The sequence below is a fragment of the Aspergillus bombycis genome (genome assembly GCF_001792695.1).
Source record: "Aspergillus bombycis strain NRRL26010 chromosome Unknown contig00043, whole genome shotgun sequence".
NCBI lineage: Eukaryota > Fungi > Ascomycota > Eurotiomycetes > Eurotiales > Aspergillaceae > Aspergillus > Aspergillus bombycis.
In genome coordinates, this window is record NW_019170045.1 from 1 (window position 1) to 135,152 (window position 135,152).

A 135,152-nucleotide genomic window follows, 5' to 3' on the forward strand; every position below is an offset into this window, starting at 1 on the left:
TTGCATAAAAGTCGGGAACTTCCGCTCGGAAATAATAATCCTTTGGGTTCGAGGATAAGGCTGCGCAGTAGACGTCCGACGTTGCTGTGCAACACCCGTTGACTGAGTTGGCGCCTCCAGCCCAAAGATGTTATCTCTTTCCTTTTGGTTAGATAGTGTCATGAGCATAGTCATACCCGGTGCTTCAGGTTATCGGGCGTATTGCGGGAAATGTCATCATTTGCTCTTGCAGGAGGCTACCATCCTATCGAATAGGGTTATTGCTGAATCTATTCCAGATAAACGTAAACTTGACCCACCTTTTTTGCACATCCTCCTCGGGGCTGTCTCTTCCGATGGGTGACTCATGTGGCCTGCGTGCGCGTAGTTAAGTCCAGACATGCCCAAAAGGGCTATGTCGAAATCGTCAAAGAGTTACTTCCAGCTCGTCTCCGTTCCTTTTCTTTTCTCTCGCCTCGGTCTTTTCTTACCAGGGCTTAGTCCCAACTAGGTGGCGTTTTGCGACTACAGAAAAGACTCTTCATTTAAAACACGCAAATCATTAAGTGTAACAAGCCTCGGTCTTCCTTGGAGGTCGAAATCTCACGGAGAAAGGCGGCATTTCCATAGATGACTTAGGGAATGATTCAGGTCACACATAACGGGTTGCCGAGCATTCCCAAAGGGGAACTCGGTTCATGAGTGTCAGTAGACAGAATACTTAACGGGTGATGGCTTGACCTCAACAGGCACCCCGTGAGGAGCCCTTGTTACTATTCGTTAGCATGGTGTCATCTGTTTCTCTTTCGGGCGATGTGAGTGACCTTCGACCAACACGCTCCACTACTGCACGTATGCTATGGTCCGTTGAATCAAAAGAAACAAAGACCCAGAGGTACGGATGAGCAGGGTCCAGTATGGAATTACTTTGATTGACACCCCACAGCTGGGGTCTGGGAAGATCCCGCGGAATGGTCTCCCGGGTGATGAGTCGTGCTCCACATTGTTAAGTACGCGATCCCCCATGGTGTTAAGAGGGGTCATCTGGTACAGACGACGAGACCGTTGTTTCAGACCGAGGTCCAAGCATCAGAACGCAATGTTGCCTTACGCTAAGCAGGCATTCGCGCCCGCGGGAAAGGATTAAACAGATTCACTGCCATGGGGACATCTCGCATGCGAAGGAAAGCTACTCCTTGTCATGTCCCCGAGCCTATCAGCCCCTTTCTTTTCTTGTCTTCTCTTTTTTTGCAGGGCGCAACTGCACTTTCTAGACCCCTGTGCTGATGTCGACCCAAAAACCCCTTTTGTTATCTCCACGCCCAACAATAATTGACGGTTGAAACAGTTATTTTCTGGTTAGTGTCCTTGCACCAATGCAGGGGTCTTACCAGGGGCTTAACCTATGGTGCGGTGAGAAAGATCGAGTCGAACGATGGAGGCCAACATATCGAACCCAGACATACAAGTACTATTTCAGGACCAGAAAAAAAGGTATAGGCATTTGCAAGATGGGGCTGCCACCCGGCCGACGAGTTAAGGGCTTTGGTTATTTGCTCGAATTACCTGTCTGCATTAGCGCCGCACTGTGTAGGTGAGCCAAAGATATAGTTAACTATATAACAATCATTATTAATAAAAAATACGGCGCCACTGCAGCATTTTTGCTGCATATACTGCTTCCAGCGGTTAGCAACAATTATATAAGACTACTCGGTGCATTATAATATTTATAAAATAGTAGAACCTTCGTAGGCGTCAATTCCATATTGCGATCGTATCTTGATGAGCGCCCTAACAGAAATAAAACTATCCGTTTCGGTCAAAATAACCCCATCAATTAACTAGCGTATTAACGGCACCCCATGGTACTCCACGATCTCGTCACAATCTAGATGAGAGAACTGCTGGGGGAGGAAAGCACGGGATGTATCTGATCAAGTTGTCATTTCCCGGATCCGCAGTGGCGTTCCGGGCCAATTTACGTCGGCGCACGAGTATATTTTCCTCCGTTAGGATAGTTCATACCCCATTTTAGTTTAAATTATTCAAGATGTGGACATATATATTGGTTGAAGTATCTGGTCACTGAAGATCCTTGGATGAGAGACATACTTTGTGAGACATTGCTAGATTGCTAAAGGTTAGACCGCTATTAAAGCCATGCTAACCCTGCTGGTATAGGATCATTAGTCACTTCTGTACAAGTAACTAAATTGGATAAGAGACTGAACGATATAGCTACGAATAACACTGAAGAATGGCGATATTTCCTTTGAAGGGATACATCAAGTGCGAAAACTATTGTAGCAAATGGCATGATGGTCCTTGCTACCATGTTGCACGATCTGCTCTCAATTGTTGGGCTAGGTTAAATCACGAGGGGGAATATTGAAGTTGTGCTTCAAATTGAACTCCACTAAACTACACTCTAGCGATCTGGTCTCGATGTCAAGTAGATGGCAGAGTGGGAAAGAAGAAGGATATGTGTATGATTTGTACACCTGAGCGCACGCTCAGATGCGTCAGCCCATTTTTTAGTTAGTTAACCAGTTAGGGCAAGGTTAGTTAGCTTTATCAGCAGTCTTAATAATTAATGCTATTTTACAGTGTTTGTTAAGTGATTTAGTCTTTGACAATGGCATCAAAGGCCATCAAGTGAAATATTACCGTATCTTACATTTTATAATCCATCGCTTTGCGAATTACATATTTGGCGAGACATTTCGGCACCTCGCGAATGCCGAGGGCTCCTTGGAAAGCTCGCTACATAATAGTCGGCCCGGCCTTGATATACATTGCAACGTACTAGCCCAACGCTTCTCAGATGTACAGCGGCCGGTTGGATACTCATGTCTGTTGGACATACTGTACGTTCCTCCCAGGCGGTGTACTACCAACTACTATGAGGCTAATAATTCGTAACGCACGGTGTAGCTCGCTGGCCGGGCTTTTCCGACGAGATCCTAAATTCCGAGCCCTTCCTAACGTCCCCTTCATGTGCAGCAGCGCGGGATGGTACCAAGGAAGCGCACTTCTCGTCTTAATAGGCGTGTATTGAATTATAGCTCTCAATGAAAGGTCTGAACTGACTCATATCTGTCATTGCCACTCTAGCTCTCTTCAACTTTCACTGGGTAGAAAACGCAGCGGCTTTAAAGTTTCCCCTCAACCGTGCAATTACTGCGCTCATGACTGGTATTGTCTGGGTTAGTTCAGGTTGGTTTTTCAAGAGAGCGGTTCATGTTAATGGGATTGCTACTGCTGCGGTAGGGGCGCTGCAGACGTGGGTTGTGTTTGGGGAGAAGGCGGCGTAGATCAGGGTGAGCAACTGCACTGCTTGATAGTCTCGGGCCGCGAGTTCACGGGGACTCGGAGATGGGGATGCTGTGCTTATAAAAGATGTGATGTACTTCACTATCATTGGCAACTGTGGCTGTTTTAGTGTATAAGGATTCATCGCTTGGCGCAACTATCGGGCTGACCTTTCTCACCAGATTGTGGGGAGAGGTTCTACCAACAGTCCTCGGTGGAGAGGGGTCCTGGGTACTCAAGAGGGCCCCAAACTCTCCTGTGATGGTATATCTTAACATGTGTAAGATCGGAGAGCCTCCAGTGGGGAGTCATGACGTTAATAGGTAAATGGTACTAGATACATTCGGGGCTGAACGGGGGGTGACAATTGAAGAACGATGTTCCTTGATTATATTTGAAATCATCGGCGTTCTGTTTTGTGACCGAGTTCACTTCAGTATGTATCAACGGCTCTGATGAGTTTATTAATCCCATAGCTGGTGTGGATGGCCCACCATTTTATGCAGTCTCTGTGTTGAGAAATGGTAGAAACTTGAATCATAAGAAAACATACATCCAGGCTGCCAAGGAGCTTCAACTTGATACCGGGTAATCACGCAGGGTACTATCAAGCCAAAGCGTTCCTTCAAGTACGAGCACTACTATGGTCTCCTCGATTACGAGCCGAGATCCTATACAAGGAAATGCTGTCAGTGCTTTCTCCGCCAAGTGCCTGTTGGTTCCTCAGATGAGACGGCTCATGGATGAGTTTCTGCCCTAGGCTCTGCGGGGAACTGGTCTTGATTCCAAGCCTTGTTCGAGCGACCATGGGCCGGAGAAGGGGAAGACAGAAATTGACGATCCCAAGATTAATCTCGAGGAGCCGGTATAAACCGTCGTCCAGGACTGTGAATGTAAAATCATTCATATCCAGTTGGACAAGTGCTTCGACTCGAAGTGCCGACATCACACACACACACACACACACACACACCCACACCCAAAGAGATGGTACTACACTTCGGATGGGTGGCCCAGATTTCTTAAATTTCTGTATTTCCGTATTTCTGTGTCTTTGCTGTCTCGCTAGACGCGGTTGCCGCAGCCACCATCCGCCTATAAAGGCCGCGGTGGCAGCCCGCTTGGTCAGAGAGCATCCACACTTCCTGCTGAGACAAAAGCTCGAACGCAAATATTCTTTTTTTTCCGTGACACCGTCCCTTTCACCACCTCAGAAAGAATGGCATCTCAGCTGGACATGCCTTCCGAGGCAGACTATGTGATTGTCGGAGGGGGGGGGCATCCGGGCTAGTGCTCGCCGCTCGATTGTCCGAGGGAAATGCCACCCACTCTGTTATCGTTCTGGAGGCTGGCAAGAACCTCGTCCAGGATCCTCGTGTTCAGACCCCTGCCCTCTGGACCACTCTAATGGGGTCTGAAGCGGATTGGCAGTTTGAATCCACGCCGCAGGTATGTCTGCCTAAGCCTCCCGCATCAGAGCGGACGACAAGACAGAGAGATGCTAATCTTCTGCTATCAGGCTGGCCTAGGCGACCGAGTCATCAAGGAACCTCAGGGCAAGCTGCTCGGTGGCTCATCTGGCATCAATGGCCAGGCCTTTGTAGCACCCACGAAGGCGGGAATTGATGGCTGGGCCAAGCTCGGCGCCACCAGTTGGACCTGGGAAACTCTCTCCCCGTACGATAAAAAGGCCTACATGCTACAGCTTCCAGATGAAGCCACTCGTGACCATATCGGGATAAGCTGGGTTGACCCGAAGGTGAATGGAGACTCGGGTCCGATCAAGGTCTCTTTCCCCGCTGTGCGACAAGATCCGCTCTCTAAGGCCTGGGTTGACACCTTTCACGAGATGGGATATGGAGTCACAGCTGATCCTTTCTCGGGTGTGTCTATTGGCGGTTACTCCAACCTGGCGGCCGTCGATGCAGAGACAAAGACACGGAGTTATGCAGCTACCGGGTATGGTCTCCCAGCTATGCAGCGACCAAGCGTTCGTATTATCACAAATGCAGTCGCTCGTCGAATCATTCTTTCCCAGGAAGATTCGAGAGCAACGGCTACCGGGGTGGAAGCGAATGTCGAAGGGCAAACGATCGTCATTAAAGCCAAGAAGGAGGTCATTCTTACTGCCGGCGCTCTCAACACTCCGAAACTGCTTGAACTGTCTGGAATCGGAAACAGAGCTATTCTCGGCCAATTCAGTATCCCTGTAGTGATCGAAAACCCCAATGTCGGTGAGAATCTCCAGGACCATCTCATGAGTGGCATCAGTTTCGAGGTGAAGCCGGGGGTTATGACCGGTGATCCACTGCTGCGACAGGAACCAGGCGCGATTCAGACTGCGATGCAACTCTATGCAGAGCACAAAGAAGGACCCATGACCGTAGGAGGCGTGCAGTCCTGTGGCTATATGCCTATCATTGACTATCACGGGCAACAGGAAGCTAAGCGGGCCCATCTCGATAGTTTCCTCGGCCACCCAGATGATCGGGATCGGGTGATCCGAGACATTTACGCGGAGAGGGATGCACCAATCTGCTCGATGTTTATGTTCCTTGCTCAGGCGAACCTTCATCAAACCGGCAAGAGCTTCGTTGGCCAGGAGCTCATGCCTGGAAACTTTCTAAGCTTGGGCCTCTCCCAAAGTCTTCCCTTCTCTCGCGGAACAGTGCACATTGCCTCTTCGGACCCTGACGGGCCCCCGATAATCGATCCTCACTACTTCTCAAACCCATTAGACTTGGATCTCATGGCCCGTAATCTATTGGACATGGAACGACTCCACGTTCTAAAGCCTATTTCCGAATATCTGGTGGTCGACGGGCAACGGAATCACCCCGACGCTTTCCTCACAGATCTTGAATCCGCAAAGAAGTATCTCCGCCATACAGCCACTACTACCTACCATTCCAGTGGTACAGCGGCTATGCTTCCTCGGGAGAAAGGAGGGGTGGTAGATGAGAATTTGCGTGTCTATGGAACCACGAACCTGCGTGTCTGTGATGCCAGTATCTTTCCTCTGATTCCCGCAGCAAATATCATGTCTACGGTGTATGCGGTGGCAGAGAGAGCAGCGGATATTATCAGAACTGGTGCATGATTCATATCAATCTTCTCCTATCCTCTCAGAATGCTGCTTATTTTTCTGATTTGTTTGTGACATGCGATGACTTTTTGCATGTCTTTCTGTGGAACGTTAGATGGCAGTTAGAACCCCTAGAAAAAAACATACCGGTTGCCAAATACAGTTTCAATTAATATAATCCGCAAGATACCCGTCTTTGAGGCGTGTCCTGAATCTGCTGTAGCAGGAGAGCAATGGGGAGCGAAGAAAGTCTAAACAATACTGAACCATCTCAAGTGACGAGTCAAAACATCTTGGCATCTTACAGATTTGCGGTGTCAAGAGCATAAATCCTGGCTACTGGACACGTCGAGCATGCTCTTGCATGAAGCCTGTATGATGAGGCATTGAGAAAACCGCCGACACGAGATCAAGCGCCTTGCCAGCTTCGCTATGGGCCTGTATTTTATGCGTCTGTTAACTTGCCATACGTCCGGTAATTGAATTTCCCATGTGCGTCTTATATGGCTTTTTATAAGTTGCGTTTTCTTCATCTTGCTTATACAGCCTCCCATAGAGGTGTAGTTCAACTAGCTGGCTCAAGGCAGAGGCTGGATGAACGTGAGAGTATAAACTTCTAAAGACCACCGGCTTCAAGACCAAAGGAGTATTGCGGTATCTTCAATAGACAACGAGGTGATGCAAGTCCAAAATATGCTGTAGACGTACTAGAAATAGAATGCTAATCTTCTACTGGGTAAGGCAAGTCCGATACTCCCCAGCTACGGTTACAAGGGGTAGATGTTAGTACTGCTACGGTGCTGCACTATGCAGAGACCGGTCGTCATGCCCTCATCTCCTCCACATTATTGCATAAGACTGATGATATCTTCGCGAGAGTAGAGGGACTCTGAGGGTCATGCAGATTTTGGATGAGATACGGGTGCAGGGTGGCGCGAGATTTCCACAGGACGATTAGGAGGGTATTTTGTGTCTACTCCATGGGCCATCCCAAACCAATATATGGACGTGCAATAAATATGTAATGTATTCCATGGAGCGGTAAATAACCTCTATATTTTGTGCTATCTAGCAGTTATAGATGCTATGTTTTCCTCGCAGTGATATACTTTTTAAACGAATTAATGGGAATAATAGTAGGCTATATATTTTATGAACGGAAAGGTATTACATGATTTAACGGCAACGGTGATATCCTCGTGGTTACTAGCTTACGCGATGCTATTGCGGTGTTCTACTTGTGATCGATGGCATTCCCTATGTCTCGCCTAGGGCAGCAGACTGACACAACTTTGAAATTTCAATATCAATATGAGTACATGTATTGATCTAAGTGCCTCACGAGCCAGCTATTCACGCGCCCAGAACTTCGAAGTCTGCACTGCTGGGCTCACCCCCGTTACAAGCACTTAAATCCATCGGACAAGCACTCATAATCACCATACATTCTTGCTCCGCTTTTAATATAACATAATCCCCCGCCTTGCTATCCGGGTCCAAGCATTGCAACTTGGTGCCATCGATACCGACCTTCATGAATAGATTCAGGGGATCGGGCATCCAGCCACTCTCGAGAAACCCGGCGACGTGACTGAATGATGGCTCTGTGCATTGCCGTACAGCGTTGCGAAGATTGTTGGCGCAGTTATCGTGGTCTTTGTCGCCACCAAGTTGGAGGTAGCGTTCCGGAGAGCAAGCCGCATAGAGAACGTCGTGTGCGCCGGGAGAGGTGTCCTCAACCAGCGTCAGAATAGGATCCCGTTTGTTGTCGAGGAATGATTCGTTCACGGATGGAAGAAGCTTCTGCAGGGTGGACCGAGTATGGGTCATTGACATGTATCGTGGAAAGGTCGGCGTTGAGGGAATGGCAAAGGCCCAAGTGTCGATAACCTGACCTCCAGAGGAGTCAATGACCTTGATCGACTGGCCGACGCGCAGTCGCTGCATCGCAAACCGACGGGCAGGAATCGTGGGCATTTTGTATCTTGCTTCTCAAAGTCTTGTCAGGGGAAAGTAACCTGGGAAACTCTGGAGCATTCTCAGCACAGATTTGACTCATGGGAGATAACTTTATACGATATCATTACCCCAACTGTCTGATGTCTCCAAAATGCAAACCCCAACATTAGCCCCACAATGCCTTGATGGTTTGTGCTCGTCTCCAAAAGTCGGGGTGCTATCAATTTCTCCGGGAACTCTCCGGGAACTCCACGAAGTAATATGGGGCTGCTGGGCAGTCATCAGAGGACACTGAAGGCAGTTTCTCCCGGGAAACCAGGTTCATATCTCTGCCCTGTGCGAGGCTTTTCTAATTTTCTTTCCGATGCAGTCCGACCTGGGTTGACCGTGTGATATGGGTAGATTAGAGGAAGTGGTTGATATTTCTCTTGCAGTGCTGTTTGGAGTACTACTCCGGAGCAGACCAAACCTAGAAACATACCCCGCAGGCACTAGAATCTTAGAAAAAGTAACTAAGCCAATAGTGTGATACGATAAAGGTACACCAACAACTAGCCCCATAGCCTCCAAAATGCTGAATATATTGTTATGCGTAAAAGGTAATATCTTCTATGCTACCGGATTTACTATAGCTCACACTTCGGGCTACCCATCTGGGTATCCGCGAAGCCGGAGCTATAAGATAATCCCCAACTGCGGTAGAGTACACTCGCCCGCTGCCTGGATATCATAGATCCAAATTCCCCAGTTCACAAAACATAGCGAAAGGAAGGAATCTCCCAGTCCGTCTTATCCTCGTGGTCGGACACGATGCTCTCTGCGCCGCTCGGCTGCCAGCCACGTCGTGCGTTCGCCCACATCAGGTACACCCGCAGCACTGCGATGAAAAACGCCCCCAGACAGAACCCAGCCAGACTGGCCCGGATGCCTTTGGGGTAGTTCGGTGCATCCCGGACGTTGAAGAACTGTGGGCCGACGATGTTCCCTGCACAATACATGACCAGCACACATGCATTGACGGTGGCCTTCTTGGTCATTCCGCCCACGTTGCTCGTGACCAGCGACAAGGAGATGGGCATGCTCGCCGAAAAGGCGAGACTGAGACAGAAACCGGCCAAGCGGCCGGATTGGTTCTTCTCATCCAGCACATACATCAGCACCATGCCCATCATGCTGATGACGGCGAAACTGAAGATGACGATAGTCCGAACGTCTCGGAAGTAGGAGCATATGACGGCACCGACAATAATAAAGCCCAACTGAGCTGCGCCGGTCGGCATTTGGATGAGTAGGGCTTGGATCCCCTCGTAGCCGAATCCCTGGATCACAAGAGAGCCGAACGAGGTCAAACCACCGTTTGCGATATTGACGCTGAATGAGTAGAGCGATAGGCACCAAGTAACGGGGTCCTTGAAAGCCTCCACTACCTGGTAGGGTTTGTAGGTGCCACCCTGCGCTTCCGGCGAGGGTTCCCGCACACGATGTGCTGCAACTTGTCGCTGGGTCTTTCGCAACCACAGGGCATTGTTGGTGCTGTCGGGAAGAAGGACAAGCATCACCATGCCCCAGAAGGCAGTCGTCCCACCAAATATAAGGAACAGGTATTGCCATGGGGCAAGAGGACCGTTGAGGTGCCCAATCCCATATGCGGCTAGGCCGCCGAAGAGACTCGCCACGGCAGATCCCGCGAACCAGAGCCCGTAGCGGAGAGGCTGCTCTTTGCGCGTATACCATTTTCCTGTGATCAGCGAGAACCCGGGAGCGATGGACGCTTCGAACGCTCCGAGAAAGAAACGAGTGACCATGAGGCTAGAGAAGCTGCGGCATGCCGCATGACACATGAGGACAGCCGCCCATAGGATTCTAAAAGCACAACCGGGGGAATTAGCATGCATTCTCCGAGCTGAGATAGGTCGAGGGCCACTTACACGGTACAGCTAAGGTACTTCCCAATCGGCAATCGGACCGAAAGATACACCGTCGGATAGGACCAGAAGATGAAGCCAAAGTAGAAGATCGACGCGGTCCACGAAAACTGGCGGTTGACCAGCTGGACATCTTCCAGGATCCCCAGTAGGGATGCGTAGCTTAGGCTCTGCTTGTCCAGGAACTGGAGCATGTAGCAAACGCCTAGCAACGGAAGCAGCACACAGTCAATCTTCCAGCGGATGTTATCTGCTTCGGGGCTCGCGAGATCCGCTACGTTTCCCATCTGCACCACTGATAGCTGATCACCCCGGCCTTGGCCTTTCTCAACCTTGCCATCATCAGGAAAGTCTGCAGCGGAAGACATCGCGGGGAGCAAATGTATAGATGCGTACGAGGTCGGGATGCACGAAAGCGTGCAAAGAGGACAAAGACCAATCGGTCTATCCACAGCGCTAGCGAGCTTCGGCCACATTTATAGATAGTAGTCGGTCCTGACACAAAGATAATCCCCCATGGGAGTGTGCGGGGGATACGGCTTCAAGGGCGCTCTCTAATGCCGGGGGTGCGCAGCCCGGGAGACAGTCCGGGGAAGTAAGCACTGACCTCCACCGCGCTAAACGATATGACAGGCTGCACTCTGCTGGCCGGCTCCACTGGGCCGGCCCGGAAGTAGACCTGGAATCTGTGGGGTGGGATCACTTGTCTCCCCGCCGAGGACCTTGGCCGCATGTGCTCTCTTGGTTCGGTAGGTGCTACGGAGTATATTGATCTTGGGTGGGTCGAACTAGCAAAAGTGAAAGCGAGCGTCTGGTTTTCATTGGTCTCCGGCAGTAATGTGGAATCTATACGCTTGCTCTCCTATCTAATTGACAGCCTGCTCGTGCGCCTCCTTAACTCTCACAAAGAACGAATCGTCCGTCAGGAAAGCCCAACCGGTCATGGCCATCGCTGCTGCAGCTTTCAGAATGATTTGGTAGGCAGCGACCTCGCCCGAGGCTACGCAGAACTCGTGCGTATGATTTTGGGCGCCGTTGGGAACCGGGATGCCAATGATCGCATGCAGTGCTGGGAGGGCATAGCTGACATTCCCTTGATCGGTCGACCCGGTCATCACCTCCTCCGCCTCGAACAACAGCCTCTCTCCTTGCTCTTCCATAGACCGGCAGTATTCCGCACACAGAGGGGGGTTAACACGCAGGTCGGCGTATGCAGGGGTGTCCTCGAAGACCGCATGGCACCCGGTTGCGAGCGCTCCAGCCTGCAAGCAGTGACGTACACGGTCACTCAGGGCCGCCAGACTACTCAGTGTGGGGCTTCGAACAGAGAATTTTGCCACTGTCTTCTCCGGTATCGCATTGGTGATTTTTGGAGCCTCCAGAATCGTCCCATGGATTCGTTCCTGTGGCTGTATCTGCTGGCGCAGAGTGGAGACGTTCATGTACGCTGTCACAAAGGCATCCAGGGCATTCACTCCCTCCCAAGGATTCGCGCCTGCATGGGCACTCACGCCGGTATATGTGCACACCAGATCGGCGCAAGCGATAGACTTTTGGCCAGCAGCGCCAATGACACCGCGGTCCCGAAAGCTGGATTCGGCCATGGGATGCCTGAATAGTTCTTCGATCAGAACACGATACCTGGTAGGCCAGGGAGGCCAGGGAGGCCAGTCACTTACACCATCAATGAGAGGTCGGACTTCTCGTACGCACCGCGCTTCAACAGATCGATCTTGCCGCCGCCATCCTCCTCGGCCGGGGTCCCCAGCAGTTGAACTCGACCCGGCACGGCAAATTCGGCCATGGCATGTCTCAGGGCGAGGAAGGCTGCCACACTCGCAGTAGCTATGAGGTTATGCCCGCACGCGTGCCCGATCCCAGGCAAGGCATCGAGCTCGGCGTTGAAGTTGACGCAGCGTCCCCCCGAGCCACCCGTCGCCTCAAAGCAGGTCGCCAACCCGAACGCACTGCGAGTCACCGACACGCCCAAGTTTTCCAGGAATGTACTGATAGTGTCATGCGCGTACTTTTCCTCGTAGGCAAGCTCGGGGTTGTTGTGTATCTAGCCAAGAAGGTTGGATGTCAGGTTTGGGGGACCGCAAGGGTGGGAATTGGGCCGTCAAGGGAGAATGCGCTTACAGTGAGATTGACTCGTCGTAATGAGTCGTCTATGCCAGCGAGATACTCACTGATCACTCGCTTGACTTGATCACGGTGGTGTTCCATAATGCGAGCAATCTGCCGACGATGCAAGTCAGATGTAGGTTCGGAGGGCAAACCAGCTGAGCCCGTTTGAAAATGGCTGTTATATATATCTCCTCAACGAGGCACTGTCAGAGACGTGGTGGACCCCCACAAGACCGGTGAATCGCGTGTGTGCGGCGAGATGGATACACTGAATGCGGATATCCATCCTACAGTCTACAGACGACGGGGGTCCTGTCCATCCCGACACACCTCGTGTACTGGGAGTAATCCGTAGTGGAAGGCTAATTCATACCAGTCACAGTGGGACGGCGCAAAACGATCTGATTGGTCGATTGGCCGAGCCGGTCATACAACTCGGTTGACCTGGGTAGGACCTCGGTCATGATCTGCCTCCCAGTTCTGGCACTATAAAATCCCTGGACGCAATGGCCCGACATGCTTGATATGCGAGTCAACAAAGGCCCGTGCTGCCACTCGTTCCAAAGTCCGTTTCTAAAGTTCAAACCCCCAAGTCCAAGGCTCCAACCTGAACCGGCACCCTGTTCAAATATGACGATCACAACGTGGGAGCAAAAGGAAGCCAGCTCAGACTGCAGCAGCGATTCCACCAGAGTGGACTTGACCAGCCAATATTCTTCTCAACTCGTCGGTCAACTTCTTCGACGTGCCCAGGACTCCTAACCGAGAAAGAAGTCCACATTACCGAGGACTACGATGCCACAGGGCTACTGGAAAAGTTGGCTAGCGGAGGCTTCCGCTCCGTCGAGGTCACGATAGCATTCTGCAAGCGGGCTGCAATTGCGCAGCAGATCACCTGCTGCTTGGCGGAGATGTTCTTCGACAAAGCCCCAGCCAGAGCAAAGCAGCTCAAGGAAACTTTTGCTCGAACCAGGGCAGGGCCACTGTATGGACTGCCCATTCGCATCAAGGAGTCGTTCAATGTCCCCGGTGCTCCAACTACGCTTGGGTTCGTCGGATTCCTCGACCGGGCCCCCGCGTCCACGAGTTCTGCCTGGGTCGAAATCCTGAACAACTCCGGGGCTGTGCTCTATGTCAAGACAAATGTTCCCCAGGTGCTAATGACTCCCGACCCCCATAACAATGTCTTCGGTCGTGTTCTCAGCCCGCACGGGCGGAGCCTAACCGCTGGGGGGAGCAGCGGCGGAGAGGAAGCGTTGGTGGCGATGAGAGGCTCCACCCTCGGCGTTGGGACAGATATCGCCGGCTCCATTCGCATGCCCGCCCTCTGCTGTGGCGCATTCGGTTTCAAACCCACGGCTTGCCATATTTCATAGGTAGACGAAAGGCTGGTCCAGGATACAGCGACTGTAAGCACCGCGATCAAAGTAACGATTAATCTGTGAGTGGTACCTCCTAAGGCGTCTCTTTCCATGAGTTAAGCCTTGGACTGGTGTCCCATAGTTAGATGAATAGGATTTTGCTTGTGAAGCTTGACAAGTTGTAATGTCCACATACAAACAAGCCAGTTATCTCGGAGTAGAATCCTGGAGCTATCAGTCTCCCATTAGCAAGGTCCGCAGTTGCCTTGCCATAAGTTGTCCATGATCAGAGTCATTATTCCGAGCACCTGATCTCCAGACTTTCTGCAAGCGGTACTGTGCCAGCGAAATAGGCCCGCCCTGCCGTGTGTCTGATACCTGGGAAAGCTTGGCTCGGACGATCTGCTTCGCTTCCGGTAGAACGGCCACTGAGCCCACCACTAATAGCGGCCACAAATAGTAGAAGGAAAACCACTCGTCAACAACTAATGCTGTAATGATCTCGAGGCCTCGTAAAAGATACGATTCCATCAACTGGATCCAGTCGACCATGGAGCGCCTGGGATCTGCGTGTACAAGTAGAATTCGGATCGCCACAGTATAGAGTCTTCCGACGTGGTTCTCTGCGTTGGACGTTTGTTGGTTGTCGATCGACTTCTCCCAATGCACCACCATCTCTTGCGATCGAGACCACGTCTCAACCTCGGCAGTAGTGGTCAGGGGGAACGATTGAGCCAGCTTTGTAATATCAAGCACCAGGAGAAAAAACTTATAGGACGCATCCAGAACGGGCTGGGTGGACGTCAGGGCCCCTGGTGGGACATCGTCCGGATGATCCGGGTCGCAAAAATAGCCCTCCAGATTTAAATCGCCCTTGATCAGAGGCAGGCAGTTGACGGAAGGATCAAACAGGGTCAGGAGAGCGGCGTGGTACAGAAATGATTCTACGCAAATGCGCTCGAAGACAATGGCCTCTTGCGAGGCGTTTCGGGGTTTGGGCCTGCGCAGGGACAACATCTGGCCCGAGGCCAACACATGAGACCTGGCATTCGGCATCGCATCGCAGCGAGAGTTCTTTGATGCAGTGTTTAGCCGGGGCACTCAGAGCAGCAAGGGTTTCAAAGGCCGGGGGGCGCCTACTTCAAAAAGACACAACAAGGTGGTGGTGGCCAGAAGCCAATCCTCAGTACCGGTATGTCGGCCTTCCATTAGACCCGTCTTCAGGCTTGTGATGGCAAACAGGTAACTTTGTAGAGCCAGCGACTGGAGATTGGATGACTGCGATGACATCTTCATTCCAGCAAGGGCAATTAGGGCTCCCATGAGAGGTGGGTGAACCAGTGCCAGGCGGACGATGTGGAAGTCTTGGGAATACCTGGACAAGGAAGTCTGCCGGACAAGTTTGGGGGACATGGAGTGCACGAAGTACCGGTAGATGCGCAGATGCTCGCTCTTGTGAAATGGCACAGGCATGCTGACCGGCGGCGGGAGAGACCGTCCCGGACGCCCCGTAAGGGCTTCGTCGCCTGCACTGCTGGTGGTGGTGGTGGTTCCTGAAGCCAAGGAATACCTTCGTCGGTCAACAGTCTGGGTCTCGGGGGGCCATCGACATTCAAAATCATTTCGAGTACAGCCTCCGCATCGGGGACGTTTCTCATCACACTTCTTTCGGCGCCGCCGACCTACCTGTAGTTAACACGGGCTGCCACTATAAGTTTGGGTGCTTGGCCTTACATTCGCCACATCCACTTTTCGTTCTCAACCGTGCACCCGATCTCAGGAGACAGCCCTGGACAAGTTGCCGGTCCAAATGCAGCATCGTAATACACAAGACCGTCTGGGTAATCCGTCCAATTGGTCGGCAGCAATCAACCAGGAAGGGAGCCAGAACAAGGCCGGCCACAAACTCCAGTGAGAGCAAAGGAGAACCAACTGATCTCGATCCGATAGCGCAACCGCCAAGCCACGAAGGACTTTTCGAGCTCTCACTCACTTGCCTGCCCGTGCGGCGTCAGCGCGCCAGTCCAGCAATCAACACAACTCGTTTTCTCATGCAAGGAAGCTTGAACAGTGACTTGTGTTTAACTCGTATTGTGCCCAATGACCCGCATTTCCGATCGTGTGTTCTGTGGTGACTGTCCTTGTTCGATGAGGGCACAATATTGGAGGGATTGGCTTCGATCGCAGTTGAATGAGCAGTCCGAAAGCGCCCAGGAGCGAAGTCACATGTGCGGCGATGTGCCGCCCTTGAATTGCCAAGTTGGCTCCTGTGCCTCAGGCAACAACAGAACATCGCATCTTCGAAAGGGATGAGCATTCTTCATATAATCATTCGACGACCTACGTTGCAAAGCCAACACCCACACAACTCACGTTCAACCCTCGTCGTCCGCGGTTTACTTGCGAACCCCACATAGCCCTTATGTCTAATGAGATTGAAGTGAACGTATCTGAGATTGACTTCCTCGAAAAGCTGAAGGAGAGTAAATACTCCGTGGTTTTCAAAGTCAGTTTCCAGGAGAGATTATGTGTCTTGAAAGTGGTAAGTATAGATGTTCGTATTTATCTGCTGGCTTCGTATTTATAATGAAAGTATCATGACAGAGGCCCGTCTGAGCTCGATCCCCCTGACCGCGAGGTCAATCTCTTTCGTTCTGAGTCTACTGCATACTCTCGATTGAAATTGAAGGGCTTGTGCAAGAGGGGTATTATCCCAGATTTTTACGGGATAATCAGAAATATTCCACCGGCTATTGATCCAAACCTTGATATGTTTCTTGACGACACACTGCCCCCCAATGCTATTCTTATTGAGTATATTCCAAATCTGCAGTCAATAGATCTATCCAACTTTTCAGTAGAACGGCTGGCTAAACTCCGCGAGATTCTTGATGATATTCACAGGGCACAAGTTCTTCACGGTGATCCAAAGCCCCGCAATATGATGGTATCTTTGGGGGAGTACGAGAGGATACTCTGGATAGACTTTGATTCTGCCCAAACATTGGCAGAGGGTGATCTTTCACCAAGACAACAAAAATGGATCGCAGAAGAGGTTGAGTTGGTGGACTATTTTGTTGATGCCTTAGTAAGTTCTAGCGTTCTAGCTACGGCTTTTGCTGACTGTCAAATAGGCTGAGGATTTCAAAGAAGGGAGGCTGAACCGTACAGTTTCGTACTATTATGACTGGTACATATAGGCGAAGAAGCCTAGCTGGATCACAGTACTTTGTTTGTACACAATATTAAAACTCGGTGCTCTAGATATCTTCAATTCGTACTCAAAGGAGTAACACTGAGTCGTTGGTTCTTATGCTATATTAGTATTCTTCTGGCGAAATCCAGCGTACCGACTACCATGCCTAGTCACAACGGGCCTAACTTACTGTGTCACCTCATCGAAAGAGTATTGCCTGTCATCCTAGTGCAGGAAAATAAATGCTCCTCTTCGTTCCGTCTTTGGTCCACTTGGTTTCACATCCAGTTTTGCTGAAACAATGAGAGAGTAGTATCCGGATTGTAACATTACCCTGGGTTGGGAAGATTATTGTTTCCTTCCGACCTGATTTCGGCTGAGCGTCGTCTCATCTCCGGGTTGCTGAAGCAATCGATGAGGGTCAGCGATGACTCCGGTTTCCGAAGACCCTATATATAGCACAAAGGACCTGAGGTCAGCCAGCCAAAGTGGTGTCGTCCAAATGGAGAATGTGAGAACAGTCCCTACTATCTCACCCGCACTGAGAACCCGAGGCTAGGGAGCCGAAGTGATGTCGTTGTCGCTGAGAGCCGGGGATGCATGCTTGAGGAGCAAACGTGGACTCAACCAGGGTGAAAGATTTTCAGCGGGGGCTCAGTATTTGGACGTCACTCATCGAAAGTTGAGCGACTGAAAACCAGGGTAGTGGCCTGAGCAAGCGGGCCTGTCGAAGCTGCCGTACGACTCCACGGTCCGAAGCCTATATCCGAAGCTCTAGTGGTCGCGGGTGGGGGGGGCGGCTTTTGTCCTATCCATAGTTACGGCAGTTAATGGTAGGCACGCAGCATAGCCAAGGAATTGAGGAGTAGCTTCTAAAGAGTGGTCTTTTCAGGGTTGACCGAGTTGTAAGGGGGTATGCGTGATCGGCTTTGCGCCACAAAGAAGGAACGAAATGATACTGCCGCCACTAGGAATACTCCCTCCTCGGCGCTGAGGAACTGCCAGTATGTTTCCCAAATGGTATCCACTATATCACGGGAGGCAAGTCCAGAGACCCGGACAATCGACAAGACGATCATGATGACTGTTAGGCATAGCGACGCCGTCAGGATGATTCTTTGAGACCGTGGGACCCGGATTTTCCAAATAATGTGGATGGGAATTGCGAGAACTGACATGCGTTATCTATGAAATGCGCGCCCGCATTCTGTCAGACTCACTCAAAAAGTCTCCAACGGTATCGAACATCATAAGGACGATAGATTCTGTCACGACCACTCCCTTCTTAGACCCAACCGAACATGTGTCTGTCTCGCATTAGCGTCAAACTAATCTTATGTCGACGGCTTTCTTACATTGCCTCGAGTCGTAGTAATAAGGGCAGCTGAGAAAAAAAGATCAAAGAGCCGTAAAGAAGAACGGCGGCTATATAAATAGTAATTACCCACCAGTAAATTTGCCAGGGCTTGATCCGATCGATGAGTGGCTTGAAGAAAAAGAGGAAGCTGAACTTGACGGCGCCGAATGTGCACCAGGAGATGGTCAGGCAAATCGCACTCCACTCGTGGTACATATAGCCCACGTCGACGATATCAGCCGGGATAGCCACGCCTTTGACCTCAAGCTGCATTGCCACGAGAAGATACATCGGGTCGATCACCTGGCGGTACATGATGACGATACTGGCAAGTAGGAAACCAGAGCCACCACAAGCAACCAATCATCCACAAAGAGTCGTTGTCTCTGCACCCGGAAACGGATAAACAGTCGCATAACTACGCCCAGGACTGCCGGGGCGAGGAGAACTGAGATGGAGAATCTGGACCGGGGGTTAGACGGAGATAGAAGCACCGGAGTCAAAAATACTCACGATGATAGAATCGTGAGGGATTCGTCCTGCATTGTTTTGGGGCTGCATTGTGACGCTTTGATTGTTCAGAGGTGAGAGCCACAACTATGTCAAAGGAGATGTCTGGCATGCGCTTTAAAGAGCAGCACACCAAGGCAGCTCCAAGACCAGTTTCGGAGGGGGGGGAATCCCCGACATGGATAAATGGTTGGGGAACCCTGGCAGTATTTCGTCCCTGAATCAATCGCCTCATTTTCGCGTAGATCATTTGGTGTTGACGAGATCCCTGTAGCCGCGGGTGCAATCGGAGGTGTTGGGCACAACGCTGATACCGATATCTTACCATACGACCATCCCCTGTACCTGCTTCGACATAAGCCCTAAGAACAGCCACTAAACGGCCTATATTAGTCTACCCCCTGGCGGGCCCCAGACGCCGGTGCTTAGTGCCTTTGTTCCCTTCCGAGCTACTAGACAAGCCTTGGTTTTCTCCATTCAGCCGGCTTTGTCTAATTCCCCTCCCCTAGTCTGCTCCTTCCTTCTTCATCTTCTTCTTCTTCTTCTCTTTCCTCCTCTTCTTCTCTTCCCTCCTTGCCTCCGTCGTCTTCTTCTCATCTTCTGTCTTTCTTTCTGACTCCTAATGCAAGGTCCCAAGTTTCGACAAGACGGCCTCGGCGGCCGCATCACCATCGCATTGGTGGCGGTCTGCCTCACCTCGTTCTTCTACAAGATGGTCAAGGTGCGACTGCGCTTTTATCGCCTCAAGCGACAAGGGATGGTACGTGAAGACCGCTACTATCCATGGATTTCGAATAACCATTGATAGCCAATGCCTCCCTGGGATCCTATCTTGGGAAATCTGCGACTCATGCCGGGTCTCGCCAGAGAGTGTCCCAGCGATGCCTTACAATCCCAGTCATTTGCCCTCCTCTCGATGGAGCACCCAGGTCTGCAAAACGGATTCTATATCGATCTCTGGCCATTTATGTGCCCAATGTTCGTCACAACCACCCCCCCTCTCGCCGTGCAGGCCTGCCAGACCTATAATTTGCCCAAGCCGACCGACCTCCTGGCCCCATTTATCAACCCCATGACGGGCGGGGATAATTTCTTCACGACCAATGGGGCAGAGTGGAAGCATGATCGTGATCTGTTCAACCACGCTTTTAGCATGACGGCGACGTTGGGCCACGTGGACTATATCCTGGAAGAAGCAGAGATCTATGTTGGGATGCTCCGCGACCTCGCCAAGAGTGGCGACACCTTCTCGATGGACCAGCTTGCTTGTAATTATATGATGGATGTCATTGGTAACATCACATTGTAATACGCTCTTTTCTGGCGTGATGCTTGAACACAGTCACTGACAGACCCGACAGGAACACGCGCTTCAACTACCAGACTGGACACAACCCCATCGCCGCTGCAATGCGCGATACCATTAATTTGGAATGCGGCCGAGAAGGGGAGAACAACCCCTTTCGACGCTGGAACGTCTACCGGTTGTATCGTCAATGGCGTAACAGCCGTACCATGGACCACTACATCGGCCTGGAGCTGGAAAAGCGCTACCAGGAATGGTTGCAGCAAGACCAAGCCACAGCCCGGGGTAAGTCTATCATGGACATCGTAATTGCTGAGTATATGAAGACCCGACCCAAGAGCCAAACCTACAACTCGACCCTGGACCCGGAATTTAAGTCCTGGGCCACTATCCAAATTCGCCTTTTTCTTTTCGTCGGCCACGACTCAACGGCTGTAACTATTATCTACTGCCTCTACCTTCTCTCAAAACATCCCGATACTCTGGCCAAGATCCGTCTGGAACATGAGCAGATCTTCGGTTCCAAAACTAGCGTTGCCACGCAGATTAAACAGCATCCCGAGATGATTAACCAAATACCTTATACCCACGCCGTCATAAAGGAGACGCTGCGTCTCTTTCCCCCAGCCAACGGCCTCCGATTCGCGACCGGGTGTTTCTCTCACAGACACCCACAGTCCTGATGGAAGGACTTTCCCGGTGGATGGCTGCGCGGTCTGGATTGTACATACCGCTATCCAACGGAACACAGGTTACTGGCCCTATCCGCACAAATTTATTCCCAATCGCTGGCTTGTCGAGCCCGGGCATGAGCTCTATCCACCAACGGGCGGGTGGCGGCCCTTTGAGCGCGGGGCGCGAGACTGCGTAGGGCAGAACATGGCATTCCTGGGTATCAAGATCACGCTGGCCATGGTGGTCCGGGCGTTCGACTTTGAAAGTCAGTATGAGGCGTGGGATCGCGAGAATCCAGGGTCTGGGGCAGTGCGGACCATGTTCGGAGAGAGGGCTTATCTGGTGGCCAAAGGAGCGGCGCATCCCGCCCAAGGCTACCCATGTAAGGTTCGACTGGCGGTATGATCATTTTGTTTAACGCTGCGTGTAAAGTATATATACTTAGGAAATGTGTCTGTAACAACCTCTTACACTGCTCAGATCTAGCACCCTTCCCAGGACAAGAACAAGAAGAGAATCCCTTACTACCAGCCTTAGAAACGGTAAGCCAGAGCCTCAGAACAGGTGCTAGGTAACCTTTACTAGACATCTTGGAGATATCAGCCACGACTTACGTTCTGCACATCATTTTGTTGCCATTATAAAGGCATCTACATTGCAAGTCAGAGGTGAGTGTACAAGATACATTGACACTATAGGAATTGACATCTGAAGGCGTGTCTATAGCCCAATTCTTCATAATTCTTCGTCTCCATAGCCACACCTGCACGCCCCAGCCCCAACACCATTGGACCAACCGTATGTTATGGACGAGTCACTCCGCGCTCGACGGTAGCTGTGCCTCAGATTGAATCCTCGAGAGACTGGTGAAGATTGTATCATCATCATAATCATGACAGATAGAAGTTCGATGAATGGCACACCATGGGCCTATGATAGAAATAAGTGGTCAAGACCCCTCTACATACGGTGTTCACAGGACAGTCAGTGGAAACTCTATACCAGTGAGTCGGTGACGTTAAATATGAAAGCATATGTAACTCCCTTGGTCCAACAGCGGGATCGTATGAGGGCTTTAAGTGATTATTAGTTAATCCCGATATAAGCTTTATCTAATCCTTATGTGAGCTTCAACAAACTAGTCAAACTTAAACTCGAGGCTAAAGCAGTATCAGGTGCCGCTAATTTTTGAAACGTATAAGAGCTAGGATAAGGGGCCTTCAGACTAATTTACAATACAAATCGTGCTCTCTCCAGCTTTTAGGAGATTGAGCTCTGAGAGATAGGAACACTCGTGGTTCTTTGTGAAGGTCGAGGCGGTGAATGAGCGGCACCGATAGTGGTGAGGTCATTCAAGATTTAGGGCCCGAGAGTCGCTGACCACAGCCACGCGGAGAAGCTAAATCTATCTATAATCACATCGTGCTGTGTTGGCTTATATTCGGAGGTCAGGAATATAATAGGAGTATTTGACCCTTCCAACAAGACGTGTATCCTGCCATCATGGATACCACTACCTTCCCACACAGTGGCAACATGCCTCGTCCTAGGCCCGTTATACAGCCCTTCGCCGGAAGAATCGGTGGTAACCAAGGGCTTGTAGTCGACCGCACCGATCCTGGCAATGCGGACCTTTTGAAGAAGGTGCCCGATGCGGCGCCGCTGATGACGTTTCATGAAGGATTCGACCTGCGTGGATTCTGGGACATTGACCTCTGGAAGTTTGGCTTCATCGAATGCATGGGTGAGCGCTGTCAAGACGGGCATTAAACCTCCAATTACAGGAAAACTTACTTAACCGACCAGGAACTATGATGATGGTATTTGTGACCGCTTGGATGGCCGTACGACCAGCTTCCGCGTCGACGAATGTCAGTACAACTTCACCATCCGGCGTATATTCCACCTCGACATTCCTGGGTCCACTATTCGGCGGTATTGGCAATTGGCTGTTCCTGACTCTGTTCATCTTCTCTTTTTCAAACGTCAGTGGCAGTCATCTCAACCCGACCATTACGCTGGCTACCTTCTTTGCCCGGTTAATATCACTTCCTCGAATGGTTATTTACCTTCTCGGCCAGACTCTTGGCGGTGCTTTGGCCGGGTTTATGTTTCGAAGCGCGTATGGGTCCAGGGACTTCACCGTAGGAGGTTGTACAGTGGACACGAGTCTGGTACCTGTAGACGAGGCATTCTTGCTCGAATTTATCTTTTGCTTAGTGCTGGTTTTCCTCTCTTTTGGCGTTGGTCTGGACCCAAGACAGGGTTCTATCTATGGCGCTGCGCTGTCCCCCTTCCTAGTAGGGATGGCTCTGGGTGTTGTGAGTTGGGGCTCCTCCTACACCCGGAATGGCTTTGGTGGGGCTTGTGAGTATACCATAGGCACATCAACTATTGGTCAACTTGAAAAGAACGGATATGCTGACGCATTGCCTGGATGGCAGCGCTAAATCCAGCCCGGTGCTTTGGTGTGTATGTAGCCACCAGCTTTCCGGGATATCATTGGATTCACTGGGTATGTACGGGAGATGAACATATACGTGCATGTCTAACCTGTTTGTCTTCACAAGGTCGGGCCTCTCGCCGCTTCCATAGGGCACGGTATTGTCTACTTCGTCGCGCCTCCTTGGGGGCACTAAAGGTCGCTTACGACGCAGCCGTGGTGGAAGGTTGAGATATCTATCGATATAATATAAGAGGACGCGTGTATATGTACACCCTGCGATTATGCTTGATTCAACTCAGTAAATTGTATGTACAATAAGCAACTTCAATAATCGCCTCGGCTATCAACAGCCAGCATCCTCTTCGTTTAACAATTCTATTAAAACCTCTGATACGTATGCCTCTATCAGAGGAGCTCCAGCGCAGCCGGAATCACCGATACCCTTCAGCACTATCATGCAAACCTCCCGCTATCTGGGATGGGGAGATATGAGCAGCCTTTCCAGTCACATGTGTCCTATTTTCTTGTCAACTCTCCTAGTCCACCAAAATCCAATATCAGAGTTAAAGTACACTCACCTTATAAACCTGGGTTCCCCACCAACTGAAATGCGACGAAGCCCCAGAGAAAAAGATAGCAAAGAAGATAACAACCCCAGCGACGGAAACAGAGGAATCCAGGGCAGCACTCAGGACGAAATTATACTTATACCACCAGGCATACAGACGCTTTCTCAAAATCCACCCAAAGGCCAGTCCCACAAGAGCCCAACTGCCGTATGTCGTTCCCGTGGCAGGCGGAAGATAGTTCAGTCCGCCAAGGAATAGGGGAACGTGGATTTTCTGTAAGATGAGGTTCTTCGGGTACCGCCGTCTAGCGACGAACACCACCACGGGAAGCACGGCACCGATGATAAAGAAGTACAGCAGTGAGTGATATCCGATCTTGTTGTTGAAGAAGCGACGCGGTCCGATCGCACCCCAGATCAGACTCGTGTTGAAATGGGTTCGGGAGAATGGACAGCTGAATCCATTCACTGCGTCGGTTGTGCAGACGCCTTCGATGTTGCCCAGGCCCCAGTTGAGGACGCATACACTGCTTAACGTGCCGGCTATAATGCCTCCGCATTGTGCGATGAAGAGTTTTCGTGGCGGGATCTAGTGAAAAGGTTAGTTTGGGGTGGCTGGTTTTCACACGGGGCACGAACGTTGAAGTAGATTCCTAATTTCATATCCTGGCAGAAGTAAAGACCCTTGATGGTTGTCACGTATCCGAGATTGAAGAACCAGATGTTAGCTAGCACACGGCCCTCGAAGACAAATCCGGCTACAATTCGGCAGAAGATGTCGATATTGATTTTCTGGTTCGCTGTTGCATAGACCAAAGCGAGCTATTTTGGAGAGCAATGTTAGTGATTCATCTGGTCCAGTTCTAGCCCATAGGTGGTGGTCACCTACCGGAGAAAAGAAAAACAGAGCAACAGCACACGCCAACAATGCACCGTACCAACGCAGCTCCACATCCCAGTATTCTACAGAAAAGATCGCGAGAAACAACGCCAAGACTGTGGTGCAAAGATACCACCACATTGGCACTTCCGCGTTCGGCGAATGGTCCGAGGCAAAAAGCTCTTTTATGTTGCCCTTGGAGAATTTGTGCCGTACCCGGCGCACGGCATCCCCGATCTCCTGTCGCTTTTCAAGGAACATCCAGACCACAAGGGAGGTTAGGGTTGCAAATGATAAACCGAACATATTTAACGCATAGGTCACGGGCATAAAGACCTATGGTAGTTAGCGAGACCGTTCGATGGTGCAAGATCCTGTTCTACATAGACCATACCGGTGAGTATGCTTCATATTTAGCCACGTCTAACTGATAACTTGAGGCCTTGTTCACGATCTTGGAAGCCTGGTATGTACTCCCTGTGTTGTCAAACACTGTTATTGTGACCGTTAGTGCCATACTTTGAGGTAACTATTGTACGCTTTATTGGGTGGTTCATACCAGAAGAACTCTGGAAGGGAAGATATGCGGAGTACCATGTATTAGTATAGTAGCAAGCAACGGCGACGATCCAGATCCAGAACACTAGTGCTCCGAAGACATTGATAATAGCCCAGGATGGGACGAGTAGTGGAGATCCCACATAGGATATTTGACTCCCTATACCATTATCAGCGCTATGTCACGAAAGCTGAATTGGTGCACGCACAATCGAACGTGAGTGGCAAGAGACCCATGCCGCTCTTCATCCCAAAAAGCTGGTTGACAACTGTGTTCTTTGGTGCGATCCAGCATGGGAAAGCGAAGTAGCTCAGCGCGGGAAAGATGAAATCTGGAAACCAGTACCAGCAGAACGAGATGCAAAATACCAAGCTGAAAAAGGCATAACGGGATATCTTCCAAGTCGTGTAGCCGAAGCTTTCACTGCATTCGGTTAGATGCTTCACAGGTAGCATAAGACGCACTCACATTGCCTGAGCATCCTTCTCTTTCGATCCATGGAGCGTAGATGTGAGGGCTGAAGTACCCAGGAGTCCTGGCCACACAAGTTCATGGGGTAAAACGACGAGCGACCGAAATATCCCCGCCAGCGACAATCCGACGAAGAAGCCTGCCATTGTCATGAGGATCTGGAATCCCCACCCAGCCTTATAGCCGAAGAACATTTGTTGTTCAGTCAAGACATCTGCGCCGAGACGAACGTAGATGCTTAAATTCGACATGACGTACACCAGGATGTGTTCCTATTCGTATAGCCCGGGTCAATACCAACACCTTCTCCGTATGATTCGTAAGTGTTTACCTTCTTATTAAACGGGCCCGGGTTCAGGTTGAACGACCACGCACCAAGCGGAACGTTCCAACTTGGAACCACTTTCTCCCAAAGCTTACCAAGCGGATAAGCCAGCAAAAGCACGACTGCCGATGAGATGGTGATGGATGGGTTTCTCAAAGTATACAATGTGTTCAAACCGCTGACAACAATGCAAAATCCAATTCCCAGCACCCACATTCGCATCGTCAGGACAGGCTCTGTTGGATCGTCGTCGTCCGGGTCAATGCCCGCTGCGCGTAAAATCTCGCCAACGGAAGAGTCTGCGATGTTTGTCATTAGCAAAAGCGAACGGATGTGGATGAGCCGTAACGCCTTACTGTCATCTTTCTCCGTAGCGTTTGACTTATCCCCCAGCTCCTCTGGCTGTGCGTTGGCAATCGCTTCCTTGCATTCGACAGCCATGGCTTAAGTTTGGATTTGAACCAGAAAAGGGGACATCGGTCGGGTCAGATATGATTGATATATTTATCAGATAAGATCTAATCTTAACATGTGGCAGAGCTGGTGAGGGGATGAAAAAACCAACGATCGGAACTTCTCGGTGGAAAGGATCTGTCCATTGCACAATCTGTCGGTCAAATTCCGGTGGCTCCAGCCTTGTGGGACAACAGGCAGCTCTGGCCTCTGTCCCCCGAAATTAGATAGGTCGGGTGGGGGCATCATATCATCGCATGTCTTGCCTGCCACAGGGAATCAGATAAGGGCGAGATCCCTGCCAGATTATACCTCTCCTACACCTGCATCAAGTATACGGCTCAGCTGCTTACACAACGTTCACCCCTTCCAGTATCTCCCACCTTTTACGCTCTTCTCTACAGATATTATCATTTGAGTCTGTGAGAAGCTGTTTCCATGACCGGGTCAGCCCTATGCCGAACAAGACTCGGCTAAGCTTTGTAGGGCTGAGGGTTGGTCCACGGGTTACCGCATTGGGATGGTTCCGTGGAGAACCGGCAATCAGAGCCATGCCGGTGGGCCCAAGGAAATTCTTCTGCCTAGGATGGAGGCATTTATTCCCTCACGCACGGATATTAACTCGAATCTCGGGCCGTGCAAGGTGGGAGATATCCTAATGTTGCAATCAAAGGCCATCTCATGACGTTCAGTATGGGGAAATAGTTTCGAAACGTTAGTCCTAGATAGGTGTTGAACAGCGAGAAGCTCAGATGAGAAGCAAGATAAATTGGTACAGAAGAGGGGGGCCATGAGTTGGAGGAACGGGACAAGACCAGGGATTCGTTTTCGAACGGTGGCGACCAATGATTATCCTTGTTAGGGTCATTGATACGACCTTCGTTAACACTACTGCTGCCCTACCCCAGAACTGGAAATAGACCCCGCTTCGGTTGATTGATTAATACGGTTTATCAGATTGTTAGCCCGTTCCCTATAGGGCTACCAAGGCCTTCCAAGTGTAGCTCTGGGTAAAATCCATACACTACGGCTTCTTCGCCTTTATTCCTATCTGCAGCGTAAGACTGCACACAGACTTGGTAAATGGCTATCGGCTCAAGAATTACATAATGAAGCTCGTCAGGTTGCATTGATTTTCTACGCCAGCTAAGGAGGGAGGGTTATCATGCTGGCATATCCAACTCTGCTCGGGGTTTATCCCAACCACATCTAATATCCATCCATCGACAGGGGTATTTTCATATCCAACTTCGGATGAGCGGAATATTGGCGAAGTCACATAATTCTTACGATAGCACCTCATGTAAGACATCTATCCCGCTAGACTCTGACGCTAACAACCATCTGCATCCAGTTTTCATGTACCGAGTCTGCCGAGTTAAATTCACGTCCAGGTTACATAACTAAAATGATACGTTTTTGTTCATACTAGCCCTACCGGAGTGATTACAATCGACACACAGCAGCATGTACCTCGGAAACACTTAACGTAAGCCAGGCAATCGAGACCAACTATCTAGATGGAAATTTAAAGAGCACGGAGAGTAGCTGGATCCTAAATTAAATAAGACAAGTCAAGAAATATAATCGCACTCTAATTGCGACTATCGGCACCAGATCAAAGAAATGCCCAAGTAACTCCTTAGAAAGCCCGAGGATTAAGCGCGCCGTATTACGGTGGTACATTTCCCATTCTTCGACAAAGACTTTCCGGATGAGGGTGTCGTTTCTCCGCGGATAGAAGACCAATAACTTGGATTTGAAGGATGCCACATTACTGTAAATAAGCCCATGCAATAACAGGTTCCAGGGAAGATATCTCATCCAGCAGGCTTCAACGCTGTCTGCTCTATAAATCAGCTTCCCACAGTATATATACATGATCAGAAGGTGACCTGTATACGATGGGTGTAGTAGATAAACATACAGATCGGGTTGAACCAGTCGCGACGGGCGAACCAGCTGAAAGTTTGAAGTCTTTCTGCAAATGTCGGTAAGCCAGAAAACGGATGTTCACCGGTTAGGCAGCCACATAGGGCTATAGGTGAACCAGGAAACCCGATCTAGATCCTAGGCAGTATTCAGAACGCAAATAGTGTTCCGCGCGTTGGGGGTGAAGGGTGTATATGCCATGAATAACCCCGGTGAAACATACAGAAACGCGGTACTACGACTTAGCCCAGTAGCCAACGATATACAATCAGGTAATTGTTCAAAAATGCGGTTGTGTTCATTAGCGAGGCGATATTATGCTAACCTTGGGCTGTATGAATGTCTCAAGTCCCATTGTATGGATTAGGGGTCAGGTCTATGTTTGGATGTGGATTTGGATTCTTGACTGCGCAACAGACTATTGAAGCCAGGTGGAACACAACACTGGGTTACAATCTAGAGCAGATGTATCTGGGCGATATCACTGTAGGTCAATTCGACGTGTCGATATAGGAATGATAATAATTCTGTTGAAAGCTCTGCTTGCCTTCAACCTGGATATGTAGGAATCGTGGTTAGAATTCCATAAGGGTAGCTATTAGGGAATAGAAGGCCCTTTACCACTGCTATATGTGTCCAAACAAGCCTATTCTCGGATTGAACTTCTGTCTTTGATAGCTAATGGTGCATGTAGTATTTAGTTAATACTGTTTAAAGTCAGGCATCGTCCACATAGTCTGTTAGTCATTCACGAAAGCCCAGAGGCCAGTGATATAGTGGTATATATACCGCTGAAAGCCGATGACTATTATCTGGAGTAACGGCATGCCTTGTATCATCGTGCAAATAGGCAATTGGAGTACTTGTGCCCCTGGCGTCATGAATGGTGAGCCAGCTTTTGACATTGAAAATCTTTTAGGGTTGTCTCCGATTGCCACCATCATTCATGGTTTTCTTTGATCCTGCAGGTGCTTTATCCTGATCTGCCACCGGCAAAGCAGAAACGTGATCGCATATCATCCGTCATCTTTACACTACTTGGAAGTAGCAGCGCGGTGCTCGGGATAGAGGTTGCATTTCCATTCGGAGATTACGGTGCAGAGTCTGTCAATCAATACCAGCTCAAGGAATCTGGTATGTCGGCGATATAACCTCTACTGTGCGATACCAATTGCCCTCGTGAGCAACGTAGTTTTGTCATGGCACGGTTGCCCTTTGACGAGTCCACTGGCTAGCAAAGTTTACCGTTCAGAACTTATGATGGGTCAACTTGGCAATCGATCTGTAGTTCCAAGCCATGCAGCCATGTCATCAGCCAGAAGAGCCAAGCTTTCCTTCTTTTCTGCAGGTTGCGCCTGCCGAGATGGTTTCAAACCTAAAGCGCTCGTTTGCGGCGATACTCTCCAACACGACCGGGTGCGGTATTGATTCTAAGTTTGTGCTTCAACTTGTTTTCTCAATCACCGCAACCATCCTCTTAACCCACTCGGTGGAGATTTTTCAGACGATGCTGAGTAGGTCTACCGTTGTCACAGGTTTCCCATAACCGACAAGTCAAGATTTATGGTCGTTTAGCGACTGCATTGCTTAGTCACTCTCTTTATGCATCAACCATGCAGTTTACATACAACTTCTGAACTCGACAATGGTATATATACACAGACAACTTTAAATTCAAACGCTCAAAAAGGACCCAAAACAAACCGAAAACATATAGTAAAGTACTAGAATTAACAAGGAACCGGAGATGACTGATCACCGTGGATGTCATGCATCCGTCGCAAGGGTTGTAAGATGCTGCACCAGGTACTCATTCCCTCCCAAAAAAACCACCCATGTAGGCACATAGGCCGAGCTCGTGTATATACTCATTAGGACAGCATTGTGTGCCAGTCACAGTAAGACAGTTGGATGACGTGTCAGCCATTTCCCGCGGATGACAGGCGATTATCGGTATCACTCGTAGCAACGCGCTTGCATATTCAATCCGATCTATGAACTCTTCATCACCTCTGCGGTGCTCAGCAACGCTTGGTGGATTCCCTTGACGGAGTAGCTCTCATTTGCCGAACGGAAACGAAGTGTTTTGGTCGAAACAGGGGTATTAGGAAGTAAGGTTGGATTATTCGGAGATTTATCGGGGTAAGCTGGTGGACAACGGCAGTCTACAGGTCGCCATCATTCCACTTTTGAGCTGCTTTTGCTTCTATGGCGTCTCTCTTCTTATTGCGATAAAGGAAATAACAGCAGACTCCGACCGCGATCAGGAATAAACTAGGGGAGCGATTAGTCTCTCCCCCTGGGAGCATAACAATTGGGAATACCACTGCACTTACACCCCAACGATGATGCCAGGGACACCGCTCTTAATGAAGTTACTCACAGGCTTCTCGCAGGCTGCGGAGTCGTCGCCCTCACAGTCGCGAATCCACAGGGATGATGCCATTGGAGGCATCTTGAGGGCGGATGCAGGGTGGATGGGATTGACGATCGGTTCGAGAACATGGGAAGAAGGAAGATTAAAAGGAAAGATCAGGGGCTGATCCGAGAAAGAAAGTAGGCAGGACAATTCGAGAATTAATTAGCGCCAAACACGGTGGGAGTCTAATCTTAGTAGCGTCTGAGCCATGGTCCAATAACTACGGACTGTTTAAGGGGCTCTCCCACACTAGACGGAATGCGGATAAGAAAATGTATCTAAAATTGACATTCTGAAACAAGGGCTGCTCAACTGAAAACGGCTTTCGATCAATCCAATTCCCGAATCAACTGGCGCTGCCACTTGGGCAAGGTCTCTGAGTTTTGTTTCTGGAGGACCCCGTACTGCGTGCGATTCTGTCTTTTTTCTTCCATTATTTTTTTTAGAAGTTCTTATCCATATCATTGCCCCTAATTAGGTATTCAGAAGTACCTAGGTTACAAGGTAGAAAGGTAGAAATCCTTCTGTGCAAGCTCCGAGAATACACACAATTTCCTATAAGCCCCTCGTTTCACATCCCCTTCGTAAGTAAATTCTCCCCGGGCCTTATCGGTTGTCAAAAGCCCAAGGAATTGCTTGTTGGTGAGCAGAATCTGGGGAAATTTTCTGCGACATGCCAAGACCCCTGGAAAAATGCAACATTTTCCGTCTGATGCTTCTCCGATTGTTTAGATAATCAAAGAAAGGGGGTGGGGTGAGAAATAAACATAGCAATACCTCAATGAAACCAAATCAATGGATCTACGCCTCTTCACCATAGCTCATATAAGTGTGGTGGACAGGGTCACTTGTAGATGATGCGATGTGCACAAAGTATGTCCTACAGACATCGGACCAGTTAACCCACCTATTTATGAGCAGAATTACATCCGTCAACACAGAGTTGAACTCACCTGTAACATTTCCTGGCTTCTACCCACACAAGGCTGACTCAGGGCTTCTATCGCACCTGACAGGGTCTGCGAGGATTGATTGGTGGGGACGTAACCGTCCAGTATCGATCTCTTCCATCCCACCAAGCAAGGGCGTTAATTGTAGGATCAAGGGGAGCGATGGCTCGATAGCGTTATTTCATATCGATGAAAAAAATTCTTCGGGCAATAGGCCAGTCAGTGTCTTCCCGTCCTACGCGATCGGCCAACTATACTATGCTCTATCGCAGAGTTCCAGTATACACTCATGCTAGCAGCGAAAGCTACTACCGGAGGGAGGCAGCGCTTGTAATTAATGCTACTCAGACTGGACAAAGGTCCATAAACTCTCGAGTCGGAATGTACAGAGTATGGTCTCCTGGAAGCCCCTTTCATAGCCAGTGCGGGGGGGCAGGATGATCTTGACTTGTTTGGGATCTCCTGAAGATCCCGTTAAGAAAAGAGTAAATAACTGGTCGTGGGGTGGTAGGCATACAGATCGCACCTGATTTGAATGGATCTGCAAATGCCATGGCTGCAATGATTATTGGATACCCAACATTGCTATAATGCATCGAGGAGCTGGAAACTTCCAATTTTCCTCCAGTATGTATAGAAGGGTAGCGATTTTGCACCATCTTTAGCCATGAGCTATTCCGTCAAAATGTTAGTCCACGCATAACTTTGGAGCTGCATACGAGTAATTCCAGGTGAGCCTATGAATAACGATCGCTAGTTGTGCTCTTACTTTCTTGTATAAGATCCCCATGGCATTGTTGCGACTCCTACCTTGCGAGGCATGTTGCATCCTACTTTAATCGCGGCTCATTATGCTTACTTTATGCACCCGAAACCATTGCGATCGCCCTTTTTGATCGGTTGCTCTCATGTGTCGTTAATGACTGCTCGCAAGCCGAATGGGCTAAATACAGTACTTCCATCTTCTTCAGTTGGATCTCTTAGAAGGACCGACCAATAACCACATTACCATTTGATTATATCTTCAAAGATTCCAAGACAAATTTTTCCTAGGCTGTGTTCCTAGCCCTTGGGAGAATACAAACAAAACAATAACCTAACTTCCTGCGCAATCCAAGCAACCGCTTCTGGTAGAAGAATGGCTGTATGATCGGTACCCTCACTTAGATAGAAGAAACATGTACCCTTGGTCATAAATAATCCCTGATGTGCGTTCCAAACAAGAGGGACCTGTCTATTTTTCGATACAGACCACCACACCGCGGTGTACATCCACCCAGGCACCGCGGTCCAGGAACGACCAAGTATTTTTGTCGTCCAATGTGACGTCGACCCGAGGGTCACTCTGAAGTACGCGACAGACGGTATTATGGTGGAACTTGGTGAGCTGGGCGCTTGTTGCAAAGATCTTGCCGTCTTTTTCAATATCTGAGCCGTCAAAGAGCTCTTGGATTGGATGCGGCCTGCCATCGGTTGCAACGTGGGCTTTGGCGTTTGCACCAGACCAGTCGTTGGAAAGTTGGACGGTCACACTTTCCGACCAACCATAATAGAAAGGAGTAGCGGAGGCAGAGGTGGCGAGAACCGTGAAGAGGAGGCAAAGTGTGTTTGTGATCTTCATCTTGAAATATTGTTCGTAACACTGCTTGATTTTGCTGTTTGAACTTGAGAGATAATTGGTTTGATATCTGTACTCAACCCGTCATGTCTTCATGCGAGATGATGAACGTTGCCGTATATATAACTTAGTTGTATCCTAGCCTACATATCAGAGTCATTATATCATAAAGGCGATATTACACTCATAGTTCCATGGATGGAAAAAGGAATAACGTATAGTGGCAGTATATTTGACTGCATGCGGCAGAGCTTCACAAGAAACGTGCTGAACCGTTTGTTGGAATTCAAACCAGAGTGGACTTTAAGTCTGAAGTCCAATCGCCACACGAGTCATTTTTTACTAGCATGCAGTACTATTAGGGTCACGATGTCTACATCTGTATTGTACCCTGTCTTAATTAACAGAAATGCCTCTCCGGCACTTTTCTGGCGCCTGAAATAGAAGAATTCCGTAGGCTGCGTGGCCTGGTGCTCTGGCAACGTAAGAGCATCGCATCTTTGGCAGCGTCACCGAGTGTTATTAACTTTATATTAAGCTTTCGGGGTGTCACAGTCCCAGTAATAGAATTAACACCCTTGACTTTGGATGTTGGAGGTTTTGTAATATAAATGACGTTGCTATCGAATTCCCCTGTAACGTCCCCTGGTATATGGCAGAGAACAGTGGTTTGAAATGAAAGTTATAAACTCTTATTCAGGGAGCAGGGTCACATGAATTTCAACGAGCTCGAGCCCAAGAGGTGTGTTCTTCAGTTGAGATCATCGTGCGGCTACATGAAAGAGATATGTATGCGCATAAGCCTCGTTACGTATCACGTATACATTCTAGATGTCAATTAAAGTTATCTAACGATTTATCCGCCCGGTCCCGCGACCGCAACCGTCAACGACTGAACCCTAAATCCACCCACGCGGAAGCTAGAATTGGTCTTGACTCTTGACGTAATGATAACGGAGTTGGTCCACTTATTTGTGTTAGAAGACAGTTGTGTTCTAGGTCTCAATTATACAATCTGGTGCAGATCTGCGGATGCAACATCAAGTGTGGCAGATCCACAAACCCGCTACCAGGGAAAACTAAAGAACCATCATCTGCTTGTATATGTAATAAATACCAAGCTCTGGCTCTGAGTCCATCTAGCATCAGCTCATCTAGGTCATCATTTGAGGAGACTATAAGCGTTCAGCCATGAACCCCTTCGAGCCGAAAACCGTGACCTATCACGTAGTGGTCGTCTACAAGAAATGAGACCATAAAGAAACTAGTTACGCTTGATAGACCGGAATCATTTTTCCGTGTAAGGAAGGTTTATAGATTAAATAAGTGTTTTCACAGAAGTATCCACAATCCGCTCAAGAAAAAGATGCGCAAGGAGAAATCAATCCTTTATACAAGTCCTCGCGCCAAAGAACGAAACGCTAAAGCACAAATTTAGTTGGCCCAGCAGGGCTTGGGGGTCTTAGTCTCCATAATGCGAGCAGCAATGCCAACGCAATCCTTGTTGCCAGCGGGGTTGGCGACACCAGCGTTGGCCCAGATGCTGTAGCCGTCGGTAGCGGGGCAGGCAATGAGGCTGGATCCACCGAACTGGAGGTGGCCATCCTTGACGGCCCAGCCCTTGCGCTCGGCGTTCCTGGGAGCAGGCTCGACACCAACGGTGTAGCCAATCTTGCCCTGGCCTATGGTATGGTTAGATTCTAGTGTACATCGTTGGGGGACGGGTAGAAGGCATCACGTACCCATGCCGGAGCGGTCAACGTAGACCTCCTGGGGACGAGCGGTGTCGTCGTAGATGTTGAGAACACCGTCGTTGATGTAGAAGCTGGTCTCCTGGCAGCTGGATCCCTTGTTCTGGAGGCCAGCGATGAGGCTACCCTGGGCGGCGCTGAAGCCAGCGTTCTGGACACCGCTGCCGGAATGAATGGCGATGACGCCGAAGTATTGAGGGGCACCAGCGGCAGGGGTAGAAGACGGGGTCGAAGCCGGGGCAGAGCAGCTGTCAGCAGCCGGGGCAGCGGCGGCGGTAGCAACGACGGAGGCGGCGAGAGCAAGGTTCTTGAACTGCATTTTGAAAGGTTGGTAGTAAACGAATGGTTTTGTAGAAAACGAAAGTGTTTTGAACGACTGGATAGATTGATTGATTAACTTATTGCTTGACTGATGAGTGGAATGGTAGCAGGGAGAAGGGGAATGAGAAAGGCTTTTATATGTTGAGACTGATAACCTGATCGAGGCGATGAAGTCTCTTCCAAGACATTGATGTCAACTATTACCCGCTAACTGTCCGCTCTGGAGATTGAAATCTTAGGAACAACGGGAGAATGCCGCGGTTCGACTGGTGCCATGTTGTCATCCTGCAGAATAGTTGACCCTAGAGCTATAATTAGCCGGTCCACTCCGCAGTCCCTTGGATTTAGTTTCATTTCGGCCCAAAGGTCAGCGATGCAATTGGGGTCTTGTCCATCACGTGGGGCGCTGTGCCCTCAGTTGCCACGCTCAGAAGCCTCGGAGTCGAGGGAACAGCCAATCGGGGAATAGGAATCATTAATTTTAGGAGAGACAATTGTTTCGCAGAAATGGGATTCCGAACGGGTACAATAACAGCCGCTGCTCCACATTACAGACATTGTCTCATTCTAGTGTCCGTTATTGGCTCCATATATTGAACTTGATCCGGAGCAATGCCCTAAACATAGTAGATGGGGCGGCAATCTTCGATCAATATCCTTGTTGTCTCCTCACGCCACTGAAAATCCCCCGCCAGCGAGATGTAAGGACGGGACACCGCACCTGTTGTCATGATGATGAGGTGTTCTCCACTACATCTTCTTGAACAGCGAAAAGGCTATGGAGCTCTGGTCATAACAACGACACAGAGCGGGCTTTCTACAGCCTAAGACAGGGGGGCAATGATTCGGAACCAAAATCATTAGCGGGTGCAGATCCAACCCCATTTTCAGAAACCGTTAATTTGGATACGGAGCAAGACCCGGTAGTGGCGATGCAGCAATAACCACATTTTCCAGAAGAATTGAACCCTCGACATCTCAACCGACTATACATGATAGTAGGATCAATAGACTGCAGAGCTATTGCCCAGAACTGCATGTCTCAAAATTTGCGAGGCACTGGAAAATGTCTCGATGCACGTCGGTTAACTCCGGTCCACACTGCGTGGCATTCTTCTGCACATCGCCAGCCTGTTCGGGCGTACTCCGTAGATTATCCGGGAATCGGTCACACCAGCTCATTAGCTTTGCTACGCAGTATTCAAGCACCAGGTCCAGCGATCGAGTTGAGATGGATGCAGCAACCATTTGCTCTATGATTTGTATATACCTTACCAAAACGGGAGCAACTGGCCGGCATATCTGAGGATATTCTCCTAAGGGTTGGACATCGGGGCCTGCTAGGTGAATCGAATTTTGCACAAGGTCTAGCCATGAGAACGCTATTCAATGGACATCTCCTATCAAATACTACATTTAGAAATATAAGACATCAACCAAGTTTAGCTAAACCATTCCCTCGCCAGATCCGGGACGAGGTTGCGAAGGGATTATGAGAAACCTGAAATATTTCTCTCTCCTAGATCAAGTTTATTCTTGGGCTACTAGGTAGCTGCACACGCGACGTGGGTAAGATATGCCTCTTGGCTGAGACTTAGATAGGGTGGTCGGTTTCTGCCTAATTACATATTATTTGTCTTAAGCCACTCTCCTTTATGTAGGAGGAAAGGCACGATTCTTGGAGTCGAGAGACTGTCTAGAGTCTATTATGACTTGTATAAACTATGGCAAGGATGATACGTCCACCCCCGTGTTCTACGTAGGACATAGACCGTAGATTCAGTTGCAAACCTATGTAATATGTGGAGCTCAAGAGTAAACCAAAGATATCATAGGATTCCTTTTGAATAACTGTTAGGCTGGCCAGGCTCGGCGAGCATCTCTGATATATGCGAATAGGCGGGCATCCCTTGTGCAGTAGATAGACACCGATCTATACTTCTGAACCCCTTATCGTAGCACAAATATTAAGACAGAGCTGACTCTCATGTTTTTGCCTAGTTCAACCTCCTGGTGACTCTTCTTTCCATCTTGCTGCTTTTTGGAGGGGTGGGGGGTTACATTGCGTAGTGGAATGACTGGTTCAACTCGGATCATGTACATGAGCTTCATGAACTGAAGCATAGTCTCCCATAGCTATATATAGACTATCTCTCATGCAGTGACTACTGTTTGAGTTTGCTCTGGTAAATGTGAGCTATCCTCATGCACATTCTCGAAATATATCTCAACACCAAGATAAGTAGTAAAATATTCGGAGAATTTCGAAGTATACTTAAGCATTGAGTTTACGATGGGTAGGTACAACTCTAACGTCGCGATAACTTCCAAAGCAGGATTCCGAACGAGGAACAATATCAAATTGCTACCATTCGAGGATCAGTTTCTAGAAAGAAAATATTTTTGTATGTTTATTGTAAAATTGATGAGGTTGTTTCTCTAAGTCGAGGCAAACTTCACCTGTTTGGGGTTCTTGTTCTGTCATTATATATATCCGCTCCCATAGTATTGTAGCCACAGATTGGCGTATTTCAGTTCACCTCAGAAGTTCAATATAAAACCTTGGATCGCGGTTTATTGATTACTATTTTCTACAAGTATTACTCCCCTTTTCCATATATGAAGGTTTAGTATCGCTGATATAGTGAAACCACGGAACTATGAGGCACTCTTCATGGGGCAACTGCGATTGTCACGACCCGGAAGAGTGAATAATCAGAGATGAGAGGAAATATGATAAGCTAATATGGAAAAACAATATAAAAGTAGAATAGAAGGAACTCTGGAGGTCTTGTCATAGAAAAAAGGAACCAATAGATAGTCGAAAGTAAAGCCAAGAAAAAAGGGGAAAAAAGAAATGGACTTGAGGGGAATTGAACCCCTGACTTCTCGCATGCGAAGCGAGCACTCTACCCCTGAGTTACAAGCCCGAGCAACCGCAAATTTAGTATGGTTTACATTATGAGTATAAAGAATGCTGAGTATGTCTTCAAAAGATAAACCTGCATGCGGCCTCGACTTTCCATATGTAACCTCAGACCCTAAGACCTGTTCGCGGGCATACATATGCCCTTGTGGACGACCCAACGCGTCAGTATCGATTACATATCCCTTGCATCTTGTAGGACAACGCTCCTCGCCAACCCATACGTCACAATTCATGACGGCGCTGGACCGAAGAGAAAAGCTTGATTGGCTATTTGGTGTGAAGATAACGTTGGAACTACACGCGCCAAATCGTCCCTCAGGACTGGCCAGTAATTAGCTTTCTATGTGATTGCGATTGATTCCTATTTCAGCAACTTGCAGACACTATACGCGTCGTACCTGGGCTCCCTCGACGTGTATGTTTACACTGGGTAAGGGCGCCACAAGGCAAATAAATTATCATCAACAGGTCGCAAACTCTGTCGACGATCGTGCCGGACTTCCGGGTGGCGTTGATAAGCAACTTTTACCAGGAACCAGAATTGTGTACAAAAGTACCGGCGCCATATCCGGGGAGTCAATGCTAAATGGAGGTGGTGAAAAAGTTTCCGCTCCGCTAGACGGAGGAAGGACGCATTCGTTGCCGCGGCACAACTCCGCCCAGCCCCGACCGTGGGACAGATGCATACGGTCAGAGTGGCTGTTGGTCGATTTCGAGTTTTTAACTGGATTATCTGGGTTTGGCCGATCAATGCTGCCACGTTAGGCCGGCACCCAGCTACACAGTATAATTTGCTTCGCAGCCGCGATTTGCCACCTAAAAACTAAAAAAAATTAACAGAAATCGACCGGCGCAGTATCAGCTCAGCTCATCCTTCGAGGTCATGAGTGTCTTCCAGAAGCTGCAACCAACAACTAGTGGCGCATCGCCGTCGCGCTAAGATTGTTAGTGGGATGTATGGCGTGCGCCCCCCAAGGATATGGATTTCTCAACACGGGAGGTCTGGAACCCGCATTGGGTCAGATGACCCTCGAAGGTTGTTGGCAACAAAGGAATTGCTGACACTTGTTCCACCCTGGGCCGCGACGCAGTGAGAGAGATGGTCGGTAGCTCTCGAGTGGTGTGGTTTGGAGGACATCACCCAATCTTTTGCTTGGAAGTGTAGACGTGTCAATTGTCCGAGGCGGTCACGGTACTGGTAACCCTATACTGGAGAACCCCGGATTTTAGTTATGTTGCATTGAACTGGAGATCCCGAGTCATTGACTGGGAAAACCTTAATAATGGATCTAAAGATTTGGTAGAAAAGATCTCAGAAAGGAAAAGAAAGCTACCCCTGGAGCATTAAATTATTAATAAGCCCCCTTATGAGCATCGTGGGTTGGGTGAGTCGGGGAGCCATGGGACGCGATCTCCGGGCGGTGAGGGAGGGTTTTTAGAGCTGCAGTACAAATCAGGATTGTGAAATGTAAAAGAATTAGCTACATTCAACCAGGACAATCGCCCAGACCCGCTTGCAACGCTATTTTGCATTGAAGAGGGGGATGACCTGGCAACTTTCGAGGACATGGCGGTCAGGATGATCATCGCTAAGAGTTTTCTGGCATTCTCCTATCATGGTTGTCTATTTATTGCCCCATCCTCTTCTCCACTGTGGACCCCCTGAACCATTTATTCTGGAATCCAGGCACAGAATCTTTCCCTTCTTTCTCTTTTATCTATTCAAACGCCCCTCCGTGTAACGGCCAATTCCCCGAAGCCAGATTCAACCCTCCCTTCACCATGGCGTACGATTGTTACTGCGCGATCTGCGGTGTCAGCTTCACCGGCATGCACATTGAGTCCCCGTCGGAGACCGCGATCGAACGACGAAGACGGTGGATTGAAAAGAGATGCCGGGCGCTCGAGGCAGGCCAGGACATCAGCCAGATTCCCACCGAAGAAAACGATGCCCCCGTGCGCAGTTACGATCCTCGTTTAGTCGACACCGGTAACGTCTCCTGGCTCTACAAGGCATACTGTCTGGGATCGAATCCTGCTTCCGGTACTTCAAAGACGAACAAGTACGTGCTTATAGATGCTACCGGCGAGTCAACTTGCGTCTAACACGGTTGCAGAGCGTTTATTTCTGGACCGGGATATTATGCGGATGTTGTATGTGATACCTGAATATACTTTGAGGCAAGCCACCGTTCGAGAAGCTTACACGCCACGGTTACAGGGAGAGCTAGTGGTGAAACCCGGCAATGGTATGTGTTACACGAGGCTGACGAACTGCATGAGCGTGGCTAACCCTAACCCAAGATCAATATCAGCCCTCGGCCCGGAAAACCTTCATGTGGTCGGTTTTGACCTCTCCATCCGATCCCTCGAAGGGAGAAAAATAAACACCCCATCGCTAACGTTCTTACAGTTACGACGAGGGAACCGAAGACGCGGCCGGCCCAGTCCTACCATTCCATTGGAGCTGTTTCGAAATTTTGACCCGAGTACTCACGGGTTCCACCGAGATCAATAATGTCAACCTCAACGCTCTTTACAGTGTCATGTCTGCTTTAACCAACCATTCCTCCTTGCATTTGAGCTATGGAGACGACATTTTACGGTCGCAGGGCCGTTACTGGGAATGCATTCCTGGTGCAGAGGTAAGCGTGGCCACCACAGAGGTTAGACTGCCGTGTCCCTAACGTATTGCTATTTCTGCCCTCAACAGTACTGTGCCAAGAACCCAACAGATGCTCCCATGGTTGATGAGCTTTTCCAAAACCTGAGCACGGATAGTAAATTCAAGCGCCCTTCGCTGGAGATTGAGCTTCAGGAACGACGCCCCACCGATCCATTCGGCCAACTACCCCTGGAGATCGCACAGCAGATTTGCATGTTTTTGCCCGGGGATTCGCTGAAAGCTCTTGCTCAAGCTTCTCTCAGTGTCCAAATTATCACTCACGATAACTCGTTCTGGAAACGTTTTATGCAGTGGGACATGCCGTGGCTCTGGGAATTCCAGACGCTCCAGAACCAGAAGGACGTGAACTATAAATCGCTTTACTTGTGGCTGAACAAAATGACTACTCCGCGGTACGGCATGGACAATTTGAACCTGATGGGCGTTGCCAACCGCAGACGCGTCTGGGGCGTTTGCGAACAGCTCGCAAGCCGCTACAACAAGAGCACTGGCCAAATGCCAGTCGAGGCGATAAAATGGGGTCGTGATTAAGCATCTGCGGAGATCTACAGGGATGTTATTTCTATGTTTTGACTGCCGAGGTGAGTGTGGACCCCCAGAGTATCTTGAGTCGCCGTATATTGAAGAGTGTGCTAATGTGGTAAATATCCAGGAATTTTTGCGGGAAATGAATTCAACCATATGATACCACCACATCTTCACTACCTGGTTTCGACTTTGCATTGCTTCTTTGTCCAGTATTTGGAGTTTATCCGGCGTTAGGACTGGGTCCATTGCTGATTCTCAACTTCGTGCCTTTATTAGCGTCAAGCACTATAGATATATAGACCATCTTCCTTTTTATTGTGACGAATCTATGAAACCTAGCGACTGTTCTGATACTACACCATTGCATTGCACTTTGATCTAGACGGATCTATGCCTTTTTCTGCTTTTGGAGAGGACCAGTCCAGTATTGGTCGAACGCCTGGTGGTGAGACTTCGTACCTAATTTCAGAATGATGCAACAATTTGGTCAAGAGCTTTACTTGCGATATCGCTGCGTTTATTCTTTCAAACCAATCGATCGGTGGCGAATGTGGCAATGTTTGGTGAGTCGGAGAACGTTCGGAGCATTGTCGGGGCTACTGTCTATAATCGTATCCCATTCCAGCGCTATCATCGTCGCGAGCGCCCGTTAAATTCAAGGTCATATTTGGTAAAATCACTGTTTTCGTTAAGCTTCAAGTCGCGCTGCCTTATCTCTCAGTAGAAGCCCTAGTTGTCTTCCTGTGGCTGGGGACTGAGCTTGGTGTTCTTCGCAGTCGCAACCATCAAGCTAAAGATTTTGACGGAAAGATCATTTAGAACCTGAAGGTTGGACTGTGCTTACAAACGGGTGATAACCCACTAACTAACTATATATCTGCTTCTAGAGTGTGGTTTACTCTAAAGCCTGTAGGGGCCAAGGGCGATTTTGTTAGCATTGAGGCCCGTGTTAAAGCCAACCCTAACTGTGCTCAACGCCCTACACCATCAGCGTAGAGTTTTTAGTTTAACAGATGTCTCTTTGTTTAAGCCGCCTATCCCTTTGTGAGACGAAATTATACTTCCAGGTTGACTCTAGGACGAAAGCCATTTTTTAGTTTGGCCGAGTTCGTGGAATATCCCTCAGCACCCCCGAAAGCTTGAGGCTGCTCTGGAACAAGATATGACCACAACTCATGGCACGACGTAAACCTATCGTTTAGTTTTAGCCGCTGGAAATTATAGTATTTGGGATCTTTACACGATGGCCCTTAGATCAGTAATGTCGAAGTGTGTGCCAACTTGTTTCGTGTGCAATCCCTGATTGCCCACTAGACCGTTACGCCTGGAAGTCTTCCTGCTCAATAGCCCTGGGAAATGGTGCTGCTTTCATGGTCTCCACACAAGGCAGGATGGTGCCATTACGCTCTACTTCTGTGAAAGGTCCATCTCTGTCGGCCGTGATGCCCTTGAATTCGAATCTTTTAAAGTAATCCATGGTCGCATCCTTCGTGGCGGCGGGGCTCAATGCGTAGCCATCCATGGCAGACGTGCCGAGCCTTGGTGTCGAGATTAGACTGTAAAGCGTGTGTCGGATGATGCGATCTCTTGAAGCAAATGTCGAGCAGGTTTCTGATATTCATAAGCATGCATATGAAGCAGTGGCAAAAATGGTATCAAACATGGCCCAAGCATGAACTTTGAACCACAGTAACGACCGAGGAAGAAATAAAGACAAACTTGTCCTTCCTGTACCTCGTTTTGAAACACCGACCATCTCATCATGGGTAATTAGCCAAGTGGTGGACTCCAATCCAGACGTTGACTCAGATGATATATCATTTTATACTCCTGTTGAAGACGGCCCTTCTAAATTTTATTCTGTCGGAAGCGCGTGAGGTCACGCGCCAGACCTAACCATGCAAGCGAGCTCTTAGGCGGCGTGCAGTATCAAGATTGGATCCCTCAGATGTGCAGGGATGTTTTATATGTGTTTGAGTGGGAACTAGTCATATTACTAGCATACCGGGGAGCTCATTAGTGTTGCATATGATACGTTCCTGCGCGTGATATGCAGCCATAAAATACGTATCTCAACACCCGACGTATCAGAAAAGGGGAATAAGAAAGAAGAAAACAACATGAATGAGAAGAGAAAAGTAAATGCAAGTAATATCGAGTCAGAAGATTATATAGAGACAAGCCATGGATCATAATGCAAGGGTATCCGTGACTGAAAATCGCAAATTCCTCAGTATCATGTTGCAGCGCCCACATAGTTTTAGTGCAATGATTAAACAGTCGTCCCTGATCCGCTATCTGAATCAGTTGTTTCATCCTCCTTTACCACGTACTGTCCACCTCGTCGGAGCATTAGTAGGGATAATGGAATTTGCACAGCTGCAAAGGCAATCATCGCCTGATATTGATGAGTATAGCTCTTCGCAAATACAGTCCCAATTGCAGTCTGGAGCTGCGCAGGCAAGGTCTCTACCATACCGCTGTTCTCCAACAGTTGCTGCAATTGCTCAGATGACAATGTATCTGCTAGTTCGCTCTTCAAGTTTCCATACTGGATGTTAGCCGCGATGGCGAGGCCGATTGCGCCTCCGAGAAAACGACACTGGTTAATTGCCCCCGTTGCTGTTGCTGTTTGACTGTAAGTATGTTGTAAAACGAGTGAAACCAGTAGATTCGGTGCCATACCTAGGTCCTGCGTCTCGACAATGTAAGGTACTGCTAGAACACACACCCCGATAGTGATTCCAATGCCGATACCTGCGATAACTTCATAGCCATACCCAGCAGCAGGAAATAGGTCTGACTGAGGCAGAATGGAGAAGAGAGCCATCCCCACAGTCTGTAGCACGGAGCCCAAGAGCATGAGATATACAAAGGGGATACGGCCTCGAAGACATGCAAGATTAGCGGCGGCGGCGCTCACAGTTGCAAGAGCCGCGTACGGGATTAGCCGGATCCCAGCATCTACAGGCGACAACCTTTCTAAGGCTTGAAAGCGCTGTGCCAGGTAGACAATTACCACGTTCCAAGGACAGCCACTGGCGAAAGTAATTCTGTGGTGGCAAAATAAGCACGGTTAGCTTCGACATCAAAGGGAGGCCTCACAGTCTCAGCGACTCACATAAGGATCGCCATCCAAGCTCGATTAAATAGCAATCTTTTTGGGAGTATCGGATGATAGCCAGGACGTCCATCGATCACCCATTCCCAACCAAAGAAGGCCATCCATGATACACCCCCCGCAACGAGTAGCCCAATTGCGGTCCCGGAAGCCCACTCAAAGGACACATTGGTTTCATTCAACACAGTGATGGGCAGTAAAGAGGCACTGAGCAGTAGAACAACACCCACGAGATCCAGATCTCGGAAGAGTGTGATGCTCGGTTTCAAATGGGCGATAGATTTCGATGAGACCGAGCCAAAGTTCGCGGGCATGGCGATAAGTAGCATCACTATGGCTACTGCTCCCGGTGGGAGGCTATTGCTCGATGCATTTATTAGTCACAATACCCTAAAGCCTGAGGAAAATATAGAACGAACGCACTTCACGTAAAAAGCCCATCTCCACTCCGAATTCTGCGCCAGTACGCCGCCAATGAGAGGCCCTGTTACAGCTGCGCATGCAATGGCTATTGCCAATATGCCGCCTAAAAGGGGCACCTTCGACTTAGGAACAATCTCATAGGCGCACAAGATGGTGAGCGGGTAAACCCCAGCACCGCCAATGCCTTGAAAGGATCGACATATAATGCTGATATGTGTTTAGCATAGGGCGGTCCAGTATTGACATAAATTCAGATACACCTACAGCGTGTTGACCGACGGGGATAGCCCGCATCCAAGTGAAAATGCCAAGAAGGTCACGTCGGCCGCAAGCAAGGTTTTCTTTCTACCAATGATGTCGCTGACCCTGGTCCAGATGGACATGAAACCTGCGCCAAGGTTAGCAGAACCGGACAGAGACAGTAGCATGGACTTCCGACCAGTGAATGTAATAAGAAACCCGGTAACGATCCAGCTTGTTTTGTTAAAACCATTCAGGTCACTCGTGATAGCGAGGAGGGAAGTGCTGACGACAGTCACTTCCAGGTTGACCAAATAAAGGCTGACCACGAGCCTAGGACCAATATTTATGTTTAGTCAAACACGTGTTAGATGGTCCGGGAATCGCGAGTATGGCATACCCGAGTATAATCAAGCACAGTCTCCATCCGTGTGGAAACACAATCTGATACCCGGTAGGCTTGTCAGCCACCACGGTGATCTCGTCTTGGCTCTCCAACTCTGCAAGCTCTTGTTTAGACATTGTGGGGATTCTACTTGACCTGTCTCACGAAGATAATCTCTAATACTCAGCTTTTATATGTGAGCTGGGGAGATTGTAATACTATCTAAACCCTACTGTCGTCCTAAAGAGGAAATAGCCCTAGCTAGTATCGTACCCACAAGAACCCTTCTAGAAGTAGGATGACTATATGGTCAATGACGTATCTTGGCTACTGTGCAAGGAGCAACGTGCCGGCAGCGTGGCACGCTCTTATTATCAAGTCTTGCCTTGTATTGTTCTTGCTCGGTGGGTCTTTTCCCCATATTCCGGGCTCATAACTTCTATCCTCTTTCTCCTTTCGACACATAATGATGGGGCTGTATAGATACCAACCTATAGGGGTTCTCTTCGTAGGTGGGTAGTCTGGCCATGGATTAAGGAGCCTGTGGTTGGATGTGAAACGATGCGTGCATGGCACCATGAGTGGCATATAGCATGAGCTGGCACTGGCAATGTATTTCATTTCCTAAGCTGAAACGTGAAGGTTTAGCTCTTATGTGGCAAGTGACTGTAGTATAGACCTTCACATTGCATTGCTTATGATACGCGGTATTAGCTGCGGCCCATTTTTACTGCAATTTGCGTCAAAGTGAGGCCCTTCGAGTAGGAAGTGAGTATTATATGCTTTGCGTATGTCGAATAAGCTGATCCGAGTTCGTTACGCCGCTCTATCGGCGTAATTTATGATGTGGCCAGAGTTTAGGGTACTACGTCAGATACCTTTCTCCTCGTGTCACATGACTGGGCCAGACCAGGATGTTTTCCCAGGTGGTTTCTCTCCCTGCTTGTGCGGATTATGCCAAAGGCTTGAATGTGAAACCGGAGGGCATAGCCGGTTATACCAAGCTTCGACTTATCTTCTCTGCAAGTTATGGGTGTGGGCCAGGATATTGCCTCATTGGACCCAGAATCTTTCATGATCCGACTTGACTAATTCATTGCCCAACCACCTTAGGTTATCCTGGATTGGTAGTCTATATATCTTGCCCTGGCATATTTTATACCCGATCAGGAAATAGACCTGTTCACCTGAGATTCTCGGGGGCGATATGTAGATCAAGTAAACCAACAAGGTGTATATATATGATGGCTTACGTATCTCGAGGCAAATACGAGCCCCCTGATAGGACACAGGAAACTGAAGACCCTCCATGATGTCGGATGGTTTGCTGAATAGGGATGCAAAATAATGCCTCTGCATAATTGATCGATAATCAAGTTTAGATGGAGGAAGTCAGTGTGCTTTGGTTCGCCATTCGGTCTGAGCGCCGAGGCTTGGCTTGAGTCATCGCTCGACGATTGAGAGCTTATGAGAGACAGCTCTGGAGCTCTCCTCCGAGATACCACGGCTTCTTCATGAATCTGGCTCTTAAGCTGACGAATAGGAGTAACCCGGGGGAGGTAATAAACGTGGACTGTGCTCATCGGGCACCCGATGAGGGTTTGGGTGTCGGAGTCCGCGGACCGCGTGCACTCTATTCACGAGCATTCTTCGTGTTGAATGACCATAGATTGCAGTGAAGAAATTTCTGCCTAGACACTAGCCTGCCTCTTCTGGCCGTACACAATGTATTTTGCATGAGCAGCTTATTCGACACTAGAAGCAGGTGGAAAGTGAAAAAAACCCTATCAGTTACACACCTGGGTATTTGCAACTCTCTGTTAATTAACATCTACCAGTTCGTATCAAACCCCGATACCTAGGACTCGTCCTGATAAACGCGGTAGTCTACCGTGCAACCACCGAAGAATTCAATTCCAAAACGATATCTATCTATTAGGCCAGCCATAGTAATTACCAGAGATCTACTCAGTATAGAGTAGTCGTGCGAGGTTCCTTGCATGTCTTCTTTGAAATAGTAACCCATTTCCATTTACAGAAGGCGGTGGGGTATTCGACCAACCAGAGTATTCTGCTGTTAAGTACAATACTCTATGAGTTCAAAAAATACTACCAGGCTATTGAAGTTTTAGCCGTAATCAATAACTGCAAAAGCGGAGTGTCCTGGCCGATCACGCCCCTATATGAACTTATATCCCCGTCTCCAGAAGTTATAGATCTAACATTTCGTGGAAATGTTCACGAGCACACTAAACCCAGTATTATGATGACAGCTCATGCGGATTCTCCAGCGCCAACAAGGGATGGGACATCACTTTCATCCGTGGAGGAACAGCCTCCAAAGGCAGACACCAACAAGGTCACCAGTGCACCAGAACAGGCGGGTGGACTGAGAAGTTATATCAGGATCTTTTCATATACCGATACTGTGGGCTGGGTCCTCAATGTTCTCGCCTTGATCGGAGCCATCGGCGCAGGCAGCGCTCTGCCCTTGATGGATGTACTGTTTGGGAAGATGATCACGAACTTCAATAACGTCGCCACCGGTTCAGATTCCCCAGATGAGTTTCGGTCGACAATGAATAAGTTCACGTAAGTGCTGTACAGTTGAGTGGCACATTCTTAAGCTAGTTATTAATATCGATAACCTTCCATAGACTTTACTTTGTCTATCTCTTTGTCGGCAAATTTGTGCTAGTCTATACCTGGACAGTATGTCTCCTACCTTCCTCTACGCTTGATCCATATTAATAGAGGTACTTCACTTCCCACCCGTAGTTATCGTTATCTGTCTCCGCGGTGCGAACTACCAAAACCCTACGAGTTTCCTTCTTGACACACCTACTGCGACAAGACATTGGCTTCTTCGATTGCAACAAGAGTGGCTCTTCCGTTGTGCAACTGACGACTAATGCCAACCTAGTCAACCAAGGGATCTCAGAGAAGCTGGGCTTCGCGGTGCAGGGCACAGCCACCTTCGTGGCGGCCTTCATTGTAGCCTTCGTCGTGCAGTGGAAACTAACTCTAATTACAATCTGTATCGCCCCTGCAATCCTTATTGTGACGTCCATCTGTGCCGCTATCCTCGTCAAGCAGGAGAACCGAATCCTCCATGTAAACTCCATCGCTGGGTCTCTGGCTGAGGAAGTCCTTGCCAGCATGAAGACCGTGCATGCCTTTTCCGCCTTTTCCAAGTTGATGACCAAATATGATGACCACGCCAAGGAAGCTAAGCGCCTGGGCCTCACACAGTCTCTGAACATGGCGATATTATACTCAGCGGAGTTTTTCTGTGTCTATGCCGGATATGGCCTGGCCTTCTGGCAGGGAGTTCGCATGTATGCGAGGGGTGAGATTGATGAGCCGGGAAAAATCGTCACGTAGGTGTTGGGAGTTTCGTTAGCATCTCTGGTACCATTTTCTGACTACTGTCCTCTCGGGATGTTTCGATAGTGTGATCTTTGCTGTCATCGTAGCGGCGACGGCAATGACACAGATCGCACCGCAGATTATGCAAGTCACCAAGGCAGCGTCAGCCGCACAAAGTCTGTGGGAAGTGATTGATCGTGAGTCTCCAATTGACGGACTGTCTCTGGACGGTGAACGACCGGACAAGTGTGAGGGGAATGTCGAATTCTCAAATGTCACTTTTTCGTATCCGACCCGGTCCCAGGTCACAGTTCTTCATGACTTCACATTGTCAATCCCCGCCAATAAGACAACGGCTTTGGTTGGGCCCAGCGGATCGGGTAAAAGCACAGTGACTGGGTTGCTCGAGAGATGGTATAATACACAGGACGGCATCATCACACTGGACGGGGTAGACATCAGGCAACTCAACATCCAATGGCTGAGGACTAACATTCGCATTGTTCAACAGGTTCGAAGCAGCATTCTGCACTCCTATCTCTCTGTCGTCTATCTTGTTATCTGACTCTCACTTAGGAACCCACACTGTTCAATGCCACGATATTTGAAAACGTGGCATACGGCCTGGCAGGGACGGATTATGCCAACGCCCCAAAGGAGGACCAGTTTGAGCGGGTCATTACAGCCTGCAAGGCTGCCTACGCTCATGATTTCATAGAGACCTTGCCCGAAGTATGTTCTTAAGCAAACAGAGGTTACGGGTTGACCACACAACTACTAACGTCCTCTGCAGAAGTACGACACGCAGGTCGGAGAGCGCGCAACAATGTTGTCCGGAGGCCAGAAGCAGCGTATCGCGATTGCCCGGAGTATCGTTTCAAATCCAAAGGTGTTGATCCTCGACGAAGCTACAAGTGCGTTGGATCCACAGGCTGAAAAGATTGTGCAAGAGGCCTTGGACAACGTTTCTGCATCCCGAACGACCATCACGATCGCGCACAAGCTGTCTACGATTAGAAAGGCAGACCAAATAGTGGTTCTGTCGCAAGGGCAGGTCATTGAGAAGGGAACTCATGATGAACTCAAGGCCGCAGGTGGAACTTACCATCGGCTCATCAAAACCCAGGATCTTGGTACGGTAAAAAAAGATGGAACTCAGACAGAGAAGGAAGAGAGCGAAGTACGCACTGGTATCGCCCCGGTGATTTCCGGGCAACATGACCATAACAAAGAAGCAAAGCTTGTGGAAAGACTGCAGGCTCCTTCTGGGCGTGGCAGTAGTCTGATTCGGTGTCTGGCTGTTCTGCTCCTGGAGCGCCGCGAGCTATGGCCTGAATTCATTATCACATTGATTACCTGCATTGTAGGAGGTACGCGTCCCCCTGTCCTACGGCGTGCTTGCCGCTCTAATGCAGAATCTAGGAGCCACATACCCGATACTCGCGTTTTTATTCGCGAAGGTGTTGGATGTCTTCCAAATAGAATCCACGGGCAAGATGGTGGAAAAGGGGGATTTCTATGCCCTTATGTTTTTCGTGGTTGCTCTTGCCATCCTGCTTGTCTATGGGATTCTGGGCTGGGTTACAAATGTCATTGCCCATGTAAGTGTCGCCCAGCTACCACGGTTAGTAACTCTGCTCACCACCACGCAGTGTGTTGTGTATACATACCGTCTCGAAATGTTCCGCAGTTATATCCGGCAAGATATGACCTTTTATGACCAACCACAACATACGACTGGCTCCCTGGTCTCCGACCTCGCGGCGAAGCCTACTAGCTTGCAAGAGCTGCTAGGCTTCAATGTTGGAATTGTCATCATTGCCCTGGTGAATATCATCGCCAGCTCTATTCTCTCTATATCGGTTGGGTGGAAACTGGGGTTGGCTGTACTCGCAGGGGCTATGGTTCCAATGGTATTCTGTGGTTACCTTAGGATTCGCCTGGAGTTCCGACTGGATGACGCCACCTCGCAGCGATTCTCTGAAAGTGCAGCATTAGCTGGTGAGGCGGTGTCTGCGATTCGCACTGTTGCATCGTTGGCAATTGAACGAGTGATCCTAAAGAAGTACACTGACAAGTTGGCGGGCATTGAGCGAAAGTCCATTAAGACGTTAACCTGGACGATGTTCTGGCTAGCTCTCACACAGTCCCTCTCATTACTCTCTATGGCATTAAGCTTTTGGTATGTATCTACGTTGCTGTCATACTCTGTTTCCTATGTCTAAACTGTGTATAGGTATGGAGGTCGCCTGTTATCAACAGGAGAGTACTCCAGTACACGGTTATACATCGTTGTCATCGGAGCTATACTGTCTGGTGAAGGGGCGGCGTCATTCTTCATGTTCAGCACCAGTAGGCCTCCTAAGGGTAATCTTCGTTGCTTCCACTGACAGTGAGCAGGCTTTACCAAGTCGCAGGCAGCATGCAACTATATTTTCTGGCTCCGTTCCCTGCAACCTGATGTTCAAGACGGCTCGTCTGACAACGCGTCCGGAGGAGCAAAGGATACAGCTGCCCATGTGGCGCTGCAGGACGTAGCATTCAGGTACCCTACTCGGCCCACTCGGCCCGTGTTAAATGATATCAACATTCAGGTAAGGCCCAGGTTTGACGTGAAGGTCTGGATCATAATATGCTGATGGGATTTATTAGATTAACCCTGGGCAATTCGTGGCTTTTGTGGGACCCTCAGGCCATGGAAAGTCCAGCCTCATCTCGCTCCTAGAGCGGTATTACAATCCAACGTCTGGAAGCATCCAACTAGACGGTTCAGATATCCGCGACATGTCGCTCGCTTCGTACCGCAGCCATTTATCCCTTGTCCAACAAGAACCAGTCCTCTACCAAGGAACCATCCGTGAAAATATCGCATTAGGCCTTGAAGAAGAGGCGACCGAGGAACGGATCTACGAGGCCTGCCGCCAGGCGAATATTTTTGACTTCATTTCCTCCCTGCCAGATGGATTGGCGACGTCATGTGGTTCACGAGGGAGTCTTTTCTCTGGTGGTCAACGGCAGCGTATTGCAATCGCAAGAGCGCTAATCCGCCGACCCCGTTTGCTGTTGTTGGATGAGGCTACGTCTGCGTTGGATACCGAGAGTGAGAGGATTGTGCAGGAGGCCTTGGACCAGGCCAAAAATGGTCGGACAACGATTGCGATCGCACACCGCTTGTCAACTATCAAACACTCAGACCGGATCTTCGTGCTGGTTGGAGGCAACATTCGGGAGCAAGGGACTCATGAGGAGCTGCTCCAGCGGCAGGGAATTTACTATGAGATGTGTCTGGGGCAGGCCCTGGACAAAGCGACCTAACCTTGTCCTCCTATATATGATCGGTGCGAAAGACACTAGAAGCTGGAGTGCTGAACTGGTGATGTAATGGTAATATAAAATACTCTCCTATCTCGAACGTTTCATTTGGAAGCAGCGAACATTAAACCTTTATGATATCGACGGGGACCTTCGCTCCAAGAGTGAATTCCCAGTATACATTCATGTTCATGGCTTGCGCGACCTGTAAGGAATCTAAGGATAGATATGTTGTAAACGTTAAGTATTTTGCAAGCCATTCGATCTCGAAACCGTTCTTTATCACTTTATTTCAAGATGCTCTGTCTGTTGAAGAGCGTTGTGAAGCCTGGAGAACCTTTGTACGAGCCTGTCTTTACCAAGGCTTTCAACCTTTTACCGTAGATTCTGGATAGTCGATTCAATCGGTGACAATGTTCATTTTTCTGGCCCGCGCAGGTCTGTACACATGTGTTATATGTTGAAATAACAGCCCTCACATTCAATCAATTCTCCTTGATCTTCACGACATACTTGAGCGCACTGGCCTTTCCCTTTTTGAGGTTGGTCAACGCTGTCTGGACACCCTGCAGACCACCACGGACGAGCTCATGCGGATGAGGTGCGAGCCAGCCTTCCCGAAGCCCAAGAGTGAAGAACCTCGACCAGACGTAAGCAAATTCCTTCTCGTCCCTGTGAGCTCTTCCAACATCAGTGAATTCCACCCGAATCTTGCCAGGACACTCCTCCGGCCCCACGGGGCTGACAACAGACATAGCACCGTAGTCAGGATCCAGCACCTGACTGACAACACTGAAACTGGCCGTCTCACTGACAGCGTCCAGAGCATAACGCAACTGCTGTGTGGCTTTCCGAATAGCAGCGACGACGGCCGACTCCCCTTCGCGATAGTCGATGACCACATCACCCTTGCTCTCGTCCAGGTGACTGCGAACGAAATCTTTTCCCCGTCCAGCGACACAGATAATCGGATGAATATCGGCTTTCTGTAGCAGCTTGATAGCGAATGTTCCCACGGCACTCGCAGCGCCGTAGACTAGTACTCCACCCTCTGGCTTCTGGGACCATGTCTTTTCTTTGAACCACGGTTCGGGCAACCCCAGGCGAGAGAAGAGTGCTAGTGACGCGGTCATAGCGGCGAGGGGGACGGTCGCCGCTTGCTCAAAGGAAATATTCCCAGGGATGTGGAATGTGGCGTAGTCTTCGCCGATGGCATATTCAGCGTAGCTGCCATGTGGAGCTGTATAGTCGTGATACGCGGCGACCCGATCCCCGACTTGAAATCCCGAGACACCATCGCCGATCTCATGGACGTATCCAGTGATATCATCTCCCGTATTGGCGCCATTGAACTTTTCCATCCATGCCGGGAATTTCCAGTCTTTGGGGTTGGTACCAGTCGCGACAACTTTGATAAGTATCTGACCGGCTCCGGGTTTGGGGATGGGCACCTGGTGAACACGGACATCCACCGAGTCATTTCGGACAAACACTTGTGCTTCCTGCATTGCGGCAATCGAATGATATCACCACGCTGTAGACTAGCTGAGGAGGACGTACAGATAAATGTGTCCTGTGATTGTCTTCTCTTATGTGGTGGACGTGCCAGAATACTCTGATTATGAATGATTGTTAAGCCAGGCAGCTAGAGTTTGTCAGCGACAAGACCCAGCGTTATTGTGCTCTGGGAAGATGCCTCGATGTTTCGACATCCCGCCACCTCGTTTAGGCGCTGCAGAAGAGGAATTATGATTTGCCAAGGGCGGATGTCCCGTTCGATCTCGACCGGCATTACCTAACTTTTTGACAATCTCCACACCATCCAAGGATGATAATTGGAGCAAGAGGTCGCCGACTCGGAGAACCAGAATGTTTTCTGGCGGGGGAACATCCACCATCAAATCACCTCGGCTATTGGCACAAAGGTGAGGTTGGAGTGTCAAAGTCAGTGTAGATTCTATATAGTATACTGTTAACATCTGGTTATAGAGGGAGTTGCATCATGCGTATCTCTGGGGACGGCGGGCTTGGCGGGTAAGGGTGAGATAGGAATCATAGGATCTGAAGGCAAGTATTGTTTCTGATGTCGATATATCAAATGTGATAATTCTAAGAGAGTATTGTTGTGCAAGGCACGTACCTATGTCAAGGACGTTCTGGCGCATCTATACTTGATCTCGGCTGTGGCCATAGTAATACTACCTGCAGTGGCATTTCAACACCAATAAAGCCAGGCTTGCTGGACGTAGGAGTTAATTGAAAGCACGACGCATGTTCACTTTTGGGTCATATGCAATATACTATGAGCACCAAGGGAAAAAAAAAATCATCGTTGCGTTATCCCGAGTTGTGAAGAAGTTGTCTAGCACTCAGTAATTCTATCGAAAAACTCGACAATATCACCATTCGAAAAGGAATACAAAGTACAGGCAGGTACCCTTAGATTACTAGAGTACTACCTACGCAAACCAAACCCGTTAGTTAAAGACCAGGACCTGACATTGCTTTTCGTTTTTAGTTAATGATCCGCGACCATCTAGATAGATTGTGCACATAGAGGCTTGAGCTATCTAGTACTTTTATATCCTCAACGAGCTCATGCAGGGCCATTACACCATATCCCTGCCGTACCGCGTGGCATCCCTGACGATATAAGAGCTCAATCCACCCGCCGGATAAGCTGCTGTGGCGTCGCAACACTTGCTTCTGATTTTCCTGTAATTCGGCCATGATTTGCGTATTGACACTAGCAGAAGTGTAGCATATATTAACCGCGCACCTTTGAAGCGCTAGAAATCATCATTGCCTGGAAAATGTGGAGAAAGAAATCCTTCACGCCGACGTCGTTGTGACAGGTGATCGTGCAGCCATCATCTCTCGCTTGATGAAATACATCTTCGAACAGGAGAGGTGGGCAATCTGTTTCCAGATAACCCAGGCTAATTCCCACCATCACGGCACGATAGGGAAGCGCATCCATGTAGTGAGACATCGCGGATTCCGGGTACATGTCTCGTAGAAAAAAGATGATCCACTGAGGTTGAACCTGTTCCTATACATTAGCCTGTCTAAAGTTTTCAAGGATGTTGGTCTCCATACATATCTTCGGGGTTTGCGCTACCTCCAGCTAGCACGCCCAAAGCCTTTCACTACATCCAAAGAAATGGTCATAATACCGGATGTTCATCTCAGCTGTGCGTTGGAAATGGTTCAACCTAAGGCGATAAAGTCACCCTCGTCGCAAAGAATGTCGAAGACACCATACTAGAGCTCCATAAATTTGAGCATTCTGCCCTCAATAACCTCCCCTCTCCTTAATCATGAAGGAGGATAAGTCACTTCAAGGCTTTCTGTTCTGGGATTTGGTATGGGCGCTCCATGTTGTCGGGCGAGCGACCGTCGAACTTTTGGTGTTTTGGTCCCTTCGATGTGGACGTGCTTTTCAGCTTTGGGCATCTTTGGGCATCGTTTGCTGGGCTCCCACCCATGGTTTTGGAACAAGATTCGATATGCGCGGATGGTCGTGTTTGGCAGGCCTGGGTTTCATGAGCTCATATTGGCACCTTCGCATCCAGGACTTCCTTCACCCCTGCAGCCTTTAGACCATGGTGGCGGGTTGTTTTCATATCAAAATAGGGATCTGCAAGTAAGCTTCAACAGTTACGGGGTATATGAGACCAGCAAAAGAACATCGTATAACTTTGGCCACTGCTTCCCGCTGACGTATCGAGGCGTATTGAATGATGTTGGAGTGTTGAGATTCAACTCAGGATGTGTACATGTTTCATACGGCTGTGGAGTATCAAAGTACAGATGCTCTTGATTCAGGTTTCCAGTTTCATTATGAATGAACTTAGAATATGGTTCTAGATGACAGTTTGTGACGTGATATAATTACTCTTTCTCCTCATGAACCCATCCCAGGATTCTCTTCGCCTTCTCTGTTGTGAAGAACGACTGATTACTCGACAGGTCGCCGCGAATCTCTGCATGCGGATAATACTTCTTCGCAAGGTCCTTGGAGGGCGTGTCCTGAGTCGTCGTCGGTGCCACAATATTGAAGACCTCGCATCCATTCAACTTCTCGCTCTTTCCTACCGCTAACAAACATGCTCTCGCTGTCGCCTGAGCACTAACCCATCCCCACAAACTCTTCACTGCGGAGCTATCCCAGTTCTCTATATGTCCTTTCTGCGCCTCTGAGCGCGATGCGACCGCGTGGATACGCATACATGCGATGTTCATTCCGGGGTACCACTGCGCGAAGGCCTTCCCCTGCATTTCTGCCTCGTCTTTTGCGAGGGCATACGAATCAGTCGGTCGCTCCGGCGCTTCTTCATCGATGGGGAAGTAGTCGAACTTCAGCGGTCGGGTGGCATATTCGAGGCCGATAGCATTCACCGACGAAGCATAGCAGAACTTCCTAATGCCGAGCTCGGCAGCAGCTCGGAACCCATTGAATGCCGAATTCACATTATTGTTGTGTACCAGATCATCGCTTTTGTCTAGGGGGTTCGGAATAGCAGCCAGATGGATAACGGCATCGCAGCCCTTGAAGGCCTCGAGCGTGGCCTTGTAGTCATTCGCAGTGTCCGCGGTTTTCATCTCTGAATTCGGTGTCCCATCGTATTCGGTGTCGGTACGGTCGACCTGTACCGTTGCATGACCAGCTTCCGATGCGGCCTTCACCACGGCCCGTCCGACAGTGCCGCGAGCACCGGTGATTGCGATCTTCATAGCAAGGGATGTTCGTGTGGATAGGTTTCTGTAGCGCGGACAGGGGGCTTGACGTGAAATTATGTTAGCAATGGAATGGAGTGACATGCTAGTATATATCCATGAGGTGTATGATGTTGACCTTGCATTCGCTCAGTGGCTTCGCCTGGTCGTTATCCTGTTCCATGACGTTCATATGATGATGCCCAGCGCCGTCGATATGCCATGACGCTAGCATGACGATCTGCACATTGTCTCAGTTGGATTCACAGTTGGTCATGTTCCTATAAATCTGCTATACACAACAAAATGGACAGAGGAACGAAAATCCGAATAATTGGTTGAAAATTGAGCTGTAGACTTGTCTTTCGGAGAGGCTGGATAGATGACATCAGGGCTTGATGGGTGATAAGGGTTGCAGCCCTTATCTCAGCAGTTCTCGGATCAATACTTGCTCCGCCATTACCCCATCAAGAAAATGCTGTCTGTATCCATTCCTCAACTATCCAAATTACGTCTTAGACGACGAGGTATAATAAGAAACATCCAGAGATAATAGTAGAATCTTTGCAGCCCAGTTGCTAACCAGGTCGCTCCCTTCGGGGCCAGCTCACACCAAGCCAATGAATGGCGGCCACGCCGGACATCTATCTCAGCCGTCAAACGACGCAGTACTACTCAGTGGGCTGAAGAGTCAATATAAGCACGGACACTGATAACAGCCGAGTTCCAGGAAGGAGCAGGGTCGCATAGGAAGGGAAAGTTGGCGCCAGGAGGGGAATACGAAGTGGTCGTTGATTGAGGCTTACTCTTCCAACACACCATAGGCACTGATCATGGCATCAACTTATCCGCGAGACCTGGTTGGCTGGAATGTCCCAAAAATACCCGGCAGTCCTGCTCGTACCTTATCGCGAGAGCACTCAGCATTCGGGAAGAATCCAGTGGCCAGTTTACCAATGAGGCAGCCTCGTGATGCCTCTATCGACTCCGGGCCCTGCCAAGACAGCACTAGTGGCGCTCTCTACAGCAAAAGAGCCCTAAACAACGACACTCGTCTGCTGGAAGACTCTGCGCTCTATCGGGTTCTGTCTCTGAAACTAGTCCAATCCCACTTCTGAGACCATGGTTGTTATGCCCAAGGGATGCTGTCATCAGAAACCTCGCCATCCCAGACACGCCTTTGTTTCTCTCCAGTCCATTCTATATTTAGTCGATTTCCTATGTAGAACCTCAGCCAGTGTATTAATCGTATGGCCATGTACAATTATAGTAACGTTGTCGGTGGATCTTTCGAAGCTTTTCCCTTTTTCCTGGCAGGCCGATCGCCCCGTCAATATACCGTTATATAGATTTTCCAAGGGTTTGAGACAAAGTGATTCACTCATCCCGCTATTTAAATATACCCTCTTCCTGTCTGCCCTCCTTTCTCCTTCTCTTCTTCCTTACTACACTCGTTCAACTCTTAGATTCCCTCGTTCTTAAGCATATTTAATACTTTTATCCTTTCGGATCTATAATCAGTCAACATGCGTCTCTCCTACGCCGTCTCTCTCTTGCCTCTGGCTGCTTCCGTTGGAGGTTTGTCTTTCTGAAACTAAGGTGATATCGGGACGCTTGAACTGACTCCAGCTAGCTCTTCAGGTCACTTCCCCCAAGAAGGGTGAGGAGGTTGACCTCTCCAAATCTTTCACCGTGAAGTGGGATTCCGTCGAGTATGTCCATGTTTCGTTTCTCTATCCACCACCGTAGCTACCACCACGCATACTAACAGACGCACCAGTACCGACCCCTCTTCTTTCGATCTCTACATTGTCAACAACGCCGTCTACCCCAGCGTTGAGCAGAAGATCGCCTCCGACGTTGAAGCCTCCAAGGGCTCCTACGATGTCTCTGGCCTGTCTGACCTGACCAACGGGTACAGTTCCTTTCCCGACCGAGATGACGGACCAGAATTCACTAACAATTGGGTACAGCAAGGGCTACCAGATCAACTTCCTCTCCAACTCTGCCCAGAACAGCGGTATCCTCGCTCAGTCCCAGCAGTTCAACGTTGAGGGCTCTTCTGAGTCCACCTCGACCACCACCGCCAGCGAGTCCAAGGCCACCACCTCCGCTACTGGCACTTCCACCGCTACTACTGGTACTGCCTCCTCCACTAAGACCTCTTCCACTGAGACCACTGAGACTGCCTCCTCCACTGGCCTCACTACCATTACCTCCACCGGCACCCAGACTTCGACCGGTGTGAGCACTAACACTCTGTCGACGGCAGTTTCCTCCTCCGCCCGTGCCTCTGCTTCGGCCAGCGGTTCCACCAACAGCACCTCCTCCGGCAGCACCCCCGTTGCCACCGGTGCCGGTGTCTCTATCGCCGCGCCCGTTTCCGCCGCCGCCGGCCTCCTGATGGGTGTCTTGGCCCTCAACCTGTAAATTCGGTGAACCAGCCGACGACAAGATCCAGCGGGATCACAACGATGTGCAGGAACGCGAATGTGGGAGATACGGTACATGCGAATCAGGGTTACTTCGATACATGATGTAATGGCCGTTAAGGGCGGTTGATGGGTGAACGGAAACATAGAATGTATATTTTATTCAATTCGTCTAATAGCATCTTGTCTATAGAATGCTGCCTACTTTGTCAATCCTTTAACCAATAGTGAAATGCAAGGGTACATAATACATCATTTTAGGCAAGAATGGCACTCTACAGCCACGCCTTTCCCAAGCTTCGCTGATCGTCTTCTCGGCGAACTGCCGGATTGACTGCTGATCTACCGTCCTCTGTGGGTCGGTAACTGCATGGTTGTCATCCTATCGCCACTGGGCTATTTGGAGTCTACATACAAATGTCCACGATGAATATGTAGCTATGGGTTTTGTTCGTTGGGCATGATGACGAGCAGGGATGTATCACCGCGCAAACAATACCCTGGTGCATAAGTGCCGCCACAACGGCGCTGGCAGATGGGATGGGTAGCAACTTGAACCCTAAGTCCCCACTACAACGACCCCAGTCCGAGGACCCTTGCCTGACCTTGACATTTCCAGTAGTCGACCGAGAAAGTGGGTGATCCGTCAAGATTACTGGGTTAGTCAATGACGTAGGGGATCCAGATTATTCAATAAAAACCCGATATAGCCGACGGCAGGTCAGATCCGAGACAATTGACTCGTCTTAAAGAATGGGCAAAGAGGGTTTTTGTTACCCAAAAGGAAAGCCGAGCAGGTAAGACCAATGTCTCAATAGTGGTTTCCATACCCCATATTGGAGGAGTCTGATCGCAAAGAAACGAGAGAGAGGAAGGGAAAAAAAAAAAAAAAAAAAAGAAAAAAAAAAAAAAAAAAAGAAACGACGACCCACATCGGGTACAGAACTTGATCTCCGTCCGTATGGTAAATACGGGTTATACAACTTTTCTTTTATTTTTCTTAAAAATGAAACAAAATAAAATAAAATCTCTCTGGTTTGGAACACTAGTGAGTCTTAGTCCTGAACAGTGGACAACTATCGAATTTTGGTCGGTTTCACCGAACCACTGCCGTCACTGGACGTGAAAAGCCCTTAAATGACCGCTTTGGGATGCGATCCTTCTCCCGGTTCCACCGAGACTCGATAGATTAATACGAGCCATTCTAGCGTGGTCATGACTTAGTTGGATTGATTAATCTGATAACTGATTGGATATGTATCTGGTTTGTTGGACGAGGTGTCTTATAGTAATTTAGATTTAATTGACGTGAGCTTGCGCGCTGCATTGGCCTGCGGAGTCCTAACTACCATTACCTAAATTAGAGAGTTTCTTTCTAAGTATTATACAATCAAAAGATTGTTAGCTGGGTGGATTATTATTCATAGATTTTGTCATCACTGAATCAGTTGCTGTTAGTCACTGGAAGAGGAGAGAGAGAGAGAGAGAAGAAAAAAAATGGAAAAAATGGGTCTGTGACTTACAACGCTTGTTGGAGACTGTCTCGGTCAGGTGCCGTTGAGTTGACCCAGACACTAACACTCATGCCATTGACGGGGAATACCCCATACCCCGACGCATCGATGGTGACAGCGCCCTCGTGGCCCAGCATGATATCTGTCCACTGCTCGTTGGCGTGCTTCGGTCCGACGTACATGCGCTTTTCTGCTGCCGCGCCGTTGCTCATAATGCAGGCCATCCCGGAAGGATGGCGCGCATTTCCGTAACGGACAAATCCTGGTTTCTTGGTTAGATGCAGAATATGAATGATACGTGTAGCATATTTATGGCCAAAGTTTCAAAGATAATCAAAATTGAAAGAAGAAAAATAAAAGGAGTAAAAGGAAAACGCAAGTACTCACCTATACAGTTGGCTTGGTCAAAATAATCCTGCTGTTCTCCATAAGCGTACAGCTTTCGAGCCTGCGTGAGAATCGGAAGTTTGCCCTTGCAGGCTCGCTTCAATGGCTTTTCTCCCAGAGTACCATAGAGGTCTCCGTAGAACACACATGGATGTCCATCTTTACGGAGAAGCACCAAGCATATGCCAGCGGCTTGAAGTATTGTGCAACTGGGTTCTTCGATTTATTAGTGGATTGGTAGGGTTCAGGCGGAATGTAGGATACTCACTTCAAGCATTTGCCCGGGTACCTTGATGTTGTCAGTACAATCTATTATAGAGGGGGGTAAAAGTCCACTTACGGTGTCATGATTCGAAACAAATGTCTATGGGGAAGTATTGTCAGTAGAGCAGTTCTTTGTCGCATGTTCTACAGCTACTCACCAGAGCGTTCTCCGGCTTGCTTTGCACCAAAGTACCCTTGAATATCTTGCGAAGATCGCCCCCCTTCGTGTACGATGTCCTGCACAGGTTCACAACGAGAGGCACATCAACCGCCGTCACTGAGTGATCCATCTGCTGAAGATATCCCAGAAGATCCTTTAATTCTCCAGACCAGTATTCGCCGATGACAAACAGATCCTTGTTAGCCGTCTTGCGAACATGCTCAATGAACTCCTTCTGGAAGCCAGCAGAGAAATGCTTCGCGGCGTCCAGTCGCATGCCACTCAGAGATAGCTCATTCGTTATCCAACTTCCCCAATGTAAGACGTCTTCCCGTACTTCTGGGTTGGAATAGTCCAGATTGGCGAACATCAAATAATCGTAGTTGCCATTGTCCCTGCCAACGTCTTGGGCCCAATCCTTGCCTGGTGCATGGATCTTGAAGATGGCATTTTCTCTGCGCGATTCGTCCCAGTCCACACCATTGAAATGCTGCCAAGTATATTTCATCGAGCTGTACTGGTCGCCGCGGCCAGCGAAGTCGAAACCGACCCAACCCTCAATTTCAGTGGGCTTGGAGATCTCGACATTTCGTCCTGCACGAGCAAGAAACTTGAATCAACCACTGATCCGAGACTAGAGAGAAGATGAAGAGAAGAAAGAAAGAAGAAAGGTCATACGATTAGGATCTACTTTAACAGCCTGGAACCGTTCGGGATAATCCGCCCCGGCTTTATGATTGAGCACCGCATCCCAGTACACACCAACGCCCAGCGACTTTGCTTCTTCCACGAGGTCTTCGAGCTCCCTCCGAGAGCCCCATTTGGTGGTTCGTGATCCTTTCTGATCGAACTCGCCTAGATCATACAGGTCATATATATCGTAACCATTACCCGAGGCGTCCATAGCTTTGCAGCCCGGCGGAATCCAGATATTATCGATCCCGATCTCTTTCAACCCCGGTAGAGCATGTTGCAGACGTCGCCAGTGACAAGTATCGTCTGGTACGTGCCATTCAAATGCTTCTAGAAGCAAAGTGTTGTCGGGGGCATTCCATGATGGGCGCGACTCCAGATCCCTAGCTGCTTCTGTGTGTATCCAAGACGCATTAGAGTATGTAAACAATCATACGATGATTCCATGAAGTATATGGTGGGGGGAGCTAACCCTCAATCTCCTTCCATTGCTGTTGCTGCTGCTGTCCTTTTCTCCTCTTCGGAAAACAGCGGGAGAAAAAGGACACCATGGTGAAATCCGACAATGAAGCGTATCCAGATCACAACCAGGTGCTAAATTCGGGAAACAATGCTGTGATAAAGCGCCGAGTCGTATAGATTAGTATGAGATCGTCGACCATGTCATATGTAAGGACCGTCGGGCAGAGATTAGTGTAGTGGAGTCGAGGCCAATCATCAAGTGGGTCTTTTCTCTATTTTTACCCGCGCCACCGGGTTTCAATTCTTGTTGTTTGTCTCACTGCTGTCTTGCTTTTTTCTTTTTTCTTTTTCCTCCGTTTTTTTTTTTTCGTCCTTTTTTTTGGCTTTTCCTCTTCGCCCATTCTTTTTCTTTCCCCTAACCCTAAGTCAGATGTTCTGCCGACACAACCCCGAGAAAGTTTCTACTGTGGTAGCAAGTTGACCTGGTCGACCTTGCGTCATACCCATATTTTGTGTATTGCTTAATCAAGTTTTTAGTTAACTAACTATAGGTAAAATATGAAGCCAGAGATAGCGTAGAAATTTCTTAACAGGTACAGTAACATGTAAAAATTGACGCGCGTTTCCCAAATCACTGGATACCTCACGTGAGTACTAGTAAGTGAATATAGCCTGCACTACCAAATATATATAAACATATATAACTGTCAAAAAAAAAAAAAAAAAAAGAAAAAGCAAGACTAGATAATAGAGTCATATATATTCTGCATACACATACACTTCAACAGTAAAACATTAGAGAATAAGCATAACAACAACATGAAGTCACCCATGAGAAGATAAATGTGGTATCTGGGTATCGTACGGTCGGAAGCGTGTAATAAGAAAAGAATATATACAGCAGAACGAGAGTAACACCATCAATACACCTCAACAGGCCCAGATATATTATTGTCCCAAGCAGACTACAACAATACCGCAACAAGACTAGACAGGAGAACAGAAAGCAAGACGCCTTGAGCGGCACTGCCGGTGGCCTTGGCACCGAGAGACATCGCAGCCGCCGCGCCCTTGGTCTTCAGCTCAACGAACGAAACGTTCTCGGACGTGTAACCGCAAAGACCACTGCCCGGCATGAGAGAGGTGGGGAAGAAGACTCTGGGTTCGCCTTTGTCCATGGGAACCACCAGTTCACTTTGCGGGTTGACCGTATAGTTCACGCAGTTGAGCACATCCACAACCTCCACGCCTCCGTTGAAGCTCACCGGCATAGTGAGGTTGTATGCGCTGCTATTGGTGCCCTGGGTGGACAAGAGCATCACCACCTGTCGGCCCTCGACACCTTTGCGGAAGCCCAATTCACTACCACCCCGGAAGATAGGGTATGTTTGGAGACTGACGTAGTTCGGATCAAGCTTGTAGGCGTGCTTACGGATGGCGTTCAGTTTCGCGATCAACTTATACAGCTCGGCGTCGGTGTTATATTTGCTGAGCCAGATGGCTTCACGGTTGTCAGGTGTGCCCGGTCCGTCCAAATGCTGCTCTTGGCCTTGATAGATCATGGGAACGCCGTCGTAGAGGATGGTGAAGGTTAAAACATTCTTAGCAAGCTGTGTTCATCACGGTCAGCTATGAAGACTTTCGCTTGATTGTGCTGGTGTGATTGCATACCGCGATATCATCCGTCATACTAGCAAATCGCGCAAGATCGTGGTTTTCCGAGAACGAGGCGAGGGCAGTCACGTCGTCGCAGGAATTCTTCATGACTTCCACCTGGTTGGCCAGGTCGCTAGTATTACCCAAGGTGAAAGCATTGATGACAGAATAGTAGATGGGGTAATTAGGGACACTGCCGATGTAGTTGTTCTGGTATTCGCAGATGGTGTCGACTTCCCGCTGCAGAACTTCTCCGGTCATGAACGAGCCAATAGCGTCGCCAAAGTTCTTGAGAAAACCAGGGTCCACATGCTTTGCTGCGTCGATACGCAGGCCGTCGATCGAGTAAGTGGAGATGATTTCTTTGGCCCATTTTTCCAGTGTCTGTTGTACGACCTCATGTTCTGTAAACAGATCGGGCAATGCCACTTTGTTGTCTCCGGTTTGACACAGCTGGGCGTTGGTGTAATTGTTCCAGTCAGTAATCTTACAGTACGGGTGAAAGTAACTGGAGTCGTTGAAAGGAGTGAAGACAGAATAATCAATATTCTTGGCGGGGTCCTTGCCGTTGGTCATATAGGCCATGTTGTTGATGACCGTATCCATCATCAGATACATCCCACGAGAGTGGAGGGCCTCACTCAGGTCGAGCAGATCCTGGTGGGTACCGAAATGCGAGTTGAGGGAGTACAGATCCAGGGGCCAATAGCCATGGTAAGCTTCTCCATAGGACACGCGGCCCTCGATGTTTTCTACGACGGGGGAGATCATGATAGCATCGAATCCCATGCCCTGGATGTAGTCGAGCTTGTCAATGGTACCTCGCCAGGTACCGCCACAGTACAGGCCCTGAGTGGTGTTGCACGGGGCGGTTGTTGAGCCGTCAGTGCGCGCGAATCGGTCTGTCATGGTTTGATAGACGGATCTCGACTTCCATTCTGCTGTGGTCGCAGCCAGGGCTGATCCTACAAGGCTGGTAGCCAGGACGGCACCTGCCCATTGCCCCAGGGATGACGACGAAACCATAGTCGCGGGAGTAATTTCCGGTGGATCCTTAACTTGTGTAACCCCAGTTCATGGAGTGACAAAGCTGATGGTCGATCTTTGTGGAGATCGTCTGTATGCTCTGCCGTTTAAGCTCGAATGGCGCACCTGAAACAGTTCGCATACGCGTTTTGTGGGGATGTAAACGGGAGAAGTGGCTGATACTGACAATGGAACACCACAAACGGAAGGAAGGAATGACGCGTCCAAGCAATCAATTAAACAAAAAATCAAGGAGTGACGAGTTAAACGATATACAAATGTAAAGAACGACAGTGGTCAGGTCTCAATGATCGACAGAACGAGGGGATGAATAAGGAACGACAAGAACGACTGTTAGAAAGGAACGAACCATCCCAGGAGAGAGAGAAGGACGGGAAAAGAAGGGGGAAAAGGGAAGAATAGAACCACAAATAAAGTTCCTGGGGAACGTTGCACTCGAGAAATGGATTGAAGAAAGGTGGATCTAGAGCGCAGCTGCAAAAGAGCGCCGGCGTGCCCTAAGTCTGCTCGGTGTATATACTTGCAACACGTCCATACCCGCAATAGATGGATATCATGGACAATAGTTCCTCTAGCTACTCCATCGGTCCTGTATATATCTAACCTTGATGCCTCTTCTGCTTAGTGGATTGGAATTGGGAAGGAATTGATCATTTCCCACAATTTTAGGGTCACTGTGATGGTCTGCCGATGCCCCCTGGAAATCCCCTCTTTTCCCCCCCAAGACCTTCGGCTATGAAGAGCCAAGCGAACTTCCGTTTAGATCCGGTCACATGCCTCGTCTGGTTTTTTTTTCGTTCATATTATGGACTAGCAATGCTAGGACGGGGGAAAATGCATAGAAGAAGACATGATTCCTCTGCTCCGTGCCTGAATCATGCCCTGGTAGTTGAGTGATGCACGCCTCCTTACATGGAAGCTGACCTCGACCCCTCCAGTGCAACCGTCCCATCAGGTTTGCCGGATTGGAACAGGACGCTAGTTACCCCTGGGATTTATTGTGGCCACCTCGGCATTGTCTGTGGTCTTAAAATGCCTGATAAGCCCCTCTCGCCCTGCCCTAAGAGCTGGAAAATAAGGCTACTGCCAGGTACAAAGGGGACAAGAAGCTGGGAATACTCGGGAAGGGCCGATGACCCGAGACAATGTTTGTGGAACAAGGTGTTTGAGACATCCCTCCTGAGTAATTGATCGTCTGAATTGCCAATAGAATGACAATAGTGCCTGGTGTTTCCCATGGACATACATGGGGGATCTGTTAAGCAAGTGAGACAGTCAGACCACGACCTACGCCTGCCCAGGAAAGTATCCCCGAGTGGGTGGCCAGTTCACGCACTGCTAGCATTTCACATATAACTTGAGATAATTATGGGTACCGATGGCACGTTGCATGCCGGGGAAGCTAATGGGACCACGATCAGGGCAGCTGTTTTCTTCGTTGGTCACCGACTAAAAAAAGAAACAAAGAGGTCCAGTGCCCGGTCCAGCGGCCAGGGCAGCGTTGGGCTTTTAGATTAGCAAAAAACTCGTCCACTGACGGTGGTGAGCTCAGTAATACCGGCTTGTACTACCAAAACCAGTTCTGGACGGAGTCGTGGTAGCGTTCTCGTTAGTCCATCCTCTTCCTGCCAATTGACTTGACTGAGTGGCGTTCACGGCGGATGGGAATTACTTGACCCATGCACCAATTAGGAGGGAACGAACCGAGTGGAGCCGATGGGTCTTAGAAAATCGAGTAAAATCACCTAATGGAGGCTAGACAATCAATTCAAGCCTGCCATGAACAGGGCTTATGCTGAAAAAGCTAGCTTGGTTTTTTTCTTTTTCTTTTTTGACTTTATCCTGGCCTCTTTATCTAATCCTGGGATCGACGGTCCGTGTTGGGATTGGACATCCAATCTAAACTTGTCTGATAAGGAACTCAATAATACGAACAATTCGATACGAGATGGAGTACGGAGTACCAGGAAAGCCATCGAGGATCATAGTATTGTCCAGTGTGGACTAATTCCAAAAAGAATAGGTCAGCTTCGGCTATTAGGGAATGGGGGTATATATGCCCTATGAAATCCGTATGATCATGGTCATTGGACAATAAGTAAGACATCATTTTAATAATTTATGCACTTTCCGTTTCTCTCTCTTCCATTTCCCACCTTTTCTTTCTTTTTCCTTTTTTACTAACTCGGTGGCTCGATCAGACCCTTCCCAGTTGTTTCCTCGGTCAGACACCGGAGGTCGAACCAAGGACCCACGGGAACCCGAAAAATACGGGCTAAGAACTCTTGGACCTGGTCTATAATTGGCCGAGGCCCACCGAGAGTCTGAGATATTGATATCGGATTGGCGATTTCCCGATACTCTAGCCGTGGATCTGAAGCAAGTTAGTGACTGAAGACCGAAAAGTCAACAACCCTAATACCCAAAAAGGGTTAACTGTAGCCAAGAATAAAAATGGGCCAAAATGGCGAGGACCCGCCGTGACAGTATTCTGGAATTTCCAATGTCTCGACGTTCGCCCTTTCTTGCCCCGATTTTTCCTCTTCAGGATTATTAATTACAAAAAAAATATTATCCAAGAATCAAAATTTTCTTCCGGGAGTCCACGTCGCCATTTACTCGTCGGGTTTCACCCGATGGATGAAAATAGGGCAGGCTCTATGGATCCAGGTATCAACCGAGAGCCACCACCGTCTGCATGGCACAGAATTTAGATCCCACGCCCTCCCCGACCAATCGGGGTGCCCCGTTCTTATCTAAATCGGTCCTACGGTGCTGTCCGGAAGGGACGGTACATATGTGTAGACGACGGAACTGTAACGAGAAGAGAAAGAGAGGATTATTACAGTAAGACATATCATGCAGTCTTGGTCTTAGTAAAGCCAATTAAGTCTCACCATCCCAGATGTCATGCAAGCCACTGTATCGTATTCTATTCAACTGGTTCGGTTAATTACATTGAGGCGTCAATACGAGATCTGACCTCTTGAGGTTCGGATATGGCGCGAGATAAAGAACCTCCCACCATGGGCCACGACAGTTCGTCGGGGAGCACACAGCGATCTGGATGTGCAAAGGCTCCATCATGAGGGACCAGCGAGACTGACGGCGGCCAGAGAGGTGTGATTTACTGGATCGAAGTGGGCATGGCCGAATAGGTGTCTCAATTGGCTAAAAGTAATCTATATTTCAAGAAATATGACTGCCCCGTTGGGCTCCACTCATGTCCCGGACCGGGAGTAAACCTAACGGTTTCCAGTCTATACGAGAAAGTATCAATCAATTCGTGAGTTTTCACTGGGGCGTCCACAAAGTTTTTCGCCTTCGGACCAGCGAGACGTCACTCAAACCGCGGGTCGAGAGGGAGCTCGACTCTTATAGCCCGCGGCAAAAAAAAAAGAAAAAAGAGAAAAGAAAAGTAAAACCCATAGTAGTAAAAAAAGGACGGAGGGGAATGAGATCCGGAGAAGCTAGAGTAAAACAGTGTGGTCACTAAGGCTCACCAACTCGTCGCTTTAGCTGATAGGGGACAATAGTCTCAAGTGAGCTGGCACTTTTGAGCAATAGACGGTGACCCTCACATCTGAGCCCTGTTTATTATTAGCAGACACGAGACGTCTTTGTTACATTTGATCCACTATCGCTAATGTTCACGAATCCTGGCCGCCTTTTATGCTGAGCCTCAAAGACAACCTGCTAGTCACTAGGTTGTTCTCTTCTTTTCCCTTTCTCCCTCGTTTTGGACCTTCTCTCTCTCCTCAAGCTTTGTACCATTTTTGCCCGACTGTATTTTGTTTGTTTTCTTGTTTCTCCCCTCCTACACAATAGATTCCATTCGTTGAAAGCCGATCTGCTCGTTATCTGATGTCTATCGCTCGTTATCAGTACTCCCGACATCATTGACCGAGCAGTAATCCACAGTGTTTGTGAGCGGTACCTATCTGCGGGACATAAGATTGCGCATATATGATTGCATCATAGCGGATTACCGATTCTTGCCTGCATATTTTGGTTTCTCGCCAACTTGACCACCGGGCGTGCCCGACCTGCCACCCATTATGAAGTGGGCTTTCTCCAGTACGGTGCTGGCGCTTTTCGCAACCACAGCCACGGCCTGGCCTTACGACGAATCTCTATCCTCATATAACCTTAACGAAAACAAGTCCGCGACCAACCCGGCCCAATATTGGGGAGAATGGCCGGACCACAAGGGGAAATACTTCCCTTCTCCCGACAATTGGCGGTTTCCCATGTATACACTGTTCATGGATCGCTTTGTCAACGGAGATCCTACGAATGACAACATTAATGGCACCCTCTTCGAGCATGACATCTCCTCGACACAAATGCGTCATGGTGGAGATGTAGCTGGTCTAGTCGATACTTTGGATTATCTTCAGGGAATGGGTATCAAGGTTCGTTGTTCGTTGACTTCTATTGCGGGGGGTGGCATACTGAGAACTCTTAGGGGCTGTATCTTGCAGGAACTATCTTGATGAACCAGCCCTGGGGCTCCGATGGTTATTCCGCACTCGATACGACACTACTAGATCAACACTTTGGTGACATTGCAACATGGCGTAACGCTATTGACGAAATTCATAAGCGCGGCATGTATGTCATCTTCGATAACACGATTGCTACGTAAGTATTTCCGCATTAACGACAGTTCTTTAGAGGGAATTTCTAACATTCACTCTCAGGATGGGTGATCTCATCGGCTTTGAGGGCCATCTGAATGATACAACCCCGTTTTCGACCAAGGAGCATAAAGCGCTTTGGAAGACCAATCGTCACTATGTGGATTTCGATCTCGGAAACGACTATAATCAGACCTGCGACTATCCCCGTTTCTGGTACGAGGACGGTTATCCAGTTCAACAGTCCATGACGGCGGGCCTAGTTGGTTGTTATGACAGTGACTTTGATCAGTATGGCGATATTGAGGCTTTCGGCGTGTTCCCCGATTGGCAACGTCAGCTAGCAAAATTCGCATCCGTCCAGGATCGTCTGCGAGAATGGCACCCCTCGGTCCGGGAGCGGTTGATTCGTCACTCCTGTATGATCATCTACCAGTTGGATATCGACGGTTTCCGTTACGATAAGGCTACCCAGTCCACCGTGGATGCGCTGGGAGATATGTCGATGGCTTATCGCGAATGCGCCCGGGCTGTTGGCAAGGAGAATTTCTTCATCTCCGGTGAAATCACTGGTGGTAACACTTTCGGTTCTATCTATTTGGGTCGAGGCAGACAGCCTAACCAGTATCCGGAGACGGCGGAGAAGGCCATGAAGATGACAAACGAGTCCGAGTCGCAATACTTTTTGCGTGAGGCTGGACATGAGGCGATCGACGCCGCAGCCTTCCACTATTCGACCTACCGTGCTCTGACTCGTTTCTTGGGCATGGACGGTAATTTGGCCGCCGGTTACGATGTTCCTGTTGATTGGGTCGATGCGTGGAATTTGATGCTGCAGTCAAACGACTTCATTAACCCTAACACAGGCAAATTTGACCCCCGCCATATGTTTGGCGCCACCAACCAGGATGTTTTCCGCTGGCCAACAGTCGAAAAGGGTGTGGAGCGGCAGTTGCTTGGGCTGTATATCACAACGTTGCTTCTTCCGGGCATTCCCCTCCTTCTCTGGGGCGAGGAACAGGCATTCTACATCCTGGATGCGACGGCATCTAATTATATCTACGGCCGCCAAGCAATGTCCCCTGCAACTGCGTGGAGAGACCATGGCTGCTTTTCTTTGGATTCGTCCCAGTACTATGAGTGGCCTATCAAGGCTGGTCGTGAAGGTTGCCATGATCCAACCGCCGCGTACGATCATCGTGACCCATCCCACCCGGTGCGCAACGTCATTAAGCATATGTACCAGATGCGCGAAGACTTCCCGGTGTTGAATGATGGCTACTCCATCCAGAAACTCTCCAACATGACCGAGGAGGTCTTCTACACAGGTTCCAACGGTACCGCTACAGAGACGGGTTTGTGGTCTATCCTACGTGATGTCAATGCGGATGTGCAGGATCTAGGCTCCAACGCGAAAAACCAGCCGGTTTGGCTCGTCTACCACAACACCAACCGTACAATTGACTATAAGTTCGATTGCAAGGACAACGAGACCGCTCTGATCTCGCCTTTCGCCACTGGCACCAAAGTTAAAAATCTGTTCTATCCCTATGACGAGCACACCTTGATTGATGGCCCCGTCAAGCTTGGGCTGAATGGATCTAGCGAGCTCAACGGCTGCCTGGCCAACATGACCTTGGACGCCTATGCGTTCCGCGCCTACGTCCCCAGTACGCGTTTCGGCAAACCCCGGCCCATGATCACCCAGTTTACTCCCGGTCACGACGTCCCTGTTCGTTCCACCGTGGCTCCCAACCTGGATGAAAGCGTGAAGATTGAGCTCTATTTCTCCGAAGAGATGGACTGCGATTCCGTGACCAAATCAATCTCCATCAGCTCTTCTACGGAATCCCAAAAGGTCCCCACCCTTGATGAGAAGACTGTTGATTGCAAGGGAATTCCAGCAAGCAACACCTCGTGGACCGGGCAGCTCCCGAGCGTCTTCATGTGGGCTGCCAATCTGACGGGAGTGTACAATGGCATTCACCGAGTCACGGTTAAGAATGCTAGCAGTACTCATGGAAACGCGACAACAAACGCGGTCGACCACTTCCTCTTCCGTATCGGACAAATTGACAATCCCATGGTCTTCACTTCCGCCAACTATTCCAGTAGTTTGCTCCATGAGGAATCGAATGGCACCCTGTTCATTCAGCATCACGCCGCAGGCGCTGATAAGTGGCGTTATTCCACCAATTGGGGAACCACGTTCTCCGATTGGCAGACTTACACAGGAGGTAATGACACCATCACGGAGTTAGAATGGTCTGGAACCAAGAAACAGAAATGGAAGGGACACCATGTGCGGGTCGAGTATTGGAGCAAATGGACCGGTAGCAGCGATTACGTTCAGGAGGGTGATGCTGGACTGGATTCAAATGTGCCACGTCGCCTCCCTCACATCTTCTTCAACGGCCCTTACAATCAGTACGGATATGATGGTGGTCTGGATAACGTGGTAAGGCAGGACTCCAAGGACGGAATCTGGAAGTACCACTTTACAGCGGAATGGCCTGCTCAAGCTCAGCTGAACATCTGGGGCATGAACCCGGATGGACAGCCCGATCAAAGCTGGGTACTGGGTGATGCCGATAACGATTCTGTTCTCGATCGAATGCCACCCTCCTCTCTGTCTGCAACCCTGATCAACATCACTGAGCACCCGCCTAAGCCTTATCTGGCCTGGAATGTCTATATCAACGATGCCACCATGAAGTTCCAGCTTTTCCCTGTTGGGCACCAGAACACCCAGATCGCCATGTTTGTTCTCTTCTGGATTATCCCTGTCATCACTGGTGCGGCATGTGTATACATCTTCATGAAGTCTTTCTACAAGGTCAAGTTCAACCAGATCGGTGTCAGTGAAAAGGCCACTATAATCCCCTTGGCTTTGCGAAGGAAGTTCAAAAGGAACCGTGGCGGCGATGAGGAAAAGATGAACCCCTTGATGCGCCTGGCCAACAAGTCCGGTTTCCTGCAGACCAACACCGCTATTGGCGGCGCCGCTTCTGGCAAGAGACGTATGGTTCTCATTGCGACAATGGAGTATGATATCGAGGATTGGCAGATTAAGATCAAGATTGGTGGTCTCGGTGTCATGGCCCAGCTTATGGGTAAAACTCTGGGACATCAAGACCTAATCTGGGTTGTTCCCTGTGTCGGCGGAGTCGATTACCCAGTGGATACACCGGCAGAGCCCATGAATGTCACGATTCTCGGTAACTCCTATGAAGTTCAGGTCCAGTACCATGTCTTGAACAACATTACCTACGTTCTGCTAGACGCCCCTGTGTTCCGCCAGCAATCGAAGTCCGAACCCTACCCAGCCCGTATGGATGACCTCAACAGTGCCATTTACTACTCCGCCTGGAATCAGTGTATTGCGGAGGCATGCAAGCGATTCCCGATCGACCTGTACCATATCAACGATTACCACGGTTCTCTGGCTCCACTCTATCTTCTTCCCGACACTGTACCGGCCTGTCTCTCCCTTCACAACGCGGAATTCCAGGGTCTCTGGCCAATGCGTACGCAGAAAGAAAAGGAGGAGGTGTGCTCCGTCTTCAACCTGGATATTGATACCGTCAGACGCTATGTGCAGTTCGGTGAGGTTTTCAACTTGCTCCACTCAGGTGCTAGTTATCTTCGTGTTCACCAGCAGGGTTTCGGTGCCGTCGGTGTGTCCAAGAAGTACGGAAAGCGGTCCTACGCCCGTTATCCCATTTTCTGGGGTCTGAGAAAGGTTGGCAACCTGCCTAACCCCGATCCTTCGGATGTGGGAGAATGGAGCAGGGAAAAGGCTATTGGTAACGCCGACGAGGTTCATGTGGATCCTGACTATGAAGGTGGCAGAGGAGATCTCAAACGCCAGGCTCAGGAATGGGCTGGCCTTGAAGTCAACCCTGATGCTGATCTAATGGTCTTCGTTGGTCGTTGGTCCATGCAGAAAGGTGTTGATCTAATCGCCGATGTGATGCCAGCTGTTCTTGAGGCTCGGCCTAACGTGCAGGTGATTTGTGTTGGACCTGTTATCGACCTTTACGGTAAATTCGCCGCCCTGAAGTTAGACCATATGATGAAGGTTTACCCTGGACGTGTGTTCTCGAGACCTGAATTCACCGCTCTTCCGCCGTATATCTTCTCTGGTGCTGAATTTGCGCTTATTCCTTCTCGTGACGAGCCCTTTGGTCTGGTCGCCGTCGAGTTCGGCCGTAAGGGAGCCCTGGGTATTGGTGCCCGTGTCGGTGGTCTTGGTCAGATGCCTGGTTGGTGGTATAACGTTGAATCTACTGCGACATCTCATCTTCTGTACCAGTTCAAGCTTGCCATTGACGCAGCACTCAACTCCAAACAGGAGACCAGAGCCATGATGCGTGCCCGTTCTGCTAAACAGCGATTCCCCGTCGCCCAATGGGTCGAGGATTTGGAGATCCTGCAAACCACTGCAATCCAAGTGCACAACAAGGAACTGGTTAAGCATAACGGCCGTCCGTTCACTCCTACTGGAACAACTACTCCTAGTGGCCTCATGACTCAACCAGCGAGCCCTCTCATGACTCCGGGAACGCAGACTCCTCTTGCTCATTCTAGGGAAAGCAGCTACTCGAACCTCAACCGTTTAAGTGAATATGTTACCCAGCCGAAGACTAGCTACAGCAGAGATCCCAGTCCGAGTGGCACGGAGAAGCCGAAGTCAGGGCTTCAGCGACAACTTTCACTTGGTGTTCGGTCCGGTCCCGGTCATCAGAGCCGTCGTGGTCGCGCTCGCCAGCGTGACAGTATCCCAGAACACGAGGACACCCAGGAAGCCCACGGTGGCGCCATTACTGATGTTGAGGAAGAAAGCAGTGATGACGACATTGTCAATCATTATGCGGACGACGAGTATACTCTTACGCCTGCGCAAGTCGAAGAAGGCCGCAGGCTACAGGCTGCCCAGCAACAGAGTGGTGTGCGCATGCCATTGAGTCCAGGTGGTAGACGTTACAGCCAGGACTCCTTGCACCCCAGAAATGTTCAGCCTCCTTCAAGTCCCGGAACACCCCCAGCCGCTTCCCAGAGTCTCCTTCCTCCTCCTCGGCTCCTCGACCCCGGCAGCCGTCTCAGTAGCGCATCCGTTCTTTCCCTCGACTCCGTCGTCGGTGGCAAGAAGGACTTCAAGCTGCAGAAGGTTGATCCGTTCTTCACCGATAGCACCGGCGAGTATTACAAGGCCTTCGATAAGAGACTTGATGACCTCAATGGAACAAACTCGGAGTCGCAACTGTGTATTGAAGAATACTTGATCAAGAGTGAAAAGGAATGGTTCGATAAATTCCGTGATGCCAGGCTTGGTCGCACCAAATCACCGACTCCCTCAGTCTACCGTGATAAGCACGGCGCGTCACCTATCGGCTCGTTCTACGATGACAACGGCTCCCGCATGAGTGGTAGCGACGGCCAGCACTCCCAGGACAGTGAAGACGACGAGTTCCTCCTCGGAAAGGACTATGTCCCTCCCACTGGTCTCAAGAAGTGGATGCAGATTCGCATCGGCGACTGGCCTATCTACTCCTTGTTCCTCGCTTTAGGACAGATTATTGCTGCCAACTCGTACCAGATCACATTGCTCACGGGTGAGGTCGGTCAAACTGCCGAGAAACTGTATGGAATTGCAACCACGTATCTAATCACGTCGATTCTCTGGTGGCTTGTGTTCCGCTATTTCAAATCTGTTGTCTGTCTGTCTGCGCCATGGTTCTTGTACGCCATTGCCTTCATTTTCATTGGATCCGCCCATTTTGAGAGCCACTCTTTCAGTCGGGGATGGATTCAGAATGTCGGTAGCGGGTTTTACGCCGCGGCCTCGTCTAGTGGTTCTTTCTTCTTCGCGCTGAACTTCGGTGATGAAGGTGGTGCACCTGTGGAAACATGGATCTTCCGTGCATGCCTGATCCAGGGTATCCAGTCTGCCTATGTTATTGCTCTCTGGTATTGGGGTTCGACCCTGTCACAGACACAAAGCGAAGGCCTCTTGACTCCGGCGAACAATATCGCCAACTCCTGGAAGATGAGGTATGTTCCACTGATTTTATCTGATAAATCCGACTAGCTAACCGAGCCTTTCACAGTGCTATCTGCTACCCCATTGCCGTCGCCCTTTTCGGAATTGGCTTGCTTTTGACATTCGGTCTGCCCAACTATTATCGTCAAACGCCTGGAAAGGTCGCTTCCTTCTACAAGTCTGTGTTCCGTCGTAAGATCGTCCTCTGGAACTTCGTCGCGGTCATCCTCCAGAACTTCTTCCTCAGCGCCCCCTACGGCCGCAACTGGCAGTGTAAGTCCACCTCTGTACAGTAGTTACCCTCTCATCAGGCCAAACTAACCCTGTCTCTTTGCAGTCCTCTGGACATCTCACCACGCACATCACTGGCAAATCGTTATCCTTTGTGTTGTTTTCTACGGCTTCGTCTGGGCAGGTTTCCTATTCGTCGTCAGTCGCTACTTCAAATCACACAGTTGGTTCCTCCCCGTGTTCGCCTGCGGCCTTGGAGCACCCCGCTGGGCACAAATCTGGTGGGGTGTGTCTGGAATTGGCTACTACCTTCCTTGGGTGGCAGGAGGATATAATGGCGGTGCGCTCGTCTCCCGGAGTGTCTGGCTCTGGCTCGGCGTGCTGGACTCGATCCAGGGTCTCGGCTTCGGTATCATCCTCTTGCAAACCTTGACTCGCATGCACATGCTTTTCACGCTTGTTTGTTCCCAAGTCCTTGGTTCTATCGCTACTATTTGCGCGAGAGCCTTCGCCCCTAATAATTTGGGCCCCGGGCCGGTTTCGCCTGATCCTACCTTCGGTGGTAGCGCGGTTGCGAATGCCTGGTTCTGGGTTGCTCTGTTTTGTCAGTTGTTGGTCTGGTAAGTTCTTTATATCCCTTGGGCTTGCTTCTATCCTCTACGATGATGGCTAACGCGTCATGATTCTAGTGCCGGTTACATCCTCTTCTTCCGGAAAGAACAGCTGTCAAAGCCTTAAGGGCCATGCTTAATGGTGTCGTGTTTTGTTATGATTACTATCGGCAATGTATACATAGTCCAGCTCTCTGGACCTTACCGTCTATCTTAATATAATCCTTTGTATATAGATGACCATAATCTGAATATCTTCAGATCAACGAGATTTTTACGTCAATACTTTGCGGTGCAGAGCATCGGCACAGCCGGTGAGAAGCTAGATAGTGTAGAAAGTGATCCTATCTTCCCTTTAGTATCAAATTTATTCATTAGTCCTTTAGCCTTGCCCCAAAGTCACAGTCTCTCAAGCAGCCTACTTCGTTGTAATTCATCCTGAAAAGAATCGAATTCATGGCATGTAGGGGCTTACTAAGCACGTGGCTTTTGTTTACAACGCGTGACGCGTTGATCTGATAAACAATATTTACTGGAAAACCACTGCAGGGAGAATCTGGGAGGGGAATTGACTCAGGTAGCATTCCAATTCAAATAAATATCGCGTCTCGTCGTCCCATTGATAACCAGCACAGCTCTGCTCGACAAGTGGTCTACCCGATAGCCATCGTGGAGGTCAAGATCCGATGCCGGAAGGACATGCTCCATCACGATTCATAGCATAGACGGTAAAGACGGCCACCACGCGAGAATTCTGGGGAGTTTTACTGAGAATTGATCTTGTGCTTGCTATATGTACATGATTCCAATATGACATGCCTATCTGCGTTAATATGTTCCCTCCCTTCCCCCCCCCCCACCCCGCGCGTCTGGTGCAGCAACTGAAAATTCCGAGGTCCCTCGGCTGGCCTAAAACAGGGTTAGCCTCTCGGATCCCCGAGATGTCAGATGAATTTCTCTTCAATTATGTCCCCAGCAATAGTCATAAGTGCCTTTGTATTTTCAGTCTATTTCGTCGCATTCGAATAAATATCCTAGATGCCATATCTGGGAACAATCAAATAAAACACGACTTACTTGTGTAGCTTGGGCCCCTAGGGCGGCTCTACCTGTATACAAGCCGAGATATAAAAAGGCTTCACTCTCGGCCCGCGGCACAACACCACACCCATGGCGAGGGTACATAGTAGTACGACAAGGATTATAATGGCGCAGATCTTTCCACCAATGTGTAGCCATGCTAGCTAGATAAGCTCATCCCAACGTTCGGCGATGCATCCGTCTACGAAGGTTTATGTCAATCTGACGATCGTGGCTCTATTATGTGGGTATGCTGATCGAACCTAAGTTTATCTTGATGTCGAACAATCCCTCGCTCTTAGTGGAGGACATGGTATAATGAATTGCGGGCAAGTATGAAAGGTATTGTGGAAGGGTGCAAACTCCATGGTGTCGAGGAACTGCAAGGCATAACAACCAAGCACAATGGCCGAGATGTTACTAAAAGGAAAAGAAAAGAGAAAGAGAAAAAGAAAGAAGAAGGCAAAAGCATTAGTGATACATCCAAGGGGGTCATGAAAGAAAAAGTCAAAGCAGGACACTGTAAGGGGAATCCAAAAAAAAAAAAAAAAAAAAAATCACAACATCCCGCAAAGCCCTATATCCTTCATTAAATCACCAGCGACAATATCAATCCCAGCCGTATCCTCATCCTCCCGGCCAAAGGCGAGGAACATCACATCGTCTAAGTACCCATGGTACTTGTTGCCCGGCGCTTTCCAGCTGATGGAAGTCACGTACAACATCTCCGTGTGGTCCCATACCTGTGACTCTCCCGTAGTCAGCGCCTTCGGTTTCTTGCCATGACCAGGAGTGCCACGACCTGAGATCCAGAGGGGCTTGGTTGATATGCCATGGACATCGAACGGAGCCGACCGGCGGAAGAGCATGACATATGGCTCGTACACGCTATGGAATGCATAGAAACTCTTGTGCTGGAAGATGGTGAGGATGAACGTATTGAGGTCGGTGGCCTGGCACAGCGGATCCGATCGCTGACAGAGTGTGATGGTCAAAGAGTTGGTCGCCTGGTGAATCGACTCCAACTCGGCGTCCTTCAATGCCGGGAGGTGTCGTCGTAAACACTGCAGGTCGGTCGCGGCCGCAAGAGGTGCTAAGTCTGGACCGACCGAGCCGTCAAGCTCCAGCCGAGCGAAGACCCGGTTGGGAGCCACATCGTAATGCACATACGCTTGTCCGGTAGCGTCCCAGAAGAGGAACCAGTTCTTCTCGACGGCCCCGTAGGGAAGGGGACGTTGCAACTCGGTGGCCTGGCGGAACCCATGATCGGACAAGAAATCCACGTCCCCCTTCCAGTCGACCAGGGGTCGGAAGTCATGGATCCATTGTCCAAAGCAGGTGAATTGGGAGTTCGACCCATAGACGGCGTACGGTGCTTCGGGCCCATAGAAGACACGCGCATCATGTGGCCCGATGTTGAGCGTGAAGTACGACAGGTCGCCCAAGCAGTTGTTACTATCGCCGACCGTCGCAGCGATCGGAAGGATCAAGGGAGGCTCAACACAGCCGAGGGTTCGTCCGCCATCCCGAAAGACAGCGTCACAGACCAGTTCGGCGAACCAGACCGAGCTCTTGTGCTTGTCGGCAGGCTTGTGCAGTTGCGCGGTGATGATCCATGTATTCGGCTGCTCGGGATGGGGGATGATACTGGGATTAATGGCCTGTCGGCCGGCAAAGTCGATCTTGAACAACTTCTTGTCTGGGGTCGATACGGAGTACAGTTCCGTATGGGTGGTGGACATGTCTATCTTGGGGTCCGACGATGCATCGAGACCCGTGTGTTGGTCCTCATATTGTGGTTGTTCATATTGCTGACCCCAGCGATTTCCGCTAGGATCCGGACTGGGGCTTTCATCAGGCCTGGGAAAGGAATGGCCGAAAGGAGCACTACTACTGCGATGGAGATAGTTGCGATGGTATAATTGAAGCCCTAGTACGGCGAGCACCAGCACCACGCCGACAACGGGGACGATGCGCTTCAACCCTTTCGCCAGCATGACTAACGAAAGAGGGGTAGCAGGGAAATCGACTCCGATAGTCGAGCAGACATCAGCCTATTGTACGGGGGTTCCTTTGGAGCTAACAGGAGAAATCAACCGCGTTGGGAGGCAGATTAGGGCACGGTGCAAGTTTGGGATACTTTTGACCCGCGTGCGCCATCCTTTTTTTTTTTATTTTCTCAAGCTCAGCCGTGTTTCCCCCTCTCGTGCTTCATGTCGCCAGGGTCCGGTCGGAATTCGTCACGTAACCCTGGTTGTTAGCTCGACTTAGTGGCGTCTTTTAAGATTTGGTCGAGCTTCTTTTCTCCGGGGTTGCAACCACTGAACATCCCGTCTGGGGTATGGAGGCTCCACTGCTCCTGGAGGAGAAATACATGTGATAGCTGTGGGTATACGCAAGTCTTTTTTTTCTTTTTCTTTTTTGAAATTAATCTATCTGCTGCTGGCGTCGTCATTTGATTTTTATTTTATTTTATTTTTCTTTTTCTTTCTGCCACTTATATCGGAAGTGGAAATTAGTCCGTGGTGGATCCTTTGCTTCTCCCCTTACGAGCCAAAAGATAACCAAATGGTCACAAGGAAGGCCAGGTGAAAAAAAAAAAAAAGATACCGAACGCTGGAACGACGAAGAAACCTTATCAATTCACCAAGAATAATAGTAAAGTTTGTACCTTTCTCTATATAAAATATACTATGATTGGTTTGCGGGAGGCAGGGTCTTGCGATACAACCACTGCGCAAACCGGACGCTGGGTTCGTCGACGAATTTAGTCACAATCTCGGCGAGCCAAAGCGTCACCGGCAGCAAAATGAGGTGGGGAGCAAAGAAGTTCAACTCCAGGCCAAGTGGGCCGACTTTGGGCAGAGGGAAGCGATTAATCCACCCGGGACAGGTCATCGCATGCGAGTCCCGAACCCAACCCACCGCGGCATAAAGGCGATCCCCCAGTACCCAGAGGACGGTCCGTGAACCAAATAGAACGCAAAAGAGATGCGGCCAAGATATTGGTTGAAGGAAGTTTCAAAGAAGCTTTTCAGCCAGTGGATCCGCGAAATAGAGGCCACCAGGAAGGTCGCCGCCCAGAACAGATAAAACCATTTGAAATCAAAGACCGCCTGTGGCTTCAGGTAGGACAGGTAGTGCCACCCGGGAGACTCTCGCAGGAACTGTTCCTCCCAAGTCCGCGAGGGAACGCCGCCCAAGTACAGGCTGATACCTAACATGGCATAAAAGATGCCCTCCTTGAACGGCTCGAGCATCATGAACACGTCGGGGAGCTCATCCCGGGCCGCACGGAGATCCAGGTCACAGAGCAGCATTCCGGCCATGAAGAGCGCGCAGAACCAGCCGTCGGCGATGTACATGAAGTAGAAGATCAATCCGAGTTCACACAGCAGTCGCGCGTTGGGTCGGCATTTCGAGAGGGCCTGGAGGGCTGTGTAGATGACAATGGACCCGCGGAACTCGACAGGGATCGACCACGAGTGGAAATTGTAGGTGAACCAGGGCTCACCACCGGTGCGGAAGACGAAACTGAAGTTTTTCAGCTCGACATACCAATTCCAGAGCTCCTCCCCGTAGCTGGATTTGATCTCGGGAGTTGCGTGGATGCGAAACAAGTGTAGATAGGTCATGTACACAAAGGTGGTGCAGATGACGGGGATGTGCAGTCGTAGCCAGCGGCGGAATAAGGCAGAGGCCAGGTTATCGCCCAGTTGCAGATAGTCACCCGCTCTGATCAGCGAGAGTGGTTTGGCCGAAAGCACATAGCCCGACAGCACGAAAAAGACGCTCACGGCGAAATGCCCACCCGAAAAGAAGATGCGCACGCCGGGGAAGGCAACGAAGTAATGTTTCTTCTGGTAGCCGTAGGCATTCTCAAAAATCATCTCGGCCCCAATGCCATCGTGCGCCCACAGCTCATGATGGCCCCAGTATACCAGGAAGGCGGCAAAACCACGAAGGCCGTCGAGGTAAGCGGTACGCCTACCCTGGGGGCTGCTGTGGCCACCTATTCCGGTCAGAAATGCCGGCCGGAGGTGATCAACACACCATTGAGCGGCCCGCGTAGGAAAAGATCGGATCCGGGACGTTGGGCGCGATTTCCAATGCCCCTTCTCTAAGGTGCCTTCCAGATCTACTGTACGCATTTGGGGGATGTCCCCAAGGGTACTATCTTCGTGGTAGCTGGTCATGATGGGAGATTCAATGGCCCGGGCGAACTGGGCCAGCGCAGTCGCCCTCGCGGAAGGATGACGAAAAGTGGTATTTGAGGGCGGAGATAATCCTGGTCCGCGCGGATTCAGAGACGGGAGATCTGACCCGGCTCGTGCGGAGACTGGGGAACGGAGAATGAGCAGAGTCAATGACCAATTTACCCCCAGATAAGAGACGTAATGCTGGACTAGGGCATCACACATCACATGCGGTGATGCGTCGAGAATTCCGAGGACATGCTGTGGCCAATAACACCCGGCCAACTGGGAACTAAATAGAGCAGTCGTCAGCTAGGGGATCTGTTCGTCGAGTCTTATCGACCAAGACACATGCGTCGGGGTCCATACTTGGCTCGCGATGTAACCCTGGAGCCGAGGCTTACCCCAGACCCCCCGGCACTGTGGGAATTGCGTCGACCCAGTGAAAGAGGCACGCTGCCAATAGCGTCTTGGGCAGCGGCTCCAGTGGCGCACTAAATGGATCTGGACTTTACCCCGAATGAGCTTAATGATGTCCATGGATGCAGCACGGTCAGGATACACGCTAAAACACAGCCACTCAGCACCAATGAGACCATGGACGCTAACGGGGATAACTAAAACTAGCGAAATTAAGACGAAGCTGTCAGGATGATCCAGCAAAAATCTTGTTGAGCGGCGGGGACACGAGATAGCAATCTCCGCATGGTCCGTTACGCGCAGCTCATAAACATCGGAGGGTATCCTTTTCTCCTGGGTCTCCGTCCATTGACATTCCTGGGTTATGCGTCTCCGGAATAACTAATGACATCCTCAATGTCCGGAGTGTGCCTGCCGAGACAGATCCGCAGGATCATCCCCGGATGCCTCGCGGCCATCTTGTTTGTGTCTTATCTTTCTATCACAGACACGTTTGGCGAGCTAAGCGATGGTCTCTCCTACCGATCCTGTGAAACCCACCGATTTTTCCCTAAGAAGATCTGGCAATCGTGGAAGGTGTCGCCCTTCGAGTTCGAGGAGCGTGATCTTACCGTGGCTCGCAGCTGGACGTCCAAGAACCCCAGCTTTCGCTACGAAGTACTGACTGATCAAAATGATCTTTACTACGTTGAAACCCACTTTGGCCCAGACGGGTTCAACCGCCCGGATATCGTGGACACTTATCGCTCCCTCAAGGCCCAAATTATCAAAGCCGACCTGCTGCGATATCTGATCATGTACGTGGACGGCGGAGTGTGGGCCGACATTGACGTCGAGGCTCTCCGACCGATTGACCGATTCATTCCGGAACGCTACGATGAGCACGACATCGATATGATAATTGGGGTTGAAATTGATGAACCCGACTTCAATGATCACCCCATCCTCGGGCAGAAGTCGCAGTCGTTTTGTCAGTGGACCTTCATGGCCAAACCACGGCAGCCTGTAATGATGCGGTTGGTCAATCATATCCTCGAGTGGCTAAACGAGCTTTCTGTTAAACAAGGGAAGCCGATCGCGGAACTGGAGTTGGACTTCGACGATATCATCAGTGGAACCGGACCTTCCGCGTTCACGTCCGCGGTGTTGGCCGAGATGAGCATCAACGCCGGGCACGAGGTAACATGGAAGACCTTCCATAATATCCCCGAGTCCAAGCTTGTCGGAGGCTTTCTCGTCCTCACCGTAGAGGCATTCGCAGCTGGGCAGGGCCACTCCGACAGTGGGAACCATAACTCCCGCAGCGCCTTGATCAAGCACCATTACCACGCCTCGGGATGGCCCTCTAAGCATCCACGGTATAACCACCCGGTGTATGGCGAGGTTGAGCAATGCAATTGGAACAAGGATTGTGTAGCGCAATGGGACTCCAATACCGCCGCATTTGCCGCGCTGTCGCCAGAGGAGCAAGAACACCAGATCGCCCTGAAAAGAGCTTTGGACGGCGAGGCAAACCCGGTTCAAGACCAGACAGCCTGGGTTAACCCTGAGCCCGATCCAGAATGGCAGCAACCGGAGTGGCAGCCAGAGTGGCAATGACCCCCGCCATGCTGTTGACGCCATGCTTCACGAGACTGAAGATGTGACTGACTCACGTCAAGTATTACGGTCATTGTGTGAGCAGCAGCGTCTTAGGGAACACATGGTATCACATCAATGAACTGAGCCCAAGACAGGCCGACATTGATACGCTGGGGTTATTCCCATCCCGCTTCTCTTTCCCATCCTCCAGGAAGAAGGAAGGGTTGCAGCATTGAAATGGTTCTGGAGCTTCTCATGGAACGGCGTTCAGGTATGGTGGCAAGAACTAGCATGTCGTATTGGAGTTTTGATTTATTTCCTTCTAAATTCTTTGCTTTTCTATTTGCCCGTACCCCTTGATCTGTCTCTTCCTGCAAAGGACGTTGAGTGATGACAGTGTGACCGAGGTAATGCTTTGATAGATGGGCGGCTCTTTGTTTAATTATCTAGTCATTTATGGTTCATGGCATAGAATGATTTGTCAGTTAAGGCATCCTGAAGAAACGTCTACGATGATATCACGGGAGATTTCATACACAGTGCAAATGTATTCAGTTGTAAGCTGTGACTCTCGTACAAGGACTAAATCTACATACCTCGCCGTTCTATAATACATGTCGAAAAGCTTCGCTGATCAAAAGATTGACTATCACGCGTCAGCCATCGAAAAGCCCCCATGAGCTGTCCACGCCGTTCAATTGAAATTGATTGCGGATATAGTCGTCATCCACCAGTCATCAAGCATGGCCCAGAAGTCGTCTTGATTCATTGCCGGAAACCCTGCCGAGTCTTGTAAAGCCCCAGCAGGCGAAATCCTGGCTTCCGTCGGAACAGATGTGCCGTCCAAACTACCGTGAGGGATAGAGGTCATAGACACTAGGTCTATCATCCGTTTCGCGAGGACCTCAAAAATGTCACGAAACTTCGTGGCGGTCGGCCATCTTTCGGATATAGCAAAGAGAACGTTAGAGCATGAGCGAATGTCCTCAAATCGAGCTAGGTCTGCATGCTCCCTCTCTGCCCAGACACAGTATAGCAATGTGAGACCTGCTGTGAAGATGGAATGCAGAGCGAGGAAGTTCCACCCTAAAGGCTTTCTTTGGTGTAGCGTACGATAGTACTGGCAGATGTCTCCCGCGGCTCGAGCACTCAATGCTAGGTATTCTTTATCCTTGGAAGAGTTTCCCTCAGCGGAGACATGGGTAATCCGCTGCTGTAGAAGCATGCGCAAGGCCTTGCTGTACTGTATGCGGAAGAACTCCGGGGTGTCATAGAGCGAGTAGCTTTCCTGTGGCGGGCCGTCCGCAGTGGCCTTAAAGGGTATATTATTCAACCACTCGACAAGCTCCTGTCGTAAAGCGTCGATTGTCGCATCATAAGAGTAATTCTGCGTCATGGTCGGGGCGCTAGCGCTGTAAAGCTCCTGTTTTATCCTGCTTTCCAATCGTCTAAGTCGGCATAAGTGAACGAAGGAGGACAGATTCGAGGTTTTTGTTTCAGCAAGTGCCACAGAGGGCTGCTTATATTGAGTTTCCTTTCCGTTGACAGGTCTTTGTTCCAGAGCAACAGGTAACTGACAAGTAGATCAAGTTTTAGCCAACAGGTATTACATCGCCATCTGAGCAAATCACATACATCAACATCAATATCACTTTCCGACAGTGCAAACGGGCGTCCCAGAGTCAAGGATACCGCACGGTCAAGGACATAAGCGCTCCAAAAGACTCGTCGGCGAATCTCAATGCGATAGGGATCCTGTGCTCGTGGCCCACCACAAGTGATGTTACGGTGTATTCCCAATTCCACTGCATATCGAACCGCGAATCCGATGATGTGCCAACCGCCTAAATTAGAAATACTACCCGGAGTACGAAGGATGTATAGCGCTAGGAGGAGTAAAGATTGAATCTTCTCTAGTCCAGGAACCTGCAGCGCCTCATCAGCGTATCTTGTAGCGTTCGAATAATAGAACTCTGGATTGATGCTTCCACCCATTTCCGGATGAAGCTGCATAATGCGGGCACTGATTGCGAACACCATATGAAGCTGGAAAAGCTTAGATGGATTAACTCCCCTGATATCCCGAGATCCTAGGTAAAAGTGGTAAAACTCGTCAAAGCTGAACTTATCCAGAAATGGGTACCGGGGATGGACACGAGTAAAGAAAATGTCCACCAGCTTCCGCTCGACCTGGGGATCGGGTCTACTGTGGCTGTCCATGGGCAGACCAACATCATTGCTCGCCTGTGTATTCGCGGATGCGATTGACCCAAGCCCTGTAGGCGGAATTGGGGATTGAGACAAGATGCCTTCCACCATTCTCGAGAGCGAAAAGCCGGCGGTCGCGCCGACAAAGAAAGGTTCGGCCGTGGCATTCATGCTTAGGAGGGCCACATCGGTTGACAGCTCGGCTGTTACCGATGTCACTTGGTGCTCCGACGCCGGGGTGGTGTTGCGCTGGACATGGCTTTCCAACTCCGCGAGTTTGCTCTCTAAGCTTCGGGTATATTCTAGCAGGCTGGCGTGCTCCTCACTCATATCGCCGCCCATCCGGCCTAGTCCTGCCCAGGTGCAAGCTTCAGTCGTCAGTTGGACGATCATGGTTTATCTCAAAGGTGTATATCTATACAAGTTCTCGCCTTTTGACATGGCGTGCATACTGGACGCATCCCATTGCACTACGTGAGGTTAGTACTACGACACGACAGTCTTACAATCGGGGGTTTCGAGTGTACTTTGGTTTTTCGTCGTTTGCAGCGCAGGCACGCAATGGGTGCCCGGGTTCGCTTGGAAGATGTGACATTCCCCGGATCATTCATTGAGAACAGGAACAATCACGACATAGGTAGTTGGCCGTGAGCAAGGAAATGTTGTGTTGCGGTTGAACCACAGAAATCGGGTGGAGTCAGAAATGGCTGGTTTTTGGGGGGATTATTTTAGTATTAAAGTGTCTCAGCCACAGACAAATCAGCTCACACACTAAACGGGGCGCCCCCACCATTCTTCACTGCCCAATGCGACCTCATTTAGTAATCTAACGCTCGTCTAAGGAACGATCTTCGTCAAGTGCCTCCATACCAATTTCCTAAATGGTCGATCGACATGCAGATGGCGCTCACGTGAGTCCTGCCCCTGATCAAAGAGGAAGGCGGAAAACTTTTCCATCGCCCAATGTATGCAAGTACGTTTTGCATGCCATTTCTAGCTTATCGCCTCGACTCAAAGGCCCGCTTGAGGGTAAACTCTTGAAAGCTCCCCCTGCATGGAGGCCCCTTACAGACTGTGATCGACTTCTTGGTGAGGTTATAGATGACACAGCTGACCGTGCATGTCGAACCAGCGTACGGATTCGGGTGGCCGGGCTGCACAAACGGGCCCTCGGTTGCCTTCCGTGCGGAATGCTCACACAGACTGTGAGGATATCCAGCGTGGTCCTTGAACGCGTTCATAATGTCGGACTGTGTAAGAAACCCGATGAGCGCTTTTCTTCGGATGCCGACTTCCAGCCGATCCGCACGATACCACGAACTGCCTCCCGCCAAGCTATCCTGGATCTCGGACTGACACAAGAATGCCTGCGTTTGAAAATGGTTGCTATGGATTATATACGGCGTGTCGGAGCCGGCCGACCCGGATATTCTGAAAATCCTGCGTGGGGTGATTTCTAAACAGATTCCCATATTGTCTGCGGTGGTTAGCATCAGATTGCAGGAAACATGACGGGGTGTTCTGGCGACCCGTTTGAGGCCATCGGCATAGCTAGGGCTTTCTAGGAATAGTCGTCGTAGAGCTGAGGATGGAGGAATGGCCGGCATTTCCCCTTTCCCCACACTGCTGTCAAGCGAGGATGGCAGTGCATCAATCGAGCTGCACAGTGAATTGGCACACAATCCGAGCCCGTCCGAATTCATTCCTGATCGACACAGCTGGCCTGCCTCGGTTACGAGGAATAAGGAAGGTAGATTCTCTGAAGGGTGCGGATGAACCTCCAGGTAGATGATCCCATCTTCCTTGAAGAGCCGATCTGACATATCCCAATTTTGAGCCGTGTATACTTCCCCATCGCCGGTCGCTTCGGATAGAATAATCGCGCTGGTACATTCAGAAGACGCTCGCGGATACGAGAGGTAGTGTGGCCCATCCTCGTTTTCGGAGGCCAATTTATGAAGACTTCGAGAGCTATCCTCGCAGGTTGTAGAAGGATTGGTAATGTGTGAGAGGTCATATCGAGCATTCAATAAGATTATATCTTCCAGGTCCACTCCTGCACCGTCGGCGACGCCACGCATTTCTGCCAGCCCCGATAACCAATACTTTTCCAAACCTGGAATATAGCATTCCCGAATAATCCTCAGCGCAGTGGGCCTACTAAGTATGAGTAGATTGACGCAAGATCGCCGGGCGTTGTGCCTCACCATGCGATAAGATTCCCTGGCCGTTTATAATAAGTAATATTCCGCAGAATCTTATCCTTGACCTGCTGTCCATGCGAGAAACCGCGGTCATAGGGCAACCCGTGCACCACGACATGCTGATACTGGTCGCCGCTGGCTTCGCTTGGCATATTGGCGTTCAAGATTAGGGCTTGGCATACACAAGCGAGAGAAATAGGAGGTCTTCCGCGTCGGTCTTCCTTTCTCTATCTTAATCGAAGATTGTAGGTTTTTTTTTTTTTTTCGACCAGTGAATGTCGAATGCGCAAAGAATATAAGTGTTGTATAAAAACATTTTGTCAATTGTTTAGTGATAGCGCAGTATCGGGAGGTTCCCGACGACCCTGGAAAACAATCGGCAGCTTGCCGATCCATCGGGAAGAGCCGAGCCAGCGGACTCTCGTTATCCATGCTCTTGCTGCAGAACCCCTATTCATCCACAGGCTGTAGTCACCACAGAAGAAGGATGATTTGCCTACCACAGAGGGCCGTGCCGATCCCGCCATTCTCCACATGGGATAACTAGATTTATTCAGTCGACGAGATGTGAGAATGGGCTGGAAACTGTGCGGGGATTGTCTTGGACCCTTGTCCGGGGTGTGGAACAGTCTTGGGAGAAGCTTGTCGGAGGTTCCAAAAAATCCGACTTTTAACACCCCCTTACCTTCGTCGTCGTATATATTGAATTGACATGTCGGTATTCCCGTTCTTTGGAATTTTTCGGCCAATTGTGGGGTAAACATGAGTTCGAAGACCGTGGACATCTCTGCCTCCAACCGTTCACAAACGGACGTCGAACACTCCAAACAGTCCCACGGGTACGATGACGCAGTCAACATATTCAATGGGGAGTCAGGCGAGATAGATGTTGAGTTCACGGACAAGGAAGCCTCTGTCGTCCGTTGGAAGATTGACTTGATCATTGTCCCAATGGTAACTGCGATGGAACATGCGGCATTTGGTTCTCTGCTGACCGAAATCCACTGCCAGATGACTGTGAGCTATATCCTTTCCTTCATCGATAAAGGTATTCTATCCACTGCCGCCGTTTATGGACTGAGGACAGATCTGGTGAGTAATGAATGTATTATTCTGAGGGAGTAACTAGGGAAGCTTAACAGTTCCCAAATAGGACCTGAAGGGCCAACAGTATAGTTGGACATCGTCGATCTTTTATTTTGGGTATAATCACCAGTCTTTGACTTCGAGTGTGCTGTCTGACTCATAGTCATAGGTACCTCTTCTGGCAATACCCAAATTCAATCTTCATGCAAAAGCTTCCTATTGGCAAATGGATAGGATCCATGATCTTCATGTGGGGACTTTGTGTCGCGACAACGGCCGCGTCGACCAATTTTGCAACGCTCGCCGTGAATCGGTTTTTCTTGGGTCTCTTCGAGGCTTCCAACAATCCTGCATTCACGCTCTTGGTCAGCCAATACTTCACGAAGAATGAACATGCCCTGCGCTCATGTATTTGGTGGGCTGGTGGACCAATCGGCGCCTTCATCGGTGATGGTGTCTCGAACGGTATCGGCCATGTACATGGGAAACTGTCCCAATGGCAGGTATGACTAGAACCTTCCTCTTGTCTGCCATGCGGAGTGTTTTGCTGAGGCTCTGTCAGTATCTATATCTTATCTTTGGCCCCATCACTATGCTGTGGGGGATCATAGTCTTTTTCACCATGCCCTCCTCACCCATGTCCGCGTGGTTCTTGACACCTCGGGAGCGGAAAATTGCTGTTGTTCGGGTGAGAACATCCCTTCTCGAGTATGATCCGTCCCATTTCATGATAATTGACACTGGCAATTCTAGGTGCTTCATAATCATGCGGGTCTTCATAACCGACAATACAAAGTTTATCAAGTCAAAGAAGCCCTCCGTGATCCCCAGGCGTGGATGTTGTTCTCCATAGTATTCTTACAGTGCATACCTGGAGGCGGCTTAAACGCGTTTAACAAGATTATTCTCACGGGTCTTGGCTTCTCCAGTGTCGAGTCCACCGTTGTCGCGATGCCAGAACATGCCGTTCAGCTTGTCAGTGTGTTACTTGCGTAAGTCCTAAGAACCTCAGTGTCCCCTGTGACCCACTGACAATAGAAGGGGTATTGTATGCTCGTGGATTGGCAAGGGCAGATGCATCGCCATGATCCTCAGCAATGTATGCGTCCTTGTGGGCAGTGTTCTATTATACAGTAAGCTTCGAACATTCGTATACTACTGACGCATTACTTACAAGAGGACAGCTCTGCCGGCCGATCGGAAAATGTCTCGTCTGGGTGCTGTATATTCTCTGCTCACTTGTACAGTGTCCTACATAATGTGCATGTCCCTGATATCGTCTAACATCGCTGGATTCACTAAGAAAATGACCGTCAGTGTAAGTTCGTGGGATTTCTAGCAGCTTTTGGTATCCTAGATATATGTCTGACTCCATATCACCTTGCTTCAGGTTATGGTTTTTGTCGGCTACTGTGTAGGTCAAATTATCACACCGCAATTCTTCTTGTCGGAGGAAGCACCGACCTATCCTACCGGATTCCGTGCCTATTTCGTCACCTCATCCATGATGATCGCAGTTGAAGCCGCCCTAATGCTCTACTTGCTCAATGAAAACAAGCGTCGGGATAAACGTGCACTTGAGTTAGGGGTTTCTCATAATACCAGTGAGCATCGTATTGTAGAGACAGATCTCTTGGATCTGACTGATTGGGAACGGGCTCAATTCCGATATGCGTGGTAGTCTGCGGGCCAATGTTCAGGATTGGACAAAAGTCTGCAATTTTTCGCCTTCATTCAGTGTACCACACACATTGCCTTTCGCCATTTGCTAGATCACATAACATGACAAGCACACAGGGGAACTATGGGCTATCTTATGTTCTACATATTCTGCTACTATTTGTGTAATATACGATATGAGATGACGGCGAAGCCAACGACCCATATGATTATGACTTGATCGAACCACTTTCCCACACCCGTATTTCAATCCCTGCTTTGGTCAATTCAAGGCGCATATCTCTTAATCAAATTCGAGATTTGACCTAGCGTGGATTGAGCGCCTTGGGACTGCTGCCCTCATTATAGAAATAGAAGAAGTAAATGGGCCATAAGTCCAACCATCCTCACTTTGCTATATAGAGAGTATATGCCTCTCGGGAAGGTTTGCTTCGTGTAAGGGGACGGACCTAAATTGTTAGAATCTCGAACTCTCTCACACAGACACCCAAGACTGTCACCAAACTCTTAGCGCCTGGGGGCTTGAAGCTGAATTTTAAGCGCACAGTCAGGTCCGTAACCGTGGTCTTACACCCAAGTTCCCAACATCTGCTATGAGGGCTGCGGTCAATCAACCGACCAGCTCCAGCTAAAAGGAAGGTTGCATGGTGCAACAGAAAGTGGCAACCTGAACAGAATATCCGGGCTCCACAACGGTATGCTCGAATTTCAGGGCACCGCACACACAAAATATGTATCTGCCACTCGTGATGATACTTTTGGCAGAGGTCGAATGCATAATATCCTTTTATGCCGAGAGGTTAAATGACCCATCGAATTCGGTCACCAGGCTGGAGCTTTGTCAATGATATCTGTCCCGGAGCAGCAAGAAAGTGTAGTATTTCGAGGTGGCGAGCTTTCAGCCTGTACGAGTTCAGTAATATTAACATTCAGAGGGTGACCATACCAGACATCTCTCTTGTGAGTATAAGATGCAAAGCCAAGGTCCACAAGTAGGGGTTCAAAGACGATCACTGTGATGGTGGTACATGGAGAAAGCTATTCAAAGGGGACAGGAATGAATGCTGTTGCAACGGGTCTTCCAGATAGCAAATATGGCACCATTTCCTCTGCTGACTTTACAATTAACGTGAAGCGAGTCTTTGGCCATCTTCGCGTTTGCCTGTTAGTTGAGGGTTGGAGTGGGGTTCTAACGTTGCATACCGATATTCCGTTAGGCGATGTTTAGATATTCAACAGTTGGGCACTGGATATCCTGCCATACAGCATGAAAAGGGTCTAGGATACCATCCGGTTGCGAAAGTGCGGATACCGACAGCCATCTCCGCGGGCCTTAAAATCGGTGTTGAGCGAAATGAAGTTCGATCCTTGGCTTGCCAACGCTCGTCTTTGCGCGTACCTATAACGAACCAAGATATTGCATGAGACATACTGCTAGACTAGAGAAAAGCCCAGGATTCTATACCCATTGGATTCTCCACACCCAGAGAAAGAGGAAACATGTGATAAATGCCACGGCTGAAGTGCCCAAGCAAGATCAAAGATGATGCTCAACGCTCACCATGGCGTGATCGCATCTAGCAATCAGGTGATGAGAGATCCAAGATGAGATACGATGTAGCAAAAACAGACGGCTCAAACTATGAATACCTTGCTCTCAGTAATGGTATATACGACTATTGTGACCCACACATGAACAAAGGTGGCAGGGTCCAGCGCTGCAGCTTATGCCAAGCTGCATCCAATCGGACTCCCCGTCGCCTTTGCCCAGTAAATATACCGTGGGGCTCCGAGAAGCTGCAGATACTCAGTCGCGGCTGCATGGTCCTGGGTGCGAAGGCTTTGCAGCTGAGCTTTCCCTCAAGCGACGCCAGGTTGATAGGCTGGCGACAAAACCACGACGACCCTTGTGATCAGGTTAGGCAGATCTCAGTTCGCCACCGGACCCCCTAGGCAATTATGTTCTCCAGCCGCAGCTATCCCTGAAGCCTAGAACAGCACATATTCGAACTAGCGAAGAAGGATGTTGTCCTTAGCAGACACCCCTATACCTCATGGGTCGTTCAGCTCTACGTTGTAGCGCTATATCATGGTAGTATCCTTTATCTAATTGTGCCCTCGTGTCTCCCATTGATCGTCTACACATAGCACGTTCGTAGGAAATGTTGCTCCGGATACTGTTTGCAGCTTGAAAGGTACACAGAATTATTGCACAAACCCGCCGACGTTTGGAAGATGAATATGGGCCAGGAAGCGATGCTTTTTACGCCACAGCACCTAGTCCGGTCACTCCAAGAGTCCGATCATCGTGCCAGAAAATTAGCAAGCGTCTAGCTATGCGAGGACATATTGGCACAGGTGATCTGCCCTTGTCGGCGAAGATCTCCAGAAATCGGCGACCATCTCCCGTAGTTTCTTCATATCGATAATTTCTTGTTATTCCGATGTAGAGCCGACGCTTACCACATTGGTAGAGAAAAATAAACATCATGCAGGATCATCTACTACAAGGTCCGCTAACGCGCGCATTCGAACCGCTCTGCAGGACGGCACAGCTGCAGGGGAAAACTCACTCACGTCTGTAAAAAGGAGGGCCAAAGGCCTGCACGTGTCTTCAGGGTAGGCATAAACGAAAAGACGTTCAGAGAGGCTTGGCCGAGTCACAGCCAATCAGCGGATAATCCACAGGAATATACAAGTCGTCAGAACAGGATCTTCGGCCCGAATGCTAGCAGGCAATTATCAGTATCTACCGTTTTTCCCGCTCGAACCGCCCGTATAGATGTCGCGGAAGTCATTCTTTCAGCTCAGTCCGATGTTGAAAGCTCCGGCGATGTCTCATTTTCCACCCGATCTGGGTCTATCGTTATACAACAGGAGTCGGTCTGGCCCAACTTTCATGATTGATCTGATCCGTATTGATACTTGGCTGCTAGTGTCTTCGCCGTTAAGTTCTGGAATAGCACTGCAACGCTTAATGTACGCCTATTAAGGGTGGGTCGTGCTAGAGAGTTTGCCGTTGGTTAAGCGTGTACTAGTGAAGCGGAAATAGATGGTGGCACCTCAAACGGTAATGCTAGATCCGTTGGACCTCAGCCCATGCCAAACATGCTACTTCTGAGAGAAAGACCGATCGTGTGCTGTTGGTGTGTGGTTCGGTAGCAGAAATACGGCTGCTCCGAGGTGCAACGTACGGCAGCCAAGCTACCCTCAGGATAAATGTTCGCGAGATTACTTGAGAAACGCCTCTTGGCATGCCGGCCAAGCCGGTGTGAAGTTGATCCTGTCAAAGGTATGTTTGGGAACGGGATACGCCGTAGTCAGTCTGATCTTGCTGTTGGATCGCGGCCAAGACCGTGACAATCCTTCCCGGTGATGCCCTCACCGGTTCCTCATTCTGGCCTCCGAAAGTGAGTCCGGGAAGAGGAAGCAAGCCAGGCCGGAAGATTGTCTCATCTTCTCTTCGGATACGTGAGATAGCGAATCCGAAAACGCTATCTGTCAGTGTTCTGGTATCAGTTACGTAGTCAACAAGCTTCTGGGGACCGTTTCTTGGCATTACAAAGCAGAATGAACTCTTGTTGCTCAAGTCACTCCTTGTCCTGTTTCCATTGGTCCGAGGCCAAGCGCGATGCCAGACCCTGAAAATTTCTGCTCTGACAACCAACATCAACCCACACACTTCAGCTACACCTCCACCCAATGTCACCCTGAACCGTTCACGCACATGTGTACTCGGTATTTCATGATCAGGCCCCTCCCCCCCTAGTGTACGTACCACCCTCAGTCCGCTGAATTAAGCATTAAAAGTGACAGGGCGGTTCGACTGTGGTCGATGGTTCGTTAGTTAGCAGCTAGCCGAGAAAGGGGGGTATCTTTCCATCACACAATGCGATCGACTAGCAGCCCTCACTCGAACAGGTCCGGAGTTATACCCGCGTTACTAACCACGAGAGTAAACCAGTTGTGCGGGATTTTCATTCCGGCGTGCGTAGAACGATCGGGTTGGTCGGTGTGTCCCGCACCCGCGACACGGAGAATTTCCCGATGTACTCCGTATTCGAAGCTTTTTCTCACTTGCTTAGAGTAGACGATCCACAAACTGTAGGAGGGGAAATCCGGGTGCCTCTCCATCGATTGCTGGTGCCTGTTCAGAATCTCGGCATGCGCGGGTCTCCACGACGGGCAGGAGATCAGCCACGGGAGTCGAACTATTTGCTGACTTAGAACGAGAGAGGAATAGTCACGGGGGAGCGGGAACCCTGGTACGCCTATTCGCTAAGGCCACACTCCTTTGAGCAAAGTCCCAATCGTCAGGATTCCTCAGTCTCCACCACGGTGGGGGTCGTGCATTGACTAGGGACAATGCGGGGAAAGACGGTACTCAAGTTGGATACCCTCAGCGCATCTCGTTGGCCAGCATCTAAGCTTAACGGCCGCCAACTGCGCGCATGACTGTGTGGGCGCCGTGCTAAACTATATTACCATGACGCAAACACCGCGGGGGTCCGAATACGAGGGCTTGTCAGAAGCTCGTCGGAGGCCACAGTCATCGCCTTGGCTATCTCTCTCACTCCCGGGATTGGTCCATGGCCAAGCAGACAAAGAACCCCAGTCCGTACCGCTGTCTAACTTTGCTTTTCTCAAAAACATAGCCAACCAAACCAGGTTCGAACCCCAAGGAAATGATTCGCTCCGTTCCAGCGGTCCACCGACAAGGATGCAACGTTGATATATTAATCCACTTTCTTGGCCGAGGGACTGACTGAAGAACAGCATGTGGTCTCGCCAACTATGCGAAGGAACAGCCCGAATATCGGGTTTACCTTAGCTGAGGTTCCACGCCGGAGGCCCACCGTACCGATTTGGATGATTCTTGAGACAAGTCGGTTGTATAGGGAAAGCGAGACGGGGGAAGAGGCACGGCTGGGAGATGTATAAAATGCGTGCCTTCCCCCGAGGACAGGACAGCTACCCAGACACTCTCACAGCTCGGATTGTCCTCGCAAAATAGCCTCAACCCGACGGTCAACATTTTCACGGAGCCCTTACACTTCAGTCACCATGCATCTTCCTATCAAGACTCTCTTTGTCTCTCTCCTCGGAGCCAGCGTTCTCGCACGCCCTCTGCCCAGTGATGCCCTGGTTGAAAGAAACGCTCCTCTGAACGAGTTCCTCAGCGTCCTTCTGTCTCATCTGCCTGCCATCAATGGCTCTATCACCGCGGTGTCGGGTCTAATCACCGACTTTGATCAATTGCTCGCCGATATCACCGGTGCTCAAACAACCCAGAATGGATTTACTGGGGCTTGCACGGACTACACTGTCCTCTTCGCCCGCGGAACCAGTGAGCCCGGAAACGTAAGTTTACTTGTCCTACGCAGTTGTTCCGTTTTTAACTTAGCGCAGGTCGGTGTCCTTGTTGGACCTCCTCTTGCTGAGGCGTTTGAGGGAGCCGTGGGTGCGTCGGCCTTGAGCTTCCAGGGCGTCAACGGCTATTCCGCATCTGTCGAGGGCTATCTGGCTGGCGGTGAAGCCGCCGGCAGCAAGGCAATGTATGTCTCTTCTGCAATGCCTCGCAGCCTTCTCGCGACATTTTAATATACAATTTTAACCGAATCTGACACTATTCGAACAGGGCATCCCAGGCTAGCGACATTCTCTCGAAGTGTCCCGACACCAAGCTCGTCATGAGCGGTTACTCCCAGGGTTGCCAGATTGTTCACAACGCCGTTGAACAGCTCCCTGCCGAGACCGCTAGCAAAATCAGCAGCGTCCTCCTCTTCGGTGACCCATGTACGTCGAGATCCAAGCTCGTATGATCTTTGGTTTCTGTAACATGCTGACCGTTCAATAGACAAGGGCAAGGCTTTCCCCAACGTTGACGCTTCCCGCGTGCACACCGTGTGCCACGCCGGAGACACCATTTGCGAGAACAGCGTCATTATCCTGCCCGCCCACCTGACCTACGCCGTTGATGTGGCTGCCGCCGCTGACTTCGCGGTTGCGGCTGCGAAGAACTAATTTAAGATGAGGGCTACATTTTCACCGTGAAGTTTGTTTCCGTTCGGGTTTTGGCCTTCTCTAAGATCCGTTCGCCGCAGCGAACATACCGATCCGTGATCGAAGGACAGTTATATATGGTATACTAGGAGCGAGTGTGGTGTTCTGCATTGGTGATGATATTTAGTAATATATATTAATGTGTGACGTGCGATGTGTTAGATAGTGTGTGGGGTAAATTAATATACTCAACTCGCATAATCATCCTTTGGCTATTACGATTGTAGAGTAATATAGCGCTAGTTTCCCTTACCACTTCTGGTACAGAGGCATTATTGATCAGTGATTGGAAATATTCTTCTTGAGCACTTCGCTCAGGTCCTTTACAATGTCTCTGGTACATAGAATTTGATATGCAAAAACATACGGTTGTTATGCCAGCTTGGGGGCACATCTGGAGTAACGCATACAATTGCCAAAAAGTGAAGGGGATAGAGTATAAGAAGATTAAAGACAATGAAAGCCATGGCAATTTCATCCTTAACAGATAATAAGTGAGGCACATGCACGGAAGCTTTCCGTTATCTAAACGAAGTGGGTTGCTGTAGAAGAATCAGCGATTCTTCCATGTGGTGCGGAATATATATTACCGGATGATTGGAGAGTTCGTCGGACAACTCGCTCCACACAACTTGGTTTCATCTCGCAGAGCATTATCAGCCTAGAGCTATATCAAGATTCTAAGTCCCTTGCCACAAGAACGGTTTACTGATTAGATTTTTTCGGGCGTGCAAGGCTACTTACTGGAAGAAGTCCGGGCGCTTGGACCAATCAGACGAAGACATTCCGGGAGATAAGTGGCTAAAGCTTGGCGCAGAATATAAAAGTCTTGTTGCCTTCAACTCCCTAGCTCTGAATTGACTTTACTAGGGTATCAAATATGATTGTACCTTGATTGGACTTCTGCTGTTGGAATAATGTCAGGCTTACTCAATCGGTAACTATATTAACTAATGACCCGTGAACCTGTTCAACTTGCCTGTCTAATTACGTCATCATACGAATTCTGTATACATTTAAACACATGAAAGGCCTCAACAGGGCTCACAAGATGCCGGTGACGGCCAGGTACAATTATATGTACCGCAGACAAGTATTTAGGGTTCCCGATGGAAGGTGACATCGGGCAGCGGGACAGCGTAACATCCGAAGTCACCTGTCCGGAAGTCACGGGGATGCCGGACTGCAACAACATTTCGTGTTGCTGAAGGTGCAAACCGAACTCTCTACCGCTACACCTTCAGGCGGCATGTCGCACACATCTGCGAAGCCAAACTCGGATCTCTCGAGCTTTCTCCAGCCGCTTCGTATAGGAATAGATACCCTGTATGAATTGTCATACCGCCTTTCCTTAACCTATAAGAAGTTAGCGGCCTCCCCCGAACACTTCTTCCCCACCCCCATCACCCGACTACCAACTGGACTGGAAACGGGTCGGTATCTTGCGGTCTACGTGGGTCTCTCATATCTCCGAGTGGCCTTTATCGATTTGTTGGGTGACCAACAACGTGTACGACGAACACTTGAAAAGGCTTGGCCAATCGAGGAGCATCTGCGAAGAGACCGTGCCCCAGAACTGTTTACCTTCATAGGAGACTGTATTGCAGATGTTGTCAGAGATAGCTTGAACAATCCAAGTGAAGAGGTACCCCGCGAGCTGACGACGGGTATCTCCTTTTGTTTCCCCATTAGGTAGGCATCATGGTATCGAACTTGACTCACACGTTGCGAGATGAAAGTTGACGAGGAAGGTTAGGCAAAAATGCTTGAATGAGGCCATTCTCATGCCAACAGGAAAAGGCTTCGCATTGAAGACTGATCTTAACTTGCACCAAGCATTACTGGATGGTTACGAGCGTCACACCTGGTCCCCTGGTGAAGATGAAGATGAGCAGCGGATGCCTGCCAAACGACGAAAGCTCTTCAACCTGCCAAGGTTAAGGATTGCAGCGATGACAAATGATACGTCGTCAACACTTTGTTCGCTGGCTTATACAATCCACTCGTTCCCAAATACGCGCGCAGTGATGGGCTTCATTGTCGGTGCTGGCTCCAATGCTACTGTTCCATTAAAGATAGCCGACCTGCATGAACGTAAAGTCCAGCATATTCGCGAGAAGGATCCAAGTGCCCAGGTGGCTCTGGTCTCGACCGAGTGGACATTATCGAGTGCCTCAGCACCCATCTTCGAGTTGAATCTCCAAACCAAATGGGACACAGAGCTCGATAACCATTGTCAAAGGCCGGGATTTCAGCCGTTGGAGTTGATGATTGGCGGAAGGTATATTGGTGAGCTAGTGCGGGCCATCACCTTTGACTGGTTTCATGGTGTTCTGGGTATCCCGCGTTCAGCATTGCCTGTGAAACTAGTTACGGAGTACGCCCTTTCGACGGATTTCCTTTCTCTTAAAGTGGCTTCCCACCAGTCTGATGAGGGATTAGCAGCGGAGCTGTCTCAGGAGCTGCCGCAGCCCCCCATGAGTGACTGGCGTTGGACACCGGATTCCTCTCGTGATCTTCGTGTCATTGCAAACTTCGTCCAGGACAGAGCGGCTTCCCTGGTCGCAGCAGTTATCGTTGGTCTTCTTGTATGCGCAGGAGAGATCGTTTTGCAACCTCCTCACAATCATAGAGACTTTCGAACACTAGCTGCTCCGAATGGAAAAACACGGACTGAAGAGTCCATAACAAGGTGGAAGAATGGCCCAGAAGAACTGGCTGTCGCTGTTTCCGGCGGGGTCATGCAGCATTATCCGCACTACAAGCAAAAAGCTCAAAGATACATAGACCAGCTTCTGATTCGCGCTGGTCCGCAGCAAGGGGGCAAAAGTATTTTTCTTCGAGATGTGAATGATGGAGGACTAATAGGTACGGGAATCCTAGCAGGGACTACTGCTGGGGAGATCGGCGGCATTATAGGCTCCACCTTTGAAGCGTGACTTTTTAATTGCATAGTTAACCTACGGGTGTGACTAAGGAGATATCTGTCAGCTAGATGTACATACCTTGCAGAGAGTCTCTACAGGATTACCCGGCTCTCCCGTGAGCATACCTCAGAAGAGGCTGGTCTAATTGCCATCCATACTCTAACATATTGTAGAACCGTCATCTTTTAAATGGTAGACTGGGAATTATTGTATAAATGAGACTGGAGTGACGTTGGGTCTGAAATCCCCCCCTTCCAGTATTCATGCCAATAGACGAACTGCATGGGACATAGCCCCCTGACAATATATGGTCCTGGTACTCCATTAATGCCCCTGATGACACATTTGTCCGGGTCTCGAATGGTCTTCCCTTCAACCGTCTTTTCGCCGATCACCTTGGGGCTCTGAAGGACGGGAAAGGTGCGCTGCTCAGCCCAATTATCCAAGAAGCAGAATTACGGTACACGCCGAATGATTTTACTCCACGATCGCCATGCGCCGAGATCCTAACCGCGAGCGACTCCGGGCGCGTCAAGCCTGCTGAAACTGCAGGTCAGTGATTACATCTGTGTCTCTCGGCCCTAATATGGAACCTCACATTGAATAGAAAGAAAAAGGCACGATGTCCCTCGGAAAGACCGGCCTGCTCAAGTTGCGTCCGGTTGAAACAAACCTGCATCTATGATAAACCACAACCGCCGGCATGGGGCTTCCTGACGCTACGGACGGGCTCTTTTTATTGGTGCTGATACAGAAATACCACCGATTAACCGATCTCGAAAAGAAGGTGGACCTCCTTCTGAATTACAGAGAGCATCAACGTGCCTCCGGCCACCTAGATGAAGAGCTGGGTTGTCCGGGGGCTCCAGAGTCGCCCAAACCTTCTGCTGTGATCCAAAGACATAGCAGCATTGAAGCCTTAGAGAATCACCACTCCTTGGACGATCCTCAACGCTCTTAAGGACAGGTTGGAGAATCCGTCTTCCCCCCCTCTGCCCGAAATGACTATCATAGTCCAAATTCTGGACTCCAGAATCGACGATTAAACAGCCAGCGCACGTTACGATAATACTTAATGTTGTGGATCAAGATTTAGTAACATTGCGAACTTAGCTTGAAAATCTTTCACAGCTTTTAAACATTTACTTAGTACCACTTATGCTTTGCATTATTAATATAAGAGCACTTGCCTGGGTAGATATGCCCCCAACTGGATCCTACGGTTGCTAAACACACTCAAATCGACGTATAGAAGTTGGGGGTACAATTATCTGCCTTGATGATCTTTAAACGGGGCCAGCGTATCAGTCCTCGCAGCATCCCTTGGTCTGACTATATGGGCGAGGGTGACTTGGCTCTCATGTCGGAATGCCTCCACTCGCGGAAGCGTCATTCTTATGCTCTAGACCTATAAAGCCGTATTTATATGAAATTGCCGTGAAATAATGGTATTTCTTCAATATAGGACATATCAGGGGTATTATATTCAGCCTAAATGGGGCACTGTAGAGTTTGACGCCCCAAGAAGGCCTATGCCACAGCTCTTGGCTATGGTCGGCATATCCTTGAATAGGTGGGGTTCACGAAATGTAATACTGAACCTGATTTACTACGAACCTGTCAATAATAATGATATAAAATGACAGACAGAAAGGAAGATCAGAAGAGAGCTACACAAAGAAACGGACAATCTGGTGGTTCAAGTCAAGTTTCTGTACTGAACAAGGGTGTCTTTGCGAGTATTGTATAGTCTCTATGAATGTAGCGTTGGTACTCCAGACACAGAGGCCGTGCCCTACCCTGCAGTCTCAATATATAGCTCAAAGATATATCGATAGCCACCGCTTCATGACTGTGTGAGTTACCAGACGAAGTGTAGACTCGCTTAGACAATGTCAGAATCCAGTTCATTTTCTGGGTAATATCTCGGCCCAATCTTTCACATGTTGCTCCCACTTTGCAACAGCAAACTCGGTCACATTCCTGAATCACTCTCGACACAGGTGTCCCTCTTTTTCCGATCTTGATAGTAGATATGTATAGATCCCTGTTGTGGCCCAACCCGCGCGGGATCCTTGTGATAACGCCGACATGGCGTTAAACAGGCTAGCTTGAGACGACACTATTCTATTTGGTCCAACTACAGCAGTAGACCAGGCCAGCCTGTCTGTCTTCTTTTCATGCGACCGTGTCTGATTCGGTAGCATTTCGAGAAGTAGGCTTTTACGACTGCGCGTATTCACAGAGTGAGTCGACTTCCCGCTCGGCGTGGCTAGAAGCGGCCGAGACGTCTCTGAAACGATAGGCCGATGGCGGCCCGCGTCAATCAGACTCGTTGGTCTCTGGCACAGTCCTAGAATGCCCTGTCCGTGTTTAACGTTAAGATCATCTTAGAGCGGCGTGCATATTGCATGATGTCGAGACGACCTCGGAGTTTACAAAAGCCGTCAAGTTCCGTTAGGAGCGGCGATGGAGGGATACTATTTACGCAAGAAGCATGTGGAATGATGCTACGAATAGTCGGCACTTCCCGACTTCTAGAGCATGACGGCTGACGAGATCCACTGAGAACTGCCGCGTGCCGTGTCTCGGTGCTCGAAGAGTTACATGCCGACGTCAGGTAAGCACTAGATTATACAAAAGTCATGGAGATGCGTCCGTGTTTAATCAAGCCGAGGACCGTCAGTCCTGGCTCTCCCTTGCAACGAATACAAACCTAGAGCCCGCGATTACTTGGAACTCGGGTCTCGCCATCTGGGCCATCGCAGGCGGTTGTAACTCCTCTAGGGCGAGTCTTCACGTAATTTTGTTGAGCAAGGAGATAGACTTTGGATCGACAACTAGTACGATTTGGTAACGGACTGTTACTCCGGGTTGATCCCCGGAGGCGTGGCGTGAAGCTGTCCGGGGTTGACGGAATCCTCCGCAGAGCTAATTCGGGACGAGACGCTAGGCACGTCTCGTATATGCCAAGGAAGCCTCTACTCCTTCACTTGGATTCGGCAATGAAGGTGCGCCATGCCGTTGGTTGAGTGTGATGATCTCTTCCAGTTTTGGAACGGAAGTGTTGAAACCTGCCTGATCGGGGTCAACAACAGACCCTGACAAGAGTATAGAGCACAGAAACCAGCTGTCTGCATTGTCAATATAAATTGTTGTCTCTTTCTGGCATGCTTCTTGATTTCCCAGATTGTAGCTCCATCTAAGAACCTTGAACAGCAGTCTTTTGTCCCTTCTACTTTACCAGCAACCATGAAGTTCCAAGCTTTCGTCGCGGTCACTCTTGCCCTTCTTCAAACCGGTCTCTCGTCGGCCTTGCCTGAGGGCGCCAGTGTGGCTGCGCGTGATGACAAGCGAGGCTCTGAGCAGATCGCTGGTCTGGGGTCTCGCAAGCAACAGGTCACCGGTGCCGGGGGCAATACCATGGACCTGGCTATCGCCATGCTTGAGACAAAGAATATGGGCACTGACTATCCGTATGGTATGGGTTGTCCCCTGATAGTAGACATGATGGAATCGGCTGACGCAATCATGCATATACAGGTGACGGCAAGTCTGGAGATGCTACGAACTTTGGAATCTTCAAGCAGAATTGGTACATGCTCCGCCACTCGGCCTCTGAGTTTCTGGGGCAGAGTGTCGGTGATGTCAGCAACGGCGCAATTCTAAAGTACGTCAGCGTGGCTTACTTTAAGGGCCAATTTAGCAAATACTGACACCCCTGTAGCAGCGATCTGGGCAAGGATATCAAGGCCCGCCACGATGGAGAGGCAAAGTTCGGTTTTGACGTCTGGTTCGCTGGCCATCGCAATGGGGAGTCAGGTGTCCAGAACCCTAACACTGACGACATTAAGCGTGCGTATCGCCATGCTGCGGCCTTTCGTCGCAATGTACTGATAGATGCTAAATGCCGATAGGGTACCGCGATGCTGTTCAATGGATCAAATCACAAATCGAAAGCGACAAGAAATACGAGTCTGACAACACTCGCTTTTGGGTCGATGTTACTGCCATCTAAGTACGGGGTTGGCTCAGGGAGTGGTATTCTGTAGGTGGGTTGGGTTTGGATGTATTTGGTACAGTACCTAGGTAGCTCAGCAACAGGAGAATTCAACATCTCCTACTGAATGTACTCTATTTTCTTTTGACCACCTAGCTAGAAGTGATCGCTATATGAACATGGAGAAAGAGAAGAAGTATAGAGATACAACAAGCCGAACAATAATCCCGAAGTATCGATTCAATTAGAGCCTCACGACAAAACAAGATCAGTGGAGGATTCACAGATTGAACGCCCAGAGAATGTAGGGATGAGTGTTAATATAGGCCTTCCTGACATAACAAAGTAACACTCCTCAAGGGGGAGAATCAACATGACATAAAGTTCAAGTTGGGACGAGAGGATCTACACGGACGTTCTAACCAAAGACCAGGGCTCAGCGACATCTAGGAGCCGAAACCCGATCATTTAGAACATGTCCGATTCCATCGCTGATCTGCATTCACCAACTCCGATGGGCACACTGGATATCTCTCCGAGGTACGGAGGATAAAGAGCATATGCAGCGAAAGCAACCCTATGGACGCATAACTCGTACCACGAAAAGCGGGGACAAAACCATGAAATAAAATGGTTCAGAATCATAACCACGGAAATATTAGCAGCTTGGGTATGCCTAATCTGCATCCGGGGCGTGGGTTGATCGAAAGGCAGCAATCCACGCGCAGAGTCTGAGCCGAGCCAAGACTCATGTATGCACTTGATGGGATTTGGTACCTCGTATAACTAACCATACCGAGGGTCAACAGCAAGTCTAAGAATGGGCTATACTTGAATGACAAATTAGAACCAGGCTGGATGCATCCAGGTTCCACTTCCTCAACGTCGCACCTGGCTCGGATTCATGTCGACGGTGACATAGTCCACCAACTTGCCATATCGCATGCTGCGATGCCGAAGTCTACTGCCGGACACGGAACCCTTGTGCCGATCTCTGCAGTCTGTTATGTTTCCCCAGACCATTCTCTGTGCCATGGGTCATGGCTTAATCCCCGGACTGTCTCCGACACCGTGAGAGCAGTCTTGGCTACCAGATAGGGTCAAGTCAACATGGGATTGTGGGCCAACCACACTCTGGATAGAGCCAGTCAGAACACTTCTCGTAATACGAATGACCGCCCAGCCTGTCGTTTTTTCTCCGGGGTTCTGCCGACGCGTGGTTTTTAGGCCGTTTAACGACCATGTGGGGAGTGGAATGTGGGGTCCCCACAGTCTTGAAGGAAAGCAGAACCGAAGCAATTTCCGCTACTCCACATATTATACCAGGAATTCTCCAACCCGGGCTAGGGATTGGTCGGGTTATTACCCTAGAAGAATCCATGTTGAACACCGGCCGACGACAGATACGAAGCCGACATCGCGGGGGAACCGCTGATGGAGAGAGGGCCAAAGGTTGAGTCTGGGGGAGTTCCGGAGTCTGGCATGGGGGGATCATGGGCCTGGCGTGTGTCCATGAGGACTATAAAAGCATGGGAGACATGCGATATCCGCACGCCTCGAATCCAGGCAAGAAGGACGCGCCGGATTTCCTATCATCATCTTCTTCTTCTTCTCCTTCTGTGCTTTTGTCGACTTCCCTGCGTGGGCGTCTCGAAGATGAAGCTGTCAGTGGCCCTTTCTACAATTGTTGCGCTGCAGCCAGCAGCCGCCGCTGCTGTGCAGAATCGTGCATCCGATGCTGTCGACCTGGAGCGCTACTGGGCGTATGGACATTCAGAGCCCGTCTACCCAACCCGTAAGCCGTCATTGTTCAAGCCCCAGCCGGAGACACCGCTTAGATAACTAATACTATACTAATAGCCGAGATAAAGGGCTTGGGGGATTGGGAAGAGGCCTTTACTAAAGCCCGGGCGCTCGTCGCTCAGATGTCTGACAACGAGAAGAACAACATCACATATGGCTATTCCTCTACAACTAACGGTTGCTCTGGGACGAGTGGAGGAGTCCCACGATTGGGATTCCCTGGGATCTGCCTCCAAGATGCCGGAAATGGTGTGAGAGGGACGGATATGGTCAACGCTTACGCATCAGGAGTTCATGTGGGGGCCTCATGGAACCGTGACCTCACATACAGCCGCGCCCAATACATGGGTGCCGAGTTCAAGCGAAAGGGAGTCAACGTTGCACTTGGTCCAGTGGCTGGACCTATAGGCCGCATAGCCCGAGGTGGTCGCAACTGGGAAGGCTTCAGCAATGATCCCTATCTGTCCGGGGCTTTGACTGGCGATACCGTTCGCGGTATGCAAGAATCGGTTATTGCCTGCGTGAAGCATCTCATTGGAAATGAACAGGAAGCGCACCGGTCGACGCCATCAATGTTGAAGCACAGTCTAAACCAATCCCTCTCCACCAACATCGACGATAAAACCATGCATGAGCTGTATCTGTGGCCTTTCCAGGATGCAGTCAAGGCAGGTGCCGGCTCTGTCATGTGCAGCTACAATCGGATTAACAATAGCTACGGTTGCCAGAATAGCAAGACTATGAATGGCCTGCTCAAAGGCGAACTGGGCTTCCAAGGATTTGTCGTCACCGATTGGGGTGCTCAGCATACTGGGATTGCCAGCGCAGAGGCCGGGCTAGACATGGTAATGCCTACCTCTTCGTACTGGGAGAATGGCACCCTTGCCCTGGCTGTCAAGAACGAGTCGCTGTCTTCCACGCGTCTTGACGATATGGCCACCCGCATTGTTGCTACTTGGTATAAATATGCGGAGATTGAAAACCCCGGTCATGGCCTACCATACAGTCTTCTCGCTCCCCACAATCTTACCGACGCCCGCGATCCAAAGTCCAAGTCCACCATCTTCCAAGGCGCAGTAGAGGGACATGTCTTGGTCAAGAATACAAACAATGCCCTCCCTCTTAAGAAACCTCAGTTCCTCTCACTCTTTGGATATGATGCCGTGGCTGCGGCTCGTAACACTATGGACGACCTCGATTGGAACATGTGGTCCATGGGCTACGATAATACTCTAACATATCCTAATGGCTCAGCCGTGGACCCTATGATGCTTAAGTATATCTTCCTCTCCAGTACAGACCCCAGGTTTTATGGCCCCGGAGTTGCGCTTAACGGTACGACGATTACTGGCGGTGGCTCGGGTGCCAGCACCGCATCTTATATCGACGCACCCTTTAATGCCTTCCAGCGCCAGGCATATGATGATGATACCTTCCTCGCCTGGGACTTTGCATCCCAGAACCCCCTGGTGAACCCAGCCAGTGATGCCTGTGTGGTGTTTATCAACGAGCAGTCTTCAGAGGGTTGGGATCGACCATATTTGGCGGATCCTTACTCTGACACATTGGTACAGAACGTCGCTGCACAATGTAGCAACACCATGGTCGTCATCCATAATGCTGGAGTTCGTCTTGTAGACCGCTGGATTGACAATGACAACATCACGGCGGTCATCTACGCTCATCTTCCTGGACAGGATAGCGGCCGAGCCCTCGTGGAGGTCATGTACGGCAAGCAATCCCCATCTGGTCGTCTGCCTTATACCGTGGCCAAGCAAGAGTCCGACTACGGCAGCCTCCTGAGCCCGGTCATTCAATCCGGTACCGATGATATCTACTACCCCCAGGATAACTTCACCGAGGGCGTCTACATTGACTACAAGGCATTCGCGGCTGCCAATATCGCCCCACGGTACGAGTTCGGGTACGGATTGACTTACTCCACCTTCTCCTACTCTGACCTGAAGGTTTCCACTTCGCCAGACGTAAGCACTAGCTACCTGGCTCCCGGTACTGCTGTCACTGAGGGTGGTCTCCCTTCACTGTGGGATACCATCGCTACTGTGACTTGCACGGTTTCTAATACCGGGTCCGTGGCAGCGGCAGAAGTAGCCCAGCTCTATGTTGGCATCCCGGGTGGCCCAGCCAAGGTCCTGCGAGGATTCGAGAAGAAGCTCATTGCACCTGGTGCACAGGCGCGGGTGACATTCAACCTTACTCGTCGCGACCTCAGCACCTGGGATACAGAGAAGCAGAATTGGGGACTACAGGCAGGGCACTACGCTCTCTATGTTGGAAAGAGTGTTCTAGATATCCAGTTGACCGGATCATTGAGCGTATAGCCTGATGCGGCTCGAGATTCAATACTGAACAACAGTTATCGGATAGAGAAACTATACCCTGTCATAATATGATTAAATAGAAATTTAGACAAGGCTTTACCCATTTCAACATTGACCGTATACTTGGCTAGGCAGAAAGTAGTATCTCACGGTGAACCTTACTCTCGTGATAGAAAGAGTTAACTTTATGTATCACTGCATAGTAATTAGACTCGATGTACAGAGTATCTCTAAAACAAATTACAACGCCACGGAGAGACACTTGTATGAAACATGGCCAGCACGTATGCCGTGTCACGGTCCCATTCCATATGAACATCGCACCGGCGAACCTTTGAGGGTGGGTCTTAATCAAACCCAGTTGCGCCATGGCTTCATGGGCGTTAACCTTCGAGCTTTCCTGGCAACCTTATTCAAACTTTATGCAGCCCGTGGAGGTCTGGAATGATCTTTGCCCTGAGACATGGGCTCAAGAGCTCGATGCTCGAACCTGCAGAGTGGGTCGTCAGCATATAGCCTAGCAATTGCTCATAGTTCAACAAGAAGAAAATGCCATATTCTACCAGTGCCTGGACCAATTCGTGAACCACAAAAAGAAAGGGGGAAAGGGAGAGGGTTCAAAGTCGGTACTGGCGGGCATAGTCAAAGAAAGTATAAGGACTGGGGAAACGAGACACAATTCCCCCCTTTGAAATGTCAATATACATAACGCTCCCAATAGCGATACTGTAGACAAGCGGTCTCGTGGGCAAGTCATCTCAGCATGAAGATAGCCACTTTCACTTTCTTGACCTTTACTATCCTCTCTGTCAGTCATGCCGGAGCACCCCCAGCCGGTGGTGGCGCTGAGCCTGTCTTACCACCACTCACCGATGCTATAAAACAAGAACAAGAAGCATATCAAGGTGTCAGTCAACCAATGCTCGCGCTGACTAGAAGCCGTATGGCTGACTACATACAGGAATGCTCGATGGCTGACAAAAAAACCTCGACATACGGGAGATGCGTGGCTCGGGACAGAATCCCACCGACCAGTCCGGCCAAGTCTAAGCAAAGTAAAATTGATCTTCAATGGGGATGTGACCCTAAGTGGCCGGTAAGAGATATGCTGTCATATGCTACTTGTTCGCTTACTGATTACTGCAGTGCCGGGAAAATAAGAATCCTTGCAAGATTCGCAAATATACAAATCCCTCCAATGGCAATACGTTTTGGAATGCGAGGTGCTATTGAAGGGGCTCATAGGAGAGGCTGGCTGGATTTATCAGGATTCAAGTGGACTTGACAATGCTAGGGAGGTTGATCGACGGCACCCCAAACCAGAGCCTGAACCCTTGACGTTTCACCATGAATTCGAAGGCCGATATTTCATTATACAGCTAGATATAACTGATAGTTGAATACAAAGCCTTTCGTCTTGCCTTGCACTCGCCATTGGGACAAGAGCCTGTTTTATAGTTGAAGATGTGTACACGCCGTAAACATCGCTGTTATCCTCGACATTATAAGGCCTGTGTGTCCTGGTATAATGACAAATTCCGCATTGTAAGATGGAGAATCCCAACAGGCTGGGAGGTAGAGACAGATCAGTATGTCTTTCTGGATAAGTGGGCTGAAGCATGACAAGGCAAATTATCAGAAGTAGAGAAAAACTTTTATTTTCATCATTACATTATTAGGTATAAGTAGATACTCCAGGTGTGGAATACTAGTTTGAGCTCTGTTCTACCTCAGGCCTTAATTGACCATATACTCAATGGAGCGGAAGGATAGGGCAATAATCATGCCTCCTCTTCTCCAACCCGGAAGGTTTTGTGCACATTGACACTATTTGGGGGCAGCCAAGGGTCCGGTACAGGGTAGAGAACCTCTTGACTGCTATTATCATCAGCATGAAGACGGTCCGGCGATGATACTGCCGTCACAACAAAGGTAGAGGTATCATCCGAGGTAATATCTGGACGCCAATACCTAGGGTCGCGAGAGCCGGCGGTCTTGGAGGTATTTCCGGTAAGGCTCGATAGGGGATACTTCCCCCTACGTTCGCTTGGAGGATAAGAAACGGTTCCATCTAGAAACCAACGGAATAGAGGGCGCAGTGTAATGAGACTTCCGGCGATGATAGCAAGGCCGGTCTCCATGACCGACCAAATTGCAATTTGGTACGTTGAATCTAACAAAACTATGAGTATCGATCGCAAGATACACAATCCACGGGAAAGGGTATCCCATATGGGGAGTGCTTGATACGTCCTATGGTGGGTTCGTTGCAACTTACAAAGAAAGTCCGTATCTTTATAGTTTTGCAGAAACGGGAGTCGAATCACAACAGCGACGCTGGCACTAAAGAATAATATCAGCACAGACGGATCACACGGCGGCAGCGTAGATGCGCAAGGAGAGACGAACATGGCGCCCATGCTTAGAATCCCACCCAAAGCAGCCTTTGTCCTCCCGTTCATCTGCAGGCTCCAGATCAAAAAGACGGGGAATATTCCAAGGTAAAATCGCAGAAGATGGTAATTGCGCTGTAAAGATATGCGATGGCAAGAAGGATATCGGTCGATAAGCACGTCCCAGACTTGAGTGGATTAAGGCGTTCCCAAAAGTAAGAGACTGGGTTGCAGTCAAACAGCAGGACGAGCCAGAACATAAGACCGATCGCAATGACGACCGCAATAACTGTCCAAAGAATAATCAAGTGTATCTTCCGTACTGTCAACCGAATAAGGGCCAGGGCGATGGAAACCTTGGCGACTGCCGACGACCAAATGTAGAGCATTTGACCTAACCACCACCACTGATGCCGGCGCGGGTCTCTTAGCATTGTTCTATATTAAACCTCTTATACGGCACATGGGTCTGCCTCTATCATACCAGCATTGCTTTTTGCAGCGTATCCAGGCTTGTAAAGTCCTTGAGCTGATGGCCCACACCGTTTTTGGTTCCAATAATGCAACAGATATTCAGGAATGTGAACAGTGCCTGCTCTCAGTCAGCATAATCCGTGGTTCTGACATGCGGTTTATGGTAGACCGACCACCGCTGCTACCATCAATGTATCATCCCATCCGAAGGCTCGCACAATATAAGATCGAACAAAGACACGCAGTATGACAGCCACGATCGAGAGGCACATCATCACCACGCAGACAGTGAAAATAGCACGACTTCGCCCTACTAGGGGCATGGAGGTATCCATTTCCATGAGGGCATGCCACCCTAACAAGGGCTACGTTCGACGTTCAACGAGAGTGGGCACTTGACCTACGTCTGTTAGGGACTCATTTTCCGATAAACAGTTACCTCTCCTGGGGATCATATCCGTCTCTTGTAATCAGGAATGAGCAAATACCTGTAACAGAAATGGCACGACAAAGCTGGGGGTTCCCTCATGACTTGACGCGGCACACCATGCTTTCTAGATATAAACCATAGCGGAGGGACAAAAGGAAAGACAACGAGCGTGTAACAGAAAGAATGACGTTAGTAAAGAGGAAGAGAAAAAAACCAAAAGATAGGAGCCTAGACTTATTGTTAAAATCTCGGACGGCGATCTTCTAGTATTTGCCGGCAGGTTAAGGAACTGGATCTCGCTTATCTGACCCGAGTGGAGATCAACCACGAGGCCTTGATCCGTGGTTCCCTCGGCCTACGCGAGTCATTAGGGCGTCAAACCATCCCTTCTAACTATATCGGGCACTCAGGCCATGGTTCATTTCGCTTACATGCAGCATGGTGCAGTCGCGGCCCACCATTTTACCTTGTTGGGTTATTTCCAAGAATGACTTCCCAGGAACGACAGCAAATTGAAGGTTATCTACTGAATAACTCTGGGGTTCTTCGGGCAATTTTAATAACGATAGAGCCGCATATATCATCTTAGCGTTATCAGAAGCCCATGCTATCAAGGCATATGTACCCCAATACTGAGTATGAGGTATCTGGGACGCGTGAGCTCTTGTTGAAGAAGAACATGGAAAGCCTCCCTATCGTAGAGCAGCCCATAAATCCATCATCCAGAGCAAAAGAGGGGTTGAGCTCAGCCAGCCCGGATCCTCTGGGTTCGTCTCACAAATGCCGGGTTGAATCGTGGGCAGTAAAGTGGATCTCTACCGCACGAGCCTTTCCTCGATTAGTGCTCCTTCATCGGAATCTCGACGGGGTTATTGGATCGAAGGGCTTGATGTCTCCACCTGAAGTTTCTTGCGGTTCCCCCTAATACTCCGTATAAACCCATCTGCCGGGGTTTAGTTACCATTTTCGCTTCTCCTCCGTACAGTCGGCTCGCCATGTGGTGAGTGGCCCTTGTGAGGCTAGTAGTCGCCGATTTTCTAAGTCAGGCTTCTGACGTATTCTGGTCAGAGGTTATTTTTTGGTGTTTCCCGCTATACATGGTGTACAAGATGTGTGGACGGGGAATGCACAAAAAAGATCCACGTCGGTACCTACACCTAGTGTACCTAGAGACTAAGAAAGTACTGGCAACTAACTAACTATCTCTCAACATTACTAATAACCTCTTCCGTCTTGATAGATCGTGAGGGCCTTGGAAGTGCCTGAAGTCCCCATCGACTCAATAGGGGTTGCTCTAGTGTTGATCTTCCCCAACAAGTCCTCCACGGCTGCACAAAACACCAAAGTGTCCTTAAATACTGAGGGCCCACATATAAGCTTTGTTCCTTCTGGTGCTTGGGAGAACTTTCCTGAGATGTTCAAGTTGCTTGCCAAGGTTTATAATTTCGTATAGTAGCTGCAAGAGATCTCGAATGCCTATTGTTGGGTTTCCATGTTACATGGACTTTCATGGCTTTCATCACATTTTCAATTGGTGGGAGGAGTGCATATCTAGCTCTCTCACAGTCAAAGAACAGAGCTCCATGATGCACGGAGCAATATGGAAGCAGGAAGTGGATTTCGTTAATTTCCATCTAATAATAGCCTGCGGATGCGGAACAAGTAATTCTCCGGGGTCGATCAAAAGAGAGTGTTTCGAAGCCTCGTCATTTCATAGCACCACAAGACACGGCTGGGAAGTCCCAAACCCGCCCAAGAACTGTGGATCCCCCCAAACTGGGCTAACATAACCCCCCTTGGCTTTTCTGTGAGCCGTGTTTGTTACCCTGTGACCTTCTAGTATCGCGCATCAACCCAATGAGCAGCGTCATTGCCCAAAACACTCTCTCGCGTGACAGCAGCAGCGATGGGCGACAAAAATTCTCGCTTCGATGTGCTCGAACCCGCTCCGGTGTTTTTGAATTCGTAGAAGAGTGGAGTGGCGCCCTTGGCCATGGGGCTCCATCCCTTTGGTGAAACAACGTCACTCATATCCGAATTTTGATAGATAACCCGTGCAAGAGGCCGCCACGGCCTTCCCAGAAAAACCCTCTCCTTAAGGTCCACGCCGCCAGCTCCGGTAATGGTACAGCGATCAAAGGCGAGCCAGGAATTGTCGGCCTTCTCGCGTCCGCTGGCAGTGATATAACCAGGAGCAGTGGAGCGGATATCACATTGGTTGAACCAAGCCGATCCACCACCGAAGATGTAATCCACCGACCCTGCGGTCGTTGTCAAAAAGGCATCCCACCGAAAGGGTATTCGACTTACCCTGGATCAAGCATTTGGAGAAAAATTGGGTTCCTGTCTTAGTAAAGACGGTATCTTGGTAGCCACGGAATTGGCAGCCATAAAAGCCCAGGTGGTTGGCATCTGCAGATAGTCTATCTCGCGTTGCTCTGGTTAGGTACCTTTTGGCATATCTGGATCAGCATAGTAAGGGTGCACTTACGCAAGCGCCTGTTTACCTGGCCCATATCCGTTCACCACGTTGATATTGTACATTTTGAAGTCATTCGATCTCACTCGCAGTGTAGCGCTATCATCCAGGGTGCCAGCGTCGTCGGAAGAGATAGTATGGGTGATCGTGACACCATTTCCCTTGTACGATGAGGTGTCTGAGGTCTCACCGTACAGAGTCAAAGCGCCTTTGTAGTCAATGATAACTTTCTCTTTGTACGTTCCCTGAGCGATGTAGATACAGGCCGGTGAGGATGAAGAGCCGAGGGCGCTCAGTGCAGCTCCCACGGTATGATGCTGTCCGGCGGTGCCAACAGTGAGACAGCCCGGTGGAGGGCCGTGGCGGACAGTGTTCACGCTGGAGACCTCCGGAACTGGAGCTGCATAAACGGTTCCCGCCACCAGGCTCAGGAGACTGAATAAAAGATGGTACATGGTCAAGCTCAGTCGTCTTGGATCGTGGAGGTGTGGTGCACGCGAGAGTTTACTCTGAAGAGAGCAGGCGTAGGAGCAAGCCGTCCATATTTATATTGGCTGAGCCCACCTAGTCGTTAGTGGATAGATATAGAAGAGGGGATTTGGATAACATCATGTCTTGAAGGCTCACAATGTTGACTTGCCTGAATCCGAGGCTTGGCTAGCGGTCCCATCTCCGAACTACTCCTCGTATCAACATGAGAAACCCTAGCTATTAACCTCATTTACCCCATGGCAGCTGCAACTACACTCATGAAGGCCCACACTCCTGCGGTCCCGTGGCATCTTCCCCTGCTAATAGTCCGGTCAAGGCCCCGAGATATTGTATTCTTCCTCTTGCCAAGCATCAAGCTCTGTCTTGGCTATAGTTCAGTGAGTTATATAGCAGCCAAATATATTGCCAAGCAACATCCTTCAAAGAACAGATCGCCTGATTTCCTCCGAGCCGAGGGAAGAACGTGTTATGTTATTCGGTGGGCTTTGGCACTCAATGCTAATTGCGAGATAGCGAGGTACCAAAAGGCCGATCTATGGCTCTGGTCAATATGAGAGGGTGAGATAGGGTTCCCAAAGAAAGCTAGTATCAATGCAATCCTTCGCCTGTGCTCTGTCCTGACACCTTTATTATTATTTTTTTGTATTTTTTTGACCTTCTCTTATCTTCGATCTGCTTGCTTCCAGCTAAAAGGAAAATCACAGGACGCTTGTCTCCCATTTTCTTCCGGTTATTGGACCAGAACAGAAAGGAACCGAAGACACAGCTATATTTTGTTTAAGTGGGTCATAATCCGCCGCCTATAATATTATATTAAACATGCCATTTCTTGCAAGGCAAGAGGCCACCCAATATTGGCTTTTTAGTGGAATGGGAGTGGGAACCTCCATAATGGACACTCCGTGAGGAATCCACCCACACATCGCGCATTAACAGCCTGCAGAGCAAGTTTCCCATCTCTATCTCTCCAAACACTGAGACATGCTTCTGCATCTGCCCACTAGCCATTGTAGTCCAACTCGACAGAATCGCTCTAGGGCGACCCTTTGCTGCGTCGAATGCACGTGCAGCGACCAAGAAAACTCCACCGCCCGAGATTGCTGGATGTCGAAAGAAACCCCGAAGCCACGCGAAAGCTCGTCGTAGTGAGGTAGCACCCTATCTAATTAACAATTAGATGACATGGACGACGGAATACCATGAAGGAAACATGGCTACAGTTGAGATAAGCTTGCGCATCCTGTATGAAGCTACGGTCATGCCACTTTCTTCCATACCCTTGAGCGTTAGCACTGCGCATTGTGTCACTATTGCTAATACGCACAGGGTCCCGCCAGCACTTAGTGCGATGGGGCACGCAGGGCTCAAGATATCTACAGGGTTGTGAACTATAGGCGGAAACCAACCGAGACTCAGAGAAGAAAATGCCCGCCGAAGTAACGCCGTGTCAACACCACTGGAGGTTTTGGCCCTTTGTTGTTGGCCTCAAGAACATCATGCTTCCGACGATCTGACGGGCTTGGCTGCCAAGTTATGAGTATTGAGTTGGAATTGTAGGAGAGAACGTTGGATCAGTGAGACCGCTGGAAGATGGTCGGGAGAAGTCTATCTATATACGAACGCAGTTCCATCCCGGCTGTACCCGTCAAGACGAGGTCATTCCACAGCTACATCCCAGGTGGGTCCGATTTGTGCGATGGTGAACCTGGCTGGCGAAACCCCTGACGTAAAACTGCTAATCAATCCATGTTCAGAGCTCAAGGAAACTTGAGAGCGAAAATTGAAAAAGTAACCTTAGTAGCAGGTGATGGAGAATTATGAGTGAGCCACTCTCCGTGAATTGCAGCGGGTATAGGTTCTTCTTGGAGCCGCCACTCGAAACAAAGCCACTGTAAATCGACATACCATGGTAACGCCGACGAATGAGATATAATTGAGATGAGTAATTGTAATGTTCATATTACTCAATCGTGCATGAGGGTTTCTGGCGTTATAGTGTATACTATACCACCAGTACACTATCCTAGAGAGCCTCCGAGGCACCGACACAAGTACAAAACCAGCTCACCGTTCTTTAAAGATCGTCTCCCCTATCCTCAATGTAGCCCATGGCGCGGAAGAGCCTGGCAGTTTTCCCTTCTTGTGGGTCACACAATACAATCCCACGGCTTTTCAAGTATTGAGTCACTGTCTCATAAGCCTTATCTGCCTTCTTTTTGGGTATTTTGGCCTCGATTTCCATCAGGTGCAGTGAGCCGGCGGCGACGTCATCGAACTTGGCTTTATAACCTTCGATCCGCATCTTCCACTTGGCATTGTGATACGGACCATAATTCGTAAGCTCCTCCCAGTTGACCGTTTTGTAATGTTCCGCGAGCTCGACTTGTTGGTCGCACCAGATGCTAGATTCCCGCAAGGGACATCGCTTCTCGCAGGTAAACGTGGGATTTTCACCGTAGCGATCCCAGACACACTCAGCGGAGTCGGGGACATCGGAGGTTTCCTGCTGGAATCGTACTTTCACCGTGGAGATGTTTTCGCCTTTTGAGGTCTTGGTGCGGAACATGAGGCCATCGGAGATGTAGACCGGGGGTTGTGTGTCATAGTAGGTGATCGGATTCTCCTTGTAAGGGTCGGGTGTTCCCAGTCCCAGCTTTCGAAGAACCGTCTGAGGGTCTGAATCACATATCGCCCATTGCAGGTTGGTCTTCTTCGCGGTCACCAAGGGAGCTGCAAGGAGGAGAACGGCGTAGTGTATATAGGACTTCATGATGTCAATTGCACCGGATCGACGTTAATACAAGCCAAGTGAATGTTGGTACAGCAAAAGGATTGACTGGACTGGATAGATATCGTATTATATCTCGGCATCCAGGGAGTTGTAAGGGGTTCATCATGACATCAGATATATTTATATACTTGATGTCGCATGCGGTGGGCGGTGAACAGGCCCAAGTGACAAGTCATACAAGGTCGTTGGCTGGTCAACCCTAACTTCTACGTATGTACTCCGTACTCCATCCTTGATATATCGGCGTCCTTGAGAGAACAAATGTGAAATCTAACTCCTTGCTTTGCCTTCTATCAGCGGACATGGGAAGTGCTCATCCTTCAGCTGGGTTCATCCTATACCTTAAGACATAAGGCCCCACTTGCAGTTTACAGGGTTTCTAAAGGGGACACCATCCGACTGCTCCACTTTAAGAGCTTAGCTCTTGGGTTCCTCGCATAGGGAATGTCCTTCAATAGATACAAACTTGGGCCCCACGATTTCCAACTACTACCTGGAGATCGGTACCCGAAGCGCCATCACCTGCTTTGCTATCTACGATCTTCATAATGCTCCAAAACAGTACCTAGTAGCTTCCACGACCATCCTTCCTCATCGACGGGGAAAATTGAGTGATTGGCCCTTCGACATAAGAAAACCGGACACCAGGTAACACAGCAGCCACTGGGTTAATTAGCGATATTCTTGGTACGGTTCCTCTAGGATACTCAATGAATACAACCTCGTGTCTCCCTCTGATAGGATTCACGGTCGCGACAAGCATTCAATAAGCTTTTACCTCACAATACACGCACATCATAGACGAACGGATGCCTGGATTTTATAGATACAACATTCCCACGGTCAATGAGATAAAATGACGACCTCCTCCTACCGCATAGTTGTGGTTCAGAAGGAAGACGCGTGGGGAGGCCGCCACGTGACCCTCGGGATGTTTCCCCGGTCTTCCGACAATGTTTGCTGGAACAATTCGTGGGATTGATTCCTGTCGTCCACCTCGTTGTTCAACTTTTATGCAAAAATGGGTATCATCGACTTCATTAAAGATATTATTCGCCCCGGTAATGGGGTGGATTACCCCAAAGCCGGCGATATGGTCACGGTCCACTACCACGGCTATCTTTATGATCCGACCCGATCATGGAACCGCGGGCGTCGGTAGGTCGCCAGATATATTACAACCCACAGGAGATTCTTGTATAGCTTTCTAATCATGTCTCTCGCTCAGGTTCGATAGCAGTATCAAGCGAGGAATCCCCTTCACGTTCCAGATCGGCATGGGCACGGTCATCAAAGGTATGTACATAGCCATCCCTATCAGCTTCGTGGCAGTTCCACTAACTATACACCAGGATGGGAGGTTGGCATTCTTGGTATGAGCCTTGGTGAAAAGGCTCTCCTTACCTTTGGGCCGTAAGCATCTCTTTATGCGCGAGTACCCTCTGGAGCTTCTACTAACCGTTTTTGCTTGGCGCGAGCGCAGTCACTACGGATATGGTGCAAGGTAAGTCCTCCTTGCTTGAACTGTTGGTACGCGTCATGCTCACAAAGAATGAAGGGGCGCACCTCCATTTATCCCTGGTAATTCAACTCTGGTCTTGTAAGTCGCTGCTTTACTTGAGCCCGGATCTGAGCAGGCACTCATGACAATGATAGTAACGTCGAGCTTCTGGCTATCAATGGACGGACTCTTCAATCGGACGACTCAGAATAGTGTAAGGAAACGAAGCGCTGTATTTTTATGTGTATATTAATCCCACTCTGCGTCGACAAAGGCCTTGTGCTTTCTACAGTAGTACATTATCAGCGAATCTATTATATCTTCGCAAAAAGGGTGGCATGTCAATTAACCCCGCCCATTGTTGGCTCGTATGATAGAACCGGGGTTAGTGACATGGACAATGATATCGACAGCAGAATGCTTGATATTCAGATAATTGGATTTCATCGGCTGCTTGAACCAGCTCGGTCTGCTTGTTATACTCGATACAGGTGAGTCAATACTATGACTCGATCGAATTCATTGCAAGAGAGCATAACGACACGGTTATAAGACATTCACACACGGGGAGAGACAATTTGACACTGTCTTGGATCTCAATCATTGCTTGCAATAGTGACCTAACTAACATCTTAACGAGTGACACGGTACATATAAATATTCTCAAAGTCTGGCTAGCACCTCATGGGAACGGACTTCTAACGCTGTGTCCCCACAGCTTCAGAAGTCGGCTCCATACGGGAGGATCGACAACAAGACAGCCAACTACACCCAATTAGCAATTATTATCACAGAGACAGTTGTGCTTCGGTAAAATACCTACCTCTAGTTGTCCTTCTCGCACATCGCGGCGAATCGGTCAATGTATCCAGGAAGAGTCTTGGACCATGCAGTCTGGTCCGAGTCCAGCTGTTTGATCTGTTGGCATTTTTCCTCAGTAAGCTGAACCGAGCTGGAAAGTTGCTTGACCTGCTTCTCCAGAATTGGCTGGGAGGCTTTGAACGCACAGGCGCCATAGTCAAACAGCCCTTCTGGATTGTTGCAGAGAGGCTTGTTTCCTTCAGCTGCGCAGCTCTTCTGCACTGCTGCAATGAGCTGGGTGCTCGTTTGGTTGTACAATGCCTGCTCGCTGGCGGACACACCCAGCTTGGTGTTTACGTCCTGGATGAGTTGTGGGAGGACGTTGTTGTGGAGATACTGATTGTGCTGGTTGATTGTGGCAGTACAATTGGCCTTCTCACAAACCTGTGTATGGAAGTATTGCATCAGCTTGAAGGGCTTTTGGCCGAGGACTTGGGGAATCTCCAAACACGTCTCCGGGACGTTTGGGAAAGCGGCATTGCCAACGGAGGAAAGTGTGGCGCTGACCAGCAACGCAGACGAGATAGAGAACTTCATTTTGACGGTACGGTCTGGTTTATAACCTAGGGGAATAATAGATTGACTGTGATGTAAAGTGATGAGATGGTTGCTTGATGATCTTGATGATGTCCACGATGCGTGGCCGTCTGGTTTAAATACCTCTGAGCAATGGAATAATCGGCATATCGGGCAACTATGTGTTCCAGTAACCTGAAGACATTGGTGCATGATCACCCGGAAGAGCTGTTTCATACTGAATCGAGCTGAAAGTACGGGCTTTCACTATCTTCACCGGCATAGACTGTGGTATATTCAAGTGCCTTTGTCGATCACTCATCTATCCGAGGTGATCCTGTTTCACCACCGCAGGGCTCAAATTTCAGGCACAATATGCCAGGTAAGATAGCGTCCGAAGAACATCCGACAGCCGAGCCAAATTTAAGATGGACTAATGCTCCTAGAAAATGCCTGGAGAGTCCGATTGTGCAGACAGCCATAGTGTTCCTTATGCCGATAATAACACCCGGGGACAAACGAGTCCCAGCAATACGACGATACGCTTATACCTAGCAGTTGATCATCGCTAACTCGCGCAGTATCACTACCCAGCGATACTATTTACGCATGCCTCGGTAATAGCGAATTATAACTATGAATGCGCCGCCACCGGATAACTTTGCAGCCATAGGACTCAGCACAAAAACGAATGAAAAGAAGCAGACGTGTGAATTCTTTTATCCACCATTGTGATCAATCACCTGCGCATGTATTCTGGATATTTGGCTATCAATAAAACGCAATACTCATATGATAATGTGGCCGTAGGTAAGGTTCATTGACTACATAGATATGGAGGTACGATTTGTGAGACAGTCCTGGAACTTGGGGATATCGCAGCTGTTTGAGCCCGCAACACTTGGGAGCCCCAGATGTTTCATAATGCAAGGACCTGGAGGTCCCCACAACGGCTTAAATTTGAGGAATGGGAGAAGCGATATAGGGATGGCTGTTGCTGAAGAGGCTCATATTTCACTGAAAAGTTCCTCGGCCACAGGTGAAATGTGTTGGGCACGGTATGAAGTCGTTCGCTTTCCCTACTGATCTCACTAGCGATGAGCAATATTCAAGTCGCGAATTGTTTCACTATCTATCTACTTACACACCCGATACATCTTTTGTTTGCAGCAAGCGACATGTCCTCGTTCCATGGAAATTGTTGATAGGAGGGCTCCTCAAATTGCATGGTGCATATATTGATATGGATGGGCGAGCCTCCATCACGGAGATAGGACCTTGAGAGTGCCCACTGCCAAGCTGTTGCATCGGACATCGTTCTGCGTACTTCAGCCAACAGCATCCCAAACAAAATCATCAGGAGCACTGTGAGACATAAGGCCTACAATTTGATTTTCACCTGGCAACTTGTCGCAATTGGCGGCCTTTGCGAGGGACCGAAAGCGGATATTCCTCCGGGGTCTTTTCTCCTTTTATTAGGCACGTTGATACATAAAGTATATAGGAGAGTCAGAATAAATTGTCGTCAAGTTTCTCCCAATCAGCATACACTAGTTAAAGCGTGTACTTGTGGGAAATTGAGAGGCACCAGTGGTAGACTGGTTGAGAGAAAGGAAATGCCAAGTATGTCAGACAATTGCCGTGCCTGGAATGGCAAATGCGCCAATGAAAAGACAGCTACGTCTTGCTAGTGGGCGGACAATGCGCCAAAGATGTCAGAACAGCCATATAGCAAGCCAAGCTAGGGCTCGGGGGATCGCCATTCTACTAAGGATGATGCCATGCCCTAATTCTGCAGACCCCGCATATGGACCGGCCAAGAGCCTGAGAACGGTAAAGCCTGAAGAATAAGGGCTCCGAGAATATCTCCGGGCCCTATGAGCCCATGCTCAGATAGTATACAGCTAGAGTACGACGCCGATCTATACCAGGTACTAGAATAGCTTAAAATGAAGAAAAAGGAGTTGATGGAGATCGAAGCCTGTAATGTGACTATTGCTTCGGCACATTCAAATACACGTGTGACGCCGCGTTGAGGTACCTTGCACAGATATTCAGCTCCTGCACCGAGGCGTGTCTCAGTCTTCAAGATGTCTATGCTCTATAAAATACTCTTCTTATTCCCATTGGCCAGCATGGCCGTACCTTCTGCCCCTTCCAGCAACCTAGGCAAACGGTCTATTACCTGCCTCACAGTCGGGCAATCAGCAACGGCAACCTGGACCAATAGTGCCGGGCAAACCTGTTCTTTTGTTGGAGTGGTCGGGAGCAATTACGGTGCCAACAGCGCAGGCAATGGAGAGTACGTATTTTCTGCGCCGTGAAACATAAAATCAGCTGTCTAATGAGCGTGGCTATCGCATAGCTATTCTTGCAACGGCCGCTGTGGTGCAGGCTGCTCTGGCACCGCGCTAGGGAACGTGTACACACAGGACTGCTTCTCTCATGATATCTGCTCATATTTCAATGATGCTAGCGGAGGTGCAAGGCAAGCTGAACCCATATGGACCTATTAGCTAAGTTTGAGGCGGATGCTAACCATGCAACGCTGACAGTGACCCAAACTGCGGTAACGCCTACAATGCGGCCGTGGACGATTTCGCGGGGGGGCTTGTCGCCGGCTGCTCACAGACGAATCCTACGAGCTCGGCATCTCCACCCAATTCCGGTCCTGTTTGTGCTTGAGAGGGTTCCTCCCTTTCAATATAGCTAGAAACCCTGCAGCCGATCGAGTTTTTTCTGCACTACTAGGCAATTGTACTCTGAAGACGACGTATCACTCAAAGCTTTCAACTTCAGAATCCCGTAGACGGGGATAAGAAAGGCATGGCTGTGTTGGGACGTGATGTATATACGTCCCGGACGACAAACTCATCCAATCGCCCTTGCGTGCCAGCTCGATATACCTCTCTGGCTGTCGCGCATCATGCATTTCGGTCCACTGCCCATCTTTTCCGGACCTCATAATATCCCACTCCAATTATCCACAGCGAGAGCAGGACCAAAGCTTGTACAGGGGCAAAAATAGCCCCTCGCACCACCACAAATCCACTGACTATGGCAAAGGTGATGGGAATAATAATAGAGGGCTTGTAGGGACGGTGTAGATCTGGTTCGCGAAATCGCAAGATGATCGCTCCGACGACAGTCAACAAGAAGAACGTGTACTCCCCCAGTCCATTAAAGGTCAGGAGGGCCCGGAAGTCCCCGAAGAGAATGTAGAAGATAGGAAGCGCGGTAGACAAGACGATCGCGTTGATCGGCGCGTCCGATTTACCGTTCGAATGGCTTAAGTCGGACGAAAGTGCAGAGGCAATATTCTCAGTGGATGGAAGGCCCAACCGTCCGAGAATTCCTAGAAACTGCGGCAGCCAGTTCGAATTAGACGCTGCAACGACCATGCGACCGGCGACGAACGAATTCCCCAGCAAGGACCCAGCTACCACAAGACAGATCAAGACCGCTGCGATAATGCCCGCTACCGGACCTAAAAGATGCGTAATAGCGGTCTCACCGTTCGTTAGACATGAATCTACGGAAGATAGTACGGGGACATACCACGGCAACGCTATCTGTTGTTGAAACTACGCTCCACGGAAGAAGAATGTAGTACGCGGTGTTGGCTGCGATGAAGCAAAGAATAACGATGGGAACCGCCATATTAATGGCGAGGGGAAGCTGAGAAGCCGGTGCAGACAACTCTGCTGTAATGTAGATAGCCTTCCAGTCGGGGGTGTCAGTTCCACTGTGCCATTCTCTCGGTGAGCTGCGGATACCTACTTTGTCCCAGCCTGAGTAAGCCCACAGTGCACCATAAAGCGCAGCTGAATAGTGGCCGAGCATTTCCCATCCAGCCAGATCGCTCCAATGGATCTCTTGTCCATCTGGAGTGAGGGAGTCCCGGTAGCCAAACCACGACTTCGTATACCAGTCCGTTGCTGGCCCGTCCCAGTGTGTGCTTGATAAATGGACAATCACTACCAGGAGTCCTGCAAGCACGATTCCAGTGATTGTAGCAAATTTCGTCGTCACGAAGAAACTGCTCAGCCGTGTGCTAACCTTTGTGCTGATCGAGTTGGCTACCCCAATCACGATCAACACCAGAATGGAGAGAAGCTTGTGTTGGATCGAAGCCGCCTGATTAGTTATCCCAGCAGCAGAGTAGATACTTTCAACAAAAACAATGCTGAGGATGGCGAGCGTCGCCGGCATCACGGCGATGATCCACGTCCATGCGGCGAGGAAGCCGAGGATGTCGCCGAAGACATACTGCAGATACGGCTGGACTCCCCCTGTAGGCTGGGTTAGTCTCCTATGAGCCTGGCAATTAAGCAGCTAAGCTTGCTGTCGGAAATGCAGACCTTCACCGGAAATTGCTGTGCCGAGTTCGGCCATCGTTGTCGCCCCCGTCCAAGCCAGTAACCCTCCCACGAGCCACACAACGAGAGCAGCGCCGGGTGATGGAACGTTCGTATCGATAGCACCAGGAGATGTGAAGACCCCACTACCGATCACGATACTGATGACGATGCCAAATGCTTCCATGGCCCCCAGGTTTCGCCGGAACGTGGCGCGAGGCGCTCCATCCGACGCGCCCGCGGGCGCTGCTACGGCTTCATAGTTTGGCTCTGGCGAATCGGCGAGCAACGGCCTTTCAGCATCTTCTTGAGGCTCAATAGTGGTAACCATGGTTGATGATGGTATGTTGTGTGGAGGGTGGAACATGAAGCGCTCCAACGAGAAGCAGAAAACGGGGGTAGATCACGCAATCGGCGCCTCATCTTGCTTGCCCCGCTCCGAGTCGATGCATAAGAGAAACAAGGATCTGCCTTCGCGGCATCCTGCGCTTAGGCCACCGGCACCGGTTGATTTGACAAGCGCCGAAGAGGGCTCATGGTACTAGCCGCCGTACTCTCGCAGTAGCTCAGTCACTCTCTTACTTGTTCCATATCACACGTCTAGCCCAGGTACTAGTAGTTTATGGGGCAGTCAGTCATAGAAGAGGATAATTGCAGAAACAAAACGGAAAAGAGAAAAAGGAAAAAAAAGCAAAGAAAAAAACAAGAAAGATCCATTCAGAGTTTGATAACTTCCTGCCAGGCCTTCATGGGAAACCAACGACACACTCGACTCTACCTCGTTCAAATGATTCTTCCCACACCTACAATTGACAGACGCAGTGGCCTGCACTCACTCGACAATTGCACACGTGGAAAGGAACACAAATGCAACGCCTATCGTGGAAACGTCCTACGCAAGTTCCCTGAAGCAGATCCAGTCAGCAAATGGATTGCCACGTTGTTGGTACAGCGGTAGTGGGGATGAAGACTTGCCTTTACCGACCCATCCGTGAGAGGGCTTATCGGGTCGGCAGGGCTTATATCATCCGAAACCGCAGCAGGCGAGGCGAGATTCGGCATGGAGGCAAGGAGAGCAACCTGGGAGCATAAGCCGAGGATGCCAAATAGGGCCACGCGAGTCTCAATGAGGAGCATTTTTACCAAAATGGTGAATATACATGTATGTCGATTACCCCTGGCCAGTTTTAGAGGTGTTCACGGCATGGAATTAAGTAAGAGGACGGTCAACGATGAGAAGGAGATATTTATCCCCATCGTGAACCTGGTGGAGTCTTTCTGGAATCTGAAGACCATGGTATTATGTGACTTCATCCAGTCATGATGTGGATATACGTTGGTTAGGGCGATGAACCTCGAGGCTCGTCTTCCGCTCAGCTACAATATCCAGGTTTAACCGCCGCGAATTTTTTCTATCGCCCAATGAAGGGAGAGAAGCCAGAGGGGTAAGAAGGAAGAATCAGTATTCGGCAAAACGTACGCACGGATCTGTCGCTGCTGCTTGTCTCTTATGCGCTACCCAGTGGACGGCGTGCCAGTCCGTCAAGGGATATGCATGTAACCCTGGAGTCCAAGTGCCGTCTATTTCTTTGAGACATTACCGTGTGCCGTGCCGTATTCGTGTTACCATCAGCTCTGACCACCAGCTTAGGTCTAAAGGAGGGTATGACTAGCCCCACGGCTGTTGATGTTGTACAACCCATGGCCCTAATTATATCAACGGGCTGATTCTTTGCATATACCATTCCCCTTACTTTTGAATATTGTCCGACGTCACGGTATCCCTTATATGCTACAGCCAAGAGGTCCCTGGACATCTAGGACTAGAGCAATTGGTGTCACCGTTGCAGTGCGTATCTCTTTGCCCCGCCGCATATCCTCTCCGTATGCCGAGTTCGATGTTGTGCCGCCATGGCAGATGATTCCTTCCATGGGTGGACTCGATGAGTGACGATCTACGAGAGGGGGCTTGCAAATTATCCGGTGGCCCATGACCCACCATCAATGCCCCCCCCCCCCCTAAGTTCATGTTTTGCATATGCTTTTGACAGATAATTCACCGTGCCGCATTTCCACCTCTCCCACATTGAAGATCCCTACCAGTGGGTGCTCTTTCGAAGGATTTACTCCCCAAGAGTCCTGTTATGGAGAGTACAAAAGGGGCAAAAGAGTAGCGCCTGCGGGGGTGACCTGGGCTGGACGACCAACTGTATGAAGGCAAAAGCGCCTCAGCTGATACACGACTACAGCCTCGTTGTCATTTGAGGAAACAATGGCTTGACAGTCAACCGGTCAGGGGTAGTGAGCAAGAGATTCATGCCATACAGATCGAACCGGCTGCAACAACAAGAGTATAAATTACGATTGAATGTTAGATATGACGGTCCGACGAGTGAGTAACTGTGGTACTTTGAGGCGACACAAGAGTACCCATAAAGGAATAATATGCAGAGCGATACTACGTCTTCATAGTATGACGGCATGTCTACAAGTCATTCCCCAAACCATGACGGAGCATTTCAATTCACACAAGCAGGGCCATCATGTGGACATCTGGAAACAGATACCCATGCAAACAATATGCCCAACGTCAATGTCTTGGGGACTAAGAAACCTCAAAGTAAAGGTATCAACATCTACCCTCGAAACCACTTTAGTGGTAATCTCATGCCGTGTTGCATGCCCGAGCCACGAGGCATATCATGAGACCGTCTCAGGTTTCAAGGACCATGATAGCACAACATGGACCCCTCGTTCTGTTCGTGCCCAGGGAGTGGACTGCGCCACTGACGCGAGATATGTATTCCAACAGTGACATAAAGTGCGGGAAAGAATGTGTAGAGAAGATTCGAAGCCACGATCAGACAACCTTTCTCCGATACCTTTGACGCATGCAGTGGGTCTGGAATTGCCTATACGTCAGATACAGGGAGCAATGCGACCATCACTTAGATATGAATGCGACAGTAATTAGTTCATAGCGGGATAGTCGTGATCGGGCTTGTCTTGAGTTCATTTACACCTGGCCGGGTTGGTTAGAAGCCCAAGCATATGAGCTGGATTGGAGACCTCCAACCCCGCAGTTAACGCCTTTAGAACCTTTTTATGTATCACAAGAATGTTGTCGAGTGCGGGCTGAGGGGGTCTGTCACTTGATAATGGCATGGTTTCTATAGCCATGTCTGGCACATGCACCCAACAGACATCATCATCGAGATATAAATACAGGTTAGTTCCCCCATCAAACAGCACTTGCTGTCAGTACTGCTCAATTGAGTAACTCTTTTGGTGACGAGCATCCCAAGCATTGCTTTCTATCGCCAACTCCTCACAATGAAGGTTGCACTTCTCCTTGCCGCTTGTGCCACTCTGGCCGCTGCCGCTGCGACAGAGCCCTTCCAGGCCACGGAAAACACGGCCTTCCCCCAGGATGCCTCCTTCCCCGATGATGTCTCTATCAATTCTTGTAGGTGCTCAAGCATCATCACTAGGGTACCGGGCTTGCACTAAGAAACTACAATAGCCCCTGTATCTGCGACGCAAGCATGTGGTGGCCTGACTCCGGCTCAATGCAGGAATCTCTGTGGTCGACTTGGCTTCCGATGTTGGCGCTGTACGCCCAATGCCTGTCAGTGTTCCAACAGCTGCTGAGCGAAAGATCTGGGCCCCGGGGTGCCGCTAACCTCAAGGACCACCGATGGAGTTGGAATGCATCTAGGTCCGCTGCCCGAGGTAGGGTAAGCCTCACGAACAGGGGAAAATTGCTTAGCCTTTATATGACTTCATTCTGTGTCATTTGTAAGTGGTGGATCATGGATTTATTATGACTGGCTTGCGCAATGATTCAAGTATCATACCAACTATATGCCACGGCCTGGCGATGGCAAGGTCTGGCCGTTGCCGCGTAATGAGATCCTGTGTACCGAACGTATCACTTCCTTTGATCGGTCCTTAGGGTTGGCGGTTAGACTGTATAGATAGGAAGGCTAAATCGGTATGGACTCCCAACTCTACGTGCTCCTGTAGTATCCACGGATTCACCCTCGATGAGTCTCTCCTATGATATAAGACATGAAATACCTCTCTTTGTTCTCCTGGCGGGTTGCCTGCTGGTAACGGCAATGCGATATCATTCTTGTACCCTCCGGTGTAACCCCCTGGTCTCATGTTGTTTCAAAACAATTGTCCAGGCCAGCAGGGATTGTGATGTAACCGTGTAGGGTACGGGAATATGGGCGATTTACCGTGTCTCCAGGGCTAGACACCTGCGTTACGTTATCCAGAGGTAGTCAACGGAATGACACATCTTGATATCCGATGTGACAGCAGAGAAAACCAACACTTGGATGGCCCAATTGCGGGTGACTTTCGTCTCAAATCACAACATCATGTATGTAGAGGTCTGCATAGTGTGGGTGCCTACTAGTACTTGTATTGGATCAACGATCTCGAAGTCCATGAAGTGTCGGAGTCTCGACTAGTATGAAATAAAAGATGCTATGATTACATTAGATGCTAAACTAAGATTATCTGAGACAAATTCGGGGTATATTGCTTGTTTTTTTCAAAGGGATTAAGACCCCCTCTATACGCCGCGGTATCTAACGGGGGACGATAGGCGTGAAGTTATTTGTGGATTGTCGCATGTTATTCCCGTATGGGCCCATTGGTCTCGGCGAGAATTTCATTCTCGTCACTGATCGGCTCCTCGGCTTTCTCGTAGATGGGCGCAAACTTGCTCTTCATGCGCAGTCGCTTGCCGAAGAAGAGGAATATGACGGGGATGGGCACCAGGATCGCGGCCAGACAGCCCAGGAGCGTGGACGCCCATTGGATCCCCATGTTGTTAAACATTTGCCGGGAGAAGAGCGGAAAGCTGGACGCGACCAAGGAACGAACGAAGGTATTGGCGGCGATGGCGGAGGCGGCGAACATCAGATACGTATCAATGAGGTAGTTAAACAGCTGGATGAAGATGATCAGGAGTCCGAATCCGGTGAAGAGACCGCTCAGGGTCGGTACAATCCAGTGGATGCTATCGGTAAAGCCCGTCCAGCCGAACCAGAACAATCCCGCTGCGAAGAGCGCTCCCGCGAGGATCACCGGCGGAAGACGCCATTCGGGAATGGGGATGCCCCCGTTCGCTTCGAGCTTTTTATTGTACGCTCCACTGGAGAGAATGATGTATCCCGCCGCGATGAACAAACCCACGACCATACCGAACAGGGGCAGTCCACCCAGGCCCGCGTTCATGCCGTGGACCCCTTGGAACACCAGCGTGTAGGCCGTCAGGAAACAGTAGAGTAAGCCATAGATAAAGCTCAGGTAGATAGTCACGGCGAGGATCAGAGGCTCGTGGATAAGCAACCGCAACGGACGGGAGAAATTGTTGATGATCAAGTCTTTCAGGTCGACCTCAATCTCCTCCTGTTTGGCATGGATGCCCCAGTTCTTGGTCCGACGGCGCAGTTCCGAGGCCTTGCTGATCAGAATGACGGGGGGGTATGATTCCTTCAAGAAGAACACGTTCAGGGCGAACGCAAAGAACCCCATGAATGCCGGGATATACGCGGTGTACCGCCAGCCCAGATAGGACATATTGATGTAACCACCAATGAACGGCGCGAGGAGGGGACCTAAGAACACCGTGCTCGAGAAGATGGCGATCGCGACACCACGGGTGCGATTGTCGTAAATATCGGAGAACACGGCGGCGACGACGGCCAGCGGACAACTGCCGAAAATCCCACAGAAGAAACGGCAGATCATCAGGGTTTGCAGGTCCTTGGCGACGGCGACGGCGATGTTAAAGATGCCGAATCCGAACATGGCAATGACGATGGGTAAGCGACGGCCCTGAAGTTCCGACATGGGAGCCCAGATCAAGGGTCCGGACGCATACCCGATGATGTACAAGGAACTCGACAGCGTGGAGACTTCGAGACCGACGCCGAACGCTTGTGCGACATTTCTGCTGGAGGCGCTGAAGATGGCGGAATCGAAGGTCGAGCAAATACTGGTGAAGGCGAGGATGGCACTGATATAGACTCTAGAACACCAAAGTGACTGTTGAGCACATGAACCGCTGACGAACCAGCACCACCGGGTGGACCACACGGGGGGAAAAATTCCATCACTTACTTTCTCTTCAGCGGCCAGTTCTGGGGGTATAAGGGATCCTCTTTCCCGTCGAACTCCACCACGTAGTCCTCTCGAGCCGGTAAGAGGGGCGGATAGGGCTTTCCGGCGCCAAATGGGGGCAATGGGGCCTTGGAGGGATGTGACTTGACGCTTTCACCGACGGTGAGGGCATGTTGGAGTCGCTGGGTGTGAATGCGGCTCAGGGCATCCGAGGCCCTGGTTGTATGGCGTTCGAGATCAACCTCGGTGGCGCGCGAACGAAGGGTATGCAACTGAGGGTCATAATCCACAGAGCTGGTGGTGGAGGTCGAATCGGTTGTGCCGGAAGTCGGGGGTCTCTCGGCGTAGTCGGACGACTCCAATCGTTCTTTGCTCTGGCCCATGGCCGTGTCCCCATTCGGATCATAGACCATCTTGACCGCTGGTGAGAGAGGGAGGAGGGAGTCCGGTGGTCACGCTTGACATGCACCAAATCCGCCCGGCGGCCAGAAGATAAATACCCCAGAACGAACTAAGAAAAATTTTCCTTCTAGAGAGTATGACGAACAGCTACTGCCTGTGGCTTAGAAATGATTCGAAATGGAGAACCCTCACGAAGCTTTTTTCTGTTACTTTTTTTCAGTCGTTCCTGCCGACTTATCCGTTCCAGACCCACCAGAGTCAATGATGGTCTCTCTTTTTTGCCTCCCAACTACTACCGTCCCCTTTTTTTTCTTTTTTTTTTCTTCTTTCTTTTCTTTTTTGTTTTTTTGTATTTCTTTTTTCCCTCAGGGGAGATAGTTTTCCACAGATCGCCAGGAAGCTCGTGCGTGAACCTGACGCCTGTGGTGGATGAAGAAGTCCATATCCGACATGTTTTGCACGTTCGGGATCTTCGACTGTTTGCGGGGACGACGTCGGATGTCCTTGACGTCATTCATTTTGTTTTTCTTCGGCATTCGGAAGATTTTCCGTCCCCGTGGCTGATGATCTTCCCGGCGGGATCTCCGAGATAATCAACTCTTGCCCAACCACGGGAACAGTATTGCTTAGCGGAGGATCTCGACAGAGGTGATCCGATCCCTTTAATTATCGTCTGAAATGCCGTAATAGGGGTAATAGAGTGTCACTTCGGAGGCCGGAAGTTTATGTATGTGTTCGGAGACCTCCTGTGTAGATGAATGGGTAATGCTCCACTCCGATCCGAAGTTTATATATCTGCCTACGGCATATTAGTATCATAAATGTCCGTAGGTCAACCAGTGAGACATGGCCCTCGATCAGTCCCTAGATAGAACATCATGCGTGAATTTAACAAGAACTCGAGTGAACATTACGCAGTATACTGGTTTAATGAGTATGGTCATGCTGTTCGTGGTCCGGAGCACAATGGACTACCCGTAGGATCATGGATGGATATGTGTTGCTCTTTCCAATTGCGGTAATCACGTGGTCCATCCCTCGCCAGGTCACATGGAGTGCACATGATAAATCTCTCCAGAGATGGTATGAAGAGGTACCTACAGTGAGCTTGACCACGACGAAACACCCAGACATAGTCAGGTCAAATCATAACTGCGACATCACGTCGCCTCATTTGGGGATCTTACAATGCGAGGGGCTAATATACAACGGTGGTCAACAAACAAGGAGTAGCACAATCGCTAGACAAACGATGCGTGCGAGGATACATGTCTCTACCGGCGAAACCCAGGTTGCCCAGGGAAGGAACACCACGGAGGGCCGATTGATGTGACTACGGATGAACCACGGACAAAGCAGAAAGGGGACGACTACGGGGGCATGGAGACTTGATCAAGGCTCCCACCCGGCGTTCGGCGAGGACGGCCGACGCGGGTGGGAATTGCCGCGGTTCCCCAGACTCAGACGTTCGTACTTTTCCAGCATGTCACGGACCCCGGAGGCCGTGCAGTTCCAGGAACCGCCGGAGAAGGTTCCCAGGTACCGTTCGAGCCCGTCGGCATAGTCACCCCATCGATCCGGTAACGGGGGCCAAGGGTGACGTCCAAAGAGCTCCTTCACCTCGTCGAAGACTGCATCCGACTGTAGGACCCGCTCCTCTTGGTTTCGAGATCGAACCGACTGGCGGAACATGTGGAACAGATAGCGGCCCACTGGGGACCGACTGGCTGTGATGGAGAATGCGCTTGTGAGCGATAAGAAGTCGTGACTGAGGACGTCAAAGGAAGGGTCGTCGATCATGGTGAAGAGAGCAAGCATCATCGCATAGGTAGCGAACTGATGAGCGCGCTCCATACCGTATTCCTCCCGATGAATCCGTGCCAGAGCCGAAATCTCTCGCGCGGATGCGAGACTGATTGCGTTGGCAGCCTCGTCCATCATGCGTCGTTGGTCTTCGGACCCCAGGAAGAATGATTGGACACCGAAGCCATCCAGTGCCAGGCCAATCAGGAGTACATGATACCGCATCCTACACCCAGCAGTCCACCTGTTCAGTAAACGGCGGGGGCAGTGGTGACAGACGAGCGACGAACCTGAGTAGGAGCACATGCGGCGGGGGTCTCTTAACCACCTGGAAGCTATCCGGGAGGGCACGCTCCCACTGGCGGAGCTTATTGAAGAACACTTGTTTCTGTCGATATTGGTCCGTCTCAGTGGTGGTCTCATGGTAGAGGTGATGTGAGATATCACGGGCAAGATACGAGAGCTTGCAGGCTTCATCGAAATATTGGCTGAGCCATGACTGTCGCGGCCTTTTGTCAGTCGGATATGGAACCCATACGTCCCCGGAACCGGTCTCGTTCGGGTCAATACGGTCGAGACTGACGTTGGAGACCCGGCTCGGCTTCAAAAAGTTGGTATGAACCACCCTGTGGTCGCGGCGACATCAGTGTCGCGCATTCAGAAGGGCTGGGAAACACCGACAACCCTGAGTGGAGAGAGACCTACGTATCGACCTGGAATACCCCCCATGCCGTTCGCTTCACGGATGTGATCATTTCATCGGACAGCTGCAATTTGCTGAGATCGAGCGGCTCCCGGTTGATGATGCCAAGTGCCTCCGCCATCTCGATCGCAAGATTGAGCATTGTATAGCCGAGGTCGTCCTCTCCCGACATGGCGTATCTGGTGCCCATACAATGGACGGTCACGTTTACCCTCCGGATCCTTCCTGCATGGGGGAGTGGCTACCTACCTTTCATATAGGAGCAATGCCCCTTGCAATGACGCCAGCCGGACCCCGCCACCCTTTTCCAGTTGATGACTTGGGAGATATCGTTCCGCCTCGGCCAGGAAATTGCGTCCCTTGCTGGCGACGACCCCTGGCACAACATACGCTTCGGCGTACTGCGAATAATACTGTCCCATGCCGTGACGTTAGTATCACCCGTAACGTGCTAGGGAGGGGAGTAGAAGAGTCCCTACGCATGCGTTTGCGAGAAGAGCGTTGACGAGGAACGGGCTACAAAGGTCGGAGTCGACATTTCCAAGGGTCATATGGCGAATGAACGCTCTTTGATCAACGAAAGCATAGAAGGGATAGTCCCAAGTGAAATACAAGGATACTAGATGGGACACCAGATTGTCGTCGTTCGTCACCGTCGTCCACGGTTTGGCGGGGACGCGGAAGGGTGTAATATCACACAGATAATTGAGGTCCATAACCGTGGGCCGAGACGGTGGCGCTCCACTGGACACATTCACTTTCTCCCGGAGATGTTCAAGGCTACTGATGGCTTGATCATCGTGATCGGAGATCTGGATTTCATCCAAGGCCCGGTCAATGTAAGACCGAAGTTGTTCTGCGGACGAATCCGCCCGCAG

At 49.7% G+C, this 135,152-nt stretch overlaps 44 protein-coding genes across 44 annotated transcripts in view; 18 read left to right on the plus strand and 26 right to left on the minus strand.

The window, feature by feature from the left end:
• Positions 1-4,509: 4,509 nt before the first annotated feature.
• On the plus strand, positions 4,510-6,394 carry ABOM_005544 (GMC family oxidoreductase; the record flags this gene model as incomplete). Its single annotated transcript, XM_022532673.1, has 2 exons — positions 4,510-4,743; positions 4,814-6,394. Coding segments are annotated over 2 exons (1,815 nt in total), but the record flags the coding sequence as incomplete, so codon positions are not given.
• A 1,338-nt stretch (positions 6,395-7,732) lies between these two features.
• On the minus strand, positions 7,733-8,356 carry ABOM_005545 (uncharacterized protein; the record flags this gene model as incomplete). Its single annotated transcript, XM_022532674.1, has 1 exon — positions 7,733-8,356. The coding sequence occupies one exon, from the start codon at positions 8,354-8,356 to the stop codon at positions 7,733-7,735; it is 624 nt and encodes a 207-aa protein (XP_022389125.1).
• A 731-nt stretch (positions 8,357-9,087) lies between these two features.
• On the minus strand, positions 9,088-10,631 carry ABOM_005546 (MFS transporter; the record flags this gene model as incomplete). Its single annotated transcript, XM_022532675.1, has 2 exons — positions 9,088-10,201; positions 10,267-10,631. 2 exons carry the CDS (start codon positions 10,629-10,631, stop codon positions 9,088-9,090), a joined length of 1,479 nt encoding a protein of 492 aa, XP_022389115.1.
• A 498-nt stretch (positions 10,632-11,129) lies between these two features.
• ABOM_005547 (M20 family metallopeptidase) lies at positions 11,130-12,489 on the minus strand (the record flags this gene model as incomplete). The annotated part of the gene is made up of 3 exons (XM_022532676.1): positions 11,130-11,874; positions 11,943-12,325; positions 12,403-12,489. 3 exons carry the CDS (start codon positions 12,487-12,489, stop codon positions 11,130-11,132), a joined length of 1,215 nt encoding a protein of 404 aa, XP_022389114.1.
• Positions 12,490-13,020: 531 nt separating this feature from the next.
• On the plus strand, positions 13,021-13,766 carry ABOM_005548 (general amidase-B; the record flags this gene model as incomplete). The annotated part of the gene is made up of 2 exons (XM_022532677.1): positions 13,021-13,135; positions 13,195-13,766. 2 exons carry the CDS (start codon positions 13,021-13,023, stop codon positions 13,764-13,766), a joined length of 687 nt encoding a protein of 228 aa, XP_022389127.1.
• Positions 13,767-13,985: 219 nt separating this feature from the next.
• Positions 13,986-15,570, minus strand: ABOM_005549 (Zn(II)2Cys6 transcription factor; the record flags this gene model as incomplete). Its single annotated transcript, XM_022532678.1, has 3 exons — positions 13,986-14,825; positions 14,892-15,433; positions 15,486-15,570. 3 exons carry the CDS (start codon positions 15,568-15,570, stop codon positions 13,986-13,988), a joined length of 1,467 nt encoding a protein of 488 aa, XP_022389126.1.
• A 603-nt stretch (positions 15,571-16,173) lies between these two features.
• Positions 16,174-16,951, plus strand: ABOM_005550 (uncharacterized protein; the record flags this gene model as incomplete). The annotated part of the gene is made up of 3 exons (XM_022532679.1): positions 16,174-16,293; positions 16,345-16,839; positions 16,886-16,951. 3 exons carry the CDS (start codon positions 16,174-16,176, stop codon positions 16,949-16,951), a joined length of 681 nt encoding a protein of 226 aa, XP_022389074.1.
• An 868-nt stretch (positions 16,952-17,819) lies between these two features.
• Positions 17,820-18,619, minus strand: ABOM_005551 (uncharacterized protein; the record flags this gene model as incomplete). Its single annotated transcript, XM_022532680.1, has 4 exons — positions 17,820-18,118; positions 18,168-18,254; positions 18,303-18,331; positions 18,396-18,619. 4 exons carry the CDS (start codon positions 18,617-18,619, stop codon positions 17,820-17,822), a joined length of 639 nt encoding a protein of 212 aa, XP_022389075.1.
• An 817-nt stretch (positions 18,620-19,436) lies between these two features.
• On the plus strand, positions 19,437-20,803 carry ABOM_005552 (sterigmatocystin biosynthesis P450 monooxygenase stcS; the record flags this gene model as incomplete). The annotated part of the gene is made up of 3 exons (XM_022532681.1): positions 19,437-19,574; positions 19,623-20,119; positions 20,176-20,803. 3 exons carry the CDS (start codon positions 19,437-19,439, stop codon positions 20,801-20,803), a joined length of 1,263 nt encoding a protein of 420 aa, XP_022389072.1.
• A 196-nt stretch (positions 20,804-20,999) lies between these two features.
• On the plus strand, positions 21,000-21,332 carry ABOM_005553 (sterigmatocystin biosynthesis P450 monooxygenase stcS; the record flags this gene model as incomplete). The annotated part of the gene is made up of 2 exons (XM_022532682.1): positions 21,000-21,194; positions 21,282-21,332. 2 exons carry the CDS (start codon positions 21,000-21,002, stop codon positions 21,330-21,332), a joined length of 246 nt encoding a protein of 81 aa, XP_022389073.1.
• Positions 21,333-22,298: 966 nt separating this feature from the next.
• ABOM_005554 (MIP transporter) lies at positions 22,299-23,434 on the plus strand (the record flags this gene model as incomplete). Its single annotated transcript, XM_022532683.1, has 4 exons — positions 22,299-22,539; positions 22,602-23,162; positions 23,240-23,310; positions 23,366-23,434. The coding sequence occupies 4 exons, from the start codon at positions 22,299-22,301 to the stop codon at positions 23,432-23,434; spliced, it is 942 nt and encodes a 313-aa protein (XP_022389070.1).
• Positions 23,435-23,694: 260 nt separating this feature from the next.
• On the minus strand, positions 23,695-26,485 carry ABOM_005555 (oligopeptide transporter; the record flags this gene model as incomplete). Its single annotated transcript, XM_022532684.1, has 10 exons — positions 23,695-23,757; positions 23,820-24,398; positions 24,449-24,631; positions 24,699-25,025; positions 25,084-25,181; positions 25,249-25,407; positions 25,457-25,671; positions 25,717-25,991; positions 26,051-26,343; positions 26,401-26,485. 10 exons carry the CDS (start codon positions 26,483-26,485, stop codon positions 23,695-23,697), a joined length of 2,277 nt encoding a protein of 758 aa, XP_022389071.1.
• Positions 26,486-30,594: 4,109 nt separating this feature from the next.
• Positions 30,595-30,884, minus strand: ABOM_005556 (uncharacterized protein; the record flags this gene model as incomplete). Its single annotated transcript, XM_022532685.1, has 2 exons — positions 30,595-30,703; positions 30,766-30,884. The coding sequence occupies 2 exons, from the start codon at positions 30,882-30,884 to the stop codon at positions 30,595-30,597; spliced, it is 228 nt and encodes a 75-aa protein (XP_022389068.1).
• A 2,148-nt stretch (positions 30,885-33,032) lies between these two features.
• On the minus strand, positions 33,033-33,419 carry ABOM_005557 (uncharacterized protein; the record flags this gene model as incomplete). The annotated part of the gene is made up of 1 exon (XM_022532686.1): positions 33,033-33,419. The coding sequence occupies one exon, from the start codon at positions 33,417-33,419 to the stop codon at positions 33,033-33,035; it is 387 nt and encodes a 128-aa protein (XP_022389069.1).
• A 1,431-nt stretch (positions 33,420-34,850) lies between these two features.
• On the minus strand, positions 34,851-35,486 carry aspf34 (cell wall protein PhiA; the record flags this gene model as incomplete). Its single annotated transcript, XM_022532687.1, has 2 exons — positions 34,851-35,098; positions 35,159-35,486. 2 exons carry the CDS (start codon positions 35,484-35,486, stop codon positions 34,851-34,853), a joined length of 576 nt encoding a protein of 191 aa, XP_022389119.1.
• A 4,713-nt stretch (positions 35,487-40,199) lies between these two features.
• ABOM_005559 (F-box protein) lies at positions 40,200-41,634 on the plus strand (the record flags this gene model as incomplete). The annotated part of the gene is made up of 6 exons (XM_022532688.1): positions 40,200-40,480; positions 40,535-40,571; positions 40,639-40,666; positions 40,722-40,758; positions 40,831-41,062; positions 41,131-41,634. The coding sequence occupies 6 exons, from the start codon at positions 40,200-40,202 to the stop codon at positions 41,632-41,634; spliced, it is 1,119 nt and encodes a 372-aa protein (XP_022389076.1).
• A 2,269-nt stretch (positions 41,635-43,903) lies between these two features.
• On the minus strand, positions 43,904-45,937 carry ABOM_005560 (MFS multidrug transporter; the record flags this gene model as incomplete). The annotated part of the gene is made up of 6 exons (XM_022532689.1): positions 43,904-44,259; positions 44,317-44,684; positions 44,753-45,109; positions 45,176-45,382; positions 45,440-45,748; positions 45,816-45,937. 6 exons carry the CDS (start codon positions 45,935-45,937, stop codon positions 43,904-43,906), a joined length of 1,719 nt encoding a protein of 572 aa, XP_022389083.1.
• A 2,129-nt stretch (positions 45,938-48,066) lies between these two features.
• On the plus strand, positions 48,067-52,484 carry ABOM_005561 (ABC transporter ATP-binding protein; the record flags this gene model as incomplete). Its single annotated transcript, XM_022532690.1, has 10 exons — positions 48,067-48,392; positions 48,458-48,512; positions 48,579-49,180; positions 49,254-49,680; positions 49,746-49,901; positions 49,963-50,539; positions 50,592-51,351; positions 51,406-51,521; positions 51,570-51,763; positions 51,822-52,484. 10 exons carry the CDS (start codon positions 48,067-48,069, stop codon positions 52,482-52,484), a joined length of 3,876 nt encoding a protein of 1,291 aa, XP_022389124.1.
• Positions 52,485-52,966: 482 nt separating this feature from the next.
• Positions 52,967-53,989, minus strand: ABOM_005562 (zinc-binding alcohol dehydrogenase family protein; the record flags this gene model as incomplete). The annotated part of the gene is made up of 1 exon (XM_022532691.1): positions 52,967-53,989. One exon carries the CDS (start codon positions 53,987-53,989, stop codon positions 52,967-52,969), a length of 1,023 nt encoding a protein of 340 aa, XP_022389123.1.
• Positions 53,990-56,375: 2,386 nt separating this feature from the next.
• ABOM_005563 (NAD-dependent epimerase/dehydratase family protein) lies at positions 56,376-57,346 on the minus strand (the record flags this gene model as incomplete). Its single annotated transcript, XM_022532692.1, has 2 exons — positions 56,376-57,265; positions 57,340-57,346. The coding sequence occupies 2 exons, from the start codon at positions 57,344-57,346 to the stop codon at positions 56,376-56,378; spliced, it is 897 nt and encodes a 298-aa protein (XP_022389122.1).
• A 1,380-nt stretch (positions 57,347-58,726) lies between these two features.
• ABOM_005564 (GPI anchored serine-threonine rich family protein) lies at positions 58,727-59,630 on the plus strand (the record flags this gene model as incomplete). Its single annotated transcript, XM_022532693.1, has 4 exons — positions 58,727-58,778; positions 58,834-58,912; positions 58,981-59,115; positions 59,174-59,630. 4 exons carry the CDS (start codon positions 58,727-58,729, stop codon positions 59,628-59,630), a joined length of 723 nt encoding a protein of 240 aa, XP_022389087.1.
• A 1,521-nt stretch (positions 59,631-61,151) lies between these two features.
• ABOM_005565 (alpha-amylase) lies at positions 61,152-63,201 on the minus strand (the record flags this gene model as incomplete). Its single annotated transcript, XM_022532694.1, has 7 exons — positions 61,152-61,408; positions 61,534-61,749; positions 61,798-61,822; positions 61,874-61,897; positions 61,956-62,551; positions 62,636-63,043; positions 63,123-63,201. The coding sequence occupies 7 exons, from the start codon at positions 63,199-63,201 to the stop codon at positions 61,152-61,154; spliced, it is 1,605 nt and encodes a 534-aa protein (XP_022389082.1).
• An 876-nt stretch (positions 63,202-64,077) lies between these two features.
• ABOM_005566 (alpha-amylase) lies at positions 64,078-65,794 on the minus strand (the record flags this gene model as incomplete). Its single annotated transcript, XM_022532695.1, has 2 exons — positions 64,078-64,722; positions 64,784-65,794. The coding sequence occupies 2 exons, from the start codon at positions 65,792-65,794 to the stop codon at positions 64,078-64,080; spliced, it is 1,656 nt and encodes a 551-aa protein (XP_022389121.1).
• Positions 65,795-69,873: 4,079 nt separating this feature from the next.
• On the plus strand, positions 69,874-77,467 carry ags1 (alpha-1,3-glucan synthase Ags1; the record flags this gene model as incomplete). Its single annotated transcript, XM_022532696.1, has 6 exons — positions 69,874-70,230; positions 70,284-70,459; positions 70,519-76,509; positions 76,566-76,771; positions 76,836-77,349; positions 77,419-77,467. The coding sequence occupies 6 exons, from the start codon at positions 69,874-69,876 to the stop codon at positions 77,465-77,467; spliced, it is 7,293 nt and encodes a 2,430-aa protein (XP_022389086.1).
• Positions 77,468-78,977: 1,510 nt separating this feature from the next.
• Positions 78,978-80,417, minus strand: ABOM_005568 (uncharacterized protein; the record flags this gene model as incomplete). The annotated part of the gene is made up of 1 exon (XM_022532697.1): positions 78,978-80,417. The coding sequence occupies one exon, from the start codon at positions 80,415-80,417 to the stop codon at positions 78,978-78,980; it is 1,440 nt and encodes a 479-aa protein (XP_022389085.1).
• An 897-nt stretch (positions 80,418-81,314) lies between these two features.
• On the minus strand, positions 81,315-82,616 carry ABOM_005569 (acyltransferase family protein; the record flags this gene model as incomplete). The annotated part of the gene is made up of 1 exon (XM_022532698.1): positions 81,315-82,616. The coding sequence occupies one exon, from the start codon at positions 82,614-82,616 to the stop codon at positions 81,315-81,317; it is 1,302 nt and encodes a 433-aa protein (XP_022389120.1).
• An 816-nt stretch (positions 82,617-83,432) lies between these two features.
• ABOM_005570 (glycosyltransferase family 32 protein) lies at positions 83,433-84,635 on the plus strand (the record flags this gene model as incomplete). Its single annotated transcript, XM_022532699.1, has 1 exon — positions 83,433-84,635. The coding sequence occupies one exon, from the start codon at positions 83,433-83,435 to the stop codon at positions 84,633-84,635; it is 1,203 nt and encodes a 400-aa protein (XP_022389065.1).
• A 676-nt stretch (positions 84,636-85,311) lies between these two features.
• Positions 85,312-87,218, minus strand: ABOM_005571 (fungal specific transcription factor domain-containing protein; the record flags this gene model as incomplete). The annotated part of the gene is made up of 2 exons (XM_022532700.1): positions 85,312-86,190; positions 86,253-87,218. 2 exons carry the CDS (start codon positions 87,216-87,218, stop codon positions 85,312-85,314), a joined length of 1,845 nt encoding a protein of 614 aa, XP_022389066.1.
• Positions 87,219-87,823: 605 nt separating this feature from the next.
• Positions 87,824-89,181, minus strand: ABOM_005572 (uncharacterized protein; the record flags this gene model as incomplete). The annotated part of the gene is made up of 2 exons (XM_022532701.1): positions 87,824-88,982; positions 89,033-89,181. The coding sequence occupies 2 exons, from the start codon at positions 89,179-89,181 to the stop codon at positions 87,824-87,826; spliced, it is 1,308 nt and encodes a 435-aa protein (XP_022389067.1).
• Positions 89,182-89,791: 610 nt separating this feature from the next.
• ABOM_005573 (putative pantothenate transporter) lies at positions 89,792-91,796 on the plus strand (the record flags this gene model as incomplete). The annotated part of the gene is made up of 8 exons (XM_022532702.1): positions 89,792-90,121; positions 90,183-90,232; positions 90,285-90,618; positions 90,678-90,803; positions 90,869-91,107; positions 91,154-91,248; positions 91,300-91,433; positions 91,506-91,796. The coding sequence occupies 8 exons, from the start codon at positions 89,792-89,794 to the stop codon at positions 91,794-91,796; spliced, it is 1,599 nt and encodes a 532-aa protein (XP_022389108.1).
• A 5,063-nt stretch (positions 91,797-96,859) lies between these two features.
• ABOM_005574 (cutinase family protein) lies at positions 96,860-97,819 on the plus strand (the record flags this gene model as incomplete). The annotated part of the gene is made up of 4 exons (XM_022532703.1): positions 96,860-97,156; positions 97,205-97,350; positions 97,434-97,591; positions 97,653-97,819. The coding sequence occupies 4 exons, from the start codon at positions 96,860-96,862 to the stop codon at positions 97,817-97,819; spliced, it is 768 nt and encodes a 255-aa protein (XP_022389061.1).
• Positions 97,820-99,107: 1,288 nt separating this feature from the next.
• On the plus strand, positions 99,108-100,797 carry ABOM_005575 (hexokinase family protein; the record flags this gene model as incomplete). Its single annotated transcript, XM_022532704.1, has 2 exons — positions 99,108-99,550; positions 99,615-100,797. The coding sequence occupies 2 exons, from the start codon at positions 99,108-99,110 to the stop codon at positions 100,795-100,797; spliced, it is 1,626 nt and encodes a 541-aa protein (XP_022389062.1).
• Positions 100,798-104,037: 3,240 nt separating this feature from the next.
• ABOM_005576 (uncharacterized protein) lies at positions 104,038-104,803 on the plus strand (the record flags this gene model as incomplete). Its single annotated transcript, XM_022532705.1, has 4 exons — positions 104,038-104,266; positions 104,329-104,455; positions 104,513-104,640; positions 104,703-104,803. The coding sequence occupies 4 exons, from the start codon at positions 104,038-104,040 to the stop codon at positions 104,801-104,803; spliced, it is 585 nt and encodes a 194-aa protein (XP_022389063.1).
• Positions 104,804-106,441: 1,638 nt separating this feature from the next.
• ABOM_005577 (beta-glucosidase) lies at positions 106,442-108,930 on the plus strand (the record flags this gene model as incomplete). Its single annotated transcript, XM_022532706.1, has 2 exons — positions 106,442-106,580; positions 106,646-108,930. 2 exons carry the CDS (start codon positions 106,442-106,444, stop codon positions 108,928-108,930), a joined length of 2,424 nt encoding a protein of 807 aa, XP_022389064.1.
• Positions 108,931-110,711: 1,781 nt separating this feature from the next.
• ABOM_005578 (uncharacterized protein) lies at positions 110,712-111,350 on the minus strand (the record flags this gene model as incomplete). Its single annotated transcript, XM_022532707.1, has 3 exons — positions 110,712-111,103; positions 111,209-111,273; positions 111,340-111,350. The coding sequence occupies 3 exons, from the start codon at positions 111,348-111,350 to the stop codon at positions 110,712-110,714; spliced, it is 468 nt and encodes a 155-aa protein (XP_022389059.1).
• A 56-nt stretch (positions 111,351-111,406) lies between these two features.
• Positions 111,407-112,138, minus strand: ABOM_005579 (P-type ATPase; the record flags this gene model as incomplete). The annotated part of the gene is made up of 3 exons (XM_022532708.1): positions 111,407-111,730; positions 111,808-111,915; positions 111,971-112,138. 3 exons carry the CDS (start codon positions 112,136-112,138, stop codon positions 111,407-111,409), a joined length of 600 nt encoding a protein of 199 aa, XP_022389060.1.
• Positions 112,139-114,063: 1,925 nt separating this feature from the next.
• On the minus strand, positions 114,064-115,161 carry ABOM_005580 (pectinesterase A; the record flags this gene model as incomplete). Its single annotated transcript, XM_022532709.1, has 3 exons — positions 114,064-114,488; positions 114,538-114,650; positions 114,719-115,161. 3 exons carry the CDS (start codon positions 115,159-115,161, stop codon positions 114,064-114,066), a joined length of 981 nt encoding a protein of 326 aa, XP_022389081.1.
• A 2,111-nt stretch (positions 115,162-117,272) lies between these two features.
• On the minus strand, positions 117,273-117,968 carry ABOM_005581 (uncharacterized protein; the record flags this gene model as incomplete). The annotated part of the gene is made up of 1 exon (XM_022532710.1): positions 117,273-117,968. One exon carries the CDS (start codon positions 117,966-117,968, stop codon positions 117,273-117,275), a length of 696 nt encoding a protein of 231 aa, XP_022389080.1.
• A 1,042-nt stretch (positions 117,969-119,010) lies between these two features.
• ABOM_005582 (FKBP-type peptidyl-prolyl cis-trans isomerase) lies at positions 119,011-119,703 on the plus strand (the record flags this gene model as incomplete). Its single annotated transcript, XM_022532711.1, has 6 exons — positions 119,011-119,147; positions 119,218-119,285; positions 119,342-119,402; positions 119,473-119,493; positions 119,548-119,589; positions 119,646-119,703. 6 exons carry the CDS (start codon positions 119,011-119,013, stop codon positions 119,701-119,703), a joined length of 387 nt encoding a protein of 128 aa, XP_022389084.1.
• Positions 119,704-120,315: 612 nt separating this feature from the next.
• ABOM_005583 (uncharacterized protein) lies at positions 120,316-120,888 on the minus strand (the record flags this gene model as incomplete). Its single annotated transcript, XM_022532712.1, has 1 exon — positions 120,316-120,888. The coding sequence occupies one exon, from the start codon at positions 120,886-120,888 to the stop codon at positions 120,316-120,318; it is 573 nt and encodes a 190-aa protein (XP_022389112.1).
• A 2,069-nt stretch (positions 120,889-122,957) lies between these two features.
• Positions 122,958-123,552, plus strand: ABOM_005584 (uncharacterized protein; the record flags this gene model as incomplete). Its single annotated transcript, XM_022532713.1, has 2 exons — positions 122,958-123,169; positions 123,423-123,552. 2 exons carry the CDS (start codon positions 122,958-122,960, stop codon positions 123,550-123,552), a joined length of 342 nt encoding a protein of 113 aa, XP_022389079.1.
• Positions 123,553-123,791: 239 nt separating this feature from the next.
• ABOM_005585 (amino acid transporter) lies at positions 123,792-125,556 on the minus strand (the record flags this gene model as incomplete). Its single annotated transcript, XM_022532714.1, has 4 exons — positions 123,792-124,376; positions 124,426-124,587; positions 124,648-125,159; positions 125,229-125,556. 4 exons carry the CDS (start codon positions 125,554-125,556, stop codon positions 123,792-123,794), a joined length of 1,587 nt encoding a protein of 528 aa, XP_022389077.1.
• Positions 125,557-129,872: 4,316 nt separating this feature from the next.
• Positions 129,873-131,779, minus strand: ABOM_005586 (MFS transporter; the record flags this gene model as incomplete). Its single annotated transcript, XM_022532715.1, has 2 exons — positions 129,873-131,274; positions 131,367-131,779. The coding sequence occupies 2 exons, from the start codon at positions 131,777-131,779 to the stop codon at positions 129,873-129,875; spliced, it is 1,815 nt and encodes a 604-aa protein (XP_022389111.1).
• A 1,381-nt stretch (positions 131,780-133,160) lies between these two features.
• The window catches only part of ABOM_005587 (transcription factor domain-containing protein), a gene marked incomplete at both ends in the record, with an annotated part of 2,088 nt that continues 96 nt past the window's right edge, over positions 133,161-135,152 (minus strand). The window contains 5 exons of the mRNA XM_022532716.1: positions 133,161-133,797; positions 133,862-134,197; positions 134,277-134,453; positions 134,524-134,687; positions 134,754-135,152. The exon at positions 134,754-135,152 is cut by the window's right edge and continues 96 nt beyond it. Of these exons, the coding sequence (XP_022389110.1) occupies positions 133,161-133,797; positions 133,862-134,197; positions 134,277-134,453; positions 134,524-134,687; positions 134,754-135,152 (1,713 nt within the window). The remainder of the gene's footprint in view (positions 133,798-133,861; positions 134,198-134,276; positions 134,454-134,523; positions 134,688-134,753) is intronic.